The 129,690-nt window shown below is 49.2% G+C and overlaps 4 protein-coding genes across 17 annotated transcripts; 1 reads left to right on the forward strand and 3 right to left on the reverse strand.

Moving 5' to 3' along the window:
- Window positions 1-3,578: 3,578 nt before the first annotated feature.
- Window positions 3,579-40,045, reverse strand: LOC131818199 (olfactory receptor 10A7-like). Its single transcript, XM_059152460.1, has 2 exons — window positions 39,961-40,045; window positions 3,579-4,921 (listed from the first exon to the last, which is right to left on the reverse strand). The coding sequence occupies exons 1-2, from the start codon at window positions 39,992-39,994 to the stop codon at window positions 3,912-3,914; spliced, it is 1,044 nt and encodes a 347-aa protein (XP_059008443.1). The 5' UTR covers window positions 39,995-40,045; the 3' UTR covers window positions 3,579-3,911.
- Window positions 40,038-46,048, forward strand: ZNF835 (zinc finger protein 835). Its single transcript, XM_059152383.1, has one exon. The coding sequence runs from the start codon at window positions 40,038-40,040 to the stop codon at window positions 41,655-41,657; it is 1,620 nt and encodes a 539-aa protein (XP_059008366.1). The 3' UTR covers window positions 41,658-46,048.
- Window positions 43,631-79,434, reverse strand: SMIM17 (small integral membrane protein 17). Of its 3 annotated transcripts, none has more exons than XM_059152463.1 (4): window positions 77,757-79,433; window positions 52,593-52,845; window positions 50,514-50,587; window positions 43,631-46,187 (listed from the first exon to the last, which is right to left on the reverse strand). In XM_059152463.1, exons 1-4 carry the CDS (start codon window positions 77,778-77,780, stop codon window positions 46,068-46,070), a joined length of 471 nt encoding a protein of 156 aa, XP_059008446.1. In that variant the 5' UTR covers window positions 77,781-79,433; the 3' UTR covers window positions 43,631-46,067. The 3 variants fall into 3 exon arrangements, with proteins under 3 accessions (XP_059008446.1, XP_059008447.1, XP_059008448.1); XM_059152464.1 differs by having other exon boundaries at window positions 43,631-45,843; window positions 77,757-79,430; XM_059152465.1 differs by lacking the exon at window positions 43,631-46,187 and adding an exon at window positions 46,209-48,470 and having other exon boundaries at window positions 77,757-79,434.
- Window positions 79,435-85,119: 5,685 nt separating this feature from the next.
- On the reverse strand, window positions 85,120-123,882 carry ZNF470 (zinc finger protein 470). 12 transcript variants are annotated; one of them, XM_059152286.1, is made up of 7 exons: window positions 123,343-123,881; window positions 122,631-122,973; window positions 122,287-122,367; window positions 122,061-122,135; window positions 115,518-115,644; window positions 115,254-115,349; window positions 108,402-113,179 (listed from the first exon to the last, which is right to left on the reverse strand). In XM_059152286.1, exons 4-7 carry the CDS (start codon window positions 122,115-122,117, stop codon window positions 111,306-111,308), a joined length of 2,154 nt encoding a protein of 717 aa, XP_059008269.1. In that variant the 5' UTR covers window positions 122,118-122,135; window positions 122,287-122,367; window positions 122,631-122,973; window positions 123,343-123,881; the 3' UTR covers window positions 108,402-111,305. The 12 variants fall into 12 exon arrangements, with proteins under 12 accessions (XP_059008275.1, XP_059008274.1, XP_059008277.1 ...); XM_059152287.1 differs by lacking the exon at window positions 122,631-122,973; XM_059152284.1 differs by lacking the exon at window positions 122,287-122,367 and having other exon boundaries at window positions 122,631-122,759.
- Window positions 123,883-129,690: the final 5,808 nt, after the last annotated feature.

Genomic DNA, 129,690 nt, shown 5'->3' on the forward strand with positions numbered 1-129,690 from the left:
AAATTCCACATGAGTGAAATCCTATGTATGTGTCTTCTCTGGCTGACTACTTCGCTTAGCACATTACCCTCCACATCCACCACATCGTTGCAAATGAGAAGATCTCCTTCTTTCTGTTGGCGGAGAAATGTTTGCTGTCTATGTACACCACATCTTCTTTATCCATTCATCTGTGGGAGGCAAAACCTAAGAGATGCTGAACTCTAGGAAACGAACTGAGGGTGGCTGGAGGGGGCAGGGGGATGGGGAACCTGGGGGACGGGCATTAAGGAGAGCACTGGATGGAATGAGCACTGGGTATTCTATGCGAATGATGAATCACTGAATTCTACCCTTGAAACTAATAATACAGTGTGTGTTAACTAAATTGATTTTATTTTAAGATTTTATGTATTTATTTGACAGACGGAGATCACAAGTAGGCAAAGAGGTAGGCAAAGAGAGAGGGAGAAGCAGACTCCCCTCCGAGCAGAGCCCAATGTGGGGCTCAATCCCAGGACCCTGAAATCATGACCCGAGCCAAAGACAGATGCTTTAACCCACTGAGCCACCCAGGCACCCCAACTAAACTGAATTTAAGTAAACAATCAAAAATAAAAGCTACAGTGGTTAAGACTTCTGGGCACATGGATGGACAAATGAATCGAAGGAACAGAAGAGCCCAGAGGCACAGGTGGTCAGTATAAAACTCTGCTTCATAACACTGGTGGGGTAGACAAACTATTTATTAAATGGAGCTAGTAGTTTTTTAACACAAAATAAAAAAATATAGATCCCTTCTCCCTATCCTGGAGAAAAGCCATTACAAATGGATGAATACTTCTGTGTGAAAAGCAAAACTATTACATTTTAAAAGACAATGTAAAACATCTGTATGTTGAGCATTTCTTCATGAGTCTGTTAGGAAAAGTGTCTACTAGCCATCAGGGAAATATAAATCAAAACCACACCGAATCCCACCTCACACCGATCAGAATGGCAAAGATCAATAAGACAGGAAACAAGGTGTGTTGGTGAGGATGCGGAGAAAGGGAAAGCTTCTTACACTGTTGGTGGGAAGGCAAGTTGGCGCAGCCACTTTGGAGAACAGTGTGGAGATCCCTTAAGAAATTAAAAATACAGCTTCCCTATGACCCTGCCATTGCACTACTAGGGATTTATTCCCAAAATATAGATGCGGTATAAAAGGGGGGGACCTGCACCCCAATGTTCATAGCAGCGATGTCCACAACAGACAAACCGTGGAAAGAGCTGAGATGCCCTTCAACAGATGAATGGATAAAGAAGATGTGGTCCGTATATACTGTGGAATATTCCTCAGCCATCAGGAAGGATGGATACCCACTATCTGCATCGACATGGACGGGACTGGAGGGGATTATGCTGAGTGAAGTCAGTCAGGCAGAGTCAATGATCATGTGTGGGACATAAGGAAGAACATGGAAGACCACAGGGGAAGGAAGGGAAAACTGAAGGGGGCAGAAATCAGAGATCGAGACAAACCAGGAGAGACTCTGGACTCCGGGAAACAAACTGAGGGTTTCGAAGGGAGGGAGTAGGGGGAGAGGGTAACTGGGTGATGGGAACGTGGCGGCGGGGGGGTGGGGGGGGTGGGCACGTGTGGTGATGAGCGCCAGGTGGTACACGGAACTGATGAATCATGGAACACGACATCAAACGCTAATGACGTGCTACGAGCGGCTAACTGAACATAACAGCGCAAAAATATCTACTAGAGAACCCAGATAGTGTAGCTAGTGTTCGCCCATGAGACTCTCAAAGACAGGATACGGTCTCACATCGTTCATCCCTAACATGCAGCCCTGGGACCACGACACACGTCCTTGCCGAAAGGGAAGAAGGAAGGAGGACGCTACGTGGAGGGAAATGTGGGGTCGGCTGAGCATGGCCATCGGCAGCAGGAGATGGACTTGAAGGTTGAACGTGACCTCCAGACCGAGAGAGGGCCGGGAGCCGGGGCTGACATGAGCGCAGGAGCCGCTGAATGAGGAGCGAGGCACCGGCTGAATGTGGGCCTGGGATGGCTTCTCTGACCTCTGGGAGGACCTCTTTTGGTTGTAAGCAAAAAAATAAATCAGATTCAACATTAAGAAAAAAATTAGAATTTACTGACTCGTGAGCTGAAGTATGGCACAGAGAAATCCAGACACTGTGACAGTGACATCAGCGTTCAATTTGTTCCTAACGGGAATGCTTCTGGCCTGACTCCAAAAATGCTCCATCCAGTGCCTCTGGGCAGCTCCCGGTCCACCTCCCACCAGGCTCAAGGACAGCGGAGAGACAGCCGGTCTCACCCCCATGGGACGAGCTCAAAGGATACGGACTCTGAGTGAGCTGATGTGAGTCCTACGCTAATCCGAGGAACGGAAGTTGCACTCAGAGATAAAATACAGTAGTGATGGGATGCCTGGGGGGCTCAGTCAGTTCGGCGTCTGCCTTCGGCTCAGGTCATGATCTCAGAGTCCTGGGATTGAGTCCCGCATTGGGCTCCCCACTGAGCGGGGAATCTGTTTCTCCTCTTCCTCTGCCCTTCCCCCCTGCTCATTCTGTCTCTTTTTCTCTCTCTACCTCTCAAGTTAATAAGGTCTTTAACAAAATACAGTGGTGGCTCCAGGGAGAGATCAATGCCAGCCGAACAGCACAGAGCGGGCAGTACTGGCTCTTGGGCGGCAGGAGGCAAGTGGGCAAGGGGCTTACATCACTACAGATGCCCCAGACCCCAGCCATCTCTGGAAGGAGAGAGACCCCAGGCCTCTCGGGGGAAGTCCCGAGACGCACACCTGGATATTCCTCATCCTTTCAGAGAACGTTCACGGGGCGACTGCCATGAGTGCCCCACAGCGCCAGGTGCTGAGCGAAAAATAAGAGAACAATCAGATGGGGCCAGCTTATACTTTAGTGGGGAGCCACAGACATTAACCAAGTCATCGGCCACACGCAGTTAAAAGTGTAACTGAACAGACACTTTTCCATTGCGGACCCAGCTGGACAACGGATGCACAAAAAGGCGCGGGCATCCCCGGTCATGCAAGTGGAAACCACGGTCAGAGCACGGAAGTGCTGAGTCACTCCACGGCACACCCAAAACTAACAGAACCCTGTACCTTAGCAAACCTGAATTCAAACAAAAACTTTGAAAAAAAACACAGTAAGGAGTGGCCTCACCCCTGTTGGAATGGCCACAGTCAAACACACAAGAGGCAAGCGTTGGCGAGGACGTGGTGGAAACAGAGCCCTCGTGCTCTGTTTGCAGGATGTAAGCTGCTGTGGCCGCTGGGGAATGTGGTGCGGAGGTTCTGCAGGATGTTAAAAATATGGCCTAGCAACTTCATGGCTCGATTTCCACCCCATGGCAATGAGAACAGGATAACCAAAGGTTGTGCACACGCCTGTGTTTATTGAAGCCCTGATCACAATCGCCAAAATAGGGCAACAAGCTGAGTGCCTGCCGACAGCTGAATGGAGAAAGATGTGATTGTGTACCACAGAGTATTATTCAGTCATGACGAAGGAAAACATACTTACTAAAAAAATTGCAAAAAATACTTATACTCAAAATTGTTTATTTATTTGAAATTCAAATTTAACTGGGTGGCCTGATTTCTTATTTGCGAAAGCAGGGACACCACTTCCATGGGAACCAAACATTGACCATAAACAGACATATGGTTCACACTCCTCTAGGAGGAACAGAACCCACTGCACTCAAGACAGTGTTACTGAGTGGCAGCGGGACACAAGACGGCTATCACAGAGACAGAGGTGCCATTGCTCAAACAGGGGAACCACACAGGAGAAATTCAGTTCCCGGCACCTGAGGTGCCTAATCACAGATCTGATAGGGCTGTCCAGCAGAGGGCTGAATGAAGGGGGCGGGAATCCCCGAGAGGTCATGGGGTGCAGGTTCCCCTTCTCTGAACACACACGCGCCCCAGGGCGGCCTTCACTTCCTTGTTCCGCAGGCTGTAGATGAGGGGGTTGAGCATGGGGGTCACCAGGGTATAGGACAGGGACACCACCTGCTTGCTCTCGGGGGAGTAGCTGGCCTTGGGACGCAGGTGGATGACCCCCGTAGTGCCGTAGAACAGAACCACCACCATGAGATGGGAGGCGCACGTGGACAGGGCCTTGCGGCGACTGGTGGCGGAAGGCATGCGGAGCACAGTGGCCAGGATCTTGCCGTAGGACGTGGCTATCAGACAGAAGGGAACAATCATGACCAGCACTGTGGCTGCCAACACACTGGCCTCGAAGACGCTGGTGTCCGCACACACCAGGCTGAGCAGGGGGGCGATATCACAGAAGAAGTGGCGGATGCCACGGGGCCCACAGAAGGGGAAGCTGAACAGCCAGACGGTGAAAACCAGTGACACGGGGACTCCAGCCAGCCAGCACGTGGCGGCCAACAGGTGGCAGAGCCGGGGGCTCACCAGGGCGCCATAGCGCAGGGGCCTGCAGATGGCCACGTGGCGGTCCCAGGCCATGGCAGTCAGGAGGAAGCACTCGGACGTGACGCAAGACAGCACCAGGAGCAGCTGCAGGGCGCAGCCCGCGGCGGACACGCCCCGCCCCGGCCACAGCACGGTCACCAGCAGCCGGGGCACAATGTCCAGCGAGAAGCAGATCTCCAGCAGGGCCAAGTGGCGCAGGAAGAAGTACATGGGCGCGCGCAGGGCCGGGTCCAGGGCGCTCAGCAGCACGATGAGCGCGTTGCCCAGCAGCGTGAGCAGGAACATGGCCAGGAAGAGCGCCGCGAGCAGCGGCCGCAGCGCGGGCACGTGCGCGAAGCCCAGCAGGACCAGGTCATGGGGTGCGCAGCTCCAGTTGGCGCAGGGTGGGGCTTCAGGGGTGCCCGGGGGAGCCCCGGCGATCGGCATGGACCTGGGTGGGCGCAGGAGCTCTGGGAGTGGAAGAGGTAAGGAGAGGCCATGAAGGACAGAGCTGGGCCTACGCAGGTTCTGTCTCCCCGAAGTGCGCTGCACAGAGCAGGGGAGGCATCTTATCCGAAGGCAAATCAGCGCCGGCCACACACGGGTCCTCCTTGAATGCCCTCCATGAGCCTGGGAGGAGATCCCAGGGCCTCAGGAGGCCCACCCACCTTCTGACCTCTTCTCCATGCAGCTACATCCACAATGCCTGGTTCTGTCTCAGGGCCTTTGCACTTGCTTTCCCACTGCTTGAGATACTTTTCCCTCGGATGTTTATGCAACTGTTTCCTTCTCTTGCTAAAAATGTGAACTCAGGGCACCTGGGTGGCTCAGTGGGTTAAAGCCTCTGCCTTCGGCTCAGGTCATGGTCTCAGGGTCCTGGGATCAAGCCCCGCATCAGGCTCTCTTCTCAGCAGGGAGCCTGCTTCTCCCTCTCTCTCTCTCTGCCTGCCTCTCTGCCTACTTGTGATCTCTGTCTTTCCAAAAAAAAAAATAAATAAAATATTTTTAAAAATAAAATAAAAATTAAAAAATATGAACTCAATGCCCCTTACCATCAGACAGCCCTCCCTCAATGAGCTGGTTTCAGATGTCTTCTCCACAACACGCACGTGCCCCAGCCACTCTCTAAGACATCCTGTCATCCCTAAAGCACACCGAAAGTAGCCTGGTTTACTTTCTTACTTGTCTGTGGTCTAACTGCTGCACTCAGAGGGCCATATCCATGGCATATTTCTGCCTGCTTTGGGGGCTGTGTCTGCAGCATGGGAAGGAGTGGCTGGCACATAGTAGGACTCCAGAAAGTTGGGTCTGTTACAAGTTTGAGTCTCCTCTGTCAACAGACAAAAGTGGGTACTTTCTCCCCACAAAATAATTTCTCTTCCGTTTGGCTCAAGTCTGTTTTCTCTCTCTCTCTTTTTTTTTTTTTTTTTTTTTTTTTACATGTTGGTTTTGACCATCCAAATCAGTGGTTCTCAACTGGGAATGATTCAGTCTCCCCTTGCCCACTGGGGGACTGTGTAATGGTGACATTTTGAGTTGTTATAATTGAGGTCCTACTGGTGTCCAGTTGGTCAAAGATAAGGACGCTGTTCAATGTCCTACAATGCCCAGAATTAGACCCCCCCATGTGCCACCAAAACTGAAGGAGTCTAACTCCAATGTCAGTAGGGCCAAGGCTGAGAAACTCTGATATAAATTGATTTCAGGATCCACTAATAGGTCATGACCTGCAGTTTGAAAAGAAAGCCCAGGCTCGTAGGAGCTGTGGGACGTATTGATAAGAAATTAGGGTACATGGTACATATAAAAAAATGGGCAGAAGATATGAACAGACACTTCTCCAATCAAGACATACAAATGGCTATCAGACACATGAAAAAATGTTCATCATCACTAGCCAACAGGGAGATTCAAATTAAACCACATTGAGATATCACCTTACACCAGTTAGAATGGCCAAAATTAGCAAGACAGGAAACAACACGTTTTGGAGAGGATGTGGAAAAAGGAGAACCCTCTTACACTGTTGGTGGGAATGCAAGTTGGTGCAGCCACTTTGGAGAACAGTGTGGAGATTCCTTGAGAAATTAAAAATAGAGCTTCCCTATAACCCTGCAATTGCACTGCTGGGTATTTACCCCAAAGATACAGATGTAGTGAAAAGAAGGGCCATCTGTACCCCAATGTTCATAGCAGCAATGGCCGCGGTCACTAAACTGTGGAAAGAACCAAGATGCCCTTCAACAGACAAATAAATAAGGAAGATGTGGTCCATACACACTATGGAGTATTACGCCTCCATCAGAAAGAATGAATACCCAACTTCTGTAGCAACATGGACAGGACTGGAGGAGATTATGCTGAGTGAAATAAGTCAAGCAGAGAGAGTCAAGTATCATATGGTTTCACTTATTTGTGGAGCATAACAAATAGCATGGAGGACAAGGGGAGATGGAGAGGAGAAGGGAGTTGAGGGAAATTGGAAGGGGAGGTAAACCATGAGAGACTATGGACTCTGAAAAACAATCTGAGGGTTTTGAAGAGGCGGGGGGTGGGAGGTTGGGGGAACAGGTGTGGGTATTAGAGAGGGCACTGATTGCATGGAGCACTGGGTGTGGTGCAAAAACAATGAATACTGTTATGCTGAAAAGAAATAAAAAATTAAAAAAAAAAGAAATTAGGATATATGGGCATCTGGGTGGCTCAGTGGGTTAAGCCTCTGCCTTCGGCTCAGGTCATGATCTCAGGGTCCTGGGATCAAGCCCCACATTGGGCTCTCTGTTCGGAGGGGAGTCTGCTTCTCCCTCTCTCTCTCTGCCTGCCTCTCTGCCTACTTGTGATCTCTGTCAAATAAAGAAATAAAATCTTTAAAAAAATAAATAACTAAAATAAAAAACGCTTCTCATTGGGGCCTCTGGGGGACTCAATGGGTTAAGTATCTGCCTTCATCTCAAGTCATGATCCCAGGGTGCTGGCATCAAGTCCCACGTCGAGCTCCCTGCTGGGCGGGGAGCCTGCTTCTCCCTCTCCCACTCTCCCTGCTTCTGTTCCCTCTCTCACTGTGTCTCACTCTGTCAAATAAATAAAATCTTTAAAAACCAATGGATTCTTATTTAAGAAGAAAGGCACACTAGGACCTCCTTTTGTTTGAGCTATGTGCAAGGCTGGGAAACATTGCTTTAGAACACGGCAAAAAGGTCCCTTCCTCTCTCTCTCTGCCTGCCTCTCTGCCAACTTGTGCTCTCTGTCAAATAAATTTAAAAAAAATTTTTTTTAATCTTAAAAAAAAAAAAGAATACAGCAAAAAGGAACAAAACTCTGGCAGGTGCACAAAACCTCTGACCACTCAAGACTGGACGGGTTTGTATAAAAGACTCAGCAGTTTGCCGGATTCCTGCCTGGAGTGTCCCTTTCCTGGACTGTAGAAAGTTTTTGCGGGAAGCAAAGGGCCTCATTTTTACACAGTTTTGGGGGAAATTCTCTTCCTCATGCAACCACTACACCTCCTGGACCTGCGACGGCCTCCCTGCTAGCCTGCCCATCCCCCTCTCTGCTCAACACCCACCATGTCCCCGCTCAGCAATGTCCACTCCCCGCCTGTGAAATTCCTGTCATTGTCTCTGTCTGCCCAGGAAGGACACAGGTAAAGCTTCAGGTCCACAGCTATGCCCAGCGAGGGAAAGAGGGACTGATTTTGTGTGCGCCAAGCACTTCCACAGGACTTTGTACCAGGCAAAGTTTCAAGCACATTACTCGTGCATGGACCCCACACAATAGTGACAAACTAGGTCCCCGAGTAACCATGAAGTACCAGCCCGCACCCCCACAACTCACGGGGGAACATACAGCCAGTGTCCAAACCTCGGCCAGAACAGTTCACCCTGTTCCTGCTTCCCAGAAGGGTGTCCACACTTGCTTACAAACTGGGGCTATCAGTCATAACACATTGAACACAGAGAGACAGACACAGAGACAGAGAGAGACACAGAGAAATCATTAACCCCCTGGAAAACTTCTAGGGGGACAGTGAGGCCACAAGGAGGAATCTGGCCACAGGTCTCCTGCAATAGTAAGAACATTCTGAATCTGGGAAAAGCTCATAAGTTCTTCAACGAGGCCCACAAAATAGGCAAAGTTCAAGCAAAACCTCTTGATGACCCTCTCAGAGGGCAAGGACCATCTCTGCCCCGGGCCCTTTGAAGCCCCCAGTACCTGCTGCAGCACCCGGCACGCGGAGGTGAGTTCACTATGTGGCAGTGCCCTCACTGGATTATTCCTCCCACAATGGGCTTCCCAGACAATGGCTGTCTGCTTCCCTCCCCTGCCCCAGACACGTCAGGGCTGATCCGAGCAGAGGGTGCAGAGTGACAAGTGCCTCTGTTAACGACCCAGCACCTCCCCCCATGCAGCCCCACATCTCCTAGGATGCTCGCCCCTGGGCAGGAAAGGAAGCATCTGGCTGGAAAAGTTTCCCCTAACTGAGGTTTTGTGCAGACCGCACTAATGGCGGAGAGCTTGCTCCTGCGCTTAGCGCTGAGCTCCCCCACCAGACATGGAGCAGCCCCGAGCCAGAGCTGGGGAAGCTGTGTAACCTCGGGCAAGTGGCTTAGCCAGGACGAGGTCACCCCCAGATGTTTCAGGGAGCTGACCAGAAAACAGCCAGATGGAGACTTCTGCCTCCAGCTCTGCCATCGACTAGCTGTGTGCATCCCCAGACCTCACTGAGCCTCTGTTTCCTTGCCTGCCAGCTGATGGCATCTACCCCATAAGACTGCTGTGAGAATTCCCTGAGATCGTAGATGACAGTCGGGACACAGGGAACATTCAATAACTGACAGCAGTGACCATCTGCCTCATCGCCACCATGATTATCACCAACCTCTTCATCACCCGCTGTCATCACCATCATCATCACCTTCATCACCACCAACATCATCATCACCACCATCATTGTCACCAACACCATCATCACCAGTATCATTGTCACCATCACTGTCACCATCGTCACCATTACCACCATCATCACCACCATCGTCATCACCATCGCCATTATCATCATCACCATCATCGTCACCACCATCCTCACCATCAGAGAATGATGGTCACGGGGCACCCCAGCCCCCTCTTCCCCTGCAGCCTGGAGCCCTTCCCTTCACAGAGGACCCACTGACCTGCTTCTTGGTCTACCTGGAACTGAGGACAAAGCTCTGACTCTCCCCCTTGATCCAGGAGCTCCCAGGGACGACTGGGATTTCAGGAACCAGAGACTTCAATCTTTGGTTCTGGCCACACAATGAGAGCCCTGAGGACTGAACCCACAGAGAATTCTGCTCATTACCAAATTGGCACCTGTGTGCTCCAGGTGGAGGCAGAGGGAGCTGGGGAGCGAGGAATCTCTGCTTCTCTGAAGGCTGTAGTTTCTACTACATTCCCTCTTCCTGGACTTCTCCAACCTGTGTTCCTTCTGACCTCTTGCTTCCAGAATGTTCCAGAGAGGCTGAATACTGCCTCCTCCTACCACCCACATATGCTCTTCATCTTGGCATTCAAGGCCCCCTGAAATCTGTCTCTGCCATCTCCCTGTCTTCATGTCTTACTGTGTCCTCGCCGCATGTCCCCCACAGCCCCACAACTCTGGGTTATGTCAGGAGAGCCAACGTAAGCTCCATGTTTCTGACTTGTGTTTTTTCCCATATGGCTGCCATGCTTCGATCACAGAAGTAAAAATAGCCAAACTATCACCCCGTATGCTTGGATGAAGGGCTTGAGCCCTTTGACTCAGTTTCCCCTTCTGGAAACAGGGTGATTTTAGAAGAGTACCTGCCTCCCTATGTTGCCAGCACAGGTGATGACCAAGGATCCACACAACCCTGCTTCCAGGGGACTAGCACCATGCCTGGTTCTCCCAGGGCCAGCAGTAGATATTCTCTAGTCCCAGGAGCCTGCACATCTAACCACATCGCCCCATCTGCAGGGCCCCCATTAGTTCACATCTTAATGTGCACACTGGATATGTGTTTGCAGAGTGAGCAAGTGAGTGAGCAAGTGAGCACTTTTACCAGTGGCGAGTCAGCTTCGTAAGTCAGACAGCATTCAGCATAGGACAGAGCAAAGAATAGCAGCATCTTGGGATGGAAGGATAAGCCAAGTTTCCCATACATCTCTGTGTCCATTTCCCTTCCTCCTTCCCTCTCTGTCCATTTCTGCAAACACATCTGCATCCCGTCTGCACTGGAATCAATGTTGTTGCGTCTGCATCTCTCTCTGTCTCCGTGTCTGTACTGATAGACAGTTATCAGGTAGATTCCACGGATAAAAGTTAAATCCTACAGCGTGTGTCTTTGTTGGCTTCTCTGATTTATCGCAAAGCCCTCTGGGTCTACCCATGTTGTCATAAATGGCTCTGGGACCTGAGTGACTGCACATGACCGTAATGCATCTCTCACGGGTAACTGTATGTTACCTGACTTGTTGGTGCCCCACCTTCTTGTGGTTAAGTGTGTAAAGGAAGGATCACGGGACTAGCTACCTGAGAAGCATAGTCTGTACCTTGCAAGTGTAAAGTCCTTATAACAGACTCTGTGTGTGGTGTTAGCTGTTGTGTCTGAGTGACAATGAACACTCTACACTCAATGGTCATCCAAAAAACAAGCAAACAAAACCCAAAAAACAAAACATGAAAGTCCATGCCTGACACGTCTTATTTACGCCATCTTGACAGCAACTGTATTGGGTCAGCCTTTTGCCCTGTATCAGAGGTTGGCAAACTATGGCTCTTTGCCCACTGTCTATAGCCCTGGAGCAAAAAAGAGGGAAGGAAGGAAGGAATGAACCAAGGAAGGAGAGAGAGGAAGGAAAAGGAGGGAGAAAGGGAGATGGGGAGATAAAAAAAGTAGAGGGAGAGGGAGGAAGGGAGGGAGGAACGTTGTCACATTATTAAATAAATGCTTGAAAAGAAAATCAAAAGAAGAACATTTTGTTACACACGAGTATTATATACAATTTAAATCTCACTAAAAGGTTTGGGAACACAGCCTGTACCTCATTCATTCATGGTCTGTGGCTGCCTTCGGGCTATGATGACAGAGCTGAGCAGTTACAACAGAGAGCACGGAGCTGCCAGAGTTGAAAATATTTACTCTCTGGCCCTTTATGGATAATGTGGTAGAATCTCTGACCTATGCATGGAAATTGGTGGAGACAGAATGCACCAAAAGGTGCACAGAAGGTCAGAGAGATGCGTACAAGAATGCACCAAAAGGTGCACAGAAGGTCAGAGAGTGATGCATACAAGACCCCAGTGCTAAGTGTCCAGCTCTGTTCCCAACCCCGCCAGGTACGCCAAGCACAGTGCACAACCCCAGAGCCCAGCCAGGGCATACAAGACTGCAGCACAGACCTCGTGGTGTTGAAGGCTATCGGCGAGTGGGTTCAGGACCAAAGTGAGATGACATAGTTTGTGGAGCTTGGCATGGAGGCTCTGCAGCCCAGGGGACACAGGGACATGGCAGTAGCCACACCATATGAAAGAGCCATGGCCAGGTGGGAGCTGTGGAGCACAGTATGGAGTTCCCTTAAAAAGTTAAAAATAGGAGTGCCTGGCTGGCTCAGTGGGTTAAAGCCTCTTCCTTCTGCTCAGGTCATGATCCCAGGGTCCTGGGATCAAGCCCCACATTGGGCTCTCCGCTTGGCAGGGAGCCTACCTCCTCTCTCCCTGCCTGCCTTTCTGTCTACTTGTAATTTATGTCAAATAAATGAAATCTTAAAAAAAAAAAAAAAGTTAAAAATAGAGCTACCCTATGACCCAGCAATTGCACTACTGGGTATTTACCCAAAGATACAGATGTAGTGAAAAGAAGGGCTATATGCACCCCAATGTTCATAGCAGCAATGTCCACAATAGCCAAACTGTGGAAAGAGCCAAGATGCCCTTCAACAGATGAATGGAAAAAGAAAATGTGATAGATAAATATACAGTGGAATACTATGCAGCCATCAAAAGAAATGAAATCTTATCATTTAAAACTACGTGGATTGGACTAGAGGGTATTGTGCTGAATGAAGTAAGTCAATCACTCTCTGATATGAGGAATAGGAGAGGTGGGGTGGTGGGTCATGGGGGTAGAGAAGGAAAAAATGAAAGAAGATGGGACTGGGAAGGAGACAAACCATAAGAGATTCTTAATCTCACAAAACAAACTGAGGGTAGCTTAAGGGGTGGTGAGACAGGGACAGGATGACTGGGTGATGGACATTGGGGAGGGTAGGTGCTATGGTGAGTGCTGTGAATTGTGTAAGACTGATGATTCACAGACCTGTACCCCTGGAGCATATAATACCTTATATGTTAATGAAAATTTAAAATTGTTTTTTTTAACTAAATTTATTTATTTTCAGCATAACAGTATTCATTATTTTTTCACCACACCCAGTGCTCCATGTAATCTGTGCCCTCTATAATACCCACCACCTGGTACCCCAACCTCCCACCCCCCCGCCACTTCAAACCCCTCAGATTGTTTTTCAGAGTCCATAGTCTCTCATGGTTCACCTCCCCTTCCACTTTCCCCCAACTCCCTTCTCCTCTCTAACTCCCCATGTCCTCCATGCTATTTGTTATGCTCCACAAATAAGTGAAACCATATGATAATTGACTCTCTCTCCTTGACTTATTTCACTCAGCATAATCTCTTCCGGTCCTGTCCATGTTGCTACAACAGTTGGGTATTCATCCTTTCTGATGGAGGCATAATACTCCATCGTGTATATGGGCCACATTTTCCTTATCCATTTGTCCGTTGAAGGGCATCTTGGTTCTTTCCATAGATTGGTGACCGTGGCCATTGCTGCTATAAACATTGGGGTACAGACGGCCCTTCTTTTCACATCTGTATCTTTGGGGTAAATACCCAGGAGTGCAATTGCAGGGTCATAGGGAAGTTCTATTTTTAATTTCTTGAGGAATCTCCACACTGTTCTCCAAAGAGGCTGCACCAACCTGCATTCCCACCAACGGTGTAAGAGGGTTCCCCTTTCTCCACATCCCCTCCAACACATGTTGTTTCCTGTCTTGTTAATTTTGGCCATTCTAACCGGTGTAAGGTAATATCTCAATGTGGTTTTAATTTGAATCTCCCTGAGGGCTAGTGATGATGAACATTTTTTCATGTGTCTGATAGCCATTTGTATGTCTTGATTGGAGAAGTGTCTGTTCATATCTTCTGCCCATTTTTTTAATATGATTGCCTGTTTTGTGTGTGTTGAGTTTGAGGAGTTCATTATATGAAAGGTTGGATATCAACCTTTTGTCTGTACTGTCCTTTGCAAATATCTTCTCCCATTCCGCAGGTTGCCTCTTTGTTTTTTTGACTGTTTCCTTTGCTGTGCAGAAGCTTTTGATTTTAATTAAGTCCCAAAAGTTTATTTTCACTTTTGTTTCCTTTGCCTTTAGAGACATATCTTGAAAGAAGTTGCTGTGGCTGATACCGAAGAGATTATACCTATGTTCTTCTCTAGGATTCTGATGGATTCCCGTCTCACGTTGAGGTCTTTTATCCATTTTGAATTTATCTTTGTGTACAGTGTAAGAGAATGGTCGAGTTTCATTCTTCTACATATAGCTGTCCAGTTTTCCCAGCACCATTTATTTATTTTATTTTTTTAAGATTTTATGTATTTATTTGACAGACAGAGATAACAAGTAGGCAGAGAGGCAGGCAGAGAGAGAGGAGGAAGCAGGCTCCCCGCTGAGCAGAAAGCCCCATGTGGGGCTCCATCCCAGGACCCTGGGATCATGACCTGAGTCGAAGGCAGAGGCTTTAACTCACTGATCCACCCAGACACCCCTAAAAATTTTTTTAAAGAGAGATTATGCTGAGTGAAATAAGTCAAGCAGAGAAAGTCAATTATCATATGGTTTCACTTACTTGCAAAGCATAAGGAATAACACAGAGGACATTAGGAGAAGGAAAGGAGAAGTAAGTTGGGGAAAATTGGAGGGGGGATATGCACCATGAGAGACTGTGGACTCTGAGAAACAAACTGAGGGTTTTGTGGGGGCGGGGGTGAGCCTGGTGGTGGGTATCCAGGAGGGCACGGATTGCATGGAGCACTGGGTGTTACATGCAAACAATGAATCTTGGAACACTGCATCAGATACTAATGATGGTGACTAATATAACACAATAAAATAATTTTTTTTAAAAAAAGAGTCTGCTCTGTCATAGAATAAGAATGTGGACTTGGTGCCTCAGTTTCCTCATTTCTACAATGCCAACAATTACTATATCTAACCCACAAGTGATTTGAAGACTATATGAGTTAAGTAAACAGTACTGTACTCCCAGAGCTGATCACTGTTTCGACAGAGAATGAGCTCCCATCCCCACCGGAGATGGGTCTGTTGCGCTGTCTCTAGTGTGAAAGTTGAAATTGCTAAGTGAGGGCCGATAAGACATTTAGAGTCTCTACGCAAGTATGGCCAGATCTGCTGAAAATAATGGAGAAGCCAGCTGGAGGTGTTTGCTACAACTTTGTAGAGAGAGAATTATGGGGTGTCTGGCTGGCTCAGTCAGTAGGGAACACAGCTCTGGACCTCAGGGTCATGAGCTCAAATGCCAGGCTGGGTGTAGAGATCACTTAAAAATAAAATCCAAGACCTATAAAGAACTCCTCAAACTCAACACACACAAAACAGATAATCATGTCAAAAAAATGGGCAGAAGACATGAACAGACACTTCTCCAAAGAAGACATACAAATGGCTAACAGATACATGAAAAAATGTTCATCATCACTAGCCATCAGGGAGATTCAAATCAAAACCACATTGAGATACCACCTCCTACCAGTTAGAATGGCCAAAATTAACAAGACGTTAAACAATGTGTGTTGGAGAGGATGTGGAGAAGGGGAAGCCTCTTACACGGTTGGTGGGAATGCAAGTTGGTACAGCCACTTTCGAAAACAGTGTGGAGATTCCTTAAGAAATTCAAAATAGGGGCACTGGGTGGCTCAGTGGGTTAAGCCTCTGCCTTCGGCTCAGGTCATGATCTTGGCGTCCTGGGATCAAGCCCCACATCGGGCTCTCTGCTCAGCGGGGAGCCTGCTTCCTCCTCTCTCTCTCTGCCTGCCTCTCTGCCTACTTGTGATCTCTCTCTCTCTCTGTCAAATAAATAAATAAAATCTTTAAAAAAAAGAAATTAAAAATAGAGCTTCCCTATGACCCGGCAATTGCACTACGGGGTATTTACCCCAAAGATACAGATGTAGTGAAAAGAAGGTCCATCTGTGCCCCAATGTTCATAGCAGCAATGGCCACAGTTGCCAACCTGTGGAAAGAACAAAGATGCCCTTCAATGGATGAATGGATAAGGAGGATGTGGTCCATATATACAATGGAGTATTATGCCTTCATCAGCAAGGATGAATACCCACCATTTGCATCGACATGGATGGGACTGGAGGAGATTATGCTGAGTGAAGTCAAGCAGAGAGAGTCAGTTATCATATGGCTTCACTTACTTGTGGAGCATAAGGAATAACATGGAGGACATAGGGAGATGGAGAGGAGAAGGGAGTTGGGGGAAATCGGAGAGGGAGACAAACCATGAGAGACTGTGGACTCTGAGAAACAAACCGAGGGTTTTGGAGAGGTGGTGGGGTTGGGTGAGCCTGGTGGTGGGTATTAAGGAGGGCACGGATTGCATGGAGCACTAGGTGTGGGGCATAAACAATGAATTCTGGAACACTGAAAAAAAAATTTAAGATTTTATTTATTTATTTGACAGAGATCACAAGTAGACAGAGAGGCAGACAGAGAGAGAGAGAGGAGGAAGCAGGCTCTCCGCTAAGCAGAGAGCCCGATGCGGGGCTCGATCCCAGGACCCTGAGATCATGACCTGAGCCGCAGGCAGAGGCTTAACCCACTGAGCCACCCAGGTGCCCTGAAAATTTTTTTTTAAAAAGAAATTAAGGCTGTGTTTGGTAAGGCCTTATGCATAGCTCTTTAAGGGAGACCTTTCCTAGGACAAATATTGTATTTTTTAATGACCATACTGGAAGAGAAAAGTCAGTACAGCTTCTAAAATGAATGTGGGCAAGGACTGGAGGTGGTATCAGTGGGAAAGTCAAGGACTTTCAAGAGAGAGAACGTGGGAGATTATTTTTCTTAGAGTCTTTTGGGTTTTGGGGGGCTCGAACTCACAACCCTGAGATCAAGACCGAAGCTGAGATCAACAGTCAAATACTCGACTGACCGTGCCACCCAGGCACCCCAGATTTGGAGTCTTTTACTGGGGCTCTCTCAAGGCATGCAACTGAGAGCCAGCACCTCGGACAGCAGCTTCTGAATTACCCGAGTGTGTACGGCGGGTGTTGGGTCTTGGTGCCATTCACTGCCCCTCTCCGTGCTTCCGTGCTCCCCTTTTGCCACACGGGCCCCGCCAGAGTGCATCAGACCAGGAGGGGGAAGCAGCAGGCATCCCTGGGTCTCAGTGTCCGTGTAGATCTCCTCCTGGTGCCAGCGCCACCTGGCCACATGTCAGGGCTGTGTCTGCTGTGAGAATCCCCACAACCAGAGCAAACCCTCCACACCCAGCATCCCCAACCCAACAATGCACAGCCCATGCCCAGGCAGCTATCACAGCAAGCCCCTTGCTTGCATCCCTGTGGGACTCGGGGCATGTGCAGAACAGAACCAAACCGACACAAAATACCACTTAAGCTGTGCATCCTGACAGTCTCTGTCCCTGATCTGGACACCCTGACTTTTCCAGCATCTGACTCCCAGACCTTTCACAGTGCTGGGCAGAAAGGCCCCAGCGGGAAGGTACAGCTAGGCAGGGGGTGAGAGATAGCAGCCCCCCCCCGCCCCAACTGCTGCAACACGCCCCCAAGGTGCATCTTCCCAGAGGGGCTCCTGAGGCAGCAGAAGTGGACACACCTCTGGCTGGGGGCTGGCCACCGGATCCCAGATCAGCAGCCAATGGCCAGCATCCACCCAGCCCTCTGCTCCTTCAGCCACTGAGAATGTCTGGGACAACCCCTTCCGTGTCCATGTCTCACACACACTCATACACAGTCCTTCACACACACACACACTCACACACACTCACACGCACAGAATTGACTCTGGTTTCACTTGCTCAGAGGAAAGACTTTTTTTAAACCTGAGTTCTTGTCTGTGAGTGTGAAGGTGTGTTTGTGTGAGTGTGAGTGTGAGTGTTTGTAATAAACCATAGAAGGGCTGCAAAGGAGGAACTGACAGTCTACAGTGCAGAGCAGGCCATCCAAAATAGCAATTTCTTTCCCCCTCCTCGGCCCCGCATCTCAGAAGTCAGTCTTTTTCCCCAAGAGCCTCCTGAACACACCCTTCTTGTCCTTGTTCCGCAGGCTGCCGATGACAGGGTCCACCGTGGGGGTGAGGATGCCACAGCACATGGAGATGACCTTGTCTCGGTCATGGGTGACCTTCTCCTGAAGAGCCACGTATGGGGGGATGGCCGCAGAAGAGTGAAACAAGACCCACACCTTGCTGTGGCTGCTCTTCTGGCTGCAGAAGAGCAAGGAGAGACCCACATTTGGAGAAGTCCTGGCCATGGCCCTCTGCAGTGTGCCAGGGATCCTTCCGTAGGAGGCCACAGCAGGATCAGGGCACCAGTACCCACTGGGAGCGCTTCACAGAACAGTCGGTGAGAGCAGGCCAGCTGGAGCAGGGCCAGGAGTTCACACAAAACGTGACTGATGACCTGGTGGCCGCAGAACTCCAAGGGCTGGCACAGGGACCACAGTCAGCAGGAACACCGCCATCCACAAGGTCCTGGCCAACAAGCCACAAAGTCAGGGCCCCATGTGCAAAGAGTAGCGCTGGGGGTCCATGATGGCCACACAGCCATCACAGGCCATGGCAGCCAGCAGGAGACACTCCACGACACTCAGAGAGGGCCCCACAGCCATTGGGGCCAAGCATTGTGCGAGCGAGACCACGGGAACAGTCAGCAGGTAGTTGGCGAGCATCTGGGGCATGCGGGACACGGTGTAGCACATGCCCACAAAGGACAGGCTGCTGAGGAAGAAGGACATGGGTGTGTGGAGCCGGGGACTGTGAGAGAGCAGGAGCAGGATGAGGCCATTCCCGAAAACAGTGACAACGCAGGTCAGGATGAACAGGCAGAAGACAGTCGGAGCCCACGGGCACCAGGAGAGCCCGAGGAGCATGAAGTAGGTCTCCTCTCCGCCCCTTCCCAAGCTCTGGCTGGGTGGGAAAATGTGATGACCTTGAGAGGTGCCTCAGATACCGGCAGCTCCTTAGAAGCTGGCTGGGCTTCTTTGGAAGGGCTCTTTGAAGGCACCAACATTCACGCGTTCCTGGGCACTGCGATGGGCCCTTCACTCCAGCACTGCTGCAGTCCTTGCTGAGCAATGTTGGCTGAACACAGACCACCACTCAGAAGCACTCATGGGCCCTCCAATATGGAGCCACCAACTGGGGGACTGGTGGATCATGGAAGGGACTGGGTTGTTCCTTGGCTGACTCTATCACATATTGCTTAGTGGGCTCCTTCATTCCTCCATTTATAACCTCCATTTATAACTCATGAGTCTACTTATGGATGGATTCACTCATTGTTTCTTTAATGCATTCATTCATTCATTCAACAAGCACCTCTGAGCAGCTTCTAACTAGCCCAGACTTGACCCCAAGCAATGAAATTAGTGGGGAACGAAAAAACAAAAACAAAAAACGAGGCCTGAGCTCAAGGAGTTGATAGACTAAAGAAAAATTTGAAAAGTAACAAAAGTGTGCTAAGTGCTGGGACCATGATCTGTTCCTGCCCACCATACTCCCTTCCCTGAAAAACTGTATCTGCATGTGTCCTTCCCCAAGTTCCGCAACCTCTAGGAATTTATCCTGCTGATGGATTGCATGTGTAAACTGAGATCAATAGGATTATTTTCAAACAGATTTTTAAAATTTTTTTCAGGTTTCCAGAGAAATCTATACTTTCAATGCCATCCCGATCAAAATACCATCAGCATTTTTCAAAGTGCTGAAACAAACAATCCTAAATTTGTATAGAACCAGAAAAGAGCCCAAATTGCTAAGGAAATGTTGAAAAAGAGAAACAAAGCTGGGGGCATCATGTTATCTGATTTCAAGCTTTACTACAAAGCTGTGATCACCAAGACGGCATGGTATTGGCACAAAGACAGACACACAGACCAGTGGAACAGAGTAGAGAGCTCAGATATGGACCCTCAACTCTATGGTCAAGTAATTTTCAACAAAGCAGGAAAAAATACCCAGTGGAAAAAAGACATTTTCTTCAATAAACAGTGCTGGGAAAATTGGACATTCTTCTATGTATAGAAGAAGGAAACTTGACCATTCTCTGACATCATACACAAAGATAAACTCAGAATGGATAAAAGACCTCAACACAAGGCAGGAATCCATCAGAATCCTGGAGAAGAACATAGGTAGTAACCTCTTCGACATCGGCCACAGCAACTTCTTTCAAGACACCATCTCCAAAGACAAAGGAAACAAAAGCAAAAATGAACTCTTGGGACTTCATCAAAATTGAAAGCTTCTGTACAGCAAAGGAAACAATCAACAAAACAAAGAGGCAACGCATGGAATTGGAGAAGATATTTGCAAATGACAGTACAGACAAAGGGCTGATATCCAAGATCTGTAAAGAGCTCCTCAAACTCAATACACACAAAACAGATAACCATGTCAAAAATGGGCATAAGATAAGAACAGACACTTCTCCAAAGAAGACATACAAATGGCTATCAGACACATGAAAAAATGTTCATCATCACTAGCCATCAGGGAGATTCAAATCAAAACCACATTGAGATACCACCTTACACCAGTTAGAATGGCCAAAATCAGCAAGACAGAAAATGTGTGTTGGAGAGGATGTGGAGAAAGGGGAACCCTCTTACACTGTTGGTGGGAATGCAAGTTGGTGCAGCCACTTTGGAAAACAGTGTGGAGATCCCTTAAGAAATTAAAAATAGAGCTTCCCTATGACCCTGCAATTGCACTACTGGGTATTTACCCCAAAGATAGAGATGTAGTGAAAAGAAAGACCATGTGTACCCCGGTATTCATAGCAGCAATGTCCAAAATAGACAAACTGTGGAAAGAACCAAGATACCCTTCAACGGACAAATGGATAAGGAAGATGTGGTCCATATACACTATGGAGTATTATTTCTCCATCAGAAAGGATGAATACCCAACTTTTGTATCAACATGGACGGGACTGGAAGAGATTATGCTTAGCAGAGAGAGTCAATTCTCATATGGTTTCACTTATTTGTGGAGCATAAGGAATAACACAGAGGACATGGGGAGATGGAGAGGAGAAGAGAATTGGGGGAAATCGGAGGGGGAAATGAACCATGAGAGACTGTGGACTCTCAGAAACTAACTGAGGGTTTTGGGGGGGTGGGTGGATGAGCCTGGTGGTGGGTATTCAGGAGGGCATGGATTGCAGGGAACACTGGGTATTATACACAAACAATGAATCATGGAACACTACATCAGAAACTAATGATGTACTGCATAGTGACTAACATAATTTTAAAAAATTAAAAAATAAGATAAAAATTTTTAAAGTTTATTCATTTATTCATTTAAGTCATCTCCACACCCAATGTGGGGCTCAAACTCACCACCCCGAGATTGAGCTGCATGCTCTTCCAACTGAGCCAGGCAGGTGCCTCTCAAAATCATGTTTAAAAACATAAATGCTAGATTGTATTCCAGAAGATAGAAAACCATCTCAGTATCTAGAAACACGGATGGGGTAGAGAAATTGTGGCCCATCTATGACAAGAATACTGTGCAGGAGTGAAAAGAATAAGGAAACTATGTGAACTGATAGATAGATAGATTGACTGATTGATTTCTAATATATTGTTAAACCGAAAGTCTGGAAGTGAGTTTGGTGGCAGCAGCCGTCCTATCGGGAACACCTGGGTATGCGTCTTGAAGGAGAGAACAGGAGCTATCTTTGTTTTTTAGTGGGGAAGAAAATACACTGTATACCTGATCTCCTCCTTCGACCTGACACTGAAATTGAACTGTCACATGAAGGAGATGAGAGAGGACACATCTGAACTTAGGACAAAGGAGCACAGTTAGAGGCGCTAGAGCACCCGCCTCACGCTTGTAGGAACTTGAGTTTCTGACCGAGGGCAAGGGATCCTGTCCTCATGAGGGGATAAAAATGCTTCCTAAAGAAGTGATGGGAGAGCACTGGGAGGAAAGGGGCCTTGAAAGGGGGAGGGAACGGCAAGCCAGGCAGAGAGAGTAGGACGGATGGATGGGCGGGCGGATGGGCAGGTGGACAGACAGAGCTGTATCCGGTGAAGTCTCCTTCTCCCATACCCAGCCACACACCTGGTTCCAGCGGAGTCTAACCCGCCAACTTCAGTCCTTCCTTGCATGAAGAGACGCACACAAACAGGAATCAGACTGTCTCACACTTTGGGGAGAACAAGATCATTCCAAGGAATCCGTGTACAACATCCTGGTCCCCTGCACCTTCCTAAGCAGGAGGCCTGAGAATAAGAACATCTCATCTCCCTCTGTCTGTCTCTTTTTTTTCCGGTCTCCTGCATTGTTTCCAGAAAGCCCGGTGGGGACGGGTGATGCTGAGGCAGGGGGAGAACCGGAGGAGCAGAGAGAGGTGAGTGATGTCAGTCCTGTCAGTCGTCTCTACCCCAACTACACCCCAGCGGTCTCTGAAGGCTCCCAGCACCACCTGGGGACGCTTGCTTGCAAAGACTGGACTAGGATGTTGGAAAAACAATCTCCACGGAGCTCTCAGAGCTGACAGAGGAAAAGTTTGGCGTGAGGGGTTGCTGCCTCCCTCCAGAATCTGGGCTGCTGGGGGCAGGCAGGGAACTGTGGATGGGAGACCCAGGATCTGGGTGTGCAGGGGTCGTCCCAGCCACACTGTGGATGGGCTCTGGGGCCTTCCTGAGACTCCCATTCCTCGTGTGTGAGATGGACAGAGGAACCCCAGCTGTCGTGGCCCGAGAAAGGGCTCATGGGTGGGCAGGGAGAAGCCCGCAGTGACAGGACCCGCTGTGCAGACAAGGCCGCTCTGCAACCGCCAAGCAGCGCGGCAGAAACAAGACGAGCCCGTAATCGTGCATGAACACAGACAAAATGAGCACTGGCCAGACAAACCCAAGGCCTCTCCAGCTTGTAGGGCGACCAACCCAGGCCTGTGTTCCCAAGACTGTCCCGATTTTACGACTGAAAGTCCTGCGTCCCACAGATTTCTCAGTGCGGCTGGTCAGGCCTACTTGTGACCTTGAGACACATGACCTTGAGATGGCACAGTGTTATCCTCTGGCCTTTGGTCTGCCCAGACAATGAGGGGAGTGGAGCCTATCACTGACTTTCAAAACCCCTTTCTATAGAAAGTAGGTTTTTTTGGTTGGTGTGTTGGCCCCAAAGGAACAAAGGCAAAGCTTTCCCAAAAAAGACAGATGATCTCCAGATGCCTGGGGGGCTCAGTCGCTCAAGTGTCTGCCTTCGACTCAGGTCATGATCCCAGGGTTCTGGAACTGAGTCCTGCAGAGGGTTCCTTGCTCAGCAGGGAGCCTGCTTCTCCCTCTGCCCACTGCTCCCCCTGCTTGTACGCGCGCTCTTTCTCTCATAAATAAGTAAATAATCTTTAAAAAAAAAAAACAAAAAACAGATTGCATGATCTCACTCCTGTGTGGGTCAGAAACAGCTGAGTGCTCAGAAGCAGAGAGTTGAACTGTGGGGGCTGGAGAAGGGAATGGGGAGGGGCTGGTCGGTGGGGACCAAGCCGCACTTACACAGAGTAAAACAGTCCAGACACCTCCTGAGCAGCCGACTGCGCCTGCTAACACTGTGTCGTGTACCGGAGGCTCGCAGAGAGTGTTCGGGTACTCGCCTCACACACACACCAGCAACTCGGCGGCTGGACTGTCCTAAGTCTTCTCACTGCGTCCGAGCCCACCCAACCACCCCTCTGCGCACCTTACGAATATACATTTTTACCAACAAATGAAAAGAGCATCCTGAAACAGGAACTACACAGATGGGCGCATGTTATAAATTTGGGTGATAATAATTGTAGGTTTTCTTTTTGACAGATGTTAGTTTATGAACTTGGTACCACTCAGTCTACGTCCCGCCTCAGTCTACGTCCCATGAGTGTGTGGTGATGAGTGTGCGCATGCGTGTGCGAGAAACTGGACACCCCGAATCCGAAGTTTACGTGCGAGTATGAAGGGACGAGCCAAATCGGAAGCCATGCTCATCTCCACACTACAGAAATGAGCAATGAGGAGGGAAAGCTGACCAGTGAACTCACAAAGAGTGAAGACGCCAACTGACACGTATACCCTCTAACTTACGGGGAGAAAAGGACACTGCAGAAAAACAAAGGAAGAGAGGCACCTGGGTGGTTCAGTGGGTTAAGCATCTGCCTCCGGCTCAGGTCATGATCTCAGGGTCCTGGGATCGAGCCCCACATCGGGTTCTCTGCTCAGCAGGGAGTCTGCTTCCCCCTCTCTCTCTGCCTGCCTCTCTGCCTACTTGTGATCTCTCTCTCTCTCTCTCTGTCAAATAAATAAATAAATAAATCTTTAAAAAAAACAAAAAGATCAAAAGCTTCTGGACAGCAAAGGAAATAGTCAACAAAACCAAAAGACAACTGACAGAATGGAAGAAGATATTTGTAAACGACGTATTAGATAAAGGACTAGTATCCAAAATCTATAAAGAACTTACCAAACTCAAGGCCCAAAGAACAAATAATCCAATCAAGAAATGGGCAGAGGACATGAACAGACATTTCTGCCAAGAAGACATCCAGATGGCCAACAGACACATGAAAAAGTGCTCCACATCACTCGGCATCAGGGAAATAAAAATCAAAACTACAGTGAGATCCCACCTCACACCAGTCAGAATGGCTAAAATTAACAAGGAAACAACATGTGTTGGGGAGGATGCAGAGAAAGGGGAACCTCCAACACTGTTGGTGGGAATGCCAGCTGGTGCGGCCACTCTGGAAAGCAGTATGGAGGTTCCTCAGAAAGTTGAAAATAGAGCTGCCCTACAACCCTGCAATTGCAGTACTAGGGATTTATCCCAAAAATACAGATGTAAAGAAGGGGCACGTGCACCCCAATGTTCATAGCAGCAATGTCCAGAATAGCCAAACTATGGAAAGAGCTGAGATGTCCTTCAAGAGATGAATGGATAAAGAAGATGTTGCCCATATGTACAAAGGAATATTCCTCAGCCATCAGGAAGGATGGATACCCACCATCTGCATCGACATGGACGGGACTGGAGGGAATTTTGTTAAGTGAGGTAAGGCAGGCAGAGAAAGACAATGATCATACGGCGTCACTCATACGCGAAACATAAGCAATAGCACGGAGGGTCATAGGGGAAGGGAGGGAAATCCAAAGGGAGGCAAGTCCGAGAGGGAGACGAACCATGAGAGACTCTGGACTCTGGGAAACAAACTGAGGGTTTCAGAGCAGAGGTAGGGTAGGGGATGGGGTAACAGGGTGATGGGCATTGAGAAGGGCAGGTGTTGGGATGAGCACTGGGTATTATATGCAACTAAGGAATCATGGAACACTACATCAAAAACTAATGACGTACTGCATGTTGGCTGAGCATGATAAAAAAAGAAAGAAAGAAAGAAAGAAAGAAAGAAAGAAGTGACTCCTGTTAAAAGGAGAGGAAAAAAAAACTTGAGTAGAAAACTTGAGTAGAAAATGCTGGGGAAGAAACTGAAAGTAGCACGTCAAAAGGGACTATTGAACGGACATTCCGTACGTGAAAAAACCTGCACGTTTGTTAACACTCAGGAAAATCTGAGACATTACCACAAATGCTCGGATGCACCAAACATCAAAACAGAGCTTCCGGGATGCCTGGGTGACTCAGTGGGTTAAGCCTCTGCCTTCAGCTCAGGTCATGATCCCAGGGTCCTGAAATGGAGCCCCCTGTCAGGCTCCCTGCTCAGGGGAGAGCCTGCTTCTCCCTCTGCCTCTCCCTCTGCTCGTGCTGCCTTGCATGCATGTGCTCTCGCTCTCTCTCCCCATCTCTAACTTTAAAAAAAAAAAAAAAAAAAACTAAAAAGCCAGAGCTTCCAGCCAGGTTCTGGAACAGAGGACACTGGGCCACCTGCATTCTCGGTGCGGGGAATGTCAGATGGTCACCTGCCACATGGATTTGGCAGGACGGACGTGGACCATAGATGGATTCAACAACAAAGCCGGTCCACCCTCCCTGCGTGTTTGGTGGCCGGCAGGGATGAGAGCACGCTGACATGCACCAGGTCTTAAGGCAGCATGAAACCAGAAACCACACAAACGTCCTTTAACGTGAGACTGCACTAAACATTCACCCCCAAAATGCAGTGCAAATGACCCAGAGACACCCACACTCAACTCAGTGAAATCTCACAAATGAGTTGAACAAGGTGGCCAAGGGGCGCCTGGGTGGCTCAGTGGGCTGAGCATTTGCCTTCGGCCCTGGCCACCACCCAGGTCTGGCTGTGCAATCAGCCTGTCCCTCCCCCTCTGTACCCCAGCTCCCCCGCCATTCCACCGCTCACACCACCCCCTCCCAATCCCACAAGCTCTCTCTCTTTTTCTCAAATAAACCAAGTCTTTTCTAAAAGGTGCCTGTGTACTTTCCCGTGATTCCAGACTGCCACCTGCTGACCACACGGGAACCAAGGACCACTGAGACACTCCCTCAAACTAGAGCAGGGAAAATAAACCAGATGCCTTTACACCGCCCCTGTTATATTTGGGTGGAGTTTCCTGTGGTTTTCTAAGTCCGCTTCCTCGGTGACCTTCACGGTGCAAAGCCAGGTGCAGCAGGGCTTGGGCGGGATCCCACAGCCCCCCATGTAGACTCAGCCGGGTGAGTGGCGCAGGCTGGGTCTCACACCCCCACTCATCTCCCTGGACACACCTGCAGAGGACCAGCCCCCACCCCCAAGCAGCCCCCGGCCTCCGAGGGTCTGCACTGGACAGAGGGCAGGGCCCCCTCCTGTCTGGCCCTGAGCCCAGGTCTCCCCCATCCACACCCCAACCTGTCTCTGAACATCAGGGGAACCAGGCAACCCAGACCTGGCTTCCTTCTCTGTCCTCTGGCTTGGGCTTTGTGGTTTGACCCGGGTCCTACTAAGGTAAAGATGGGCAGGGAAGGGGGTCAAGAAGATGAAGAGAGGCATCTGGGCTTCCCTGGGCTTGCACAAAATGCAAATGATGACGCAGGAGTCAGAGTTTTACACACAACAGGTAAGCAGAACTGGCAATGATGGTCATTAAAACGGTGTTACTTTCCCAAAAAGTGAGGGTCATGTGGGAAAGCACTGGGGTGGGCAGCAGGCCAGCAGGGTGGCAGGGGCCTGTGGCTGTGGGCCCACCCAGGAGAGCCTGAGGGAGCCGGCGGCAGGCGGGCCTGGGCTCGGGATTGGCAGGTGGGCACACAACGACATGCTCTCTGCCTCTCATTCACTAACTCTAGGCCTCGACTGGCCCCAGGAGCAACCGTCCCTGGGTGACACAGGATCAGAAATACAGAAATATACATCCTCACGAAATCCTCTGTGCCCTGTTGGCCTGGATGTGAGCCGTCACCCCCACCAAGACCTGTCCTCGAATTCCAGCTGACTGAAGTGCTCACATAGATGAACAGAAAAGCCGCACACTGGCTCTCCTAGCCTCAAACCTCTGACTCTCTCATCACCCTGCCACGTGATTCCCATTTCCCTGACAAAAGCAGCAAAACAAACAGAATATTGTATTGCTTTTTTGGACAAGAAATCACTTATGGTTACTTTTGTTCTTCAGACTTTTACATTCTCCAGGGACAAACCTGGCACCAGTGGAAAACAAGACCCTTAGCTCTGTTCTTTCTACCACACACCAAGGAGCTCCCATTCCAGTGGTGGAGAAGCAATAAGCAAGTGTGGGAATAAAGTGAGCATCAGCATCGTGATGGAAATAAGGCAGGGGAGGTGTGTGGAGGGTCTCTGGGGATGGCAGTGGTGGGGGGCTTCCCTGAGGAGTTGACCTTTGAAAGGAGAAAGGATGGAGCCCCATGAAGACCCAGGTGAGGAAGTGTCGAAGGAACAGCAGGTGCAAAGATCCTGGGGCTTGTTCTTTGGAGGCACAGAGGCCAGCATAGCTACAGCCTAGTGACCAAGGTGGAGATAAAATTAGTAGGACCACGATGATCTCCACAGGACCCAGCAGACCAAGCGAAAATCTGGGTTTCATTCTGAGGGAACACAGGGTCCCTGGTTGAGGGGGATGTTAGCTGGAGGAAGGGAGTGCCTGAACTGATTCAGTCTTCTGGGTTTCTCCTCGCCGCCCAGCAGAGATGTGAATGGGACTGAAGGGTGCTGGGGAGACAGGAGACAAGGGGAGAGGGTCTGCGGCCTTCCAGGTGGGGATGGAAATGCCTGAAGGAGGTGACACTGACACTGGGAGTCCCCATCCAAGGACATCAGCTGCTCTAAGCCCTGTCTCTTGCATCTGTGCAGGGAGATCACAGACGCAGAGAGCTGGGTCTGTGCGGTCTCAGGTGGCAGCAGCCCCCTGGGAATCAGCGAGGTGGGGGCCCGGGGGAGAGGTCTGTTGGGGAGCTTATCTCACAGGCCCCGCTGCCTGAAGAGTTAGAAATCTCCAGGGAGGGGGCGGAGGTCTACCTCGAGCCAAGAAATAAATCCCCATGGGCGCCTGAGTGGCTCAGTGGGTCAAGCCTCTGCCTTCAGCTCAGGTCATGGTCCTGGGGTCCTCTCTGTTCAGCGGGGAACCTGCTTCCTCCTCTCTCTCTGCCTGCCTCTCTGCCTACTTGTGACCTCTGTCAAATAAATAAATAAAATCTTAAATAAAATTTTAAAATCTTGTGATCTCTGTCAAATAAATAAATAAAATCTTAAATAAAATCTTAAAATCTTGTGATCTCTGTCAAATAAATAAATAAAATCTTAAAAGAAAGAAAGAAATCCCATGTATATTCCTTTTCTCTGATCCTGAATCCCATTTTCTGACAGAGTGGGGCTCAGGGCTGCAGGTTCCCATGACAACGGTCCCTCCCCCTCCCCCTTCCAGACACTCCATCCTGATTTTCTGCAGGAGGCTAAGCTGCAGGCATGGCAACCAGGCTGATTGCAGGAGTGGCGGTATTGAGCCTCCGAAGGAGTTAACATTCACAGAGCCTCACAAGACAAAGCCAGTGTTTTCACCAAACGCTGTTTCAAAATCAGCCAGCCACTGACTATTGTGGGAAACTTAATGACAAAAGAAAAATGGCCCTCTCGATATTTTACACAGGGAAATTGCCTACTCCTGTGGCTCACATTTACAACATTCTCACATTTGCAACATCTCTCTGCATGCCTTCTCCTGAGGGCAGATCCTTGAGAGCTGGTTTGACAGTGGTGGCTGTTAGAAACTTAAAGTAAGCACCTGTGAAAGTCAAGGTGGAACAGGAGATGACAGTGGCATTGTCCTAATTCCCAGGTTGAAGAAGTCGTGCAGTGCCCAACTTGCACACTTGTGCCATTATTAGGTAATGGTCATTGTTTAAGACTGTAAGAAAATCACTGTAAGGTGAGTGATGCCTCCAATACCCTGATCTTCCTGAGTCCTGATCTCCTCCTTCCAGTGACCTTGTTCTGTAAATCACCTTGGTGCTCCTTCCCAGGTCAGCCCCTCCACTGGGGTGAGCTCCCCTCTCTATAACATGATCCCAGTAATGCCTTGACCTCACTGGTGCCTAAAATGCATCGATCCTTCTGCTTTTCTATTGTTCCTCATTGTCTCGCTTCCCCTCACCACTGGGGTAAATTCACAGCCCATCTACACCACAAACTCCTCATGCACAACCCAGGGTCCTATCCCTCTGTACCTTCCCTCTCTTCTCCTGCAGAAGTCCACTCACCCACACTTGAGAACAGCTCCCTGCCTTCTCTGTCCTCTCATTCACTGAAGGTGGCTGGGCGAACCCCTTCTTTGCTGCTCTGGCTTGAATCATGTCCACCTCCCAAAAGGGTTATGTTAAAATGCTGACCCCCAGTCCCTGTATAGGAGACCTTATCTAGAAACACAGGGTCTCTGCAGATTATCAAAATGCTTAAGCTGAGATCATCAGGGTGGGCTTTCAGCATGAATGGGACCCTTACAAAAGGAGAAATCTGGACACAGACACACACAGAAGGAAGACCACACTGCCACAGGTCCAGGAGCACCGGAAGCTAGAAGGGAGGCCACCGAGCATCTGCGGAGGGAGCACGGCCCTCCCACACCATGGTCCCAGACTCTGAGCTGCACACTTCTGTTGCGTAAGCCACTCAGTTTGTGGGATCTTGCGTGACAGTCCTAAAATGAATAGTTTTAAAAATGCGTATGTCCCTGAGCCTCCTTCTCTCCCTCTTTGCTCTCCCCTATGTATATATTAAAAGTGAAATGTTAAAAAAATATGTATCAGCTTTGTCCTTTTTGAAAAAGCGAGATTAAAATAAATGAACATTGGGATGCCTGGGTGGCTCAGTGGGTTAAAGCCTCCGCCTTCGGCTCAGGTCATGGTCCCAGGGTCCTGGGATGGAGCCCCACATCGGGCTCCCTGCTCTGCTTCCTCCCCTCTCTCTCTGCCTGCCTCTCTGCCTACTTGTGACCTCTATCTGTCAAATAAATAAATAAAATATTTAAAAAATAAATAAATAAAAATAAAATAAATGAACATCTTCTGAAAGATGTTATTTGAGGGGCGCCTGGGTGGCTCAGGGGGTTAAGCCTCTGCCTTCGGCTCAGGTCATGATCTCAGGGTCCTGGAATTTAGTCTTGCATTGGGCTCTCTGCTCAGCAGGGAGCCTGCTTCCCCCCTCTCTCTCTGCCTGCCTCTCTGCCTACTTGTGATCTCTCTCTATGTGTCAGATAAATAAATAAAATCTTAAAAAAAAAAAAAAAGAGGATGTTATTTGAGAGAGTGTGTGTGTATGTGAGCGAGGGGACAGACAGAGGGAGAGAGAAACAGATTCCCTGCTGAACAGGGAGTCCCATATCTGGACTCAATCCCAGGACTCTGGGATCATAACCTGAACTGAAGGCAAATGTTTATTGACTGAGCCCCCCAGGCACCCCTAATGTGATACATTTTAATGGAAGATAGGATCCTACAGGAGGCCTGTCCAAGGCCTGTGGATCTGTTTTACCATTTCCTATCATGTCGGATTCTCTACTATGAGCATGTACCATAACACGAAAAAAAAAATTCACGGGGAATGTTTTGAAGAAGCACATTAATAAAAAGTCTTAGGGAAGATTTAGAATGAAAAATCCGGTTTCCTCATCTCAATGAGGGTTTGTGGACTGTCTAAAAATAAAAACATAAGTGAAATGTTATATGTCATTTATATTTCATTAAAACTGGCAAAAATCGAATCTTAAAAGAGTGAAAGTTCTCCAGACAACTAGAATTGGTAGACAACGCTAGCAACACCGTTCTTAGTGTGGCCTTAAGCAAGCTGTAGAACCCAATGGGAAACCATCCAGAAGCCTCTCCTTACACGGTCATTAACACTTTCCTCCCTAAATATTTCTTATTTTTCATAATGCTTCATTCTCAGAGTCACAGCTGTTCCAGTCCACAAAGCCCAGACTCCCGCATTTAACTATCTTCTGGAAACTTCCAGATGGTGCTTAAACGAGAACTCGAATGGCGCGTACCCATGGAAGAGATCCGAAAGCTTTCCACCCTACTTGCATTCCCACATGTTCTGGCATCTCAATTAACAGAGACTTGGTGGTTTGTCACTCAGTGTTGAAAACTTTGGTGTCATGCTTGCCATTGTTTTGGACTTATAAGTTATAAGCCAATCCTGCTGGCTTTTATCTTCCAAAATAGTGGCAATCAGAACACCTCTTGGGCACCTGGTGGCTTAGTCAGTTAGGCAGCTGCCTTCAGTTTAGGTCCTGGGATTAAGTCCTACATCGGCTCCCTGCTCAGCGGGGAGTCTGCTTCTCCCTCTCCCTCTGCTGCTCCCCTTGCTTGTGCTCTCTCTATCTCTATCAAATAAATAAAATCTTTAAAAAAAAAAAAAAAAGAACACCTCTTAAGGATCTCCATCACTGTCATCCTTGTCTAAGCCACCTTCATCCACACGTGGGTTACTCTCCTCTCCCCCATGCCTGTCACCTGCTACTTTCCTCTCTACCTCGACTGTCATCTCAACAAAGTCATTCTATTAAAATGTCAATCGCATCACGGCTACTCTTCTTAAAACCCTCCACTGACTCCACACCACGATCAGAGTGAAGGCCAAGAATTTAGCGTGGTCTGGGAAGCCCTGCACGGCCCCAGCCCCATTGGATCTCCAACGGTAGACCTTGTCCACTCCACTTGAAGCACACTGTGGGCTCCATGCCAATCTGCCCAGGACTGGATATTCCCAACTCAGCTATTCTGCCCCTGCTGTATCTTCTCTCAAAAACATTCTTCTCGGGCACCTGGGTGGCTCAGTGGGTTAAAGCCTCTGCCCTCGGCTCAGGTCATGATCTCAGGGTGCTGGGATTGAGGCCCACATCGGGCTCTCTGCTTGGCGGGGAGCCTGCTTCCTCCTCTCTCTCTGCCTGCCTCTCTGCCTACTTGTGATATCTGTCTGTCAAATAAATAAATAAAATCTTTTTTAAAAAATGTTCTCCTTTTTCTGCCTGTATCTTTGCCTAATCAACACCTGCTTAGTGTGGCATTCTCTGAAGAACTTTTTTTTTTTTTTTTTAAGATTTCATTTACTTATTAGAAAGAGAATGACAGTGAGAGAGAGCGTGAGGGGGGAGAGGTCAGTGGGAGAAACAGACTCCCTGCCAAGCAGGTAGCCCGATGTGGGACTCAATCCCGGGACTCCAGGATCACGACGTGAGCTAAAGGCAGTTGCTTAACCAACTGAGGCACCCAGGCACCCTAAAGAAAGCATTTATAACCAAAACATCCAACCAAAGTCAGCCCCTCCTACCTCTAGGCTGCCTTTTCTTTCATGGCATTATCAATTTCTAGCATACTCGGTAATTAACTTATTCATTGGGTATGAGTCTATCTCCTATCAACAAAATGGAAGCCCCGGGGGGACATGCATTTTTATTTTGTTAGTAGATGTATCCCCAGTGACTAGAGAAGTTTCTGGCACATAGAAGATACTAAAAATACAGATGATAAACAGATAGATGATAGAGAGATAGATATATGAGTAGACAGGTAGATGGGTAGGTAGATGGATGGATGGATAGATGGATGGATAGATGGATGGATGTGTGGATGGATGGGTAGATGGATGGGTGGATAGATAGATAAATAGATGATACGTAGATAATTTGTCGAATGAATGAATCACCTCTATAATTCTCACAACAGCCTTATGGAGGAAGTACATTTTTTGGTCTCCATTTCACCAATGAAGAAATTGAGTCTTAATGCATCCGTGGTTTTTCAACATTAAATACTATATTCCAGGGGCCAAAACTGATCTGACCAAGCTGGTTAGGCTCCATCACCACCATCATCATTCTTGTGGCCCTTACACGGCCCTTCTCCTGGGCCAGGGTACCCACTGTTCTGCTTTCAACGGCGCCACACCCATAAGAGGTGGGGGGCATTCTCAGCATCATCCCCATTTTACACACAGGAAAAACTAAGGCACAAGAGCAGACACAGCTCAACCCGGTCACACAGCTGTTAGGGCTTACTTAGCCAGGGGCCAAGGTACCAAAGTCGAGCTCCTCCACAGATGCAGCATTTTTCAGCTGTCTCTAAAGGGGACGGTCTATGCTAGTGGTGGTGTAATTAAGCCCATTCAGCCTGGCCAGCATATTTTTAATGAGATAAAACAGGACAGACGGGAATGTAATTGTAAAGACAGCAGTGAGAACCGCTATGGAGGATTTCATGCCTGGGGACCTCAGGCAGGCATAACGGGGGGCAAATCGCTGGCCCTGGGGGGTTGCGGGGGGAGCACTCAGCAGAAGCCAGTGAAGTCAAGGCTGGAAACTGGGGCCTGCATGGAGCAAGCCAGGGAGGGGGACAGGGGGCTTTCTGATAACGTCACAACAGCCTGGCTAGGGGCAAAGATGAGGTCACTGGGCAGAGCCAGTGACCCTCCTGGACTGCTGTGGGGACTTTATCCCCCCCACCCTCCTGCCCACCCAGCCAGGCCCTGGAGAGGTGAAGGGACAGCAACCTATCACACACCTTTTTGCTCCAGCAAAAATGTCATGCCCTGCACTCCCAGGAGCCCATGGTGCCAGTACTTTTCCTGGGGACAGGGACCTAAAACTGCATTTCCCCACGAGGGGGGTTTGCTGAGAGCCCCAAGCCGGCCTACCCCTGGCCTAGGCGGCCCACTGGAATCCTGTTTTCCCCCATTTTTCAAGGGCAAGGCTTTGTTTGAGCAGATTTTTTTTCCTTCTGTCTGTGAGGCCACAGCGCCACCAAGTGATCAACACGGTACTTTGAAAAAGAGGATGCGTGTCCTTGGAAGTAAACAGCAGAACGAAATTCTATTTAGCACAGCTTACATGTGGCCTCTTTCCTTTTCCTCTTTTCAGAGAGAAGACTTACTGGTGATTTCTGTAATTACACTGAGAGCTCACATTCACCTCTGTCCCTCTCCCTGCACCCTCGCCCCTCCCATCTCGCCTCGAGACTCCTGCGATGCTCAGGCCCACACAGCGCCTGGCCAGGCTCCAGTCCCTGGGACAGAATGAGACGCTGATTCAGGTGTTTCTGTGCAGACATCCGCTGGAGGTGGCTGACAGCTGGGTCTGAGCGCCCCCCCCCATGCGTGTCTGCCTCTATGTTCAAGCGTCCCCTTCTTACAAGGACACCCGTCATGTTGGATGAAGGCCCTGCCCTAAAGACCTCATTTGACTTGATTACTTCTGCTAAGGATAAAGATCCCAAGTCTGACTAAGGTCACGTTCTGAGATACTGGGGGTTTGGACTCTCAGTCATCTTTCTTTTCTTGGGGATGGGGCACAATTCAGTCCAAAACAGTTCAATGTAGCTTTGTAAAGAAAACAGCTTTAATGATCATATTTAAAGGAAAAGAATGTGTAAGTTGTTTCATTGTCCTTTTTTTTTTTTAAAGAGTTTATTTATTTATTTGTCAGAGAGAGAGACACAGCAAGAGAGCACAAGCTGAGGGAGTGGCAGATAGAGGGGGAGGCAGGCTCCCTGATGAGCAGGGAGCCTAAAGCAGGACTCAGTCCCAGGACCCTGAGATCATGACCTGAGCTGAAGGCAGACGCTTAGCCACCTGAGCTGCCCAGGTGCCCCATTGTCCTTTCTTTGAAGAAAACATCCCCTCTTAAGATTTTACCTAGGGTGGACAAGGGTCCCTAAACACTCACGCACGAAGCTAACATATCACTATAGTGAAACCACCACTGTATTCCCTCAGAGAAAAAGCATTAACATTCCTCTTGGCAGCAACGCAGACTGTTTCTGATTTTCTCTGGTAAACCTGCACTTGCCATTGTTTTCTATAAAAAAAAAAAAAATGAGGTAAATTTTAATTACGAACTTTAATTAGGGAGTCCTGCTTTTGGCCAAGATGGAATAAAAGGGATCAGGTCTCCTCTCTCGGAAACAACCATAAAAGGGGCAAAACACAGTGATTTTTAAGACTGTGGACATCAGACTACAAAGGATGGTGATTACTGGCACTTGCGGGAGATAAATGAGGTGAGCCCTAGATCGCCCCCGCTTCCTGTCCTCAGAGAGTTTCCAGGTCCTGGTGCAGGGGAGGAACCAGGCAGAGCTATGGAGACCCCCTGAGCTGAAGAGACAGAGCTGCATGTCCAGGAAGACCAGGGGGCGAGGGCTGAGGGGACAGAGTCGTGAACAGGATAGAGCAGCAGAGAAGTCGTCGGAGATTCAAGAGGGCCTCCCGGGAGCACTTAGCACAGCAATGATCTAAGGCTCTGGAAAGGACCACCCAAAGAACTGGTGTGAATAGAACCCAGCCCCCTCCCCCACCAGGCAGGGACACGTGTCAACATAAACACAGACTCTTCCAGCTTTAAAAGAAGAAAAAGCACAACAGTGATTCCCAACTTCCCTCTGGACGAGTCCTTAGCGTGACCCACAGGAAACTGAATGACCGTCATCCTCAACCTCCTCTCTGGGCCGGGCCTCTGCCTCAGCCAGCTGCGGCCACCAAGTTACTGTGTAACAAACAGTCCCTTGCTCCCGGGCCTGCTCTCGGATTTATATTACTCCTATTAGAGCCCTGAACCACCCTAAGAATTTCTCCTGTTCTGCGCCCACTGTACTGCGAGGACGCCCACGCCAGCCACACCGAGATGTCTGGCCAGCCCCCAAGACACCATCTGGGCAGGAAGCCAGGCCCCAGACGGATGGTCCTAAGTGAGCCAGTGGAGCAGCCAGCTTTGAGCCGCCTCGGACGAAAGCCCTTGCGGAGCAGAGCCGAGGCCTCCCTCTGCGCCCTGCCTGCCTTTCTGACCCACAGCAGGATGAAAGCAGCACAGTACAGCGTTTCTCCTCACGATATCCTATCCGTGGGCAGAAGGGTTCGTCCCTGTATGTGAATAATTAGCTCATTAGTGGTAAAAACAAAAACCACTGCGGACTTCTGAGCTCTTCGCACGGCTCGGAGAACAGTGAGAGGTATTTTTAAATCCTCAAATATAAAACTAAAACAGAAAAAACAGCCGTCGGGGTCTTAAGACCACGATCCTTGGATCCTGACGCACGGGTCGGGGCGCCCCTGGAAGGCGGGCAGGACGCAGGGCGGCCCTTCGGGCGGCAAGGCCAGGAGCTTCCAGCGGGACGGGGGACACGGGCTGCCCGCACAGCTTCCTCCCGGGGAGCGCCTGCGAACACCCGCGGCACGGGGCGCATGCGGTGGGGCGCGTCCACTCGCCCAGCTGCTGGCCCACGCGGATGCAGGTGCCGCCCGCTCTGCTCCGGAGCGGAACAAGGTCGAACTCAGGACCGCCGCGGCCCGCGGGTGCTGAGCGCCCGCTCACACCCTCGCGGCGCTGTTCGGCCGGCGTCCAGACTTGGCGTCTCTGATCCTCCGTGGGTTCCCCGCGGAGCCGCGGGCCGTCCCGTCCCTGAGGAGGAAGAGTCCTGCCCCCATACTCCTCGCCCCGCCCCCCACCCGAGCCTGAAGTCTGCGGCGGTCCCTCCGCCCGCCCCTCCGTCCGCAGGGCGGGGGAGCTTCCGGCCCCGGAGCGGCGCCTTCTGGGAATTGTAGTTCTCAGGAGTGGCACACAGCAGGGGGGGGGGTCCCCGTTGTCTCGCCGCGCATGCGCACTTCGCACCGGCCCGGTGCTCCGGCCCATCCGCGTGGTCACGGCCGTGACCCGTACAGCCGGCCTTTCCGAGCCACCGCGGGGCCAGGGGCTACTGGGGTCCGCGACTGCTGGAGACCAAGGAGAACCTGACCCGAACCCACGGAGCTCAGGGGGATCCCTCCACGTACTTCGGAGCTGGCGCTGGGAGGCGAGGCATTGGTGTGCGCGTGCGCGTGTGGGTGTGCGCGCGCATGTGCTTGTCGTTGTGTCGCTGGACGTTCGTGACTCCCGCGCGGTGTGCATGTGAGTCCCGCCCCGCCTGTCTGCACGTGCGTCACTCCAGAACTTTGTGTGAGTCCGTCCCTCATGCCGCAGTGTTTGCACCAGCGTGCCCGTGCAGGTGTGAGCCCGCCCATTTGCGTGAGGGTGACCATCTCGGCTGAACCCCTGCGGGTGTGTAACTGTGGGTGCAACTCTGCATGTGAGCCCGTCTCCACCCCCCCCCCCACGTCACTGATCTGCCGGCAGGTGCCCCGTAAAGGGGGAGCAGCCTGCGTAACTGAGCAGGTGTCGGCCCTCGGAGACCCGTGCCCATGTGTGCCCACGTGTGGAACTTCTTCTGGATGTGCAGTGTGTGACCCCACGTGTGTCTGGCTGTGCTGCTGTCCACAGTGTTTTCCGAGGGGCGTGTCTGCCAGCCTGAGTGTGCCTGCGACCTTCTGTGTGCCTCACCTGGACCGGGAGGGGCGATCTGTGCAGGGGTCGCAGGGTGCATAGGAGATGCCGTGCAAGCCGGGGTCGCTGTGTTTCTGCACACGGGGCAGACGCTGCTGTGACTGTGTGCGCGTCTGGGTGTGTCACTGGGTGTGGTGTCCCAGTGCACACTGTGTGAGCAGGGCAACACATGTGATTCTGTGTGACTCCGTGTGTGCCTGCCTGTGGGTATGTCTGTGTCTCGCCTCTGGTTGCCTGTCTGCCTGCGTGCCGGGGCCAGGACTACCCGCCCTGCACCCGCATGCCCTCTGCCCCAGCATCTTCCTTCACAGCTCCCACTTCTCTCTTGCAGGTGCTGACTAGACCCACCAGTGCAGAGTGGCCAGAGCAGGGGTCACAAGCTGAGGGACGTGGACAGGAGCCGATGCTCCCAAGACCACAAGGTGGGTACCCCTGCCCTCTCCTGGGGACAAAGCTGGGCCTGACTCTGGCCTGAGGGCTGCCTGCGGAGACGGCACCAGAACTGGGACTCATTCTCACCACTGTACATAAGATGCTGCTTGGTCTGACCCTCACCCCCACACACCTAATCTCCCTGCTATCTGCCTCAGTTCTGCTACACACACACACATACCCAGCACCTTTGCTTTTCCTCTGTCACCCCAGCCATGGTCCTGCTCAGACCTTTGCCCCTGCTGCACTTGTGGCCCAGAACGCTCACTCCTTCACTTCTGGGTCTGCACTCAAAAGTCTTCTCCCTGAGGCCTGGGCAAAGACCCTGAGTCACGAGCACGCCTGGGATGTTGCGGAACAGGGGGAGGCCCATCGTTGGAGCAGTAGGAGCCCAAGGCAAGCAAGAGCATCAAGGAAAAGCTCTGGAGTCACGTGGCCCAGGTATGGGCACTGCCCCTTCTGGGAACGTGACTGAGAAGCAGTGAGCAAACACGTGGCAGGAGCTTAAAGGACGCCGGGCACTTAGCTCTGTGTTCAACAGGTGCTGGGTATCACCACAGTAACAGTGCAGCCAAGATGGCCACATTCCCATGCCCTGGAATCACAGGGCTCTTGATAAAAAGCAGAGTCTGTGTTCCCACTCGGTGTTCACAGGCAATGCTGCCAGGCCCCATTCAGGGTGGCACAGTGAACCTTTGCGACATGTTCACAATCCCTAAAAAACAGATGGCTGAGTCTGCCTGTTTGTAACCTAAATAGCATCACACCTGATAAATTCTCTGCATCTTACTTTCTCGCCAGCACCGTGTATCTAAGGTTCTGAACTGGTGCGGCAGCTGATGGGCGGTCATGCTCATGCTCTGAGGTACTCCCCTATATGAATATACCCCTGTCCATCAGACTGTCCCCTGTCCATGGACAGTTGCACGGTTTTCTGGTATTTGGCTGTCACACACGATCTTGGGCCTCCAGGTACACACAGGAGCAAGAGAAGCTCACAGTCCAGAAAATGTAATTACTGGGCTACAGGGAATGTGTGTCTTCAGCTTTCCTCAAAAATACCAGTGGTTTCTCCAGTGCCCGCTCCCACCACCAGTCTGTTACGCGTGGAGTTTGGGAGCTCCCTGTCCCTCTGGGTATGATTTTTCTCCAGCAAAGAAAACTCTCGGCTCCGACAGACATAATCAAGTACTACAGACTCGGTGTCTTCGACAACCATCTCCTCACAGTTCTAGAAGCTGGAAGCCAGGGTTAGATTATCAGCCAGGTTGGGGTTCTGGTGAGAACCCTCTTCCTGGCTTGGAGGTGGTCTCCTCCTCGCTGTGGAGGGAGCGCTTGTCTCTCTTCCTCTTATAAGGACACTGATCCCATCATGGAGGGGCCTCATTATCTCCCAAAGGCCCCGCCCACAGACACCATCACTTCAGGCTTTGATCTATGAATTTGGTGTGGTGGCCAGACACCTTCTAGCCTGTAGCACCAGGTTGCAAAGCTTTATTTAAGGGCTGTCAGGGGGCACCTGGGTGGCTCAGTCAGTTAAGCCTCTACCTTCAGCTCAGGTCGTTGATCACAGGGTGCTGAGATCAAGTCCTGCCTCCAGCTCCTTGCTCATGTTGGAGCTTGCTTCTCCATCTCGTTCCCACTTGTGCTCTCTCTCTCTCTCTCAAATAAATAAAACAAAATCTTTATTAAAAAAAAAAAAAAAAGAGCTACCAGAGTCCTATTTTTGGAAGGACCTTTTAAAATTGTTTTCAGTTCGTTAAGTCCGTGATTCTCAATCAGGGATCATTTTGACCCTGGGGGGACACGTGTAAATGTCTGGAGACACTTTTGGCAATCACATGGCAGGGGGGGTCGGGGGGGGCGCGCACAGGACTGCCCGCAAAAAAAAAAAAAAAACGACCTGACCCCAACTGGCAGGAGTGTGGAGGCTGAGACCCTGCACTTAGCCTTTTCCAGCCCAGGACAAACGACCAACCTGTTTGGTTTTCTTCTTTTCTTTCAGATCCCATCGCGGACACGTGAAGACAGGCAGTAGTAGCTCCGGAGGCGGGGATGGAAGGACTCTTGCTCGAGGCCGCCCCCCAGGGTTCCGAGGCAGGAGGAACCTGGCAACCAGAGGGTCAGGTCAGGGAGAGCTGCCTGAAGCAAGAGGCCCTGACCCACGGGGAAGAGCCCGCCGGGCGAGCTGTGCCGGCGCAGGATGAGCTCAGCGCAGGGATTCCAGGAACCGGCTCGAGCCCTCCCCGTCCCCAAACCGACAGCGGGCCCCAGAGGCGCGGGGCGGCAAGGAAGAACCGGAAGCAGAAGCAGGCGGAGTCCAGGGCGCAGGAGAGCGGGGGCGGACCGGGGAAGCCTTGGAAGTGTGGGGACTGCGGCAAGGCCTTCAGCTACTGCTCAGCGTTCACCCTGCACCAAAGAACGCACACCGGGGAGCGGCCGTTCACGTGCGCCGAGTGCGGCAAGGCCTTCAGCCAGAGCGTGCACCTGACGCTGCACCTGCGCACGCACACGGGCGAGCGGCCCTACGCGTGCCCAGAGTGCGGCAAGGCCTTCAGCCAGGGCTCCTACCTGGCGTCGCACTGGCGCACGCACACGGGCGAGCGGCCGCACCGCTGTGCCGAGTGCGGCAAGGCCTTCGCGCGCCCCACGCACCTGGCCCAGCACCGGCGCGTGCACACGGGCGAGCGGCCGTTCGCGTGCGGCCAGTGCGCCAAGGCCTTTCGCAACCGCTCGTCCCTGCTGGAACACCAGCGCATCCATACGGGTGAGAAGCCGTTCGTGTGCGCGCAGTGTGCCAAGGCCTTCCGCTTCTCGTCGGCGCTCATCCGCCACCAGCGCACACATACGGCAGAGCGGCCCTACGCCTGCGGCCAGTGCGCCAAGGCCTTCTCGCAGACCGCGCACCTGACGCAGCACCGGCGCGTGCACACGGGCGAGAAGCCGTACGCCTGCCCCGACTGCGGCGCGCCCTTCAGCCAGAGCGCCTCGCTGGCCGAGCACCGGCGCATCCACACGGGCGAAAAGCCGTACGCGTGCGCACAGTGCGGCAAGGCCTTCACGCAGGTATCACACCTGAGCCAGCACCAGCGCGTGCACACGGGTGAGCGGCCCTACGCGTGCCCGGACTGCGGCCGCGCCTTCAGCAACCGCTCGCACCTGCGGCAGCACCAGCTGGCGCACACGGGCGCAAAGCCCTACAGGTGCCTGCAGTGCGGCGTGGCCTTCAGCCACGTGTCCTCCCTCATCGAGCACCAGAAGGTCCACACAGGCGAGAGGCCCTACCGCTGCGCACAGTGCGGGAAGGCCTTCAGCCAGGGCTCCTCGCTCACACTGCACCAGCGCACGCACACGGGAGAGCGGCCGTACGCGTGCCCCGAGTGCGGCAAGGCCTTCAGCAACCGCTCCTACCTGATCCAGCACCACATCGTGCACACCGGGGAGAGGCCCTTCGAGTGCGGCGGCTGCGGCAAGGCCTTCAGCTTCTCCTCCGCACTCATTCGCCACCAGCGCACGCACGCCGACAGGAAGCCCTGCTCAGGCGGCCGGTGCGGCGACACCGTTGCGCAGCTGCCGCCCCTGACACGATACCTGAGCTGCCCCCGGGAGGAGACGCGGGTTGGCGATGGGGATGGGGCGGACCTGGCTGCAGGCGGGCGGGCGGACCGGAGCTGACGTGCCGCGCGCGCCTCCGCTAGCCCGGGGGCGTGCCCGCGCGCGTTCGCGGAACACTTCCGGCCCCGAGGCTCTCAGCGGAGCGCCGCCCCGCTCCCGGGGCCGCGGGTGCTGGGAGAGGCGCAGGGACTCACCCGAGGTCACACCGGGAGGGAGTCCCCGGGCGGGACTCGACCCCTCGTCTGCCAGACTGCTCCCCGCGCCACACACACCCCCGCGGCCTCCTGGTTCAGAGTGAGGAATGTGACCCGAGACAGGAGACCCAAAGAAGTGTCCGTGCGTCCCTAGCGAGCGTTTAGTTGAAGGTTTTGTGACCGAGTCGGCATTTGTTCAATAAATTTAGCTGCGTAAAAAGTTCAGCTCCTTTGGGGGAAGTGGATGTGTTAACGAGGGAGCAGCGTCTGAAGGACGTGTGGGCTCTGCGGATGCGAACAGCGCTGTCCAGATGAGGACGGGCCGGAGGAGGACAGGTTCTAGAAGAGGCCTCTCCCTTGACAGACGGGAGGGAGTGGACCCCGGCCTTTTCCAGCGCGAGGACGCACTCTCCCCTGCTCCAGCTTTCTCTACCCCCAGCTCACAACCCTCCGCGCAGTGACGCGTCAGTTAGCAGTTGCTGTGTAACAATCCTCCCGAGTGCACTTGTCCCTTTAATGCTGTCCATGGGGGGTGTTGGCTGGACTCACTGACTCATCTGTGGTCAGCGGATGGTTGGATGGGGGCTGGCTGTCCCAGGGCTGCTCAGCTGGGCCAACGTCGCTGTCTTCCTCAGGAGGCACATCTGACTTGGCTTCGTGCTCCCAGCACTAGCAGGAATTTGGGAGAGTGGGCCCACCCAAGCACTGCTTCCTGCCTCTGGTTATGTCGAGTTTGCCTCTAGATCTATCAGCCAAAGCGAGCATCATAGCCAAGCCTGGGGGCAGTGTAGGAAGGGCCTTTCCAACGGTGTTATGAGACAGAAGACAGGAGTCACCTACTATCTCCACGAGGTAATTTATGGCCATACAGCATGAGCTCTACAAAATTACACTGTGGGTAACACATTTCTTGGGTCCACAATTAGCAAATTAAAAAAAAAATTCCTACCCCTATCCTCTTCCATCCCCTCTATCCAAGTCCAGTCCCCCCTTCCCTAGAAGCAACCATTCTTGAGTTTCCTGGTATCTTTCCAGCATCTTATATGCATATAGAAACAAATATTTATGTGGATATTTGTAAAAAGATGCACAGCATACCTTTCTGTACAGTAGCACATGGCACATAGCTTCCCACCTCTTATTATTTTATATCTGGAAGCGCCTTGTACCATTAGACAAGAGAACAGGTGTTCCCGTTTCACAAGGTTTGGGCATCAGATTTCATGGGTATCACTTATGATTCTTTTGATCTCACTGTGATGTGTTCAGCTCCAGAAAAAAAAAAAAAATCATGGGAAAAATATTTTCCAGTTAGGAATTTTTTTTTTACAAGGTTGACCAATGAAGTGTCCTGTATCATGGGACAACGTAAACCCCCTCTGCATAAAAATGAACCCCCCACATTAAATAATTTTATGAGATTTTTCATTTATACAAAAAAGGTACAATAAATGCCCATATGCCCATCCAATTTGAATGCCTTAAGAACACTATATTAATAGAATATGAACACAATACCCAAAAATGTCTTCATAACAAAATTTGCCATATTTTATGATACATACTTGCTTTTAGAATGGGTCATGAAAATATGTCTATTTTTTTCATGGTCTATTTTCAAGTAAATTGCAGACATGGTATCACTTTACTGCTAAATACCTTAGTTTGTATCTCCTTAGGAAAAGAAAAAGTAGCTTCTATAAAACCACAACATCATCACACCCTGTAAAAGATTAATTTCTGGATGTCATCCAGTGTCTATTCCATATTCAGATTTCCTTTCCTGAAAAAGTTTGAAAAAGGGATGTAATTTGTCAAAATAATGTCAAGCCTTGAAAATAAACATAAATGATCTTTAATGTGTACAAGGAGGAGAGAAGCTAAGACAGTGACACAGACACATAAACACAAAGACACCTGTCTTCCTGCCCCATCAGCTTCCTTGGCTCTTAGTCCTACCAAGGAAGCTGGCAAAGGGCCAAGGAGGGCAGGATGTGTGCTGTTACTTTTGCCCTGGCATTACCTACACAGGTCTTGGCACGCAGTAGGTCCTCAGAAAATCTCACATGAATAGACAAATGAGTGAAAAATCCCCGACCTGTCTTAGAGTCAAGACTCATGGTATCTTGAGTCTTCTCTGTACTCCAGACAGCACCTAGGCCTCAGCACAGAGTAGATCCTTATGAAGTACTGGGTGACTAGTTTTAACATCCCAGCATTGGCCCTGGAGTCATTCAAGGCCAGAGGCCACACAGTTGCTTCCTCCCTGTACCCAGATATCATCCAGCCCAAGCACCAGCACACAGTAGGTCCTTAGGAGATATACATTAATAGGCCAGGTAAATTAATGAATAAGAGAATATCCTTAGCACCAGCCCTGAATCATAGAGCAGACATCTTCATTCCCTTCTGTAATCCAAACTGTCTGGCCCAATTCTCAGCACATAATAGGTCCTTAAGAAGCTCCAGGTGACTGAATAATTGTACATACCAGCATCAACCCTGGAGTCATTCAGAGTCAGGGATGACACAGCCAGTTCATCCCTATGCCCCAGATATCTCCCAACTCAAGTGTCAACACACAGTAGGTCCTCAGGAAATAGAGTGAATGAATAGTTGAACATGCCCAGCTCCAACCCTACAGCCATTCAGGGTCATGGGCCACACAGTCTGACTCCTCTCTTTCTGACCTTCACCCGGCTGAGGTGCTCTGCACACAGTAGGTCTTCAAGGAGTGCTGGGTGACTGGATGAATGAGTGCAATGGGACTCTCGTTTGCAGACATAGGCCTGAGTTCAGTCACCACAGAGACCAGGGGAAACTTGCCCTCTAGGGCAGAAAGGATGGAGGTCCCAGGCTCTGAGAATGGGCGGGGCCATATTTGCCAACTTAAGTGACGTTCCCCCCCCTTCCCCCCACACATTGTGTTCCCCAGATACTTTATACAGATGCTTCCCTGAGTCCAACATGTCCTGTTCCAGGAAGGAACAGAGAAGCTTCAAGAGCATGGGGGAGTGGCTCGGAAGTGTGGGGTCCCACCAGCTGGCATGGAGAGTTCCCAGGAAACACAAGCTGAACTCTGCAGCCACCTCCCCCAATTCAACCTTCCCAGGAATCAGTTCCCCCAGGAAGACCCAGCAGAGGAGGACAGACCAGAACCTCATGAACACATAACTGTCCGTTGGTTATACAGGCTATGCAGAGAGTGGCCAGTGGAGGGAGGTGCTATTTGCGGACGGTGGTGGAGGCTTGTCTGAGGAGACGTTGGAGCAGAGCACTGCAGGAGGTGAGGGGGCCACCTCAGCTTCTGGGGGAAGAGCATTCCAGGAAGAAGTCCATTCCAGAGTCAGTGCAAAGGTCCAGAGGCAGGCACATGATGGGCTTGTTCAAACATCTGAAAGCCAGTGTGGATGGGATGGAGGGAGGGGTGCAAGAGCAGGCCAGTTCCCTCAGGGATGGGCTGAGGGATGGGCCCCTGAGGGATGGGCTCATCCCTCAGGGATGAGGAATTTGGCTTTTACCTGCTGAACTGAGTGGGTTAGGAATGGTCTTAATTATGGTTTTATGGGATCTATCTAGCTGTGGAGAATGGAACACCATGGTTGTGGGTGGATACTTCTATCGTCAATGAAATGAGGTTCTGGCATGTGATAGAATCCAAATGAATGACCACTGCTTATATGATTTACATTATTTTCATGATTATTTCCCACAAATTTGATGAAGACTTGCGGCACAAGCCGAACTAATCAGCCTACAGCCCCCACATCTAGGCTGGACATCTAGGATGGCCCCCATGGCAGCTCCTCATTTCCACCCTTGCCCTGTCCTTCCTGTCCATTCTCTGCCTGCCTTGTTCCTGCCTTCAGATACTATTCTCTCCATGCCTTAATTCAAGGTTCCAGTTCTTGTGGCACAGAAGGGGTGGGAGGTGGGACTGGGTGTGATGAGAGTCTGTCCCGTGTCCCCCACTTTGCCACTTGGACGTGAAGATCAGGGTGGTGGTGGTAGCCATCCTCCCAGACATGTGGAGAAAAAGAAGGAGGTCATTCCTGAAAGAGACCATAGCCCTGAGGTCAATGAGGAGGAAAGGTTTTAGTGATATTTTTAGGCCCCAGGAACCAGCTATAAATTAAGCCAGTTTCCTCCTGAACTTTGGTGGTGTAACATGAATCAATAATTAATCAATAACAAGTTTGAGCTCCTTTGAATTGAACTTCTGTTATTTGCAACCAGTAAATCCTAATGAATGTAACAGCTGAGGCTTGTGTTTCTTTTAAGGGAATGTTCTTGCTTGTTGGATGCAATGGGCTGGTGGGAAGGATGTGGAGAGAGCATCCCAGGCTTCTTCCTGCCCTGATTTCTTTGGCAAACCCAGGAGAGGCCACTGCAAGTCCTATCAAAACAAAATGATACAAAGAGTCTAAAGACACACACACATACACACTCATGAATGAAAAAGCAAGATGGAAATACTGACCTCTATCAGACAAGGTAAAATAAAAGTCAAGACAATCACTTCCTATTTCACAAAGGATTCAGAATGAGGTTTGAACTATACATTTATTGTGTGGCTACTCTGTGCCTGGCCTTGTGCTTGGTGCTTTACCTTTACTCTTGAACTGGCAAAGACTTAACAGTGCTGTAACTTGTAAGCATCAGATAACACAGTGGCTGAATACATAAAGCAAAGATTACAAAAATATATCAACAAACATAGTAACAGATTCTCACACACCCTTATTGGCTTTTGGCAGATAAGGTGAGCCATAATTAAATTAACACATGGATCTAATCAATATAACTGATAAGACTGAGTTAGTTAACAGACATGTAGAGTTTTGACTCCTACAGACCGAAAATACATATTCACCTTAAATGTACATGTATAAACACTGGGCATGTTGTAGGCCACAATAAAACTTTTAAGAAGGTGTTGAATGCAGATATATTAGAGACCACATTCTTTGTTCACAGTGTCATAAATTATTAAAACAAAACTATTTATAAATAAACATGATCACTGAGCTTAAAGCACTCTTTATATCGTAGAAACACTACAATATAACCTTTAGACAACAACATAAACAAGAACACAGGTTACCAAACTTTAAGATGTGGCCAAGGCTATAATCAGAAGTAATTTATTATTAAGTACACTACTTCAGCAAGTAATTTTGTAAAAAGAGATTATAAATGAATTAACTATTCAACATAAAAACAAAGGAAATAATAAAATCACAAACTATAGAAACATGGGCATAAATAAATCCCAATGCTAGTCCTTAGAAAAGTAATCATGGATGAGGTAAAACTTTGATAAATCTAATAATGGGTCAACCACAAACAGAAGTTGAAAGGGAAAAGAGAGTTAGAACAAAATAAAGGAAGTTTTTCATTTAATTATAGAACAGTATTCATAGGGTGCTTGGGTGGCTCTGTTGGTTTAGTGTCTGCCTTTAGCTCAGGTCATGATCCCAGGGTCCTGGGATGGAGCCCCGCATTGGACTCCCTGCTTCTCCCTCTCCCACTCTCCTGTCTGTGTTCCCTCTCTCGCTGTGTCTCTGTCAAATAAATAAATTAAAATCTTTTTTTTTTTAAAGAATAGTATTCATAATTCAGCTAACAATCTGAAAAGTTCAATGGAATGAAGAATTTCCTAGGGCATAAAAATCACTAGAAATCCACCAAAATTTATGAAGTAAAAAGTATTCATAAGTCAAGAGCATGGGAAGAAACTGAGAAAGCCCCCCAAGAATTAGCTGAAACGTTCCCCCCAGAGCAAAGGACCCTGGTGAATTCCTTCAAAATGTCAAGGAAGTGATACTCCTTAAGCTACAGAAACTACTCCAAGGCTTAGACAACAATAAAAGGGATGTCCTTCTATGATGCAAGCCTCACCATGTTACCAAAACGTGACAAAGATAGCACTGATCTTACATATGAAGAGAGGCAAGAGTCATGCATAAAATACCAGGAAGTACAATTCAGAGTCTGGAAAGACTGGCCTACCACGATCTTAAGACTACCAAGATGACATGACATTGAGGAGTCTACCAGACTTCATCAGTCCCAAGTTGCACGTTTTTTTCATCCTCTCTGAAGCCGGAAAGCAGCTTCCAGTTGGTGGGATCCTACCATGAAGCAGCATGCTTTTCTTCTCAGTCGTATATAAAATAATATGTGTTTTACAATCAACGATGTCTTAAGTTCGATGAAATACCATAATGCAAAATCTCACCCCGGGAGGTTAAATTAAAAAAAAAAAAATTATCAGGTGCCTGGGTGGCTCAGTTGGTTGAGTGTCTGCCTTTCGCTCAGGTCGTGATCCTAATCAAGTCCCGCATCAGGCTCCCTGCTCAGCGGGGAGTCTGCTTCTCCCTCTGACCCTCCCCACTCTCATGCTCTCTTTTATTCTCTCTCTTTCAAATAAATAAAATCTGTTTAAAAAATTATCTTGATGGATGTTTAAAAGGCATTTGCTAATAAACCTATTGCTGACTTCTAACCAAGATGTTTCCTTAACAAGAAAGAGCGACCAATTTCAGAACAATCGTCCTCATCGTAGTTAAATGTGGAACATCATAGGCATCCCTGTTAAAACCAGGAACAAAAACAGGACACACACTACCAAGACTATGGTGGTTTGCTGTGGAGCTTTCGACCACTCCACAAAGCCCTGGAACAGAGGGGGAAAAAGTATATTAGAAACAGAGGGGCCACCATTGTTTCTTGCCCGGTATAGCGTTATGAGCTCCATACACCTTTGTCAAATGAACACAGGAGTGGAAAGACATACCAGGATGAAGGATGGAAGACAAAATGTTCAATGGCGACGATTCTCCAGATTAGTGATGAGCATAGTGCAAAGGTCTTAAAATATCAGGGAAGTTTGGGAAATGGAACTTTTCTGGAAAGTCAGTGGCGACATGAAAAAAAAATCCTGATGAAGAAGAGAAGTGGATGTAGCAGATACTATGAAATGTCCAACACAAGCAGCTGTAAGACCTGGCAAAGACCCAGAAAAACTTGGAAGATATTCTTCAAATATCGAGGTTTCCCCCTTGGATTTTTCTGATGCAATAAATCTTGGATAGGACCAGAAAATACAGATTTTTATAAAGTTCCTCATAATTCACGCTATAGAAAAATAGGACAACTTGACAAATATTTACTTTCCCGTGGCAACCACAGCACCAAAAATCTGACAATTCCTCAGTTGGGGAAATGGATACAGCACAGCACATTACAAAGTATTTGGCAGCTGTAAAACGTGAATTTAAGAAAGAACAAAGGTGATCAATATGTATATCAACACAGAGAATTATCCAGAATATTTATGATGAAGATACCATATGGTAGGATAGTAACTTTGCTACGATCTCTTTTTGGAGGTTTGAAGAAACATATGTGAGTTATTGTAGGGCTCTGTTTATAGGAAGCTCAACAACAGGCAAAACTAACCTATCAGAAACCAGAAATGTGTTTGCCTTGGAGTGAGGGAGTGAGAGAGACCAGAAAGGAAGAGGAAGGGATTTTCTGAGAAAATGGCAACACTCAAAAATCTTCATTTGGAGGCGCCTGGGTGGCTCAGTGGGTTAAGCCACTGCCTTTGGCTCAGGTCATGATCTCAGGGTCCTGGGATCGAGTCCCATATCGGGCTCTCTGCTCAGCGGGGAGCCTGCTTCTTCCTCTCTCTCTCTGCCTGCCTCTCTGCCTACTTGTGATCTCTCTCTGTCAAATAAATAAATAAAATCTTAAAAAAAAAAATCTTCATTTGGGGTGTTGGCTACACGTATATACACACTCACGGATCTAGGCATTTTACTGGAAATACTTAGGACAACTTTTTAAAGCCGAGTATGAAGTTAAGAAAGCGTAATAAATACAGGTCATCTGCAATGCAGAAGGTTTGCACGCTCACGCGCGCGCACACACACACACACACACACACACTGGACCACTAATAATAGACCCAACAGTGCCTCCCAATTGTTCTGCATATGGGCCGCTAGCCACGGTTTATGGCTTATGTCTATGCCTGCCCCTTCTCAGAAATGCCCTTCGCTAATGGGAGCCACCTCCCCAGGGAAGCACATGGGAGGTCATCCACACCCGTGATGGGGCTTAACAGGATCCCCACTCGCTCAGAGGAAGACAAGGACTACGGAGGCTCCAGAGCTTCTCCTGAGCTTGGGCCCAGGCTGAACCCCCCAACTAAACTCCCTCTCAGTCCTTCCAGCTTCCCTCACCACCTACAGGTTCCTCCTGGGAGCACAGCTCCCTCCACAAATCCCTTGCACAGAAATCCCAACTAGTCTAATTTTCCAAGGGAAAAAATGTCTCCAAAGATATATGGCAACTGAAGAAGACGTGTGAGACAAAGGAGGTAGATGAACATATGGACGGGGGTACTGAGGGACGGAGGGACGGAGTGCGTATGTGGGGGAGCAGGCAAATGACAGTGTGGACGGGTGAATGAGGAGGCAGGCGAATGAATGGCTAATTGAAGACGAGCTTCTGAGTGCAGGGCTGGAGGGTATGTGTCTCCACATCACATGGGGACCCCCCCCCTTCCATGTCTGACCACCGCAGGACAATGTCCTCTTTCCCATGGGACACAGCTTGGAGCTCACAGCCCCAAGCAGGTGGAGAAATTGGGACCACCCACTGAGGTCTGCGGGGTGGACATCTGTAAAAGAAGAGGGAACCCCCAGCTTACCTGCGAGTCCTCGGACTCATCTCCCTCCACCGCGTTCCACTCTTGTGCCAGCCCGGGTTCTGAAGAAGACAGGCCTGGTAGAGGAGACAGGAGGCACGAGTCAGTGACCAGGCAGCCAGGCCCTGTCTGCCCGTCCCTCCAGCCCCGTTCTCCTTCCTGTCACCCTTGAGCGCACACACTCTGGCCCAGTTGGCCAGAGAACACCAGACCTGAAGTCTGATCCTATTTCTGTCATGTCCTGGAAGACTTAGAGCGTGTTACCTGTTGTGATCTGCCATCTGACTCTCTGTTCCCTCACCTGTCAGATGGGTGAAACTGACCCTTTTCTACAGGCCTCCTACATAAACCAAGTGAGGGAGCGGAGGGGAAAGTGCGGAATCAGCCGAGAAGCAGCAGGCTGGCCCAGTGGAGACATCTTCCCACATTCAAATGTCAACAACCTTCTGGCTCCTTAGCTGGAAAGCACGGGCCAGGCCGAAGAGCGCCACTGTCCACTCTCCCCGCAACCAGGCCCCACTAGGACCCCCTCCCCACTGCCAGAACTCACACCCATATTATCCCCGCCCAGTTCCAGGCCTGCTTGTCCCCGATGGGAGGAGGTCCCTTGATCCAGCTGTTTGAGCCTAAACCCCAGCAGTTATCCTGGTGGTCTCTCTTGTCCTCCCCTCCCCACGCCCACCAGCAACAACTCTTGATTCTCCCTCCCAGATGTGTCTCAAATCTCTGCACTTATGTCCACCACTGCCACACACACCTAGGTCCTCTCTCTCCCAGACAGTTGTGGGAAACCCCTATCTGTCCTCTCAGCTTCTACTCTGACCTCCTCGTCCTACGGTTCATCCGCGCACACAGCCGGATGCAGGCTGTCTTGGCCTGGGCACCATTGACCTTGGGGGGTGTTTAACTCCTTGTGGTGGTGGTGGGTCCTTGACCTCTGTGACGTGGTGGTAGCATCTTCCCTATTCAGATAACCCAAACTCCAGACTTTATCAAACATCCCCTGGGAAGGGGAGGCAGGGGATAACATCGCCCCCAGTTAAGAACCCATGAGTTAGCAGAACCTTTTCAAAACACAAATGAGATCCTGTCGTCCTCCTCTTCGAAACCTTCCCATGGCTTCCCAATATTCAAATAACACACTCTGTGCTGTGGTCTCAGGATGTCGCTGGCCCAGGCTGGTCTCTACCCTCTTCCCCCGTGTCCCTGCTTTGTTCAGCACAGCCTCCAGGAACACAGCAAGCTTGTCGCCACCACGGGGTCATTGCCAGAGTGGCCTGGGTGTCCACACAGCAACCCCCATCTCTTGGAATACACGATCCCTTCTCCTGCCTCTCTCGCCGGCCCTGACCACCCTTGCGTCCCTCTCCATCAATCACCCCACTTTACCATCTTCAGAGCTCTCGTCAGACATTCCTTTTCTTTTAATTTCATTCCTTGTTTATTGTCTGTTTCTCCACTAAAATCAGCTCTATGGGGCCATCCTGTTGGCTGCTGGATCCCGAGCCCCTGGCACGCAGTAGGTGCCTCTGGTGGGTTTTGTCCCACATGGCCTTCCACTTGTTCGTTGATCCCTGTGTCCACAGCCCCGGGCAGCCTGCGCCCTCAGGATGCTGAACTTGACCATGTAGCTGATTTTGACTGACAGCCTGTGAGCAACTGGGTGGCCAGCTCCATCTCTCTCCCCGCAACCACCCCCAAGAGAATGTGCCCGGGTTGGCCTGCGGAGACAGTAGCCCCAAGTCGGCACCCTCATACTGGCCAGACGCACGTGAGGTCAACCAGCTGCCTCCGCCAGCTCATGGTCGGTGGCTGCTCAGGCAAATGCGGGCGCAGGCGGTGGGAGAACCGTCCCCTGAGCCCCTGTCATATGCTGACCTGCAGAATCCTGAGCAGAGGAGTGACTGTGGCTTTAAGCAACTAAGTTTCGGGGCCACTTGCTGCCCAGCAAAGGCTGATGGACACAGGGCTCCATAAATAGCTGTCCCCCAAATGAGTGAAGGAAGGAGTGTTGGGTCTTCCCCGAGGCTCAGCCACAACCTCCCCCCACCTCCCGCCGCCCACGGGACACCTGCCCCTCACCTTTCAGGTCACCGTCACCGCCAGGGGCCCCAACCTCCACAGCTGCCCAGTCCTTGGTGAGGGCAGCACGCTTCTCCCAGGCCCTGGTCTCCCGGGGCATCAGCGTCTTGGCCCTCTCTGGCTCAAGCAGCCCTCGGATCTGCTCCGGCCTGAGGCTCTGCATCTTTCTGGGATGTAGAGTTTCCAAGGCGAGTCTCTCCTTCTCCTCCTGCTCCCGCTGGGTTCCTGGGGCACGGGATTCAGCACCTGGGGGCTGACAAACTTTTTGTCATTCCACAAACCTTTACAGAGTGCCATCTGTGTGTTGGCACCATTTCTAGGTGCCAGAGACCCAGCAGTTACAGAAGCAGGCTCCCTGCTCCTGGGGGTCTTGCGTTCCTGCAGAGACCCAGGCAGGAGAGAAGGATGGCATGCCAATGTCTAAGTGCCCAGGGGACAAATAAAGTGAGAAAGGGAATAGGACTTCTGAGGTGGGGGCCAGAGAGTACCTCATCCACACACACGTTTATTCCACACCCAACGCACAGAGCCACAAGGTTTTAGGAAGCCAGAGTAGCCCCCAGAATCCCTCTTGCTACAGAGAAAAGGGCCACAGTCTTCCCAGCAGCCCCCAGCAGCCTCACCTTTCTCTTTTGTTGGCATAAAAGAAAACCAAGAAGCATTCCCCAGGTTGGGGGAGAAAAAGTCTAATTTAAAATGAAACGTTCTTGAGTATTCTCATTCTAGATCTTCTCAACCCAAAATTCAGGAGTCTGTCTGCCAGGAGTATGGGAACTACACTGGGTTACCCCCTACCCTGGGACTCTAGAGCTAGTTTATGTTCTGATTCTAGGGAACCGTATGCATTATCAGCCTTGCATTATATTAACCTGCCGACAACAGCCCTTGTGAATAGTTATTTTTTGAAAAGGAGTAAATTCTCTTGGTATAGGGAAAATAAAAGCTTTTTAAAGTATTTTCTTCTTTAATTAGGTTTTTAAAAAATATTTTATTTATTTGACAGAGAGAGATCATAAGTAGGCAGAGAGCCAGAAAGAGAGAGAAGGGGAAGCAGGGTCCCTGTCAAGTAGAGAGCCCGATGTGGGGCTCCATCCCAGGACCCTGAGATCATGACCCGACCTGAAGGCAGAGGCCCAACCCACTGAGCCACCCAGGTGGCCTTTAATTAGATTTATACAAATAAAAATTGTTGTATCAAATTTAGAAGCCACAGGGCACACAGTCTAGATTCAAAGACACTTTAGCGACTGAGCAGGCAAAAGCACGAGGGGACCATGTTTGGAGTCAGAGTCAAAGAAACATGGTTATGGAAAAAAAAATTTTTTTTTAGAGCAATCAAGGCAATTGATTGTGAACTGGGTATTCGATGATCTCAGGCCTTCTCATCCCTTCTGTTGCGTGTGGAAATGGTCTTAGGGACAGATAAGAAAGTATCCATCTTATTTTTTTAGAGATCTTTTTGACCTGTGTAAGGGTGAGTTGACCTGATGGCTGGAATTCGCGCTAACATACTTCCACAGGGCCGCCTGGTGGGCTCAGTACATACAGCAACTGACTCTTGGTCTCCGGGTTGTGAGTTCAAGCCCCACGCTAGGCGTGGAACCTAATTTAAAGATGAAATAGAATAATACAATGAAATAAAACAAAATAAAATACTTCTACAGTAAAGGGAAAAGACAGAGACAAGGGATCAGAGCAAACAAAGGATGATTTCCAAACCTGGCAAATGGGGAGACACGGGGCTCTTGGGTCTGTTCCTGTGCCCGTGAGTAGACCTGAAATGCTTTCTTATCAGAAACTAACACATACGCTGTGGATATGCAAAATGTGTCTTTTCTTCTGCATTACAAATTAGCAGGTAGGTCTTCTATGGACAGGGGTGACTCCCAAACCCTCGAAACTCAAATCTGAATGCATTTCCCCAGACACCTGCACCCTCTGTCCCCAGCCCCCAGCACAGCCTTCCTCCTTCTTGACAGGCCTCCACCACTGTCCTCACCGGGTTCTGCAGGCATTGCTGCCCACTTGTCTCCTCACCCGCACCTGCTCTTGTACTAGAAAACACTGTCCCCACTCTGTTCTAGTCTCCCACTCTGGTCCACTCCACCACTGAACCCAATGGTCCCCTCCCCTCACCACACTCCCCAGTCCATCCCGCCGGCTTCACAATCCTCAGGAGCCCCACTGGTCTGGAGGCTTTCAATGCCCCACCCAGCAGGGCAGGGCCCGCTCTGGACATGGCCTCAAGGTCTCCCTCGCTACAGTCCCTATGCTTTCCCTCCTCCAGGACAGTCCAGGACCAAACAACACTGAACTCCAAGGAGGTGAGTTTCCTCCCTCTTTGGCACCCTCTTCTATTGCTTTTTAAAAATTGAGTTTTGGAGGCACCTGGGTGGCTCAGTGGGTTAAGCCTCTGCCTTCAGCTCAGGTCCTGATCTCGAGATCCCAAGATCAAGTCCCACCTTGGGCTCTCTGCTCAGTGGGGAGCCTGCTTCCCCCTCTCCCACTCCCTCTGTGCTCTCCCTGGCTCATTCTCTCTCAAATAAGTAAATAAAATCTTTTTAAAAATTTAAGTCAAGATACACATAACACAAACTTCAAACTCGGAACCGTTTTCCGGCTAACAGCTCGGTGGTACTCAACACATTCACAGGTCCTCCTACCTCCTTACACCTGACACTCTGTCCCCACTGAACGATGACCTCCTCAAGGCCATCCATGGTGGAGCACGCGTCAGAGGTTCCCTCCTTTTTAATAACACGTTTGCTTGTCTGTTCGATGTCGTAGCCTTTGTGAATAATGATGCTATGAATACACCCAAGGGGTGTGCAGATACCCCTTGGGACCCTACTTCCACTTTCTGGGGTCTATGCCCTGAAGCAGAATTGCTGGATTGTAGGGCAATTCTATTTTTAGGTTTTTTCTGGGAACCTCCATACTGTTTCCCACAAGAGCCACACCAACTCACGTTCCTAATGGTGCACAAGAGTTCCCTTTTCTCCACACCCTCAACAACACTTGTTGCTTCCTAGGTTTTGGTTTTTTTAAGACTATTTATTTCAGAGACAGTGAGCAAGGGAGAGAGCACAAGCAGGAGGAGCAGGAGGTAGAGGGAGAGGGAGAAGCAGGCTCCCCGATGAGCAGGGAGCCTAACACAGGGTTCAACCTCAGGACCCTGGGATCATGATCTGAGTCAAAGGCAGATGCTTAACCCACTGAGCCACCCAGGTGCCCCAACCCTGGGTTTTTTGATAACATCCATCCTAATGGATTTGAGGGGTTCCACCGCCCCCGAAGGCGACAGTCTAGTCTGGAGCTAATCTGCCTCCCTTCCCTCCCCACCTCTGTCCTCTCTCTCAGAGAAAGCAGCTTCATGCTCAGAGCAAGCATCCAGCCAGGAGGTAAAGATATTCCTTTTCTTTCTTGTGCTTATTGTCACCTTCACCCTCAGTACCATAAAAAGGGGGGGGGGGGGTAGTGGCTTTCCATTCCTAACAAAATTTCCCTTTGACAATTCACTGAGAAAGACCGTGAAGGTGCGGCCACTCAGGGGTCTGGTGGGAGTGTACCTGGAGCAACCACTTGGAAAACTACTTGACAAGCATCTGCTGAAGCTGAAGGCGCCACCTCCCTCCAGAGAAAGGACAACTCGTGCCACAGACACTCGCAGGGCAGCACTGCTGTCAACCGGATCCGTAAAGCGCAGCAGCTCTGGTACATGGACCACCCCACTGGCTCTCGGTAAGAGGAGGGACAAGTAAGCCATCGTGCATTCGCACAATGGAGTGCTACTCAGAAATCAAGGGTCAAACAAAAAGAACACACGCAATGACACGGATGAGTGTGGAAATACATGTCCTAAACTGCGTGAGAAGAGCCGGACACAGAGAACACATGCGTGATTTTATTCATTAAAAAGCAAGTATGGTACACGCAAAGAAACTGACGTTCGTATCAGTTACTGACTCAGGCTGGGGACAGGGAAGGGCAAGGCACTTTCTTGGGGGTCCTGGAGATGTTCTGTAGCTTGACCTGAGTAGCAGTCCCATGGGTGAAAACATTTGTGCAAATTCACCGAGCTCTCCCTTCACATGCTCTGTGCCCACTGCTCTGTGTGCTTCAGACCTCACGAAGACAGAAAATGAAAACCAAAACACGAACTGGTTAAATGTCATGGAACTTCGTGGTTTGCTGCACAGGCCTGTTTCGATCTATAAGTAAATGAGTGGTTTGGAGATTTGCACATTGTACACATGTGGCTGTGTTGCTCGAACCCGGTTCTGCAGCGTCTTTGACATCAATGTTCACCAAGTTCTGACAGTAAAAGGATGGCGTTTGAGACTGTCTTGGTTTCCCATGGCTGCTGTAGCAAATTTCCACAAGCTGGGTGGCTTAAGACAATGCAGACTTATCTTATAGTAATGTAGCTCAGAGGTCTGAAATGGGTTCCCCTGGGAGAAACTCCAGCTGTCTCAGGGCTGGGTCCCTTCTGGAGGCTCTGGGAGAGAATCAGTCTCCTTGCCTCCTCCAGGATCGTAAGCCTCCTGCATTGCTTGGTTCTGCAGCTCTTTCTGCCACCTTTACAGTCCACATTGCCCACTTGAGTCTCTCTCCCGCTGCGTCACTGTGATTCTGACCCTCCCGCCCTACTTTTCCACTTTTAAGTCCCTTGCGATCGCTTCGGTCCACACAAAGAATCCAGGATCAACCCCCATCTCCAAGTCAGCCCTCACCCTGAAACCAACAGACTCACAGGTTCTGGGGATGAGGACGTGGAACCATCTCCGGGGAACCATCCTCCTGCCTACCACAGGGATTAAATAAAAATGCTAGAAGAGAGACAAGGGAAGGGATGGAAAGGAAAAAGTGTTGAGGAACGGTAGCATGGGTGTTGCTGGGACCACACACGGAACTGTCAAGGGTGGGGGAAGAACGACGCTCACGGCTGCCAGCCTGGCAAGGAGTGAACATGGCGGTGACCTCACCGAGTCATCGTAAGCTTTGTGCTGAGACCGAAGGAGACTCCATACATAGTGAGTACCTGACGAGTGGAGGAACACACAGGTTTTTCCTCGGCCTGGCTCGTCCTTGCTCTTCTGTGTTGGCTTCTAGAAACTGCCCGTACCTCAAGGCTGAACGGAGACATCACTTCCCACAGGACTCATTAACACTTGCACCATGAGGGCTTGAATGTAAATGACTTCTCCAAGGCATTTCTCAGCCAGAACTTTGTGCCAGACCTGTGCTGAGTACTGGGCCTTGCGGGTGAACCCGATACCTTCAGTGGCTCACGTTCTCCTGCAGCAGGAGGACAGCGAGCAGAGAACAAGGAACAAAGCAGCAGACCTGGTGTCTGGAACACCAGCAGCAAGGTTCAACATCCAGGAGCTCCGCCAATAACAAAATTGAGATAGACCTAAAAAGATAAACACATCCCTCCCCCACCCCCTCACTTTTACTTCACTGTTTGAAATTCAAAATGAAACAGGGGTCCAGAGAAATACTTCTCTATTGTAAGGAAAACCTGAGCAAATGCCAACTGATGGCCAGGATGGGCAGAGGCAATAGGGAGTGGTGGGGACTGTGGCAAAGGAGAGACCGGTCTGTGTCTAAAGAAGCCTAGCTAATACTTGCCCAGTGAAAACGTGGACCTAGGGTCACCTATCTTCTAATTTCTGGAGAGCACACTGGAAATCTATGGTTTTAGATTACATCTTCCTCATTTTAAAACACTTCCAGACGTTTAAAAGGAGGACACCTTGTCAGCAAGCCACACAGAGCACGGTGTGGGCCGGGAAGTGTGCAGACGGTGGGGAAAGGCCGCGTCAACAACATTTTCCATTAAAAAAAGCTATTGCTCATGATGGGAAAGTTATAGAGAGAGCTTGAGTAGGGGGCCTGTTTTTGCCTTTAACATGAGCTATAACGGTGTGTTTAGCGTGAGCGAAAGGCACGTCGGGTAAGAGAGGTGACCGCGGAGAAGACAAGGGCCTGGGGGTCCAGCTCATAAGAGGCTGGATCCGGCTGGATGGAGAAGGGAGGAGGGAAGGGGCAGACAGCACTCTGCGGAGGAATTCACCCCTCACCGCCTCCGTGTTAGTTCCCGAGGAGGAAGGAGGGAGGTGTGGCCACAGCAACCCGCCACCGCAACCCTGACAGGAACCCCGGCAGCCACCGTTCCTGGGAGCGCGCCAACGCGGCAGGCCTCGGGGCGCACGCCGTGACCTTTCCCGCTGCAGTCCTGCCCTTCTTCTCCTCTGCCGGTACTGTTCCGCCCATTCCACAGACGGAGAAGGTCCTCAAGGCCGGAGCCGGGCGGGGAAGCAAAGGCGCCAGACCCCCGCGCCTGTGCGCCCAGCCTCCCCAGGGCGGTAGGCGCGCCCAGACCCACAACGCACACGTGCGCAGGTGTGCGCGCGGGCGGGCACACAGACTCCGCGTGCTAAACGCACCGGGAGATCGGACACAGACGCCGAGACCCCAGCGAGACCGGGGCGCACGTGCACTCAGCGACCCAGGTGGGCGCGCAATGCAGGGCCATTCCCCTCCCCGCGCAGAGGCCGGATTCCAACTGCGGTGACGGGCAGAGGGGTAGTCCGGGCGGGGCGGGGGAGCAGACCCGACCCAGACCCAGCCCAGCCCTCCCCCAGCGGGCGGAGTGGTTGCCCCCTTCCCGGACAGGCATCCTCCCAACGCCTCTGGTCCCACCCCCAAACACATTCCCGCTCACACACAGTCACCGGCGCGCTTCCCGGGTCGCCGCCGGAGCCCCCAGCCCCACCTCCCGCCCACGGGGGTCCCTCGAAGGACTCACCCTCCCCAACCAGACCCAGTCCTGCCACTACAGAGCTGGAGCCACGGCGCCGGCGGCTGCGCAGACGCGGAGGCTTCGAGGGTGGGGGTGGGGGACATGCGGGAGCTGGGGATGGTGGGCTGCCTTCTCGCCGCCTCCCCTCTCCACTCTCGGGAGTGGGGACCTGCAGCAGGTAGGGAAAGGAGCGAAGGGGCCACAGGGACGACATGGCTGCGGTGAAGTTGCTGGAGGAGTAGTACTATGCCTGCCAAGGGTCGGCCACAGCGGGATGAGCTGTCCTTTCCCCACTGAGGTTATGCCCAACTTCCCCAGCTGCAGAGGCCAACAGCCTCCTCAGGCTCCTCGGTGATTCTCTATTCTGCAAACCCGGGTCAGGGTAGGAGAGAGGAGGAAGGAGTTGGGGCAGAGATGTCCTAGAGGCCAGACTGCCAGGGGTCAGAGGCTGGCTCTGCCGTTTGCTACTAGTGTGTCCTTGGGTGTGTCACTTAGCGTCTCTGTGCCTCCATTTCCCATTCTGCTTACCGCCTCCCAAGACTGCTGTTAGAAAATAAGCCAGGCTTGTAATGTGCCTGAAACAGTGCCTAATTGTTGCTACTATCATCACTTGTTCAAGGTTTATGCAATCACTACTTCCCAAATTGCTCTGGTAGAAGCTACATCAAAGTTTTAGATTTTTTATAAAGTCAGAGGTGGGAAGAAAGTCTCTCTCTTTGTGGTCTTATTTGCATCTCATTATCTTAAATGTTTGTTGACCAGGTTTATTTTCTGTTTGTTAGCTGCTTGTTTATACCCTCCCTGCCTCGTTCTGTTTGTTTGGCTTTTGTTTCTTGACTTATAGGCATTCTTTATATATTCTGGCTACTGATCCTTTGCCTGTTCCTCTGCCTGTAGCAGACATCTTCTCCTGGCCTGTCACTTATCTCTTCACTTTGCTTACACAGGGCCTAAAGTTCTGGATTTTGATAAAGTCCAGGCCATTCACTTTTTCCACTCAGATCAACACACCTGACTCCCCAACCTTGTACTTTACAGTCTTTTTTTATGTTTAGCTTGTTATACCTTCTGGAAATTTTTTGTATAGTGTGAAGTAAGGATCTTTGTTTTCCGCATGGATAGACCATTGACTAATCCTGGTTTCCCAGAAAAACAGTGGAAATAACTGTCATTTATCCAACCAATTGGATGAGCAAAGGCATCACATACATGAACATTATTTCATTTTAATCAATGACCCCAAGTGGTAGGGTATTATTGTCCCCATTTAGCAGAGAAGGGAACTAAGGCATGAAGGGGTTACATGATTTGTCCAGAAGACACATGGCAAGAATATGGGAGGATTGGGGTGCCTGGGTGGCTCAGTGGGGTAAAGCCTCAGTCTTTGGCTCGGGTCGTGATCCCAGGGTCCTGGGATCTAGCCCTGCATCAGGCTCTCTGCTCAGCAGGGAGCCTGCTTCCTTCTCTCTCTCTGCCTGCTTCCCTGCCTACTTGTGATCTCCATCTGTCAAATAAATAAGTAAAAAATCTTAAAAAAAAAAAAAAAAAAAGGAATATGGGAGGATTGAGGGACACCTGAGTGGCTCAGTCCTCTAGCCTCTACCTTCGGCTCAGGTCATGATCCCAGGGTCCTGGGATTGAGCCCCACATTGGGCTCTCTGCTCAGCGGGGAGCCTGCTTCCCCCTCTCTCTCTGCCTGCCTCTCTGCCTACTTGTTATCTCTGTCAAAAAATTAAATAAATTTTTTTTAAAAAACAACAGACTCGAGTTTGAGGGGTTTCCCCAGAGTGAGGTCGGGGGAGAGGCTACTGAAGAACTTCTTAGGAAATGACTCCTACCCCAGATAGTGTGTCTGGAATCCTATTCTATGTCTTCCTCTGACCTTTCTTGTCTCTTACATTTCCCTTTCTCAATCTTGGCCACATCTGCACATAAATGGAAATCATTTTATAACTGCATCGATTTCTGCATAACATCCATATATTAGTAAGTAGTAATTTTATTTTAAATAAATGCAGTTTCAGGACACCTGGGTGACTCAGTGTGTTAAGCCTCTGCCTTTGGCTCGGGCCATGGTCTCAGGATCCTGGGATCGAGCCCCCGCATCGGGCTCTCTCCTCAGCAGGGAGCCTGCTTACCCCTCTTTCTCTGCCTGCCTCTCTGCCCACTTGTGATCTCTGTTTGTCAAATAAATAAATAAAATGTTCTAAAAACAAGCAAACAAACAAATAAATAAATGCACTTTCTTTTTTAAAAGCGCCCCTTGAGGGGCGCCTGGGTGGCTCAGTGGGTTAAAGCCTCTGCTTTTGGCTCAGGTCATGGTCTCAGGGTCCTGGGATCGAGCCCCGCATCGGGCTCTCTGCTCAGCGGGGAGCCTGCTTCCTCCTCTCTCTCTCTCTGCCTGCCTCTCTGCCTACTTGTGATCTGTCTGTCAAATAAATAAATAAAAATCTTTAAAAAAAATAAAAAATAAAAAATAAAAGCACCCCTTGAAAGAAAACTTTGCAGCACTTTGTAAGTGGAAAGCCGATTTCACGCTTCATAACAAAAAAAAATGGAAATAAAATAAAATTAATAAATCATAGCTAGAAGCTGCCATTTGATGTAGCAGACTGAATTATCGGCCCCAATTCACCATCACCGTAGCTGTGACACATCTTCACTCTTCATGGCGAGTTGAAGGGTGAAGAAGTAAACTCTGATTACCATGAGACCATGGAAGGATGAAGACATGTTATGCCCGTGAGCTTTTTCCCCTTTGCTGACTGTGTTTTCTACCCTTTCTCTGTAATCATCATCAGGAGTATGCCTATATAATGAGTTCTGTGAGTCCTGCTAGTGGATCATCAAATCTGGGGGTGGTCTCGGGGACTTGCTACACCACTCTCAAACCCCCAACCAGTACCTATGACTGCCTTTCTACCAGGAGCTAAGTACTGCTGACATCTCTTTAGGGCTCCAGGAGCAGCTGGGAAAAGGCAAATTAATGCTAGGTGTTCATTCATTCACTCACTCATTCAACAATTCAACAAAAACTCATTAAGCAGCTGTTATGTTGTAGCTGCTGTTCTAGGTGCCAAGATAGTCAAAGCCTGTGGCTTAATGGAATTTACCTTCTAGTGAAATTAAGCAGACAACTAAACCAATAAATATAGAACAAAATATAGTTTTGTTGATTCTGAGTTACATGAAATAGATCAACAGGATAGTAACTGCAAAGCCACTCTAGAAGGGAGTGGTCAGGAGAGATCTTTTTGAAAAGGTGGCATTTTGAGATAAGACCCGAATGGTGAAAAGGAGCCAGTGATGCAAGAGTTCTTGGCAGAGAGAACAGCAGGTGCAAAGGTCCTGAGGAACAATAAGAAGGCCACTGTGACCAGAGTGGTTGGGCAAGGGAGAGAGCAATGGGAGACAGGATCAGAGAGCCATCCATGGTCTTGAAAGTCACAGCAACATCTTTGAATGTTATAGTAGGTGCACTGCGAAACTAGGGAAGGACATTGAGGAAGGGTGTGATATAATCAATTTACATTTTCAAGGCATGACTAAACTGTTGTGTGGGAAAAACTCCAGAAGGGGCAAGAGATAAAATGGAAAGATTAGTTCGGAGGCTGTTGGACTAAACCAACCATAAGATGATGGTGGACTGAAGTGATGTGGCCGTAGGAGTGGAAAGCAGTGGACAGATTCAGGATACACTCTGGGGATGGAGCTGGGAGGACTCCCTGATAGGCAGTATTTGGGAGGTAGGTGAAAGGAAAGAATGAAGGACGACTTTTGGACTCTGAGCCTGAACAACTAAGTGCCCTGTAGTGAATGCAGTGAGGAGGACCCACTTTCTTTGTGAGAAAACCCAGAACACTCTCTTTGGGGCATGTTAAGTATTTGATGCCTGTGTTTTTAAGACTAAGACCAGGAGAACCTGGGTTACCCAGAAATCAGCATTCAGAAATTCTGGGGGTGAGGGCTGTGGAGTGGGCCCAGGAATGCTCAGAAGAGCACATGTAGGGGCTCCTGGGTGGCTCCGTGGGTTAAGCCTCTGCTTTCATCTCAGATCATGATCCCAGGGTCCTGGGATCAAGCCCCACATTGGGCTTGGGGAGTCTGCTTGTCCCTTTCCCTCTCTCTCTACTCCAGCTCTCTCTTGCTCACTTTCAAATAAAGAAATAAAATATTTTAAAAAGAATAAGGGGGGCACCGGGGTGGCTCGGTGGGTTAAAGCCTCTGTCTTCAGCTGAGGGTCCTGGGATCGAGCCCCACATCGGGCTCTCTGCTAGGCATGGAGCCTGCTTCCCTTCCTCTCTCTCTGCCTACTTGTGATCTCTCTCCCTCTGTCAAATGAATAAATAAAATCTTTTAAAAAATAAAAAATAAAAAAATAAAAAAAGAATAAGCAAGAAGAGGAAGAGGGAACAGGAGGAGAGGAGAAGAGCACGTGTATGCAGTAGAGCCCTGGGCTCCTGACACTGTCCGCGGTGCTGAACTGATTAGGTCTGCGCTGTCTGTGGTGCTGAACCTCTGGGTGGATTAGCTGGAAAGGGCTCTAGCTCCCCTCTGCCTCTCTTTCCCCCACTCTCTATCTCTCTCCCTCTCCCTCCCTCTCTTTCTCCCTCACTCTGTCTCTCTGTGTCTCTCTGTCTGCCTCTATCGCTGTCTCCCTCTCTCTCTGCCTCTATGTGTGTCTCCCTCTCTGCCTCTCTCTTCCCTTCCTTCTTTCTCTCTCCCTCCCTTTCTCTCTGCCCTCCCTCTTTCTGTATGTCCCTCTTTCTGCCTCTCTCCCTCCCTCCCTCTCTCTCTCTGCCTCTCTCTCTCTGCCCCTCTCTCTCTCCCCCTCTCCTTCCTTCTTTCTCTCCCTCTCCCTGTCTATGTCTCCCTTCCCCCACTTTCTCCCCCTTGCCACCCTCACCTTCTCTCCCTTTTTCAAAGAACCCACCTGCCTGGGGAAAGCCCTGCTGTTGCCGGAAACAAAGCTCTCTGGGCTTCGGGGAGTGCAGGATGAAAGCAGATGAGGGAGAAAACTGCAGAGTCATTTTTAAGAGGCAACTTTGGCTCTTAGGACAGCAGGGCCTGACTACAACATGAATGAAATTATTAACGCAGAGTTTCCGGAGCATCTCTGAGGGGAGAAATGTACAAAAAGAAAATCAGGGGGAAAGTGCCCAGGATTCAGGCTGATGGTTACCTTGGGCTGAGGGGAAATGGAAGAGTTACATAAGTATATGTGAATTATTGTCAAGACCCTATTTTTATGTTATGAGGTGGGGTCACAAGAAAGGTATTATTGTAGATTTATATAAATACAGCATGGCTATATATTTTTTTAAAGATTTTATTTATTTAAAAAAAAAAGATTTTATTTATTTGACAGAAATCACAAGTAGGCAGGGAGGCAGGCAAAGAGAGAGGAGGAAGCAGGCTCCCCAATGAGCAGAGAGTCCAATGCGGGGCTCTATCTTAGGACCCTGAGATCATGACTTGAGCCAAAGGCAGAGGCTTTAACCCATTGAGCCACCCACGTGGCCCAAGCATGGCTATATTTTATGCTAACCTAAATCATAAACATTTGAAATCATGAGCATTGGGAGTATTTTTTGAAGTGAAAAGAAGTCTTACAATTCAAAATTCCTTAAAAATAATCCATACTTTTTTTTTTTATTTCTTTTCAGCATAACAGTATTCATTGTTTTTGCACCACACCCAGAGCTCCACGAAATCCGTGCCCTCTAATACCCACCACCTGGTTCCCCCAACCTCCCACCCCCTGCCCCTTCAAAACCCTCAAATTGTTTTTCAGAGTCCATAAAATCCATACTTTTGAATTGTGTACATCATAAACTATACTTGTTATTATATTATCACTTTATCTAGTGAAGAGACATTCAACCATTTTTGTTAGGACTATTCTTGAGTTATGTGAGTTCTGAGTTGTCCAAAGTCTTCAAGAATGAGTCCCTGGCATAAGATCCACCCACTCTGGGACAGATGGATGAATATGTTTGTTTTTCCCAAAAATCTGGTCACCAAGGAAGCTGCAGCCACTCTGATCACTCAAGAGACAGACGTTCAAAAAGCACCCACTATGTGCTGGCCATTTCAGGGAACAGCCAGGATACCGGAGGCATAACCCCTTCTCCTAAGAAGACTATTTCTATACCTTTTAAAGAGCAGGAAGGTTTGAGCCTCTGATATGAACCCTTTGATCAGCTCTAGTCACTGAAGTCTGACTCTTACCTACTTTTTCTATCTTCTCATGGAGCTGTTGGCCTGGAGGGTGATATTCTAAATTCGCTAAAGAAGCTGGAGCTCATTACATTATATATATTCTTGCTTTCTTGCCTTCCTCCCCTTCTAGAATGTAGACTCCATGATGGTAGGAGCTGTGGGTTTTAATTCATTCCTGAGCCCCTAGCATTTAGAACATTGTTTGACACACCCTGGATGTTCTATGAATGTTCTTTTCAAGGGTTGAGTGAACAAAAAGTGATGTTTTGTAAACATAAAATATCCCAATATCTTAATGATGGCAACTCATCAAATTAAAAAGATGAGTGAACTGAACCGACACATGGGTGGGCTGGATACAGCTCATGGTCTGCACAGTTGAGTCATCTAAGATCAAGGAGTCCTTACTGAGCAGAACTCTGCCATGAGACTGTTCCATGGGCAGCTGACCTGTTCCCTACTCTGGTCCCTCGGCTGTGGCCCAGAGGACAGGGCTGTGGCATCAAGCAAGGAATCCTGTAAGCAAGGATCATTCCACAAAAAGGAGAATCTACTTATTCTTTTAAACAGCTACAAGGAGGGGTGCCTGAGTGGCTCAGTCAGTTAAGCATCTGCCTTCAGCTCAGGTCATGATCCCAGGGTCGTGGGATGGAGCCCATGTCAGGTTCTTCTCCCTCTGCCTGCCCTTTCCCTGCTTGTGCTTGCTCTCTCTCTCTCTCTCTCTCTCTCTCTGGTAAGCAAATAAATAAAACTTGAAAAAATGTAAAAAAAAAAAAAACTGCAGGGAATTAATTCCACTATGTTGCTGCATGGCCTTTCCCCCAACTAGCAGACATTAAGGTTGTATCCAGAGACTGATCATTTGGGAGCCTCAGATCTCTTGGGAAAGGCCCAAATTCAACTTGCAAACAGCTAGAATTTAACCCAGGGAAATCTGTCACCTAAGACCTTCCTATTTTGCTACTACTGAAAATCCTTCAGTTTATTCTACAGGGTTTCCCCTGTGGTGGTGGGGAGGGTGTGTCTGGGGTGAAAGAGAAAAATGACAGAGTTGCCAAGTCTGCTTAGGAAATATGCGTCCTCTCCACGCTGTCAGTTGGGTAATATCCTTACCCTCACTTCATACAACAAAATAGATCTTTGTGGACCAATGTGGAAAGATCTTGAAGACACATCATCGCATGGAAAAAAGCAAACTGCAGAGCCACAGTTGCAGTCTGACATCACTCATATGATATCCTAACTACACACAATACAACGTCCGATATTTTCTATGGATGAGTAGACGCGTACGAAAAAGTTTAGCAAATTTAAAACTCGACCGATGCTTATGAGAAAAGGCTCACAAGATTAGCAAGTTTCTCGAGGTTACACATATTCATTCATGATGAAAAACCTGTAGTTTCGTTAAATGAGGATCAAAGCCAGGAGACAGATCAAGTCTCAGCAAGGCAAAATTCAGGTGTTTTAAGTTTTTGTTTTGTTTTGTTTTTACCACGGATTACAGATTTACAACAAGTGTTTTATTATCTGGGGATCAGGACTAGACAGGGAGGCCCTGTTAGATTTCGTTAATCTCAGGGATCAAACTAATTTTCCTTCCTGACTATGGTACACCATGAGTGTGACAGTTTTGCTTCCACATGTATTGCTTATAAGATAAAAAGTTAAAATCCTAAAATCCAAAGATATTGACAATATGAAGGCATATTTCCAAGTCAAAGATGTTAGAATGTAAAAAAAGGGGGAGGCACCTTAGCATCAAACAAATATGACACATAGATTTAATTATTGCAACTGTTCAGCCATAATAGTGCATATATCATAGTAAAAGACCCATATATATTTGGCATTGTTATTATGGGACGGCTAATATTAGCCAGGTTTGTTCTACGGATAGGGAAGGTGAAGCTCGGAATCAATGATCCCCAGATGTGCACACAAAAGCTGCATCTATTTCTCTGGGCACACACACATCTGTACATGAGGAAGAAAAGTGCCTCCCAGTGTGTCCCATATCCACCAGCTAATCACCTCCAGAGCAGAGGGCTGCGCTGATGAAGTGAGAGCCACCGGAAGTCTTGCTTTATCAATATGTTCTGACCTTTGACAAAGAAAATATGTTTACTTATTAACTGTCCAGAAATAAAATAAAGTAATATTATTTAAAAAGGGATTTGGAGAAGGTGAGTGCCCCTCCAAGAGACAGGCTGGAAATAGTCTTTCTCAGCCCTGACGCCCAACACCTTCTGATTTCTATTAAACCGAGTCACCTGGCTCACGCAGCCAGTAAATCGCAGCCTTGTGATGCATACCTGAGAGACTGGCTCTAGAGACTGTCCCTGTCCTGCTCTGTGGGGCAGACTCTCTCTGGAAGTTCTTCAACACCAGGAGAGGCGCCTCCCCTCCCCAGGTTCACCCCAGGACTGCCCAATCCCAAGGTGAGGGAGCTGAGGCACAGGTTGGCTGTGTCTACTCTGTTTGGTCTTTGCTCTGGGTCTCTACGGCAGTCCTCTTCCCCCAGAGGATCCTGGATCCATTCTTGGGCAGCCAACCCATCTCTCCTTTCCAATGATGAGAGATTGTTGATTGCCGCAGAAACCCTCCCTCGGATGTAGACCACCAGCCAAGGGAAAGACAGTCCTACCATCTGATTCCCTTCTTTGCTGGCCCTGTTAGGATCCAGTGAGATGCGGGGGGGGGGGGGTATATGTACATGGACAACATCTCTTGGAGGCTCCCAAGTGGTGATTGCCAGAAGAGAACCCGGTGTTGGAAGAGAGAGAGAGAGAGAGAACCCTGCTTTTCTGTCATATATTCTTTTGACCCCTTTGAGTTTTGTATCAAATAAGCTCTTCAGTGAATAATGAGAAATAGCACAAAAGTAGGTAAACTTATCATATCAAAAAATGGGCAGAAGGTATGAACAGACACTTCTCCAATGAAGTCATACAAATGGCTATTAGACAAATGAAAAAATGTTCATCACTAGCCATCAGGGAGATTCAAATTAAAACCACATTGAGATATCACCTTACACCAGTCAGAATGGCCAAAATTAGCAAGACAGCAAACAACATGTGTTGGAGGGGATGTGGAGAAAGGGGAACCCTCTTCCACTGTTGGTGGGAATGCAAGTTGGTGCAGCCTCTTTGGAGAACAGTGTGGAGATTCCTCAAGAAATTAAAAATAGAACTTCCCTATGGCCCTGCCATTGCATTACTGGGCATTTACCCCAAAGATACAGATGTAGTGAAAAGAAGGGCCATCTGTACCCCAATGTTTATAGCAGCAATGGCCACGGTCGCCAAACTGTGGAAAGAACCAAGATGCCCTTCAACGGACGAATGGATAAGGAAGATGTGGTCCATCTACACTATGGAGTATTATGCCTCCATCAGAAAGGACGAATACCCAACTTTTGTAGCAACATGGATGGGACTGGAAGAGATTATGCTGAGTGAAATAAGTCAAGCAGAGAGAGTCAATTATCATATGGTTTCGCTTATTTGTGGAGCATAACAAATAGCATGGAGGACATGGGGAGTTAGAGAGGAGAAGGGAGTTGGGGGAAATTGGAAGGGGAGGTGACCCGTGAGAGACTATGGACTCTGAAAAACAATCTGAGGGGTTTGAAGTGGCGGGGGCGGGGGGTGGTGAGAGGTTGGGGGAACCAGGTGGTGGGTATTATACAGGGCATGGATTGTATGGAGCACTGGGTGTGGTGCAAAAATAATGAATAGTTATGCTGAAAGTAAATAAAAAATAAACTTTTAAAAAAGTAGGTAAACTTAAAGAACTAAGATAAAATGAAAAAAGAATGGGACACAATGTCGACATGAGAGGTATGGTGGCTTAAAACTACTTTTTAAGTCGGGCTTTGCACTCAGCCCAGAGTCTGCTTAGGACTCTCTCCCTCTCTCTCTGCCGCTCCACCCTGCTTGCTCACTTTCTCTCTAAAAATAAATAATATTTTTAAACCCCCGTTTTTTAAGACTTTACTTATTTATTTGACAGATAGAGACCACAAGTAGGCAGAGCAGCAGGCAAAAGGAGAGGGGGTAGCAGGCTCCCTGCTCAGCAGAGAGCTCCATGCAGGGCTCCATTCCAGGACCCTGAGATCATGACCTGAGCCAAAGGCAGAGGCTTAACCCACTGAGCCACCCAGGCGCCCCAAAAAACCACTTTTTAAGATAAAATAAAATAAAATAAAAGTCATGTCCCTACATATTAAAAAGAAAAACAAAAGAAATCTGAGTGGTCAATGCACGGGAGGCATGCTGACTTATTTTCTAGACTATCCTTGTGGCTCGTATAATTTCATTGTTACTTTTTGAACAGAACTATGAGGGTCTCAGTTTCAGGTAAGATGGGGTAAGTACCTTTGTTCTGTCTCTCCCACTGAAGAATTTCAGTAAATCAGCAACCTGCACAGCAGTAGGAGCCAGTATTTTAGTCACAGGCAGCCAGCACCCTTTCGGTGACCTGTAGGACAGGACAAGGCAGCTGGGTCAGGCACTCCCGTCAACTCCTCACCAGCTTTCACAGGAGCGTCTCAATAGATTAATAACCTGTACAGACATCGTGCTGTTAACTGTGTATATTTGCTCCTCAGGGCTCTGCTCTAAGTCACCATCTCAGAGAGATCCTCCCTGACTCCAAAGCCGAAGCAGCCTCCCTTCACGCTCCCCCTCATTACCTCCGACCACACTCAGAAATTAGCACTCCTGGCCTCATAAGACGAGGGCCTTGTTTGCTCACTGCAGGACTCCCTGCTCCTAGAACGGGTCTGGCACAGAGGAGGGGCTCAGATATTTCTGGAAATAATGACTCCCTGCTCACCCCAAAGCCTCTTGTCCCTTGAGGTTCCTGCTTATCAGCAGATGCAGGAAATCAAAGTATTTTCCTATATTACGCATCCACCTTATTTCTTAGATGGCCACTCTCCCACTGCTAAAGGGGAAAGAAGAAAAAAAACCACTCAGCCTCCTTCCTGACCCAAGTATCTCCTCCTCCTTTCCATACACCTCTGCTCACACCAACCTCCCTGTGCAACATTAAATTCGACAGTGGAAAAAATGCCAGCTTCACACCTGCCTCTCCTTCCCCTCCACTTCTCTCCCAGCTCTCACCCTCTCTGGGAAGCAGGTGATCACCTATAATAAACACCGCATCCCCGTAGGCAGGCTTTAAAGAAACTTGGGCAAAAGAAAGATTCCTCCTATGAATGTTGATGCTTTGGGAAATATTTACAGGGCGGATGAGTATCCATGATGAAGGAAATGGAAAATCCACTCCACCCCAGGGAGTGGCCATGCTGGGGGGGGCGTGTTGGTGAGTGGGGGTACTCCCAGTATCTCTCCCTGGTCTTGGGAGACCAATAGACAGTAGGGAGACTTGTTCTGCTAACACGCATGGAACAGGGTTGTCCTTAAACTTCACATCAACCTTAGGAGGTGATAATAAAAGTATTATAATGATAATGACCACACACGGAAGAGAGTCTACTTGCCAAGAACTGCTCTAAATGCTCCACCGCTAGACTCTGTTTGTCCTTCACAACAACCATGTAAGGTAGATGCTATCCCTTCTCCCTACCGTACAGATGAAAAAACTAAGCTGTAGAGAATTTAAGTCACTTTCCCAAAGTTCTTTAATGAAGGAGTGGCAAGGCGAGAGTCTGAATGCAGCAGTACACTCACTGCCTGACAGCACTCACCTGGGGCCACCAGACTTTCCAGGGACAGAACCTAGTTGCAAGGCCACACCTAGCTGCAAGGGAGCTTGGGAAATGCCGCTCAAACTTAGGGGTTCTAGCACAGTCGAGGGGAGATACTGGAGGACAATGAGCAGTCTTCACCACTCCCCCCCACACACTTTGACCTTCTCCCATGTTATTTAAGACCTCAAAATTCAGGAGCTCACAGCCAGCTGCTGCCCATGATGGGGGGGGGGGGGCAGTAATTAAAAGAGGTGTTCTGAGACATCAGCGGTGAGAGAGCCAACAGAGAAATCACTTTGGGAGGTACCAGTTAGCTATTTCAAACGGACACCTCCTTTAGGTGGTCAGGGCCTCCAACACCCAGCCAGTGTCAGAGACCTGCTTGGTGGCGTGGGGGAGCAAATCCATAACCGAAAGATCTAACTTACAAAATCCTACGGCATCATTTCTCCCACATTCTGTTGGTCAAAGCAAGATATCCAGACAGCGCAGATTCAAGGACTAGGAAAACAGACTCTTGATAGCAGGTGCTGGAAAAAAATAAAAAATAAAAAAGATGTGCCGTTTTTAATATCCAAAATGAGAAAAATTTAAAGGAAAATGGAAAGGCAGGCAGGGGGCAGAAAAGAGAAAGGAGCAATGGAAAACAAAAGAAAAGAAAAAAAAAAAAAACCCAGCCCCAGTTCCTCGGAAGAGGTAGTGTGGGACGGTGTGGTGGAGTGGGGGGCGCTCCTTGGGCGGGTGACCTTGGCTCTGCCCATCCGTTCTCCGTGAGTTCCAGGATTTTCTAGCTTAGATCCAAGTAAAGACAAAAACACAACCGCATGCCGTCCCCTTCTTGCTGACCCTGCCCTCTGGCCTTTCCCAAATTCATTACACTTAAGCCTCCTCCTGCAGTTAAAGGACATTACAGGGGTGTCCGGAGTCTCTCCGGGGGCCGGACACACAGTACGCTCTCAGTAAGCGGTAGTAGTAGTAAAGTCATCCAGACACACAGCAAGAGGCACCCGAGACACACGTGGTGAGGCGCCAGTGGGTTAGTCCACACCAAGGGCTCCAGGGAGCGCGAATTGCTGTCGTCCGTCTTGCGCTGTGCGGTTTGAAGGAGGCCGCCCCACTCGTACAAGTGCAAGAGAAGCTCGGCCCATACAGTGAAGAGACAGACCTAAGACGTTAGGGCTGCCCCGTTGAAAGCAGGAGCCGGTAGCCACGCAGAACCACGACACCGTAAGTTAATTAAAACACGACACAACCGCAAATTCAGTGCCGCGGCCGCACTGGCCACATTTCAAGAGCTCAAAGCCACCTGCGGCCAGTGGCCGCCGCGCCGGGCGGGGCGGATGCAGAACCTTTCCGCGAGCGCGCGTGGGTCTGCCGGACCGCGCCGCTGGAGGGGGTCCTCTACGGGGCGCCCTCCGGGAACGCTGCGGGAACGAACGCGTACAACCCACAGAGCAACCCTACAGCAGGTCTCCTTCCTCGCAGTCTCCCTGCAGGTGAGAAAACCGAGGCTCAGAGGTGCAACCACACAGGTCGGGGTCGGAGCGCAGGAGCACCAGGGGCCAGAGCGGCTGCACCCACCCGGTTCGAACGCATCACCTCTTCGTTCTTTTCCGTACTGCGGAGGCTGTTCCCCTTCCTTCCCCTCTTCTTTCCCCACCCTCCTCTTACCCTCTCCCCCCACCGCTTCCCCACCCCGCTCCTTTCCCTTATCCCCCCCCCCCAGCCCCCTTTCCCACGGCCCCTCCGTGCCTCTTCCCCTCTTCCCTCCCAGTCCTCTCCTCCCACTTCCTCCCGCTTGCCCCCCCCCCCTTTTACCCCTTCCTCCTCCTCCCAAGCCCTTCCCCTCTACTCCCCACTCCTCCACCCAAGCCCAGCCTGCCTCCCCGGCCTATCCTCCTGCCTCCTCCCCTCTCTCAGAGCCCCTCCCCTCTTCTCCTCTCTCCAAGCTCTTCCCCACCCCCATTTCTCCCCACTCCCGCATCCAAGCCCCTCCCCGCCTACCCTCTCAGTCTTCTTCCCTCTTGCCCTCCCTCCTCCAAGCCCCTCCCGTCTTTCCCTTCTTATCCTCCTCCCTTCCACCTTCCTTCCTCCAAGCCTTCCCTCCATTTCTCCCCTCAGCTCCGTCCAACTCCTCCCCCATTCCCATCCCCAACTGCTCCCTCCTCCTCGCCTCGGTCTCCTCCCACGCGGAGGCGTCTGGGAGCGCGGAGCGGGGCGTAGTCCCGCGCGTCGCAGGTGCGGGGCGGGAGCGGCGAGGCGCGGAGGCGCACACCGTGTGCTCAACCGGACCCACGGCGGGGTTGGTCCGCGCCGCCCGCCGGGGTTGTCCGCCAGGTTCTCGTTGTGGGAAGGATCACGCACCCGGGATCGCGGGAGGGGCCCAGAAGGGGCTGTGAGCCCTGCCCCTCCGTGCCTCGGTATCCCCGCCCGGACAGCGGGTGTGGACAGCACCTGTGCCGGGGTGGCACTCGGAGCTCCATCCGTTGGAGCTGCTCTCGTCGCTGTTGTTTAGGTAATAGTAACGGCAGCGCTGCCACCAGCAGTTTCGGAGCATCCCCTAGCCGCGTGCCGGGCGTGGAGCTCCGCGCCTGAGTCAGCGCCTCACGGACCGTGGGCTGCTCTCCCACGGTGCCCGCGCCGGGTGGACAGGGTCGACTGAGCCCCTACCCGTCTGAGTCCCCTCCACGGGGCCTCTCCCTAGCACCTGGGGCAGGGCAGCCACAAATATGACTTTGAGTCCTGTGTGTCCTCATAAAGAATCAGCAAACCCAGGGACCTGGCCTCAAACTCCAGCCCTGTGACACCCGGGGCTGTCGAAGGTGCAGACCCCCGGGGCCGCCCGGGGAAGACAGGCTCGCCGGGTCAGGCCTCGGGGGCTTCTGGAACTCCCGGGGCTATGCTGCCGCGGATGCCTGCGGAAACCAGAGAGACACCCTGTCCTCTCCTTGAACCCTACAGGAGCCCCGTGTCCTTCGCACAAGGATTTCCCCCCATTTGCACATGTGAAAACTGAGGCACAAAATGAAAAGCCCCCTCACCCCAACAGGGGTGGGGGAGTTAGTGCAATAACCACACTTAAGCCCTGTGCAGGGACCACTTCACAATAACCCTACAAAGCAGGGGTCTTCGGTCCCTCACCTTCCAGATGAGGAAACAGTCTAAGTTACCTGCCCAGGCACCCCGCTAGGGAGGGGCAGGCAGGGCAGCCTGGCCCTGGGGGCTGCGCTGTGTCAGGACAGAGATCTCCAACATGGGGTGTGCCAGGCCAGTGGGGAAGCCAGACAGCTGTAGAGCTTGTGTTCTGGGTCGCTTCCAGTGGGGGAAGCCAGACAGCTGTAGAGCTTGTGTTCTGGGTCGTTTCAGTGTGAGCAGAAGGAGAGCAATTCAGTTTAATTGGCAGATTTTCCCGCCTTAGATAAAAGCATGCCTTCTTTCAGCGTATGGTATGTTGGAGTCATTGAAATACAGAATTTAGTGGCATACACATGTATATTAGTGTAATTATGGTATTTCATGTGTGCGTACTTATACACCTTACATAACCATATATACAGTATCTAGTGTACGCACATGTATACACCGTGCTTGTGAGTACATATGGTAGCGTTTGCACACCTCCTGTACCTGTTTGTTCATGGGTACTGTATGTGGACTGTTTACATGCACACGTATACATATGGTGCACATGGTATTCAGAACAATGGCACGTGTCATCAGTTTACACATATCTCACCCACGCATATATAGTGTTTAGTGTGTGGGATTCTGTTGCCATTACAGGTCTCCGTGGCATCTGGTACCCCAGCACACAGATAAAACGGTCACACATACACAGGTAGATGTGGTCTAGTGTGTGACTGACCATGTGTACAGTACATGTGACATTCAGTACTTCTCTACACCCCTCACATACAGGCCATGTGTACCCGTTCATATATATGTTTTGTATGTGTATCTGTGGCATTTACTCTGTTCTTTAGAGCATGTGTGTACCTTCTATACTAGTAAACGTGGTGTAGAGAGAGAGACAGTAAGTGTGTATAGGCCTGCATGTCTAGTATCTAGTACTGTGTGTATCGAGTACACGTTTTACACGTAGATACAGTCTCCAGTTGATACCACGATATACCATGTTTTGTACTGCGGTACTCGTGTATCATTAGACACCAACACTGGAGGAAAGTGCCCCAGGAGCCGGGTCAGGGGTGGTGGGGTGCGTAGGCAGAGCGGGCCTGGGTCTGAGCCTGCCTGGAGGCATGTCTCCATTGCCCACTTCTGCCACACTGCAGGGGTCTGGAGAGTGTGAGCCCCTGCGCTGTGGTTGCCATGTGTCTGTGTGTTTCTCTGAGCATCCCCTGAGAAATGTTTCTCATCCCCCCATGAGAAAAGGGGGGCAGGGTGTGTGCATGTGTTTATAGAGCAGCGCTGGGCCTGGCTCCCCACTGTCCTCCCTCTTTCTCTCCCTCCACCTCACCCCATCAGCCCCCAGACTCAGCCACCAGGCCCCTGTCACTGTGGGCAGTGAATGGATGGCTGCTCAGCTGCTGGCCAACAAGGCCCTGGTAAGTCGTGTTGTGCCCTCGCCCTCCTTCTCGAGGGGGGACAGAGTCGACTGAGCCCCTGCCTGCCTGAGTCCCCTCCACAGCCCAACTCCCTAGCACCTGGGGCAGGGTAGTCACAAGTATGACTTGGAATCCTGTGTGTCCTCATAAAGAATCAACAAACCCAGAGACTTGGCCTCAAACTCCAGCCCTGTGACAATAATGGGCATCATAATCTCACCTGATGTTTCTTGAGTACCTACTATGTGCCCCCTGCACTGTGTTGGTGTGTAGGGGGTCCTCCCAGGGACGACCCACTGAAGCCAGCTCCCTGTCCCACCGCCCCCACAGGCCTGGGTGGATCAGATGACTTTGTGGCTGCAGGAATCGGTGACCTTCACCCAGGAGTGGCAGCAGCTGGAGCCAGCTCAGAGGGACCTGTACAGAGATGTGATGCTGGAGATTTTCCAGAACCTACGCTCACTAGGTAAGAACAACCATTGTGGGAAGGTCCCTCTTTCTGGTTCACCACCAGTGACTTACTTCTCTTTGTGTCCTTGCAGGGAGGCAGGGGGGAGGGATCTGTCTGGGGACCCTTCTGGGAGGGCACTCAGCCCTCCTAACCTACTCACCTTCTCAAGGCCCCACCTTCTAACATTATCACCTGGGGTTTAGAATTTCAACATCTGAATGGAGGGTTGGGGGCACAAACATCAGTCCCCTGCCGCCAGCCATCAGGCCTTATCCTAGAACCCTCTGCAAGTGCTTGAGGGGGTTTCTCTTGGCTCTCCTAGCTCTGGAAGAAGGCCACGTGGGTGACGAGCATGTGTTCCAGCTCCTTCAGATCCAGGCCTAACAGGGACGGCCCAGAGGAAGCCATTCCCCCCCAAAGCATCCTCTGGACTGGCCCTGGAAGAGCTGGGAGGGAGCCGCCTCTGGCACTCGGCACCGGAAGAGGCCGAGGGGCCTCCAGGAAGGGCCCCAGCGGAGCATCAGCCCATCTCCGCCCAGTCAGGAGTCCCAGAAGGCAGGGGCCCCCACCGCTGTGAGCCGCGTAAGCCCGACCACGAGGGTGCCCGGAGTGCCCCCGACGGCGGTTAGGAGCCCTGCGCGTGCGGGGAGCGCGGGGAGGCCTTCGCGCAGCGGGCCCAGCTGGCGCACGCCCTGGACGAGCCCTTCGTGTGTGGCGAGTGCGGGCGACGCTTCCACCGGACACCACGCTGGCCGCGCACCGGCGCGCACACACCGGCGAGCCGCCCTACCGCCGCGCCTTCGTGCAGAACATGCAGCTGATCGGGCACCAGCGCACGCACACGGGGAGCGGCCCTACCCGTGCAGCGACTGCGGCAAGGCCTTCACGCTCATCACCAAGCTGGTGGACCACCAGCGCCTCCACACCGCGGAGAAGCCGTTCGCATGCCACGTGTGCGGCAGGCGCTTCAGCAAACGCTTGTCCCTGCTCGGGCACCCACGGGCCCTCACGGGCGCCGGCCCCACACATACCGGGCGTGCGGGAAGGCCTTCCACGAGAAGTCCGGCCTGGCCCACCATCACCGCACGCACACGGGCGAGCGGCCTGTGGGTGCCCCGAGAGCGCCAAGAGGGGGCACAGAGCCCGACGCTGGCGGAGCAGCAGAAGCACACGGACGAGAAGCCATACCGGTGCCGGCGGTGCGGGGGGCGCTTCACCAAGTCGTCCGCGCTCATCCTGCGCGAGAAATTCCACCCCGGCGAGAGGCCCTCACGCTGCGCCCACGCGGCAAGGCCTTTAGCCAGAACATGCAGCTCGCCGAGCACCCGCGCAGCCACCCCGGCGACAGGCCGGCCCAGTGCAGCGCCTGCGGCAGGTCCTACAGCCAGAGGCCTACCTGGCCGTCCAGCAGCGCACACATCGGTGAGCGGCCCTTCCCGGGCCAGGAGTGCGGCAAGGTCTTCAGCCAGAAGGCGCCCCTCTCTACCACCTACAGGTCCACGCCGGCGAGAAGCCGCACCGCTGGGCCAGTGCGGGCGCAGCTCCCGGAAGGTGTCATTCCTGTTCCAGCGACGGCCATCCACAGCGGCAAGAGGCCCTTCCAGTGCGGCGTGTGGGCAAGTCCACCCCGGTCAGCACGGCAGGGTCCACATCGGCAAGAAGCCCTGTCAGTGCGCGCAGTGGGGCAAGGCCTTCGGCCACCGGCCCACGCTGACCGGGCACCAGGGATTCCACACCTGGGAGAGCCCTGCGAAAGCTGCCCAAGGGGAAGGCCTTCAGGCGCATAGGGAATCTCACCTGCCACCAGAAACCCCACGTGGTCGGGAGGGGGCGCCCGCGCTGACCCAGCTCAGGGAGCAGGCCCTCCTCCCAGGTAACCAACAACCGAGCCACCAACAACGGAGCCTCCAGTGACCAGCCTAGTGTCCCAAGTTTCAGCCATAATGCTGAAACTTGAGACTCCGGGACCTCAAGAGATGCCTGTGAGGCTGGTGGCACCTTCCTGAGACTCCAGTAAAGGTAATGACAGCAGGGCCTGCTTCGTGGGTGTTCAAACTGAGCCCCCACACAGGGTGCACATTGGGGTCATGCTCTGCCGTCACTGTCTTGAATTTGCCAGTACCGGGGAGCAGATCAGACCAGGGGCTGAGAAACCACAACCCACAGAGCCAGACATGCTCTTGCAGAGCTGGCAAAGCAAGAATGGGTTTTACCTTTGGAAGAGTCGTAAAATCAAATGAAAGGAGTGTGAGAGAGCTCCTATGACCCACAGAGGGTAAAATATTTCCCATCTGGGCCTTCACAAAAAGTTCACCAGCCCCTAGCCATCAACCAAGAGTTATCTGTAGGAACTCTGGGCTCTGTTTCACTGTGCTAGGGTAAGGTCCCTGCTTGGTCACTGGGTCTCCTGCCCTGGTCCTCTCTGGGTGGGCTGCTCCACATCAGGTGGTGGGATTCTGAGATGGGATGGCTCCATTCTGTCATCTCTAGGCCTCCCTGTGGGCCAGACCAGCCACTGTCCTTGGTCTGGAATCCCAGCAGCTTTCTGTACCTGGCACTTAATCCAGAATAGAATAAATGTGATTCCCTGTTGGGTGGCTGCGTGGCTGCAGCAGGATCTGGTGTTTCAGGGCATCTCAGGTGAGGGACGTTGGCCCAGGGGGAGCTTTTTGTAGGCCCCCCTCCCCAATTCACTGCATTGGTTTGCTCCTGCCACCATGGCAAAGCACCACAGAAATCTGTCTTCCCATGGCCCCAGAGGCCAAATTCTGAGCTCAAGGTGTCTGCAGGGTTGGTTTCTCCTGTGGCTTCTCTCCTAGGCTTGCAGATGGCAAGCCCTGTGTGAGCCCCTGGTATGTCTCTCTCCTCATGAGGACACCAGCCATAGGATGGGGGCCCACACATACGACCTCATTTATCCACAGTGATCCCTTTAAAGCCCCATCTCCAAATACAGTCACATTTTGAAGTTACTGGGCATTGCGATTTCAACATATAAATCTGGGGGAACATATTCAATCTATGACATCCTCAAATGGCTAGAGGCTTGACCTTTTATAGCCGTAGCGGATGTCTACAACCCACCTGTGCTTTGTGTGGGTGGCACGGAAGGCCAGCAACCTTTGCATCACGGTGTGGAGTTGGTCTGGGGAGTCAGAGACTGCCTTTCCCACTGGCACCCAGGGTGGGGGACATGGGCCACCTTCACCTGTAGAAAGTGAGACATGGATGTGTTCAGAAACGGCTGAGCCTTTGCCACTTGCCCTTCCCTTACCTGTCCCCTGGATCCCCAGCCCCGGGGTATCTCCAATAGCGGTGCGAGATGGTGGAGGGAACCCCCATGGAGTCCTTCCTCCTCCTAACTGGCTGCAAGGAACAATGTCCCGGGCCTTTGGGGTTGCTTGCTATGTTCAGTGCCTGCTGACCCAGGTCCGTGACCTCACCCGTCACCTCTGCCCAGATGGGAGGTCAGGCACCAGCCCTGTCTGACAGACAAGGAGACACCAGGGGAGCTCAGCACTCAGCACCCAGTAAATGTGGGGACCAGCAGCGGAACCCGGGGTCCACTGACCCCGCAGCTGCCCTGATCGCACTCCCAACCCACACCGCACAGGCTACAGGCCTAGGGCCTGGGGCAGTTCTTACCCCCGGACGTAGTTGGTGTGGCCTGTCCAGCTCTGGCCCGAAGAGCATTTCTTAAATAAATATGGAAACTGGGTACCATTTAGAAAACAGCAACACTGCACATGAAACGTCTGTCTTTTCTGCTCCCTGATCTCAAGCAAAGTATTGGTCCCCTAAGCCTCCGTTTCCCCTCTGGAAAAGTGGGATAATTAGTAGTATGCCAGATACTAGTTATTTCTTAATAAATATTTTATTATTGATAATAGAGCATAATTATATCATATTATTTGTATATACTTAATACTACTTATTATGGATAAAATAGAGTACAATGATTATCAATAATAAAATACGAAAATATTCAGGTTGTGGGTGAGGTTTGTACCGGATGATACTCCCGCTTCACTCAGAGCACTTTACAAGTTCACAGGAATTCCATCCAGCGTGTTGGGGTTCGCAGCGGGGTTGGGTGGGTGCAGTGATTAGTCTGTGACGTGAGAAAGGATTGTTCTGTAATTCCAAAGATTCCAAGAGATTCCTCGCCACCGCCGCTCTGGGCTTCTGCAGGACTAGCCTCCTTCTCCCCAATCTCTGAGGCCCCCAGTCTGACCACTCCCAGCCCAGGAATTGGGACTGTGAGGGGAGCTGGCTGACCCCAAGACCCCTTCCCCATATTCTAGGGCAGGCATGTGGGGTCCCTGAGGTTCTGGTGAGGTCCCCAGCAGTAGGGCAGTGTCTATGCAGGTAGAGCAGAAGGGCTACGTCCCTCTGGCTGGACGTCGGAGGGCCACACTTGGCCAGAGGCCATACCCACTGAGACTGAGTGGGGGAGACTGGCTCTGGCTAGGGCGATGACAGAGCCACCACGCCTTTCATTTTCTGCCACTTTGCCCTCTTGGGGCCTTGCTGGCGCCAGAGAGACTGCCCCTCCCAGAGCTCTAGGAACAAGCTAGGGAACAACTTGTCCGTAAGTAGTTTTTCAAAAGCTGACCAGCCTATCCAGAGCACTCATGCCGAGAACCTTCTCTACCAGGCTCTCACTCACGCGCCAGCCTCTGTTGGCCTGCCCTCAGCACCCAGGCAGGTACCAGACTACTGTGGCCGCCCCCACAGGCCCTGCAGTCCACTGAGATGATCCAGACACGCTCACCCTGCCTCCCCTGTTCCTTCCTGGGGGACAACGGGACACGGGCCGCATCCAGGTTTCCAGAAACTGCGTTACATCTGGAGCGGAACGGACTGGCGCTTGGGAAGGCTCGCTTGCTTATTCACAACCTAGCCGGCTGGCATTTGTTGATGCTACCCTCGACTCATTCATTCAGCATTTAGCCAGTGCCTACTGTGTGCCAGGCCCTGTTTCAAGTCCTGGGGAAACAACAGTGAGCAAAACCGACCACAGTTCTGCCCTCGTTCCAGTGACAAAGAAGTAAAATCAGTACTAAGGCAGGCTGTAGTCTGGGTCAGGGTCATGAAGCAGGGGATGGAGCTACAAATTTCAAACAGGGAAATCAGGAAGGCAATGTTTAAGGCAGGCCCTTGTGTCGTTCAGGGTTCTCCAGAAAAACAAGTCTTATCTTATTATATGTGTATATTTTATTACATATATCATGCATTTTATGTCATATACTATCATTAGCTCATTGTGTCTTTTTCTTTTTTTAATTTAAATTCAATTAGCCAACCTGTAAGGACATCATTAGTTTCAGATGTAGAGTTCAATAATTCGTCAGTCGCATATAAACCCCAGTGCTCATCACAGTGCATGCCTCCTTAATGCCCATCTCCCAGTTACCCCCTCCTCAACCCCCTCCCCTCCAGCAACCCTTAGTTTGTTTCCCAGTTTAGAGTCTCTCATCATCTCCCTCTTTGATGATTTCACATTTGGTTTTCCCATCCCTTCCCTATTTCTTATGCTTCTTATGCTTCACATATGAGTGAAACCATATGATCATTGACCTTCTCTGCTTGACTTACTTCACTTAGCATAATCTCCTCCAGTCCCCTCCATGCTGATGCAAATGGTGGGTGTCCGTCCTTTCTGATGGCTGAAGAATATTCCCTTGTATATATGGACCACATCTTTATCCATTTGTCTGTTGAAGGGCATCTCAGCTCCTCCCACAGTTTGGCTGTTGTGGACATCGCTGCTATGAACATTCGGGTGCAGGTGCCCCTTTGGATCACTGCATTCGTATCTTTGGGGTAAATCCCTGGTAGAGCAATTGCTGGGTCTTAGGGTAGCTCTTTTTTTTAAACATTGTATATATATATTTTTTCTTTAAAGATTTTATTTATTTATGTGACAGACAGAGATCACAAGTAGACAGAGAAGCAGGCAGAGAGAGGGGGAAGCAGGCTCCCCGCGGAGCAGAGAGCCTGATGCGGGGCTCGATCCCAGGACCCAGAGATCATGACCTGAGCCAAAGGCAGAAGCTTAACCCACTGAGCCAGCCAGGTGCCCCTAACATTGTATATATCTTAAATATATACCCCAAATTATCTTATTTTACATATATTACATAAAATATATAATGTATATAACAATTATAGTAATTACTATATAATACAATGTATACATTATATATGTATGTTATATGTATAATGTTTGATGTTGTGTATTTTTTTTAAGTATAAATGTATGTATTAAGTCTGAGTAGAAAAACACCCCACTTCTCCTGGGTACCAGATGTGCGGGGGCTCTCCTACCCCAAGCAAGTCAGCTGGGTGTCCTACAACTCAGCTCAACTGTCTGCCTGGAGGTAGCGCCCGATCCCACGGGTGGGGGCTCCCCCTGTGCAGTTTCAGAGGCCATTCCCAACTCCAGACTGTAACCTGTCCTGAGTGGCTGTGTCTCAGAGGTTCTCAGTCCTCATCCTTGGGTCTAATTTGTCAGAGGGGCTCACAGAATTCAGACACCTCTTACTCCCTAGGTCCCTGGTTTCTTATGAAGGACCTGACAGAACACAGATGCACGGCTGGGGGAGGAGGTGCACAGGGCGAGGTCTGGGAGGTTCCCAGTGCAGGAGCTTCTGTCCCTGTGGAGCTGCCCCCACCCCCGGACCCAGGCATGGCCAGTCATTAACTCCAGCCCCTCTCCCCTCCTAGAGAAGGGGTGCGTAGGCAGGCTGAAAATCCCAAGCTTCTAATCAGCACTTGGTGTTTCTGGTGACCAACCCTTCAGGGGCCCACCTCATCAGAACAAAAGACACCGCTATGACCCATGAAATTCCAAGAGATTTAGGAGCTCCATGCCAGGACCAAACAAGTACAAAACACTCCCCTTGAGGACACAAACCATTCAGTTGACAGCACTGCGTTCTGCAGGCTACACACATCACCTCATTTATTCCCCACAACAATGCTTCAGGTAAGGACTGCCATTACCCCCACTTTACAAATGAGGAAAGAGGTTCAGAGAGGTTAAGAAACTTGCCCAGAGTCACAAAGCAAGGGCAGAGCCTGGATTTGAACCCCGGTAGTGTGGCTTCCGGGCCCCTGTTCCTCCCGGTGCCCTCATGTGCAGGCTGTGTGATCTCACTCCAGCCTCGATCCCCCCTGGGCCTCGGCTTCCCCACCTGCGCCCGGATGACATGGTGAGAAGGACAGCATTTGTGTCATGTCCTGCGCATGTGCCCAGTGCTCCACACAGGCTAACTGTCCTGACAACATGCTCCCACCCCCTCGTGGGGATCGGTGCTGAACCTCTGATCCCCACTTCCATGCCCTTGGATGGGGATCTCAGCCGCCTGGCTAAAGGTCGCCTGGCGTCTTCAGGTCTCTGTCGGGTGTCGCTGACCACCCAACCTGCATCAGCCTCGTGCCTCGGCTGGCTCACCTCCTCCGACCACCACCGGGCTCCCCTCCGCGGCCGGGCTTCGTATCCCAGCACCTCTTGCCCGCTCACCGCTGTGGAGGCACGAGAACATCAGCTCCAATGGAGGCTCATCCTGCTCCATGCTGTACCCCCAGCCTCGGCTTCGGGAACCGCGCCCAGTGTACAGGAACTGCTGTAGAATGAGGGCCGCTGCGGCCCGTCCATCCCAGGCCTCAGGTTCCCCTATCCAAGCCCACCTTCAGGGACCAGGCAGCAAAGAGTGAAATGGGAGGTGCCGCTCACCTCACCCCTCCACTCCCTGCCCTGCACTGGTTCTGGGAGAGCACTGGCCTGGCAAGGGAAGGCGGAGCAGCCACGCAATTCTAAGCCCCATTCACCCCCCCACCTGTGGCATGACACCACAGGGCTGCCTTCTCTGTGCTCTCCCTCTTCCCCCGGAATCTGATCTGGATGGAATGACCCCACGGCCATGGCAGGCACACAGCAGCTCGGGCCCTGGGCCACTGCCTCTTTCAGGGAGGAAGGAGAGACCTAGACCGAGATATAGACCCATACCCACAGGGTGCTTCACTGGCCATGGCAACTGTTTGTGGCTCAGTCCACAGAATGAAGCTTTGGGCCTTTGTGTCACCGCACCAGGTCTGTCTCCACCAGGACATGACTGAGAAAATGTGCTGGAAACCACCACAAAACCATGAGGGAAGCCGCCTGCAATGAGGCTGGCATAGGACGGGAAAGCCAGAGAACCAGAGCAACACTCCTGACGTCTGGAACAAGCCTATCCTGATACCCACCTGGCTGCCAAACAACCATCCGAGAAACTGTCCACTTTGCTTATGCACTCTTGAGCAGCTGCTTTTCCTGCTCGCAACACAAAGTGCTTAAACATATAAAAGATCTCTTAAAATGAACTGTTTACTCTTTGTGGACATTGACTTAAGAAACACCTAGACATTTGCAACCAGTAGCATCGAATGTTAAAAGAAAGGCAGCATCAAAGGCCCCAAAAAAGGAGACTCTGGGGCTGAATGGGGCCGGTATCTCTGTGTAAACAAAGCATCAGGTGAGCCTTAGGAAACTCCAGTGGAGCTGCCTTCAAATTTAACTGCAAAAATCACTATAAAAACGGAGTGTGTGCCCAGATATGCAAACTTTCTAAGCTAAGTCTTTAAACCGGAATATTTGGTCTGCTGGTGTTTGCCTGACCTTCTCGTCTCCCACAGGCACTGATGCAGATTTCAACGGGACCACTGGTGCCTATATCTTTTGCACCTGACAACTGTTTAAAATTACACCAGTCTCTCTTAATGAAAAGTTTTATTTAAAAAAAAATTTAACAGACTGAGAAACTTTGGCATCCAAAGTGCTTACTGTTATTTGCGGACTCTGAAAACCACCTTTTTCGCCCATTGACAGCTTGCCATGTCAGTGGCAGGTGACATGGTGGGTCTAGCATGGTGGGTCAGGAACGGATGGAGAGAGGGGCCCTCTGGCTTCTACCCCAGGAGGGACTTCATGGAGGATGACAACCTGACATCTGGACCAGATCTAGGGTCCAGAAATGTCCCCACATTCACTTACTGAGTCCACCTCCCCCCGCCCCTCCTGCTTTCCTACTGAGTGTCGCCCAGAGACACCAAATGCCTCGTCCCAGCTCTTATATGCATTCCCACAGCCTGGAACCCTGATTCCAGGTTCCTGGAGCTCCTGGGGGTTTCCAGCCACAACAGCAGCCCTGAACATGGCCCCCAGTGTATCAGACCCGGAGGATGTATCAGACCCTTTCTGCTGTGGGCATGCAGGTGCCCAGTGGGGAGGGAGCTGTCCACGAGGCCCCAGTCGTAAGGCCCCGGTGGGGTGGGACTCCTCTCAGCCGGGGTGCCAGTGGTGGGCGACCCTGTAGGACTTGTCGCACTGCCAGCGGGTCTGATGGATCCCACCCACACTGGAGTGGACTTGGAAGCCCCTGAAGGGAAGCCCCAGGACAAGGTGCACCCCCAGGCCGCCCCCTAGGTGTGGATCCTCAGATGGCGCGTGAGGTTGGTGTTGCGGCTGAAGGCCTTGCCACACTCGCCGCACCGGTATGGCTTCTCGCCCGTGTGGATGCGCTGGTGCACCGTGAGCGAGGAGTTCTTGATGAAGGCCTTGCCACACTGGCTGCACCGGTACGGCTTCTCGCCGGTGTGGATGCGCTGGTGCTCGATGAGGTACGCGCTCTGGCTGAAGGCCTTGCCGCACTCGCCGCATGCGAACGGCTTCTCGCCCGTGTGGCCCATCTGGTGCACGAGCAGCGACGAGCGGCCTGTGAAGTGCTTGCTGCAGACGGCACAGGCGTAGGGCTTCTCACCAGTGTGCACGCGCCGGTGCTGCGTGAGTGCCGAGTTCTTGCTGAAGGCCTTGCCGCACGCGCTGCACTCGAAGGGTTTCACACCGATGTGGAAGCGCTGGTGCTGGATCAGGTAGGAGCTCTGGCTGAAGGCCTTGCCGCACTCACCACACGCGTACGGCCGCTCGCCCGTGTGGCGGCGCCGGTGCAGCGTGAGGGACGAGCTCTTGTTGAAGGCCTTGCCGCACTCCTTGCACGCGTACGGCCGCTCGCCCGTGTGCGTGCGCCGGTGCTCAGTCAGGTGCATGTTCTGGCTGAAGGCGCGGCCACACGCGTCGCACACGTAGGGCTTCTCGCCCGTGTGCGTGCGCTGGTGCACGAGGAGGTGCATGTTCTGGCTGAAGGCCTTGCCGCAGTCCCCGCACGCGTACGGCTTCTCCCCGGTGTGCACGCGCTCGTGCTGCGCCAGCGAGGACGTCTTGCGGAAGGCCTTCCCACATGCGGCACACACGTAGGGCTTCTCGCCCGTGTGCGTGCGCTGGTGCACGACAAGGTTCATGCGCTGGCTGAAGGCCTTGCCACAGTCTCCACACGTGAATGGCTTCTCCCCAGTGTGCACGCGCTGGTGGATGGTGAGGGACGAGCGCTCGATGAAGTGCTTCCCACACGCGTCACACTCAAAGGGCTTCTCGCCCGTGTGGATACGCTGGTGCTTCATTAGCGACGAGCTCCGGCTGAAGGCCTTGCCGCACGCACTGCAGCCATAGGACCTCCTGTCCACGTCCAGTTGGGTTGGCAGGCTGACGGCCGGGTCCCCGGAGAAGGTCTTCTCGAGCGCGGCCAGTGCCCGGGTCCCCTCTTCCCTCGGGCCCTCCGACCGTGGTGGGACCGGCCCAGAGCTCTGCGGGGTGAAGACCTGAAACTCCCGGCCCGTGGCGGGCAGCCCCAGGGAAAGCTCCGGCTGCTGCGGACGGGTCCCTGTGCTTCCCAGCTGCCTCTCTACCCGCTCGCCCTGCGTCCACACTCCATCAGAGGCCACACCGCGAGCACCATGTCTCGGGGGTCTCTCCGTGACCACCCCAGCAGGCGGTCTGTCTTCTGCACTATCCTCCTGTGGCCCCGACTCCTTCATTTCAGGTCTAGTCTCCAAGTCTAGGGGAGGGGAAAGAGAAGAGGAAACACACAGGGTTAACAATGCTGGGAGGAGGGGACCAACCAAAGCCAGCCTGACAAGTACGGGAAGTCAGAGACACAGCAGGGCTCGGAGGCAGACGCAAAGGACATCCTGCTGATCGGAGGGGAGGCAATGAGCTGGTGACAAAGGTGGTTCAAAGAAGCAGAAGCGACCTGATGGGAGCAGAGAGAACAAGAAGGATCCCTTCCGGAGAGTGATGACAAGGACGTCCAGCAGCTGGGCGCTCCGAGAGAGACGTCTGAGGAGAAGCAACAGGAGGCAGGTTGGCTTGGATGGAGCAGAACACGGGCTCCTGCAGACCCAAGCCCTGAGGCACTGCCCTGGGCTCCCTGCTTCTGGACTCCGTCCTGACTGTCCCCACCACTCAGGCTTCCCCAAGCACTCCTACTAGAAATGGTAAGATGCCAGCAGGTTATCCTCCATGTCCCCCCCAGCAGCCAGGCTCCAGCCTTCCCTGTACCCTCAATGCCCCTCACCCCTCTGCCGCCGCCCATTCCCGGAGCAGCAGGTGTCCCTTGGTGCTGTTTCCAGACCCTCTTGCCACTGCACATCTGTCCCTGCCTGCTAGTCCCGGCCATGCTGCGGCTCCAATCCCCTCCCATGTGCATCCTGTTCATTCCTAAATCTCGGTTTCCAGTCTAGAGGACTCTCCCCAGCTCCAGATTCTGTATCATGGATCTAACGGCTTCATTCACAACATTTAAAAACTATGAGCTCTTACACAAAAATCTCATAAAAAATTTCATAAAAAATATGAAAATAGGGGCGCCTGGGTGGCTCAGTGGGTTAAAGCCTCTGCCTTCGGCTCAGGTCATGATCCCAGGGTCCTGGGATTGAGCCCCGCATTGGGCTCTCTGCTCAGCAGGGAGCCTGCTTCCCCCCACCCCACTCTCTCTGCCTGCCTCTCTGCCTACTTGTGATCTCTGTCTGTCAAATAAATAAAATCTTAAAAAAAAAAATGAAGATAAGGCCACGGGGCCCTCCTTCCTACGAGGCAACCAGATCAGAGGTGAAACAGAGCCATTCCTGCTGCCCCATCGAAACCCCGACCCAGCCCACAAGTGCTGGAATCCCAGACCCCTCCCCTAAGTCAGGCCGGGCCAGGCCAAGGGAATATGGACTGCAAGATCTTCTGTATGCTGATGCCTCCCAGACCTGCACCTCACTCAGACCTCCTCTGGGCTCTGCTGACAAGTACATGAAAGCCTACTTGGTGTCCCTCTTGGATACTGCAAACCTAGCACGTCTCCTTCAGAATCTGTGGTTCGGGAAACCCAGACCCTCCAAAATCAACAAAAAAAAGAGAGCCTCACCCAAAAGCCTTAGAGCAGTCAATCAGACACGGAAGGCTCCATACCGCACGACCCTGTCCTGTGAGGTCCCTGGAGTCATCCCACCAGATGCAGAAAGCAGACCGTGGCACCAGGAGCTGGGGCACGGAGTGTGGAGAGGACGTTAACGGGGACAGAATTTCAGTTTTGCAAGATGAAAGAGTTCTGTGAACGGATGGGGGCGGTGGCAGAGCAGTGTGCGCATATTCACCACCATGGAGCTGCATACCCAAATGGTTAAAATGCTGAAGTTTAGGTCTGTTTTACCACTTAAAAATATTTAAAAAACAAAACACACAAACAAAAAAAAAAAGGACGGAGCAGTCAGCCTTGATTAACCCCTTTCCTCCTGCCATCCAGATGGGGGGCAGGAGCACTGAACGGACACAATAGCTCGGGCCTGACCAAATATCGCCTCTCACCCCTGCCACGGACCGAGTTAGCCACCTGGATTTTCTGGCCAAAATGCAGCAAGATCCACCACCCTCCACTGCCCTCACCCCTCTACAACCATTTCCCACTCAGCAGCTAGAGGATGTTCTTAAGAGTCAGGTGAAACTCTCCAGTGTCTTCTTGGCGTGCTGAGTGTCCAGAATCAAAGGCAGCACCTTCCCCTGGTCTAAAGGGTCCTCAGGACAGAGCCAGGCCCCCCTCTCCTGTCTCCCGCCATCCATCCCAGCTCATTTGCTGTCAGTCACACTTGCCCTGTGGCTCCCTATTTTTTCCCAGCAAAGCTGTCCATGCCAAGTTCTTCCTGCCTCCAGGCCTTTGCATCTGCCACCACCCCACCCCACTTTCCCAACGGTGCACATCCTTCAGCCCCCAGCTAACATCCGCCACAGGGAGGCCTTCCCTGTCATCCTACAGTGGAAAGGAACACCCCTCCTGCTTGTTCTTGCCTGGATCTGTCTATTGTCAGCCGCCCTGTGGACAGTGAGCTCCAGGAGGGCACAGACCTTGTCAGGGCCCAGCTCCTACAGCACTGCCTGGCACACAGAAGCCATCAGATGAACATTCCCTGGGCATCATGCCTGGCACGGCGCGAAGCCTTCTGCGTGGATCATCCCACATGGCCCTGACAACCACATGCGAGCTAGGTACTCCTGAGTGTACCCATTTTACAGACGAGGGAACTGAGGGTCTGGGAAACAAGTCACAAACTCAAGGGCACAGCACATTCGAGGCAGAGCTGGGATTCAAGCGGTCTGATCCCAGAGCCATGCGCCCTGAGAAGTCACTGATTTTGCTGTGAGGTACCTTCCTATCCCAGAGAAAAAAATGTGGGAAATACTTAAGGTAGGGGAATGATCGTGGCTTAGCCCCCCTGGGGTGTGCCTGATGTTCAGCCTGATGTTAGGGCAGGTGGCAACACAGGACATGAAGGCTGTGGGGTGGGGACAGGAAGGGGATGGTGAATCCGGATGGGGCCGGTGGGATCTGAGATGTGCTGGAGTATCAACAGGCCATGGCTACAGAGGTCAAAGCAGGCAGAGTCTCAGCTGGAAATTGTTGGAAGTCCTTTGGAGCAAACACCCTTAAGAAGCAGGATGCCACACACCCCACAATCCAAGAGGGCAGGGGAAAGCAGGCAGCCTCCTTTTCGTGGACTAAAACCCATCAGGAGAGGTCATTTGCAGAAAAGCAAACACTTGGCTGTCAGCTCTGAAAAGCTGTGAAGAGACAGCTTGACGTCAGCCCAGTTAAACCAACCAGCCCCACAGCGCTTCACCAACAGGCCCTGCAAACAGCAGCGGCCCACCAACGTGTGGCCTGTGGCAGGCGTGGACATGGACTTTCTTGCTGCAGCCAAGGGAACTGCTAACAGGACAGTGTCTGGAGAGGTCACTTGGGCAAAAAGCCACTAATGTGCAAGACGCTCTTCACTCCTTTGGATCTAAGTAGGGATGTTTTTGTGGAACTAGATTTCTTGTCTCTCATACCTTCTTTTCCCATATTCGATAATTCTATGACTGTTTCTGATCATGAAGTAATTCACCCTTGTTATTAAACAAACATCAAAAAATAACAAAACGGAAGTCTCCTGCAATATCACCTGTGTTAACCATTTGGGTCATATTTTTAGAACTTTCTCTACCCCCTAAAAAAAGAATTTTCTCCCCAGTGCACACCTTTTTACAAAAGTACATAAGACAAACCTGTATACACACACACACACCCATTTTTTCCTCCCTCAAATGGGGCTTCTGGCCCAGATTGAGAAACAGGGATAAGATTTCCCCTCAGCCTACAGCCCAAAGCAGTGGGGAAGGGGGAAGACAAAATATGTTAAACGAAGGTTGTAAGACACTGGACATTAGCCAAGAAAGGGCAACGTGACCTGAGAGGTGGGATCGGACAGGCAAGCCCTACGACCACCCAGCTTATGCAGGAGAAAGGCTGCAGGCCGTGCTATGGGGCCTTAGTGGGAGGAGGGTGGACACTGAGGCAAAGCCTGACAGATTGCATGAGCAGAGAGAGTGTTCTGGAGATCTGCGAGTATCAGATTCCTGATCAGAACAAGCGGACATGGAAACTACCCAAGCTTAGGAAAAAACACCCAAAAGGATTTAAAAATGTACCCAGAGCCGATGAAGGCTGGGAACAGCGACTTCTCACAGCAGCCAGCCATGAAACCTGTACCACATAATTCACAGGCACTGGCCAGGACACTCAGAGGGTCGTGAGGACTGCAAGCTGCCTAGACTGAGCACAGGTCATAAAGGCAGGAACTGAGAGAAGAGCAAATGACACGGTGTTGGTGTTGCGACAGACATCGACGGAGGAGACAGAACAGAGCCCAGAATTGGACCCCCCCCCACACACACACGGACGACTGATTTTTGACAGACGTGCAAAAGCAATTCCGTGGAGAAAATTCCGTGGAATGTCCAGTGGAAAAGTACAGCTTTTTTTTTCATTTGATGAAAAAAAATGAGCTTCAATTAGCACTTTGCATCATTACAAAATTAAAGGATCACAGAATAAAACATAAAACTGTACAACTTAAAGAAGAAAACCTTTGTGGCCTTGAGATAAGCAAAGATTTCTTAGAGAGGACATCAAAAGCACGATCATGGAGAAAAATGACCGATAAATCGGGCTACATGAAATTAGAAGCTTCTGCTCTTCAGCATGAGTGCTGGGGCCCTTGGATACCCACATGCAAGACTGACATTAGACCCCTTTCCTGCAAAATTCACAAAAATTAACTCAAAATGGACCGAAGGCCTAAATGAGGAGCCAAAATTACAAAAGTCTTAGGAGGAAAGACCAGAGTGAATCTTAGTGCCCTTGGATCAGGCAATGGTCTCTCAGACAGGACACCAAAAGCACAACACCACCACTACCACACACCCCTGAAAATGGCTCAAATGACCAAGAATGTGCACATGAACCTTCAACAAGAACACGGAGCACCTGGAAGTCCCGGGCTCTGCGGGCGGAAATGGAAAATGGCACCGCTGCTTTGGAAAAGTGTCTGGCAGTTTCCTGAAGGGGTAATATGCACCCACCACATGACTGAACCATTCTACTGCCCAGTGTTTGCTCAAGAGAAAGGAAAGCACAGGTCCTCTGTGAATGCTGTACACACCGGTTCACAGTGGCTCTATCTGCGGCGGCTCAGAACTGGAGACAACCTGCATGTCCACCAACAACTGAACGGATGGACGAATCCTGGTCTATCCGTGAAACAGAATATTACTCAGCAATGAAGAGAAGTGAACTACTGATACAGATGACATGGGTGAACCTCAAAATAATTAAGCCAAGCAAAAGAAAGCAGACCAAAAGAGAGAGAGAGAGAGAGAGACAGAGAGAACATGCTGCTTGAGTGCGTATATACAAAATTTCAGGATATGCAAATTAAACCACAGTGCCATTGGGCACTCACACATAAAGTGGCCGCCTGGGGACCGGAAGGTGGGTGTGGGAGGCACACAGCGATATTACAAAGGGATAACGGATGTGTTCATTATCTGGATCATGGTGATGGTCTCCCCCCCGAGCGTATACAGATGTCAAAATGCATCAGAATGTTTGCTTTAAATATGTGCAGTTAATCATAGGTCGATTATACTTCCACAAAAGCTGTGAGAGAAATGGGAACATATTCTCGTTCTGGAAGTCAGTGGTTTAAGGGACATCTTCCCATGTCAGCATCTATACACAGTATTTGTCTTTGATGAGCTAAATGGTCTCCATCAAACGGGTACAATCTGATGTGTTTAGTCAGTCTCGCATGGGTGGGCACTGAGGTCATTTCTCCTCTCCTTCCTACGTAAAATTCTGCGCACTCACAGGAACACATCTAAAGGACAGATCCCTAAAAATGTAACCATTCAAATTTTGGTTGATAACGTCCAACGATACTCCAAAACTGCCATTCCAACTTTATACTCTGAAAACAGGAAAGTCCCTTTCCCTGCACCCTTACGATGCCGATAATTATCATTCCTCATGGGCAAAAACGGTATTTCTTTGACTTGATTTGTATTTCTTTTGGCTACTGGGAAGGGTTAAAAACCTTTTATAAAGTGTAATTTAGTGTATTTCGACATTTCTGAACTGCCAGCTCGTATGTTTGGTCCACCTTTCTATTATTCTGGTTCTCACTTCATTCTTATTACTAGGAGCTCTTGATATAATTGTAATCCTCTATTATACATGTGGTAAATATTATTCCCCCACTTCATTACCTGTCAACTTTATTTTTATCTTTGAACTTTCTACAGAGTCAAATCTGTCCACTCTTTTTCTTATTTCTTTGTAGTTCTCAAGTGACAGGCTGATGGTGAGTAATTCAGCGAAGCTGCCCCCTTACCCAGAGAGACCAGGTTCCTGTAGTTCTCCAGCATCACATCTCTGTACAGGTCCTTCTGGGCAGGCTCCAGCTGCTGCCACTCCTCCTGGGTGAAGTCCACTGTCACATCCCTGAACGTCACTGTTTCCTGTAAGAGGAAACCCACAACCACTCACCGCAGGGCCCTGCTCATGGAGGTCTAGAGAAATGGCCAGAAAAGCCAAGAGGATTTAGGGGAGGCATGGGATGTATCTGGAGTGATTTCAACACAGTGTGGAGTCCTGAAGGGACCGACCACTCAGTGTTCTTGGTGCCTACCTATATCGGGACGGTCCTCTGACATAGAAATAAAACAAACGTAAGACTGATTAGAGCAGAACATCACACACTTTAGAAACAGAGCAGGAATCAAAGGGGTAATGACCACGACCCTGTAAATGGATGTGTCCACTAGTTGCCCAGTAAGGGCAGAAGGAATCCAGTCGTTCCACACACCGTCCTGAGCCCTGCAGAGCTACAGTCACTGAGATAGGAGCTGGGAAACAGACACAGAGATAGTTCAAGAATGAGCTCCTCATGAACGAGGCACAAGAACATACATGAGATCGACCAGCTGTCTGAATACCACCACCGAGAAGTCTTCCAGGCACCCGAGCAATGGCAGCTCTAGGGCGCGTCCAGGAAGACTTTGGAAAGCTGACACCGAACGCAGTCTGAGGGACAATGAGTGGCTGGGTCTGTGCGGGGAGGCCACAGGGGTCTGAGGCTTAAGAGGCAGATGAGGCAATGGGGAACGGTGGGGAGTTCCTGGGGTGGAAGCCTCGGTGCCTTCCCGACAGATGCTATAAACCCCGTGTGTAAAATGAATATTCCGCAGCATGGGAGGTAATGATGATGGTGGTGACGTCAACAACCACGTGAGGAGACCTACCACTTACACACTTGCTGTGGGCTGGGTCCTATCCGAAGCGCTTGTCGTAGGTTGAATTACGTCCACCCCCAAGTCCTGTGTGGAAGTCTGAACCCCCACCCCAGGATGGATGTTACTTGGAAACGGGGACATTGCACATGTAATGGGTCAAGATGAAATCATACTGGGCCAGGGTAGGCCCTCAGTCCGACAGGACTGATGTCCGTTTATAAGAGAGATTTAGACACAGACACACGGGCAGGGAGAAAGCCACGGGAAGACGGGCGTCATGCTGCCATGAGCTCAGAACTACCAGAAGCCCGAAGGGAGGCCTGGAGCGGCTCCTCCTCTAAGGCCTTCAGAGGAAGCGTGGCTCTGCCGACACCCTGACCGTGGGGACTTCATCCTCCAGGACTGTAAGAAGACAGGTCTCCGCTGTTAGCCCCCCAGCCTGTGCCGCTTTGTCATGGCAGCACTAGCAGGCCAGTGCCTCCGTCCTGCTCACCACAATATCCCCAGGCTTCCTACAATGCCTGGCGTCCGGCCGGCGCGCGGCAAACAGCTCCCGAGTGAGTAAATGTATCTATGAGAAGGAGGGCATGAGAATTAGGGTAATCCCCATCTGCTGCTCAGAACAGCACATCCATACAGCAGGTGCTTGACAACCATCAGCTACTGTCACTGCCTCCCACAGGTCGTTGGGTCCCTCCAGTGAGCTGAGCACCACTCCTAACCTGGGCCCTGAACCACAGCCCTTCCTCCCTGGGAGACCTCATCTGCTGGCCAGTTCTCTCACTGTCCCCAGCACCTGCCCAGTGCCCTGGGCTCATGCTGGCCTCGCCATTGCAGGGGCCACCATCCCCCGATGCAGAAGCAGCATGCAGCAGTGGTTAAGGGTTTTGACTTGGGAGGCCAGTAGGCTGCAGTGCAATCCTGGCTCTGTCCCTCTTAGGCTGAGTTTCCTTGGGCTACTCTCTCAACCTTTCTGAGACTCATTTGTTCTGTGGGCTTCATAACAACAATCACCCCCTACGGTTGTCCTGGGTGTTAAGCAAGGTAAGGATGTGTGCTTCCAGCCCCGTGCCTGGTATGGCTGGAGTAAGCGCTTGACAGACGCCAGCTTTTGCTATCATCAGTTGATTAATTTTGCTATTTCATATGTATCTTATATATACTTTTTATTATTAATAACAATTATTGATACAGAATATTATTTAATTCTCTGACCTAATACATCCTTTGACCAGTCCTGTTAATAATTCCTTCTTTTAAAAAAACCCACTTTATTGAGGCCTGGGTGCCATACAAAAAGCCATGAACATTAATGAATACAATTTGCTAAGTTTGGAAAGCATACACTCATGTAATCACCACCACGATCAAGGCCATAAACTCATCCATCACTTCAAGTTTCCTCCTGCCCCCTTTTAAAATTTATTTTAATTTTTTTATATGCTAATTCCTTCAGAAAGTCTACCCTAAACACGTTCCATCTCAGCTCACCCAATGAGTCAACTATTTGCTGAGCAGGTCCCACACATCAAGCCTGGGCTGGGGGTGTACAAAAGTGCCCCAGAACCACACGGCCAATCTCGGGAAGTCTCAGAGCCCATGCCTTGCCCAAGCATGCTGGGAGGGCAGACAGCAGGTGGTCAAGGAGACCTCCCGCAGACATGAAGCTTAACCCCAAATGCACCTGAGCCCTCCGTGTCCTCCTAAATAATGCAGGGAAAAGAACAAACAGACACAACCAGCACCGACAAGGTACAAGCGGAGACAGCTCAGGGCAGCTGCTCTGGAAGAGGTCGATGGCCGCTTCGACGGTTAAGTAGTCATTGTGGGAGCCAGCAATCCCTCTCCTGAGTGTGTGCCCGAGAGAAGCAAAGACACGGGTTCACACGAAAAACCTGCCCTGTCCACTGCACCACTGTTAACAATGACCAGAAAGTGAGTGAGCGAGCGTGCTCTCCCTGCGCCACCGCGAAAGCCCTCGCACAGGTGACCGCAAGGCGGGGCCCCACCACCACCGCACTGAACGCAGACACAAACGAGCACGTGGCCGGCGGTTCCACTCCGTGAAACGTCCTGATATGAAAACTCACAGAGACAGGAAGTAGATCAGGGGTTACCCGAACAAAGGGCAGCAAGTGCTACCGGACACACATTTCCGGTCTGCGGGTGAGGACGTTCTGCAATTGCCCAGGGTGGCCGCCGCACAGCCCTGTGGTCAGATGAGATCAGGCAGGCGGGGTGCGTCCCAATAAAGGAGTTACATAAACATCATGACAAACCGACACTCACAGACAACAGAACTGACACGTTCATGCAGCAAATTAAAGTTCAGGTAGATACACAAAAGATTCAGAAGTTTGTGATTATCACCTAAATGATAAATGGAAAAAGGGAAGAAAATACAGGTCATGTATGACCTGTGAACAGAGAGACCTTTAAAGACAACAGATGTTGGGGCGCCTGGGTGACTCAGTGGGTTAAGCCTCTGCCTTCGGCTCGGGTCATGATCCCAGAGTCCTGGGATCAAGCCCCACATTGGGCTCTCTGCTCAGCAGGGAGCCTGCCTCCCCACCTCTCTCTGCCTGCCTCTCTGCCTACTTGTGATCTGTCTGTCAAACAAATAAAATCTTAAAAAAAAAAAAATAATAAAGACAACGGATGATACCACAGAAGGAGAGGCAAATTTGGTTTTAAAAATCTGAAATGTGGAGCCTGGGTGGCTCGGTGGGTTAAGCCTCTGCCTTCGGCTCGGGTCATGATCCCAGCATCCTGGGATGGAGCCCCACATTGGGGTTCCTGCTCAGCCTGCTTCTCCCTCTCCCACTGCCCCTGCTTGTGTTCCCTCTCTCGCTGTGTCTCTTGTTAGGGCCAATTTAATGTTAAAACCTGTTTAACCATTAGGGCCTACTTAGTCAGCATGACTCCATATTGCCTAGGTAGCCATATTACTGTTTATATCCACAGACTTCATTCCGGGAATAAACACCCCAGTAGTTCCTAGCATTGGTTCTGGGTATTGATTCTGGGAGTAAACGCCTTAACAATAGAAGCTACGTACCTTGGGTCTGCGGTTATGCCCTATAAAACCAGCCTGTGAGATCGGGATGGAGACGCTCTCTTCGGAGACGGCCCTGGCCGGTCAGTCTGACTTCTAATGCTTGGCATAGAATAAAACTTTGCAAAACTTTCACTTTGTCTCAGTCCCATTCCTTTGATACCAGACCCCAATATCTCTCTCTGTCAAATAAATAAATAAAATCTTTAAAAACATAAATTAAATAAATAAAAATCTGAAATGCTTTTGTATTTTAAAAATATAGAATAAAAGAAGAAACAAAGAGCAAGCCTGGGAAGAATAGCTGCCACATCTACTTACATACACACGTGTGCATGCTTAAAATTTCCAAAATACTGAGAATCCTGTAGACAGATAATCTACCCACCTGCAGAAATGGCTAACAAACATTTGCTGAAAATAAACCCGGACCAATACCACAGACAACGCTACTCAGAAAGAGATAGCATGACACCATTTGTCACCCATCACGCTCAAGGTCAACACCATGTGTCATTTATATGCCAAGTGCAGAAGAAATTCTGACAACAGTAAACACAAACCTCCCTCCAGCCTGGCAGGAACACACACACCGCCACCACCTGTCGGGAAAGTGCTACGTGCCTCATGGAAGGCTTCAGAAACATCCAACCCAGGATTCCTCCTCAGGGAAGCACACCTAAGAAATCATATGAAACGCACGGAAAGACTTATGCACCAGCCATGTCCCTCCTGATACTGTTCATAACCACGAGTAACAGGAAACAAATAAATGTCCCATGAAAGAACCACGAAGGAAACCAGCTACAGCCCTTAGGTAAAATTTGTATGTAGCCATTAAAATGGATGTTACGGAGAGCTTTTAACTACACAGAGAAATGTTTAGGATGAAATATTCCACAACAACAAAAAAACAGGATATAAAAACTGCTTAGCCAAGGTGATTCTGGTTTTTGCAAAGCATGTATCCAGGGAAAGAAAGACACACAAACACCAAACAGTGGTTATCTCCTGCAGTAAGATCACACAGGTCATTCCGATTCTCTTTGCTATGTTCTTCTGTATTTTTCTAAGCTCTTTATAATGATCGTGTATTTCCTTACCTGCCAGGAATCTTCTTTTATGATAGGCTATTTATAGCATTGAAAAACTTATTTAGAAAAAAAAAAAAAAGAAAAACTTATTTTTTAGGGGCGCGTGGGTGGCTCAATGGATTAAAGCCTCTGCCTTCAGCTCAGGTTGTAGTCTCAGGGTCCTCTGCCTTCAGCTCAGGTCGTAGTCTCAGGGTCCTGGGATTGAGCCCTGCATCAGGCTATCTGCTCACTGGGGAGCCAGTTTCCCTTTCTCTCTCTCTGCCTACTTGTGATCTCTCTCTCTGTGTCAAAAATTAAAAAATAAAAAATAAAATAAATTATTTTTTTTAAGTCAAACTAGTGATGTTTGAAAGTTTATGAAGTTTCAAAATAAGAGAAATCCTTATTAATTAAAAGTTGAGGGCGCCTGGGTGGCTCAGTGGATTAAGCCGCTGCCTTTGGCTCAGGTCATGATCTCAGGGTCCTGGGATCGAGTCCCGCATCGGGTTCTCTGCTCTGTGGGGAGCCTGCTTGCCTCTCTCTCTGCCTGCCTCTCTGCCTACTTGTGATCTCTGTTTGTCAAATAAATAAATAAAATCTTTAAAAAAAAAAAAAAAGTTGAATGGGGAAAAAAATCTCAATATTAAAATGATAGGGCCACCTGGGTGGCTCAGTCATTAAGTGTCTGCCTTGGCTCAGGTCATGATCCCAGGGTCCTGGGATGGAGTTCCGCATCGGGCTCCCTGCTCAGGGGGAAGCCTGCTCAAGTTTCTGAGAACAAAAATAGAAGGAGAGGGGCACCGGGGTGGCTCAGTGGGTTAAAGCCTCTGCCTTCGGCTCAGGTCATGATCCCAGGTCCTGGGATTGAGTCCCCGCATCAGGCTCTCTGCTCGCAAGGAGCCTGTTTCCCTCCCTCTCTCTGCCTGCCTCTCTGCCTACTTGCTATCTCTGTCAAATAAATAAATAAAATCTTTAAATAATAATAATAATAATAATAATCAGGGAAGGAAGAAAATAAATAAATACCCAAATATCCATATGGCCTATATATGGGGAAAGGGACTTTGAGTGAATTATACTGTCTTACTTACAGTTTACTGTGTTTTCTCAGTTTTCTAGGAATATCCATGTTATTTTTTTATTATGAAATATGTCTGGCACAAAAGGAAATTTAGAGAAAATACAACAAGCAACCATACATGTGCCACCCATTAAAGCATAAGCCTACCAGCGAGAGCCACAGACGCCCAGCTGCCCTACCCCAGGGCGGCGTCCTCTCTCTCCAGAGGTAACCGCTGTCCGAAGTGTGCAGGCCCGTTCCAGCCTGTGTTTTGGACTTTCACCACGTGTGTGGGTGTTCGTAAGCGACATTCATGAGTCTGGTCCAGTGTGCGGCCCAAGTCCCTCTGTAGGGGCCTTTTTCACACTTGATGTGGTGTGTTTAACCGCCACTTCCCAGGGGACCATTTGTCTCCTGAAAGCCCCGAGGAGAAAGCCAGTCCCTCCCAGCTGCCCTGTCCCTCTCGGCTGGCTGAAGCCAGTGTCAGGGGCAGGCAAGGGGTTGCTGGGCCCGGAAAGGGCAGAGCAGAGGAGGGCAGCACCCCTGCATGCAACCCACCCCCCGCAGGGCAGACACAGGCCCCTGCAGACTGTGCTGAGCACGTGAGCTCCACAGTGGTGTTGGGAGCAACAGGGTCATCCTGGGCAGGAGTCCTGCCCTTTAAGCTTGAGCCTCCGGAATGGAGTGTGAGAGCGTGACAGGACTTACCAGGGCCTCGTCAGTCAGCAGCTGTGTGGCCATCCTTCCAGTGCCCAGGGTGATAGGAATGGGCAGACTGTGGTTAGGAGAGAGCAAGAGAGAGAGAGGGCACAGTGAGAAACCAGGCCTGGCAGATGGGACAGATAGACACATACCTACCATGAGACAGGCAAGGAGGGATACACACACATACACACACACGTTAATAACAAACACTAAGCTCTGTGCAAGGCCATGGACAGAAATCTCTCCTTTAATCCTCTTAATGCCCCACAAAGTAAGTCCTACTTCTACCCATCCCATTTCACAGATGAGAAAACTGAAGCCCAGGGATAAGTCACTGGCCCAAGATGACACAGCTGGGGAATGGAGGTGGGCCGAGTATGTCCAGCTCTAGGTGCTTGATGCCTCTCAAAAGCACCCCCAGACACCCTCACACCCCCACACTCATTCCCACAGCTGCTGGGAGCAACAGGACCCTCTGCCTTCTCCCAGCCACCTGCTCAGGCCCCCTCCCCAGGTTGGAGTGCTGGTCTGAGGCGCCACTCCCCACCGCTGCAGGCAATTCCCCATGTCTCCTGGGGGTATCTGTGGGGTTCAGCTAATACACACAGAAGGAACCTGGAGCACAAACTCAACACAGAGCTGCCATCATTACTGTTGCTGGTCGAGTATGTTCCAAGAGTAAAATGCAGTCAGCTTTGTTCTGAAGTCTCCTTTCTTATGGCAAAGAATACCCTTTTAAACTAAGTTGATTTAGGGGCACCTAAGTGGCGAAGTCGATAGAGCGTCCAACCCTTGCTTTGGCTCAAGTCGTGATCTCCAGGGTCCTGGGATCAAGCTCCCGTAGGGCTCCACACTCAGCATGGAGTCGGCTTAAGACATTTTCACCCTCTCCCTCTTCCCCTTCCACTTGTGCTTGTGTGCTCTCTCTAAATAAATAAGATCTTTAAAAAAATAAACTAAGTTGATATAATAAATAAATTTAAAAACCAGTGAGCCAATTTAAATAAAAGCAAAGTAAAACACTAGACAGGTGGCATAGGTTAGCACAAATTCTTAGTTTAGGACATGCTAGTGCAGTCCTGGCTCCACAGTGACCTGCCAGGACTTTGCATGCCTCCCATGATGAGGAGCTCACTACCCGAGTCACCAATATCTCTGACTGGAAACAAATTTTCCTTCTGCCATTAAGCCAAAATACACCTCCCTAAACCTCCCTCAGGATCACTTGTAAAAATGCAGTCTTCTATACAAAAGCCCTTCAGCTACTGTGCCATTTCTCAAAATGTCAGAAATCACCAGAAAAGCTTATTATTATTCAGAATACACATCCCTAGGTTTCTGCCTAGACCTGGTGCATCAAACCTGCTGGGATGTGGACCAAGAATTATTGATTTCCAAATGAGTTTCTTAAAGTGTAAGAACCACGAAGACAAAGAAGAGTCTCTTTGAGCTCAAAGGGTCCCCCACTTTTACAAGCAGAAAGTTGCAATTTTAACTCGCACATAAGGACAGGTTGGCAGAAGTCTTTAGAACACTACTTCTCGGCCAGAGGGTGATTTTGGCCCCGGGAGACATTTGGCAATGTCTGGAGACATTCTGTAAGTGCCACAACTTGCGGGAGGCGCAGCTCTGGGCATTTGGTGGGTGGAGACCAAGCAATGCTGCTCAGTACCGCCAAGTATGCCGAGTCCACAAGGCGGCCCCACAGCAAAGACTGCCAACAGAGCGAGGCCAAGGAGCTCCAGTATCCACTGCAAACGCATGGGCTCAGGTCTCTTACCACTTCCCATCCACAGATTCCACAGAACCATGTCTGGCCTGCAGCAAGCCCTCAGTAAAAATGTCCTTCAGCTAAAAAACCCTCCTGTGGTCTCCCACAGCATTAGAAATCACCCAGGCTTCCCAGCTGCCCACGCGGCCCTTATGGTCTGCACCTGCTGGCCGTCACCCTCCCAGTCTGCTCTCCTCTCCAACACTTGGCCCCAGGCACACTGGCCTTCACATCTACTGCTCCCTCTTCCCTAGCCATGGGAAGAACTAGCGCCTTCTCACAGTCAGCTTAAGCATCACCTCCTTGGAGAAGTAAATCCCCCACCCCCAAGCCCCTGAGCTCAAGCGGCAACACCCCTACCCCTTCCACCATCTTCCCATAGCACACATGATTATCAGCAACTGTCTTTTTAAAGAGTCGTTCTCGGGGCGCCTGGGTGGCTCAGTGGGTTAAGCCTCTACCTTCTGCTCAGGTCATGATCTCAAGGTCCTGGGATCTAGCCCCACGTTGTGCCAGATTCTCTGCTCAGCGGGGAGCCTGCTTCCCTCTCTCTGCCTGCCTCTCTGCCTACTTGTGATCTCTCTGTCACATAAATAAAATCTTTAAAAAAATAAAATAAAGAGTTGTTCTCGAGTTCCTTGTCTGTCCTCCCTCCACCAGAAGGCAACTCGTCAGGAAGCAGAGATGATCACGGCATCCAGGACGATGTGTGGCACACAAGAGGCACCCGAACACAGAGGGAAAGAACAGGTGAGCAAACTTCTAGAGCTGGCAAAGACACAAAGAAATGGGCCTTCTCCACACAGCAGAAGGAATGGGAGTCTCTCACCTTTCCAGAAAGCCAGCTGGCAACATAAGAACCCCATAACCCAGCAGCCCTGTCTGAGACTCTGCCACAGCAATAAAAGCTCTGTGTAAAAGGTTACAGCACAAAAAAGCCATATTTACTGTAGAACTATTCCTGGAGGCAAAAGGCCAACCAACCCACAAAAAGTCCAGAAATAAAATAAAAAGTACCCATCAATAAGGGAGAGGCCATATTATGAAGGATCAGGTCTTCTCTACAAAGGAGGCGTAGTTCTGCGTCTACTCACATCCGTAATGTCACTAAGTGAGAAACACAAATTAGATGATAGTTTTACACCTAACTTTAAGCTCTGTGCATAAAGACAAACCAGCACGTGGAGGGCAGGGGTTGCTTCTGTGCAGCATTTCTGAGCCTGGGAAAGACCATGGAATGATGGACACCAGGTGGTGCCTTGAGGGGACAAAGTAGGAATGAGAAGGAGGTGTTATTCATTGTTTTCCTTCATATTCTTTGTTTCGCTGGATGCAGTAATTTCCTATCACTGTTGTAATGTTTGAAAAAATACTTTTCAAAAGGTATTCTTTCCGACTGGCAGACTCTGCCTCCTATCCCTGCACTGTGAAGTCAACAACACCAGCTCTTTGGCTGGACACAAACAGAACCAGAGCCAACTTATCCATGAGGTATAGTGAGCCGGGCGCCCCTAATATCAAAAAGGATGAATGTAATCCAACCCAGAATATATAAATCCTTATAGCCGTGGAATCACAAACTGTAATTTTAATAACAAATTTATTTTGAGAAAGGAGTCCATGAATTCAGAGTGGCCCTGTAAGGTGACACGTGCACAGGGCTGGTGATTATTGGACAGAGTGTGGTCTGAGAGCTGTGCTGTTGCAAAGCCAGTGTCTCCCTCCTTCCTCCTCTTCCTCTGAGGTTTCTGCTATTTCCTTCCTTCCATTGTTTCTAGTGGAGAATTCCATGGGGGAAAAATCCTGGAACTTTGTCTCCAACGAGTTGAAAGGATTAAAGAATTTCCCATTTGTCTGGTGGCTAAGCATGGGGGCTCTGGACCCCAGATGCCTGGGTCTTCTTAGTCTCTAAGCTGGGTGACTTGGTCTCTGAGCTGTTTCCCCATCTGTAAAATGGGGGTGGTCAGGGCTGCAACCTCAGAGCTCCTGGAAGGCCTCTAAAAGGGGTAGTCCCGGAAAGTGCCTAGAGCAGCACTCTCAGTGCCCAGTACACATTCTCTGAACAAATACACCCCTGGTCAGAATGGGGTACGGGCACTACTCCCCTCGAGAAGGCCCTGTGAGCAGAGGCGGGACAGGAAGGAGTACGCCCCCTCGGCCCCACTTGCCACCGCCCACACTCTAGGGCCATGGGCTCCCGCCCCTCCAGAGCCTTCTATAGGACCCACAAGTCTTCGGGGGCCCCAGGCTGGGCCCACTTGTGCAGCCACAGCCGGCCCTCCACACGCGCGACGGCGAGGGCACACCCGGACGCACTCACACCTGGCGACAGACACTGAAGGACACAGGGGGACAGGTGGGCCTCGTAGGGACACACCCCACACCCAGACACAGGGGCCAGAGGCCGGGACCCGCACAGCTGCGCCCCGGGGCGGCGCCCTCACACACACACACACTCGGCCACGCTACCCAAGCAGACGCTCGCACGGACGTGGGGAGTCCGGCCCCGGGCTCAGGGGCGCACCCCGAGACGCTGAGACCGGCGGGCGCGTAGGACGCCGCCCCGCCCCACACTGACTCCACACGGGCCCGACCGAACGGCCCGGGCACACGAGGTCGGGCACACACAGGCGCCTCCTTTCCGACCCCAGCCGCGTCTCCACAGCCCGCAAACCCTCCTCCGCCCCTCCGCGCACGCAGTCCGCATGCCCTCACCTGGGCCCGCACGCCCCCTCCGCCGGGCGAGGGTCTGTCCGCGCGGGGGCACCCAGGTGGGAGACCCCGCCCCCTTTCCTTCCGCCCCGCCCCGTCCGCTGCAGGACTCACCCGCGCGCCTCTGCCAGGACAATGACCCGCGCCTGCGGGGCCCGCCCGGCCGCACTGCGCCTGCGCTGTCGGAGGGACTACACTACCCAGAGGCCCGCGCGCCGCCGCCTCCGTTCGGGCCTCCGGCCGGGCGGAGCGGAGCGAAGCCGAGACCCGATCGCGCCCTCTCGTTTCCTGGAGGTCCCAGCCGCACGGCTACCAACAGGGCTGGGTGGTGGAGGGAAGGGGAGGGAGAGGGCGGGGCGAGAGCAAGGAGGGAAAGGGAGGAGGAAGAGAAGGGGAGTGGAGGGGAAAGGGAGGAGGGCGGGAGATGGAGTAGGGCCGGGAGGGGAAGGGGAGAGGGGGGAGGCCTAGGAAGGAGTGGGAGGGGGAAGAGAGGCGCCGGGGGAGGGAGGAAGGAGAAGGGAAGAGATGGGAGGAGGAGGGACCTGGAGGAGGGAGGAAGATCTGAGAAGGGGAGGAGAGGTGAGGGGAAAAGAAGGAACACGACCAGGACAGAAGGAGAGAACAAAGAAGGGTTGAGGAGGGAAGACGGGGGAAGAGGAGAAGGAACAGGGGAGAAGTGGGGAGGGAAAATTCCAGAAAAGGAGGGGTCATAGGGAGGGGCAGAGAAAACCCCTTTTTCTGTGCCATCCTGCAGCCAGGCCTTAAAGACAGCCAAGAAGGACAATACCGGACGGCTTTCTAGAACCTAATGATCACGCTGATTCTCCGCGACGCAAAGAAGCAATTGATCATAATAAAAAAATATTGACCCTTCTTACTAGATTTCCTAGGTGCTATCTTCTGTACTTGGCATTTTCTGATTTATGAACTCATTTAATCCTTAAAACCAAGCTACTTTTTTTTTTTTTTTTTAAGATTTTCTTTATTTGAGAGAGCGCATGAGAGGGGAGGTCAGAGGAAGAAGCAGCCTCCCCATGGAGCTGGGAGCCCACGGGACTTGATCCCATGATTCCAGCATCACGACCTGAATGGGAGGCAGTCGCTTAACCAACTGAGCCACCCAGTAGCCTACCAAGCTACTTTCTAGGTAAGGAAAGTGGTGCAGACAAGAGAGGTCTCATAAGAGCAAAGGCGTTGTTGGGGGAGGAACCAGGCCTCCTGACCGAGTCCCTCTTATACCATAAACCTGGAATCTAGGTACAAAAGCATTTACTAAATGACTGACCACGGAAGAAAAAAAAGCTAACCTCATGGTGACTCATGATTTCTTAATTGGGTATTTTATTTTGAGATAAAAGTAGAATCACACGCAGTTGCAAAAAATAAAATGGAAACCATACAGAAAGATCCCCTCTATCCTTCATCTGGCTGCTCCCAAAGGTGACATCTTGCAGTATCAAAATTAGGATACTGATGTGGATGTTGTTAAGATACAGAATATTTCCATCACCACTAGGTTCCCCCACGTGGCTCTTTCATAACCACACCCACTTTCCTTCCAGACCCCATCCTTTCTTAACCCCATCACTAACTTGTTCTCTATATCCATAATTTTGTTTACAACAGGCTTTTTTTTCCCATTAAGCATAATTCTTGAGATTTATCCAAACTGTTACACATATCAGTTTATTACTTTGTTGCCAGATTCTACCCCATGGTACTGACACCACAATTTGGGTATCACATCTGGGATATTTTCAGTTTGGGGATATCCCAGGTGTGGGTTTTTTTTGTTGTTGTTGTTTGTTTTTTGTGGGGTTTTTTTGCCCTTTTCTTTCATTGTGGTAAAATCATGTATATTTTGGATATTAACCATTACCAGATACTTGGTTTGCAAATATTCTCCCATTCCATAGATTGCCCTCTCAGTGTTGTTTCCTTGTGACAGATTTTGTGTAAACATAAATCTTTATTTCTCTGTGATAAATGCCCACGGGTCCAACTACTAGGTCATATAGTATTTGCATTTTTAGTTTTTCCTTGTTTAAACAAACTGCCACACTGTTTCGCAGAATAGCTGTACCATCTTACGTTCCTACCAGCAATTTAGGAGGTAAGAGAGGTTAGGACACAAACAGCACAGAGGGATGACCACATAAAGACACAGAGAGAAGGTGGCCACCTACAATCCAGGAGAGAGGGCTCAGAAGAAACCTACCTACCCACACCTCAATCTGGCCTCTACAGAACTGTGAGAACACACATTTCTGTGGTTAAGCGGTATTTCATTATGACACCCTCACAAACAAAGGCACCAAGGCAGGTGCCTGGTTCCTTCAACGCAGAGACACTACTGCTGCTGCTGCCCGTCTGTGTGTGGGAAGGGTGAATGGACCCAGGGGAGGGCAGCCTGGGAGGAACCGTGGGGGCTGCTGGCTGAGCCTGTTCCTTCCAGAGTTCCTGGATCAGGATCCATGACACCGGCCCACAGGCAGGAGTTTGGTGATGCTGCGGGCAGGTCTGTGGGTCCAGGTGCCATGAACCTCTGCCCATTCCTTAGGATGTTGTATGCATTCCTAGTTCACGAGTACTGGTTCCATGATGGGTTTCATTTTTGTTTGAATAATCCACAAATTACCCAGCCCAAAAAATGCAGGAGCAGATCAGAGCCAATTTGTCTGTTGGGGGATGCCCTGAGCATCACAGATGCCAGATAGGGGACATCCTACTTTCAGGTAGAGAGAGAGGATCTATTGTCAGACAGCATTACTAATATCGCAGGCTCTCAGTGCACGTGCCAGGTGTGAAGCTGGTTTTGAGGACACAAGGGATGGAGTGTGGCCACTCCACTCTATGGGTTGGCCTGGCATCACATTCATGAGGACTCTGTGCCCTATGCCCTCTTAACCCTATGACTTCAACTAGCATAAGACATTTTCAACAATATCATACAAATATCCCTAGTTGCAATTTTTTGCCTTGATGGTGGAAGTTCAAGATCTGAGTTTTAAATTACCCAAAGCAATTAGATACCAGCATCATATACACTCTTTGGACTTAGCAGTCCTCTTCCTCTTTAAACTGCCATAATCCAGGATCCCTGACCTCCACTCATCTCAGGTGACTACAAATAATAATTTACTTCGATGTTTACCCCGTGCACACCATGAGCTCTCCACTTCCTTATGCTAGAAAAGAAACAGGATTCTTACTTGCGCCATCTCACTTAAAACCAATCCCTAATACCTCAAATTTTCCAAAGATTCTATAGCCTATCACCCAATCTTCATACCAAACTGTATTGGTTAAGTTGCTTTAATTACAAGCATATGCACGATATAGGTAAAAAATGAAGAACTGAAGAATAGTGGGTAGTTTGCAGAATTACAGCCTTAGAAAGCCCAAGAGCTAGAGTGACCCCAAAGATCTGTCATGAGAACACCAGCGTCATCCCTTTAGGGAGCTGCCATTAGATGACAAAGACCCAACCACCTTGCAAACTCCAGAGAGAATCTGATTAGCCAAGACCATCAGCGCCATATGGTACAGTATGGTCAGCTGCTCGAAGGAAAAGAAGAGATGGTGTCCTCGAAAGAAGGAATGGAAAACAGGGCAGAGAAAAACAGAAAAATACATATTTTAAGTTTTATTTCTGGTATTATGAGTTTATACTAGAATACAGACCTGGAAATGTTTTTCATTTAGCATAATACAACCATCCTTCTATGGCTATAGACACATTTATAGCTCTTTTTTCAACAGCTGCATGTAATTCTACTGAATGAATACACCATAATTAACTTATCCATTTACCCAGCCCCCGAATGGTTTCTACTGAGTTCACCATCAAAAATATTTTTGCCATTACACATTTACCTACATTTGTGCACTTTGGTTTCTGAGTAATAATGATTAAAATGGTATATACACACAGAAATTTATATAACCAACAATGGAACTGTTTTTGACACAGTCACTAGATATAATCACTTTTCTATGATTTAAAATCAATCTTTTGGGGAAAAAAGTAGATATAACATCATTTTATTCTGCATTTCCTTGATTACTAGTGATAGTGGGTCATTTCCATTAGCTGTTTTTCATCTTCTTTGAACAGGCCATTAGCTTTGTCCATTTTTTCTACTGAATTGCTAGTGTTACTATTATTTATTTGTAATAATGCTCTGAATATCAGGGGTTATTATCCTTCATTATGTTGGTTTGCAAATATTTTCTTTCAATCTCGTATTTGTATATTTGACTTTGACTCTGATATTTTCCACATAAATGTTATCTTAATGTCAGCTCCTGGATTATGTGTGATACTTAAGAAGGCCCACCTCAAAATTATAGAAATAACATTTTTCTTGTACTCTAATATTGTACTTAGATCTTTCAGAGCTTCATTAGTGTACAAGGTACGTTCTTTCCATAGAGCTAAGTCCCAACACCATTTGATTAATCCATCTTCCTCTCACAGCAATGAAAAATCCTTTTTACCATACATAAGGGGAATCTAATAGGACCACCCAACTCCTAGCCTCTACCCAAGTCAAGAGAATCCCAAAGCTCCATTTTCTAGCACTCATGCCCTCTGGATGAGAGCCCCCCTCACATGGCCTTCTGTGCTGCCACAGGCAAGTCTGAAGAGAAAACCCAAAAGCACCAAGTAAGAGTACTCCTCCAGGGGTGCGGGTAGGCTTTTCTAGGTAATGAAATGTGGTAATGGTTGTACAAATCTGAACATACTAAGTCAATGAATCGTGCACTTTAAATGGATGAACTGTATGGGACATAAATTGTATCTCAATAAGGTTACAAAAACCAGATACAAGAAACAAGCAAACAAACAACCCTCCACTAGACCTGAAAATCACTACTGATAGTGTGAAGAGAACACTCATGATCCTTCTAAAACCATCAATTCTGTCTTTCTGCAACACCAAAAGTGTAATTATCTACCATAGGACTAACTTATACCCACTGTATCAAACAGTTTCTTCTAACTGCTTCTAATGCCCATATGTTCTGGGAACAGTAAGGCACTCCTTGCCATCACTCCCTAGCTCCCTCTCTCGGGAATTTCTCATCATGGTCATACTGCACACTTTTCACATAGTATGACTTTCAATTTTGTCTGTCTTCTCCTACTAGGTCTGTGAGGGCAAAAACTTGCATATTTTGCACTCTGTTCTATCCCCAGCACCCAAAACAGGGCCTGGAACATATTAGTAAATGCTCAGTTAATGTTAAGTGAGTATAGTAAGGCACGTAGCACTCACTCACTCACTATTATACTCACTATTATACCACCATCCTATATTCCATAGATGGTCAGAATCAGCTTGTCAACTTAAAAATATATTGGGATTTTTACTGGACTATTGATTAATTTACAGATTTAACACAAGGAGAAATATCTTTGCCAAAGTCTTTCTATTTTACAAAGAAGGTCTCGCTTCCTACTTTCTCGACCTTTTAAAATTTAAAAAGTAAGCTTAAGTTTTAACATCAAAATTCACAAGCTAAAAGCAACATATGTGCTTTTCTTCTGGTACCACTCTTGTCAGTCTCACAGAGTAAGATGGGCAGCTTTACTGTATTTATTTTATGCTCTGTAACAATTCAAACATCACAGGAACTGTCTGTGCTTTTCTAAAGGTAAAAGTGTTAAATTACTTTTTTCTGTTTATTTCATGGCTATTAATCTGTTTAAGTTTTCTTGCTTGCTGACTTTAGTTTGTTTTTAATACCTAGCTAGTCCTACATGCTACCAAATGCTTTTGTTCTAACAGGCCTAGTCTAACTGCTAAGCGCCAGGGAAAGTGAGTGTCCCTCATCAGCAGTGCTACAAACCCTTGTATTTATTCATTCAGAGTGGTAAGCCAACATGTTATCTTGTCCATCACAGACTCTTTCAATCCTGAATGTGTTCATTTTTCTACCTCCTAGGAATGCAGACAATCCTTTGTCTTCTCTAAAATGTATAGGCTTCTTAGCCTTGAACTACTAGATTTTACATGCATCTGAACATGACAGCAAGAAAACCTTTACCTTAATGGCACTAATTATATGTCAACGGTTATGTGCTAAGCCCTTTAGGTAGACCAACTTATTCTTAAAGACAAATGTTTTAAATGGGAAAGTAGCATAGATTTTTATTATTAAAAGATTAAGCTGGCGATAGTGCTAAAAATGCACTTGAGGGGAGCAAGAGGGATAATGGCTGTAACACTATGGTAAAAATAAAAATGAGATGGTTTCATCTTGGACTATGATGATAGGACATAGACTGGAAAAAAGTGGACAGACCCTAGAGGCAATCAAAAGATTAAATCTAGGGCGCCTGGGTGGCTCAGTGGTTAAGCCGCTGCCTTCGGCTCAGGTCATGATCTCAGGGTCCTGGGATCGAGTCCCGCATCAGGCTCTCTGCTCAGCAGGGAGCCTGCTTCCTCTCTCTCTGCCTGCCTCTCTGTCTACTGTGATTTCTCTCTGTCAAATAAATAAATAAAATCTTTTAAAAAAAAGATTAAATCTAGAGGACTTGGTGATATGGGGGTGAGGAGGAGGGAATAACTGAGGATGACTCTCCAGTATGAATTCGCTGATGATGCACAAGATGTACACTCTGCCTGAAGGCTTTCCCACATTCTTTACATTCATAGGGCCTTTCTCCAGTATGAATTCTCTTATGAAGTGTAAGATGGGCAATCTGGCTGAAGGCTTTGCTACATTCCTTACACTCATAAGGTTTTTCTCCTGTATGAATTCTTTGATGTAGTGTAAGAGATTTACGATGGCTAAAGGCTTTCCCACAAACATTACAGTCATAAGGCTTCTCGCCTGTATGACACCTCTGGTGACAAATCAGGGATGCCCTCTGTTGGAATGTCTTTCCACATTCAAGACATACATATGGTCTTTTCCCAGTATGGAGTTTCTGATGTTGAACAAGATAGGAGCCATCACTAAAGGCCTTCCCACATTCAATACATTCATACGGCTTCTCACCAGTGTGAACTCTCTGGTGTTGAACAAGGTGTGCAATCTGACTGAAAGCCTTACCACATTCCTTACATTCATAAGGTTTCTCTCCAGTGTGTATTTTCTGATGTTGTACAAGGTGTGCATTCTGGCTGAAAGTTTTGCTGCATTCCTTACATGAGTAAGGTTTCTCTCCAGTATGAATTCTCTGATGATGAGCAAGGTGTGTACTCTGCCGAAAAGCCTTCCCACATTCTTTACATTCGTAGGGTTTCTCCCCAGTATGAACTCTCTGATGAAGAGTAAGTGAGCCACGATGGCTAAAGGCCTTCTCACAGATATTACACTCATAAGGTTTCTCTCCGGTATGAATTCTCTGATGTACAGTCAGGGACGAGCCATGGCTAAAAGCCTTTCCACACACATGACATTTGTAAGGTCTCTCTCCAGTATGAATTCTCTTATGCTGAATAAGACCTATGTGATCAGTGAACGCCTTCCCACAATCAATGCAATCGAATGGTTTCTCTCCAGTATGGTAATACCGCCGATGACGTATAAGAGAAGCATTCTGCCTGAAAGCCTTCCCACAGTCAACACATTCATATGGTCTTTTTCCAGTGTGAATCCTTCGATGATGAGATAGGGATGAACAATCACTAAAAGCCTTCCCACATTCGATACATTCATAGGGTCTCTCTCCAGTATGAATTCTCTGATGTTGAGCAAGGTGTGCAAGCTGGCTGAAGGCCTTATTACACTGCTTACACTGATATGGTTTCTCTCCAGTATGAACTCTCTGATGTTGAATAAGATGAGCGTTCTGACTGAAGGCTTTCCCACATTCAGTACATTCAAAGGGTTTCTCTCCTGTATGTATTCTCTGATGTTGGGCGAGGTGAGCACTCTGGCTGAAGGCTTTCCCACATTCAGTGCATTCATAGGGTTTCTCTCCAGTATGAATTCTTTGATGAAGAGTGAGTGTTGAGATTTTGCTAAAAGTTTTCTCACAGTCATTACATTTCAGAAGTTTCTTTTCTCTGTAGACTTGCTTGTGTTTTTTTACAAACGAATGTGTTTTTAAACTTTTACTATCGATCTCAAAATTATATATTCTCTCTTTGATGGGAAATACCTGCTTTAGATAAGATGATCTCTTCAGATGAAAAACTGTCCCAGATTTGTTAAAGTGGTCTCTTCTCTCAATAAGGGCATCTGTATGAGTGACTGTCTCCTGACTGAAGTGTGTCTTCTGACTTACCAGCTCCCTCTTAAATAGGTCTTCACATTTCCAGTTTACCCCTAATGTAGGACATTTAAGGTCATAGCTTGGAAGTATTTCCATTACCATTGCCTGGGATAATTTTTCTTCATAAATGCCCCAGTTTGGTGATAATTCCTTGGTCATCCAAACATACTCCAAGTCTGAAAGATATTGAAAAAGCAAATGTCTCCTTTATTTAATGCTAGAAGAATAGAAACTTCCAAAATGAAACCGTGTGAATCAATTACTGAAGACCACAGAGGTCTTTGACAATTCTTACAGAAAGTTGGGCAATGCAACCATGCTTGTATTTCTAAAATAAACCCTCCTGGGCTCTGGCGTATTATTTCAAGATGATCTTTTATTCAAAATTATGTACCAATATTCATAATTGAAATCTGTATTTTCCTTTTTTGATGTTATTTTGGTAATATTCTGGCATCAAATGTTATGTTTTCTTCATAAACGTAATTTCTTAAAATTCTTTTTTAAATTCTCTGTCATGGAACATTTTAAATGATGTTGATATTTTTCCTTACAGGTTTTACAGAATTTATTTGTGAAACTATTGAGAGCTGTTGCTTCTGTTCTCGGGGAAAGCAGTTCTGAGATAACTTTCTACATTTCTTCTATGGTAACCAGTCTGGTTAAAATTTCTCTCTCTTCTGGTGTAGGTTACGGTAATTTATATTCTCCTAAAACATTACCCATCTCATCCAGGTTTTCAAATTCCTTATAGAAAACTGAGGAAAACAGATTCATATGATTCTTTTTTTTATATGATTCTTTTAAGTATTTATGCATCAATAGTTACTTAATATCATTTCTTTTCTTGTTTTCTCTCATTTGTTTATATATTTGACAATTTATGTATTTTATTGGTTTTCTAAAGAAGCACCAACTTGATTTTCATTATATCTACTATTTACTAGTTCATTTACTCCTACTTTTACCTCCAGTAGTGTAAGTCACTATACATAAGTTTAGTTTACCTTACACTCATTTTGTTCTTTCTAATATCCTGAGTTGGATGCTTATTTATTTTTTCTTATTTATTATTTATGAATATACACCATTAGGGCTACAAATGACCTACCCAAATCTTCTTGAACCTCTGAGAACTGGAAGCAGGAAAAAGCCATACTACAAGGTACAGAATAAACTGTAACCATCTCACCTGAGGCTTATTTCACTGTAACATATAATCTATAAACTCTTATCTAGCTTTCATACCAGAAAAACACCTATCAAGCAAGGCAGGGAAAAAAATAAATAAATTTTAAAAAATTAACTGGGCCAAAAATCCCAATGAGTACAACAAAAGAGGGAAGATGTTGAACATAGAGAAAGGAGGTGAAGTTAGCTACCTAATTTATTCATGCTTTATGAGTATCAAATGATTATGTTTTAAATTTCAAATGGATCGATTTTAAAATACAGATTTACAAATATATAAAGACATAAAAGTAACAACTTCTAGGACTAAAACCCTTTTCATTTCAAGGAGTAGGATGGTGTAAAGGGGAAAAAAAAAACAAACCCAGACATAAACAACAAAGCAAAAATAAGTAACAGAAACACCAAAGACAAAAATAATTAAAGGCAAAGGGAAGAGCATAGCTATAATAGTCATTAACCTGATAAGCTCACATTTTAAAGAAAACACTTAAACCAGTTTAAAAAACTAAATACATATTTGTCTAAAGAATTCAGAAATGTAGGGGTGCCTGGGTGTCTCAGTCAGCTAAGCAGCTGCCTTCAGCTCAGATCATGATCTGGGATCGAGCCCCACATCAAGCTCCCTGCTTAGCGGAGAGCCCGCTTCTCCCTCTCCCTCTGCCTGACTCTCTGCCTACTTGTGATATCTCTCTCTCTCTCTGTCAAATAAATAAATAAATATCTTAAAAAAAAAAAAAGAATTCAGAAATGTTGAACATCAGAGATGATTATACAATATGGTACTTGAGAACTAGTAAACATCACAGAACATAACAGAGCTCACAAACAGACTGTGGTGTCTGCAGGAAATCAGTAAAGGTAAAAGTGGTATGTCACACCAGTGGAGAAGATCCACTTAAAACAGTGTTAGAATAAAAAGTTTCAATTTGAGAGGGATTTTTAAGAGGGGTTTTCCCACAAGTATCAGAGAAGAAATATCTTTTTTTTTTTTTTTTAAAAGAAAAAACAAAAGAAACCTCTTGAGAATAGTTCCCCAACTCTAATTATCTGCCTTACCTGAGCAGAAGCCTCTTGTCATCTCTCCTTCCATCATCCACGGCTCTCTACCTTGCTCCAATAAGGAGATTACGTCTGGTTTAGAAAGGCAAAGACCTGCACAGAAGGAAAGATAAGAAAATTGGCTATGTTGTGGAGACTGCAGAGTTATGACCAGTCCAAAAGGTACTGAGAGAAAAGGGATATTAGAGAGAAATGCTGATAAAGGCATAAAAGACTACAGAGGTGGAAAGACTCCAATGCGGAAGAGGAGGACACTCTTACCCAATGAAAGCAGGTTCGTGTAGTTCTCTAGCATCACTTTCTTGTATAAAGTCCTTTGGGCAAGATTCAGCCATTCCCATTCATCTTGGGAGAAGTCTATGGCCACATCCGTGAAAGTCACTGAATCCTGAAATGACACAAAAATAACCTTGCTTAGTGCTCGTGCCATTACTTAGCTAGCTCTACGGGTCAAGGGCAATGCTGTTCATGCTACACAGGAAACAAAAACCCAACATTCTGCATATATAATTACACCCGGGTCCAAACCAGTTAGCTACTGGACAACTTTTCTGTCTAGTTATATTAGCTCTCTAAACATTCACGATTTTATAGTGGTGAGAAGAGACTGTCATATGGATAAATGTTGACTGCAATTAAGACAGAACATCAAGTACTAAATTGCAGTTGACCCTTGAACAGCACAGGTTTGAACTTCACAAGTTCACTGACATGTAAGTTTTTTTCAATCAGTAAGTACAGTACTGTGTTATTTTCTCTTCCATATGACTTTAACAATTTATTTTCTCTAGCTAATTTTTTAAAGAATGTAACATGTAATACACACAGCATACAAAATGTATACTGATCAACTGTTTATATTATCAATAAGGCTTCCAGTTAACGGTAGGCTCTTAGGAGTCATGTCTGGCATGAACAAAGTTATATGTAGATTTTCTATGCAGAGATCAAAGTCAACCCCTATGTTGTTCAAAGATCAACTGTATTTATCTATGTTAGAAGCTAGATCACCTTTCTACATGGAGAAATTAAAGAGTTCTGGTACTGGGGGGGTAAAGCTTCAAGGAAGGATGTTGACCTGATGAACATGACTTCAACCTCCACAATACAGTCTAAGAAATCTTAGTGTTCTGAGATGTTAAGAGGTATGTCTAAAAAATGAAAGAGAAAAATGCCTAGCAATATTGTTTCCTTTTGACATAAAAGTATGTTTGCATTAGGAAAACACTCTGATGAGAAGTATCCAAAGAGATCATATGAGATGAGCACAACCTGTTTTGCTACATGGGCTGAATTTCCTAACCAATCAGCAAATGATACTGGTCACCCATTCTGTGGTTCCTGACAGACTTTCCAGTTCTTACTTTGTGATTTCACTTACATCAACATTTAAGAATGAGTTCTGAATAATTACCAATTGTGAATAAAACCAGACAAAAAGGTCAGATTATTTCAAAGAATTCAGGCTCTGGCATAGACTAGCCAGACAATCTTGTGAAATTAATTAACTGCATGTGCCTCGGTTTTCCCACATGAAAAATGGGAATTATTTTGGTAGCTACCTCACAGCTGCATTGTGAGAATTTAATGGGGTAACAGTCACAGTTGAGCTAAGTGCTCAAGAATTGTTACCTAAGATAATAATGAAGGAGGGATAGGAAAGGAGTAGAAGGAGGAGGTGGCCAAGAACAGGGGAAAACATTTGGTTTAATATTTCAACAAGTTATACTTGTGTTTTATCTAATTTCAATATACTGTGTTAGTTAAGAACATGGTCCCTGAAGCCAGACTGTATTCAAATCCTGTTCTGTTCAGTAAGGTGAAGATATTAGTTCTGCTTTTAATATTTGAAGATCTTTTAAATAAGTCAGAAGAACAGTGTATTGTATTTCATATATATATTTACCTTTTTTTTTTTTTTTAGATTTTTATTTATTTGACAGACAGAGATCACAAGGAGGCAGAGAGGCAGGCAGAGAGAGAGGAAGGGAAGCAGGCTCTCTGCCAAACAGAGAGCCCGATGCGGGGCTCCATCCCAGGACCCTGGGATCATGACCTGAGCTGAAGGCAGAGGCTTTAACCCACTGAGCCACCCAGGCGCCCCATATATTACCATTTCTGTTGTACTTTCTCATTCCTGATGTTCCAGTTCCCTTCTTATAATTTCGATCTGAAGAACCTCCTTTTGCAATTCTTTGAGAAATCTGTCAATGAATTTTCTTACTTTTCCTTCATATAAGAAACTATTTCACCTTCAATTCTGAAGGCTATTTTTGCAGGACAGATAATGCTGGGTTGACAGTTCTTTCCTCTGAGTACTTTTTTTTTTTTTAAAGATTTTATTTATTTGACAAGGAGACAGACACAGAGAGAGGGAACACAAGCAGGGGGAGAGAGAGAGGGAGAAGCAGGCCTCCCGCTGAGCAGGGAGCCCAATGAGGAGCCCGATCACAGGACCCTAGAATCATGACCTAAGACAAAGGCAGATGCTTAACCAACTAAGCAACCCTGGCTCCCCTCCTCTGAGTACTTTTTAAGCTGTTCTACTTCCTTTGACTGCCATGATTTCTGATGGGAAATCCATAGAACTGAAATCGCTGCTGCCCTATATATTATGCATCACTTTTCTCTGGCTGCTTTCCAGGTTTTCCCTTGTCTTCAGTTTTCAGCAGTCTGACTATGAAGCTCTCAAGCAAGGGGTTGGTTTGTTTGTTTATCATGCTGGAGTTTGCTGGGCTTCATGAATCTAAAAGTTATGTCTTTCACTAAAGTTGGCAATTTTTCAGCCATTATTTCTTCAAATATTTTTTCTACACTTCACTTCTTTTTGGGACTTCAATGATACAAATGTTAAACATTCTGGTGTTGACCCACAGGGCCCTGAGACTCTCTTCAGTCTTTTATCTATTTTCAGATTAGATAGTTTCTATTTAGTTTCAAGTTCACTAAGTCCACTGTCATCTCCATAATGCCACTAAGCCCATACAGTGAGCTTATTTTGGTAATTCTATTTTTCATTTCCTATTGATATTTTCTGTTTCTTTGCTGACACAATCTATTCGCTTTAAGAGTTTTTACTTGTTGGAGCATTTTTATAATAACTGCTTTAAAATCTTTATCAGATAATTCCACCATTGGTGTCACATCAATGTTAGTATCTGGTGATTATCTTTTCTCCTGTGAATTGAAATTTCCCTAGATTTTCATCAGCTGAGTAATTTTAGGTAGTATCCTTGACATTTTGGATGTTATGAGACTCTATGTCTTGTTTAAATTATATTTATATAAAGAATATTGATAACTTTATTCACACTCCATTTCCAAAGCCTATAAAGTGATGTGCACGTCTGTCTCACTGGTGTAGTACTAGGTGGCCAGCCATCTAATTTGGAGTTCACTTCTCACAGACAATGGCATGCTTTTCAGGGCCAGATACATGCATGAGCAACTTAGAGTGAGCCCAGGAGTTCATAAACAACTTTATATGGTTGATTTCCAAAGCTCCCCCTTCTCTGTGGTCTGTCCAGTGTTTTCTACTTCCTAGGTGTTCCCCTTTTCAGTCTTCTGACCAGATGACTGGGGCTTATTTATTCCACTTATTTATTCCGCTTATTTATTCCACTCTACTGGGCAACTACGCTGACTATATCCACCCATGGGACCGAGAAAGGAAAGAACATAAGCAAGGAAAAAGAAAAAGAAAAAGAAAAAAAAAAAAAAAGCAGTAAAAGCTTCTTCAATCACAGAGAAAATTTCTTATCCTTCGGAATTTTAGACTTCTGCAGACCCCACTGCTAGTCTCAGGGCACGAGAAAACAGAGAACTTTTCTTGCATGGTAGTTTTCCATCCACCCTCTCCAAGCAATGGACCCCCTTCCTTCTTCTTGAGCCTGAACTAGGTTTTCTCCTGCAATTCTTTTTATCCATGCCAAAACCCCCTTCTGGGTTTTGTGCTTTGTTGAATCCATGCTAGGAGATACTGGGAGGGGAAAAAAAGGTAATCACATTGCACTTTGGGTTTCTTCCCCAATCAGCCTGCTACTATTTACATTTTTTTTTTAAGATTTTATTTATTTGACAGAAAGAGAGACAACAAGAGAGGGAATAAAAGCAGGGGCTATGGGAGAGGGAGAAGCAGGCTTCCTGCAGAGCAAAGAGCCTGAAGTGGGACTCAATCCCAGGACCCTAGAATCATGACCTGAGATGAAGGCAGACGCTTAAGGACTGAGCCACACAGGCGCCCATACTATTTACTTTTTAAAGCCCCAAATCGCGCTCCATGCATGCTGTTCTGGTTCTATAGCAACTTTCAGTGGAAAAGACAGGGTAAACTGGGCTTAGTCCTTCTTACCCAGAACAAGGACTCTCCCAAATTCAGTGTAAATTATTATTAGTTTTAAAATTAAAATCCCATTGGATATAAAAAGCCTCCTGATGTTTAGGGCTTCTTGTGCATCAAACATATTGTAGATTTTTCACATATATGTTACAGTGTGTATATACTGTGTGTATTTTATATACTGTATGAACAACTACTGGACATAGGCAAACAGTAGCATATAAATCTAATGTTTATATAGTGCTTATTATGTGCCAGGTACTTTTCTAAATACTTAAAATACATCAATTCATTAATGCCCACAACAATGCTATAAATTAGGTACTGGTATTATTCCCATTTTTATGGTTAAGGAAACAGAAATTAAGGTGATTATTATCTAGTATATACTGGAGCTAGAATTTGTACCCAAGCAATCTGGTGCCACAGTCATGCTATTAATCTTTATGCCATACTTTGCCACTCTTAAAATATTTTCCTCACAAATAACAACACTGCTTACATCTAAAACGTTTAAATGCTTAGGAAACAAGTTCAATTGGTACTGCATTTTTAGTGGTATTATACCTGATCAGAAAAGGTGTTTTGCTATAAGTTGTTCAATGTGTCTTCTATATAAAATAAAGACAATTTTATTATCCTATTATTTTTTATTTGGTAAGTTTATTCATCAAATTTTATAATTTTTTATAATAAAATTTGCTGATGACACTCATTTAGCAGTTCACTTTAATTAGAACATGAATTATAATTCTTAAATTGGTCATAAAAATATTAAAATTAAAAATGTTCAGGGCGCCTGAGTGGCTCAGTTGTTAAGCACCTGCCTTTGGCTCAGGTCATGATTCCAGGATCCTGGGATCGAGTCCCACATCAGGCTCCCTGCTCAGCAGGAAGCCTGCTTCTCCCACTCCCACTTCCCCTGCTTGTGTTCCCTCTCTCGAATAAATAAAATCTTTTTTAAAAAATTAAATTAAATTAAAAATGTTCTGAAGTAAAGTGTGAGAAACTCTTAATCCACAACAATCGAAAAATTGAGAATTTAGTCCAAGAAAATTATCAGTGATGAGGGCAAAAATTCAACAACAAAGATGATCACTGCAATAATCTGTTAAATAATAAAACACTGGCAATAATTTAGCTTTGGAACAAGAGGCTGATTAAATAGATTATGGTATTCATCCTAGAAAGAAAAAGGATATACAGAACACTCCCTGGCATTTTAAGATGCTCATGGTTCCAAGCCAAGTGGGGAGGGGAAACCTTTGCATATTCTGGCCCAAATGCCAGACATCTCACCTATACCTGCAGATCTCTTCCTCTTTCTTCAAGATACAACTCAGGAATCACAGCTCCCAACCCCTCCTCCCTTCAACAGTGAGTATGATTATGTAGGCTACATGCCATTCAAGGATCTCTCACCAAGGAAGCAAAATGGAACTAAAAATAAAGTAGATTTTCTCTTGCTAGATTATGGTGTGTCACAGAGCTTCATCACTCCCGAAGGAACACCTTTTCCTAACTTACCCAAAGGTACTCAGATGACCTGTGAATGGTCCTTCCCCATTACTCCTCAGCAAGTCTAGTTCTATAGCTACAGCACTGATCACACTGTATAAATAAATGTTTGCTGCCTTTTCATTTCTCCAACAGATTATAAGCTCTACGAAAGCCAGGATGGTGGGGCACCTGGGTGGCTCAGTCATTAAGTGTCTGCCTTCAGCTTGGGTCATGATCCTGGGGTCCTGGGATCAAGCCCCATGTGGGGTGGGGCTCCCTGGTCTGCAGGAGGCGTGCTTCTCCTTCTCCCACTCGCCCTGCTTGTGTTCCCCCTCTTGCTATCTCTCTCTCTGTCAAATAAATGGATAAAATCTTAAAAAAAGAAAGAAAGAAAGCCAAACAGCCAGGATGGCTACTTAGGAAGTGGGCAGATGATGGCTCTCAAATTTTCTCTAAGGACCGTATTTCTGTGTTGTCATATACTTATGAGAAAACACAGATGGACAAGCTCAGAGTGGGTCATTTCTTTTTTTTTTTTTTTTTAAGATTTCATTTATTTATTTGACAGACAAAGATCATAAGTAGGCAGAGAGGCAGCAGAGAGAGAGAGGGAAGCAGGCTCCCCGAGGAGCAGAGAGCCCGATGCGGGGCTCGATCCCAGGACCCTGGAATCATGACCCGAGCTGAAAGCAGAGGCTTCAACCCACTGAGCCACCCAGGCGCCCTAGAGTGGGTCATTTCTTGAATGAAGACTAAACAGCTGTAAGGAGAAGAGGAAGTTCTGAGAGGGAACTGGCTTATCTGAGTCTGTCTCTGTGGTCTCATCACTCATCAGAAAGGGAGGAAATAGGAAACAGGCCCAGGATCGAAGTCTTCAGCAGATACTCTTCAGAAGGAAACAAGCATTACCAAATCCTGGAAAGCAAGACCGTATTTTAAGAAGGAAAGAGGGAATACTAACTCACCAGGGACGTGGCTTTAAGAAGTTCAACTCCCATCACCTCCTCTTCCCAGCTCCTCATCAGGCAAAGGGCTTTACCCTGAGAGGGCAGAGGGAGGACAGGAGAAAGGAGTTCTGAGAAGCTGAGTAGCTGTAATATTACTGCCTAGAAACGCCTCCCTTCAGCTCCCCACCACTTCTCACCTCCCACCCCCTATCCTCGCAGTCCAGGCACTCACTGGGACACCTACACTCTACAGCGTGGCGGCTACCCTTCGGGTTTGCAGGCTCCTCTCTCAAAGCCACCTGGCCACTGTCAACACCTGCCTCGCCTGGAAGGGAAGTATTACCTGTCACAACAAGGGATCCCCCTGGCTTACAGAGGCCGGACCAAAAGTAACCCCTCAAGAGAACCATTTTGCTTTGTGAAAAACTAGGTTTCAAGGAGCCCCTGCCCACTCTGAGCCAAGTTTCTTCTGTCGGAGTTCGGGAAACAGAAACCTGCTGGTGGGGGGGAGTTGGGGTCTCGACCCTTGAGGTCGTTTACCCTCTGAGGGTCACGTTTTCAACTGTGCGAATGGTTCCGGACACTGACCTCAAGCAGAGGTAGCGGGGACTATGTGAGAGTCGTCGCAAGGTTTCTGGAGTCGGCCGGTGCCGCATCCGGATCCTGGCTCCCCCACTAGCCGGCGGTCACCTGCCCTCAGCACCCTTCAGGTCCTCTCTGTGAAAACGAGGCAGCTCACGCTCCGTGGTGTGCTCCCGTGACGTCGCGTGTCACTCAGCGCAACCACCGAAGAGAAGCGCGGCTGCGAGCCACAGCGCGACACAGAGCGCTTCCTCCCGCCGTCTGTCCTCACTCCGGCGGCAGGGACGTGGGTGCAGCAGAGGAGTGCGGGGCAGGAACGGGAGGAGTTCCGCGACCTCGCCCTGGAAAGCTGGGGATCCCTTTCCGTTTCAGAGGCTGTGAACATCCTGTCACCCACAAGCCCCATCGCACAATGACCCGGAGGCCAAGACTCAGACCCGGTCACCGGACTCTGTGCAGGTCAGCCGCACGCTCCGGGCCCGGGAACCCGCCTACCCCACGCTCTCTGGTCAGCCGCACGCTCCGGGCCCTGGAAGTTCCCATCCCCGACTCTCCGAACAGGTCAGCCGCAAGCTTCGGGCCCGGGGACCCCTCCCCGACGCCGTGGACAGATCAGGGACCCCCCAACCCTGGACTCCTGGGTCCGCCGGCATCCGCAGCCGGGGACGCCCTCCTCCCGCACTCGCGCCGCCTCGCCCCAGCCACCTGTCACCCTCACCTGTGCACTCAGTCCCGGTCCGCCCCTCCAGCCTCACGGCCCCAACGGGGCTGGCGCCGGGCTCGCGGCGGCGGCGGCGGCGGGAGTGCGCAGGACTGGCCTCCCTCGGGAGGCTGTCCGGAGCACGGCCTCGCGCCGTCATCCGTTCCTGCACGCCCCGCCGCCCACGGGCTGCCGGACGCGCGCGGCCGCTCCTCTGTCAGACCATCAGCTGCCGGCTCCCGCGCTAGATGACTTTCCCCTCAGCAGCCGCCCGCTCGCTCTAGCCCGCACTCCCTCCCCGCCGGAAGTGAGCGTGTCCTGCGCCGCAGGGGCCCCTGGGGATGGTAGTTCAAACTGGACGACGCGTCGCTGCCGAGCTTCGTTCCAGCCCACCGAGGAACTGCTACCCTCAGCCCCCTGTAGAGGCCGGCTGGCGCGGGACAGTGCCGCCCAGGAGCCTCTCAGTCCTGGCTCTGGACGCGCCAAGTACACGCCGCCTCCCTGAAGGGAGCCGAGCCCTGAGGATTCTGGGAGCACCCTCCAGGCTTCGAGTGCGCAGGCGCCGCCTTGAGCCGCCAACGCTGAGGCCCGGGTTCCCCCCAGCCCCTGCGCCTATAGGATCGCAGGAGGTGTGCGGCGCGCAGGCGCGCGGATAGCGGGCGGGGATTAGGGCCCAGGGGCGGAGCCTTAGGAATAAAAGGTGGGTGAGGACTTGGTTTTGCCAGATGTTTTGTGCACTTGTGACTTGTGACGTGTGTGCGTGTGTGTGTGTGTGCGCGCGCATGTGCGCGTGCGCGTGCCCTGTCTTAGTTCATACCCAGTCCTCTCTTTCATGGAAATGCTCTCTCTAAAATAAATGAATCTTTAAAAAGTAATATTTCCTGTATGTCTTTATGCAATTATGTTTCTCAGTTTATCCCCTTCATTTAGATTTCATACTTAATAACTGTATAATTGGGTGTTCAGTTCTCCATCATGTCTAAAGTCACTGCCCTTTTCTATTATGCATTCTTTTCTTACCGTTTTGTTATTGTTGGGGGTGTTGTTCAGTTGGCTTTAAAAAACCTCCTTTCTTTCATCAGAGGATTGGATGCTTTCTGCATCTTTTCAAAGACAGGGCTTCTGGTTCTGTTAATCTTCTGTCTTCTGCACCTTACTGGTTTCTCTCTTCTTGTCTCTCATTGCATATGTCCAGTTGCTCTTGAGTGCATTTTGGTAGGTGGCTCGCTTGGCTGAACTTCATCTCCAAAGTCTGCCTCCCCGGAGATAGTAGTGGCTGAAGCCTGAATTTTTTTTTTTTTAAAGATTTTATTTATTTATTTGACAGAGGGAGAGACACACACAGAAAGAGAATGAACAGGAGCAGGGGGAGTGGGAGAGGGAAAAGCAAGCTTCCCGCCAAGCAGGGAGCTCGAGGCGGGGCTCAATCCCAGGAGGCTGGGATCATGACCTGAGGAGATGGCAGATGCCTAATGACTGAGCCACCCAGGCGCCCCAAGAAGCCTTAATTCCTCCTTAGCTGGGATTCCTGGAGTTTGCTGAATAGTTGCATGAGTAAAAGATCAGTCAGAAATTTTGAACTTTAGGGCGCCTGGGTGGCTCAGTGGGTTAAGCTGCTGCCTTCCGCTTGGGTCATGATCTCAGGGTCCTGGGATCGAGTCCCGAGTCAGGCTCTCTGCTCATCGGGGAGCCTGCTTCCATCTTTCTCTCTCTCTCTCTCTCTCTGCCTGCCTCTCCATCTACTTGTGATCTCTATCAAATAAATAAATGAAATCTTTAAAAAAAAAAGAAATTTTGAACTTTAAGTGCTGGTGAAGGCTTTTTAAAAAAGTGAGGACAAACCTTGTTAGAAACTGGAAGAAAGAGGGGTTTTATTATGTAGGAACAGAGAGTTCAGCAACCCTATTATTTGCAATTAATGTGGAGAGTAGACCTGGGTGATCTGAGGAGACTTTAACCAACATGTTGAAAATGTTTCCTGATTTTTTTTTCTTGCTGCTTATAGAAACATGCAAAGGAGAGAGAGAAATTGAGGGAAAGACTATTAGAAAGAAGCCAGGACTTGATGGTTTTGAGATGGCAGATGATGGTAAAATCAAGAAATGGCATCCAAGCAGAGATAAAACCCAAGGTACTGCTCGGGAACTGGTCTAGAAGGGAAAAAGTATGACTGTAAAATCTGCTGGAACCTCAGAAAGATCAAAACTGGTATCTCGGAGTACTATTTAATGATACATGGTTGTGGCTTTTGTGTAGTGGGGTGAAACCCAATGGAATTCACACCAAGTCCACAAAGTGTTTAAGAGAATTAGCTCAGTAGATATACTGCCAGCTGGGAGTGAACAGAGGCAGAAAATACAAGCTAGAGACGACTGGATTCCCAAAATTCAAATGCCAACAAGCAAGGTTAGAAAACTACTGAGCTGCAAACACGTGGCAGAACTGAGATCTCAGAATGTGAATTATTCCCAGGCCTTGAGACCTAATCAAGGAATTTCCAAACATTTTTCTGGCCAGATTTCCAAACTGCTATGTACCCGTGATTTCACTGTTGCCTGCAGGAGACAAGGAGCAAGGGGCAGCAGATAAGGTGCTACGTCCAGAGATCTGTAGATCAAGAGGAACTGTCCTTAAGGGACAGCGCCTTATGAGCCTTGTCAGCACCCAAACCTAATTCAGAGGACAGGATTCATAACCTTGAGCTGGTGCTATAATGAGATGAGACATGGGGAGGGCCTTGGAAGGGGATGAGTGTGTTTTCCAAGTAAAAAGACAGAAACTGGGGTGTCTGGGTGGCTCCATGGGTTAAGCCTCTGCCTTCAGCTCAGGTCATGATCTAAGGGTCCTGGGATCGAGCCCTCATCGGGCTCTCTGCTCGGCAGGGAGCCTGCTTCCCCCCGCCACTCTGCCTGCCTCTCTGCTCACTTGTGATCTTTTTTAAGATCTTTTAAAAATCTTTTTAAAAAATAAAAATAAAAAGACATGAATCAGTAAGGAGTCAGCCAGAGCAGACTGTGGTAGGCAGCCATTAACATGGCTCCCCATGACCTTGCCTCCTGTTATTCATATCCATTTGTAATCCTCTGCCTTTGGAAATGAGCTGGACCTCATGACCCTTCTAAGCAAACAAATACAAAAAGAGAAGGGACGTCACCAATAATATGGGGTTCAAAAGGAGTTTGGCTTCCATTTTAGGTACCCTCTCTTGCGTACTCACTTTCAAGGAAGCCAGCTGCCATGCTGGGAGCCACCCATGTGGAAAGAATTGAGGTGTCCAGCCACAGGCCCACAAGGATCCCAACCCAGCCAACAGCTTAAATAAGTGCGTTTGGAAGGTGACTCTCCTCCTGTAAAGCCTTCAGATCACTGCATCTCTGGCCAGCCACTTGCCGGCAGCCTTGCGGGAGCTGAGGCACCCAGCAAAAGTCATGCCTGGCTTCCTTTTTCAAGGAAACTGTGAGAATCAACGTGTGTTTTAAGCCACTATGCTTTAGGGTCATTTGTTACACAATAGCTGACCGTCTTACCACCTTGACAATCCTTCCTCTGTGACACAGTGATTTAAGACAGGGATCCTATCTGTACTCAAAGATGCCCTATGGATTAGATTACAGTAGCTACTATGATCAGAACCCAAGTGCTATTACCTTAACACATATAAGTTTATTTCTCACTCGCATAATAATCCATTGCTGGTGCTCCTGGGCGACTGATGGCTTTCCTCTGATGCAGTGGTTTAGGGGCCCAGAATCCTTCCTTCTTGCGGTTTTGCCATTCCGTATTATCAAGATTCTTCTTCCAGGTGGACAGGACGTCCTCTTATTAACAAAGCCCCAACTGACACACTGCTATTCAAACCATGCTGAAGAAAATTAGTCTAATAACTAGTCTGATAACCATAACTAAAAGCAATAGTGGCTGAGTAATGTAGGATGTACCTGGATATTCACATTTCAGAATCAAGTCCAGACAACAGAATAAGAGGCACGAACTTTGGGTGGTCATCTAGTCCTAACACAGGTATTAACAAACACCCATGACCTTGGAAAATAATCTTATGGGTTTTTGGTAACTGGACCTGCTATATGCTAAACTAGAAAATAATTCCCCTATGAGCCCTCACTTGCATAAATGCAGGTCTTTTAGAAATGCCGGTGGAATTGTTCACAGTGATTTTCATTACAATCATTCAGGAGGGCTCAGTCCCTTTTCTGTTGACACAAATCAGTGTGTGACTCGCCAGCCATGCCATGAGATGTATTGAATTAAAACAAAACCCTAATGCAGGGGCGCCTGGGTGGCTCAGTGGGTTAAAGCCTCTACCTTTGGCTCGGGTCATGATCCCAGGATCCGGGGATAGAGCCCTATATTGGGCTCTGTGCTCAGCAGGGAGCCTGCTTCCTCCTCTCTCTCTCTGCTTGATTCTCTGCCTACTTGTGATCTCTGTCTGTCAAATAAATAAAATCTTTAAAAAAAAAAAAAAGCCCTAATGCAGTGTGAACCCTGGGGACCTATTATTAAGTACAGTGGACACACTAGGTACTAGAACATCATTGGAGTCTGTGGTTTATTACGACCATTTCCCTTTCTTCCTGGGTTAACCATTACCCTGTAATTCAGCTACAACACATGCCATAGTTCAATAACACTTTTTTAAAAAATTGATCTGTTTGTTTGAGAGAGCGTGTGCAGGGGGGAGGGGCAGAGGGAGAGGCAGTCTCAAGTAGACGCCAGGCTGAGCGTGGAGCCCAACGCAGGGCTCAACCGCAAGACCCCAAGATGAGGACCTGATCCAAAAGGGAGTCAGACGCTTGCCCGACTGTGCCACCCAGGTGCCCCTTCAGTAGCACTGTCAAATGCCATCTCTGATGAGAAGTCCCGGTACCTAAAGGAGGAGACCTGAGGAAAATTTTAAGATGCTAGTGCTTCCTGTCAAAAGAACATGCAAAGGCTACGGGACTCTGACGGGACCTCGCAAAAGACAAGTCAGGGGCATGGACATAAATGTTCCAAGAAGGCATTATAAACTTTTGAATTCCTTTGTGTCCTTATGTATTATGCAAGTAACTTCTGACCCTCAAAATACATTTCCAAAAATATTGCCTAGATTTTTAATGGTGTAATTAGTAAAGGATATTAAATATTTTGGGGTGAGATTAATCTCTTTATCTTTATTTCAAAGTATAGGTCATATTAAATGCAGATTTTGTTTACCAACCAACCCATAATGGTAGGACTAGAACAGGTTCAATTTTAAGTCTTCCATCACGTGGGTGGTGTGACAAGAGTCAGCAGGAAGGTTTCGTAGGGTTTGAGAGAGTAAAGTTTTCTAAGATGATTGAAACCTTCATGGTAGTCGAGTTTCAATAACATACATTCAGATCTTTCCTCCGACTTAAATTTCATTTACAAGAAGTGGCAAGTTCGGGAATTCAGTAAAAATCACAGCTCAGCAACTGATCTACTGTTGCATTTGGCTTTCAGCATCGGCCGCCCCACGGTTAGAATAAGATTGATTCTTGACACCATCACAAAGACCTTCACTTCCATTTTTGCTAACGGCCGGAATTTCAAGTGGCCTTTTAGTTCTCTAACTTCATTATAAATAAGCATCGCACATGCTTTTAGAACTAGAATTCCTCATCGCCTTTCGTTGTTGGTAAGAGCTATCTAGTCCTAACGTGCTGTGGGCTTATAATCCTGCCGTTATCAAGAAGTGCTTTTTTTCAGGGTGCCTGGGTGGCTCAGTTGTTTAAGTATCTGCCTTTGGCTCAGGTCATGATCCCAGGGTGATCGAGACCCACATCAGCCTCCCTGCTCAGTGGGAGGTCTGCTTCACTCTCTGCCCCTCCCCCCACTCTCAAATATTTAAAAAAGAATAGCCTTTTGCAGGGATATATGCACTCCTATATATATAGCAGCATTATTTACAATAGCCAAATTATGGAAGCAGCCGAAGTGTCCATAGATAGATGAATGGGTAAAAATATGGTATGTACACACACACACACACACACACACACACAAAATGGAATATTCAGCCATAAAAAGAATGAAATCTTGCCACTTGCAATGACATGAGCTAGAGTATTGTGCTCGGTGAAGTAAGTCCAAGGAAGACAAACACCTATGACCACTCGTGTGGAATTCAAGAATCAAAACAAACGAGCCGAGGGGAAAGAGAGAGAGAGAAAGTCAAAAAACACTCTTAATTACTGAGAACAAAGCGATGGTTACCAGAGCGGAGGCAGCCAAGGCTGCGGGAAATAGCGGCTGCGGATGGGAGCGCGCTCATTGTGACAAGCACCGGGTGACAGAGGGAAGTGCTGACTTGCTGTACCGTACACCCGAAACTAGTATCACATG

This window comes from Mustela lutreola, chromosome 16, assembly GCF_030435805.1.
Source record: "Mustela lutreola isolate mMusLut2 chromosome 16, mMusLut2.pri, whole genome shotgun sequence".
NCBI lineage: Eukaryota > Metazoa > Chordata > Mammalia > Carnivora > Mustelidae > Mustela > Mustela lutreola.

What these genes read in the sequence shown, in the direction of transcription:
- LOC131818199 (XM_059152460.1), bottom strand. Translation starts at nt 39,994, where the DNA reads ATGGGATCTGAAAGAAAAGAAGAAAACCAAACAG. An exon ending in AAAAGAAGAAAACCAAACAG is followed by an intron (nt 4,922 to 39,960) that starts GTTGGTCGTTTG and finishes TTCCACTCCCAG; the next exon opens with AGCTCCTGCGCCCACCCAGG.
- ZNF835 (XM_059152383.1), top strand. Translation starts at nt 40,038, where the DNA reads ATGGAAGGACTCTTGCTCGAGGCCGCCCCCCAGGGTTCCGAGGCAGGA.
- SMIM17 (XM_059152463.1), bottom strand. Translation starts at nt 77,780, where the DNA reads ATGTGTGCGCTGCTGGACGGCCAG. An exon ending in GTGCGCTGCTGGACGGCCAG is followed by an intron (nt 52,846 to 77,756) that starts GTAGGCCTCTGG and finishes AAAGTTTGTCAG; the next exon opens with CCCCCAGGTGCTGAATCCCG. An exon ending in CGGTGACGGTGACCTGAAAG is followed by an intron (nt 50,588 to 52,592) that starts GTGAGGGGCAGG and finishes CTCCTCTACCAG; the next exon opens with GCCTGTCTTCTTCAGAACCC.
- ZNF470 (XM_059152289.1), bottom strand. Translation starts at nt 122,117, where the DNA reads ATGAGGAGCTGGGAAGAGGAGGTGATGGGAGTTGAACTTCTTAAAGCC. An exon ending in CACGAACCTGCTTTCATTGG is followed by an intron (nt 115,350 to 115,517) that starts GTAAGAGTGTCC and finishes CCTTCTGTGCAG; the next exon opens with GTCTTTGCCTTTCTAAACCA. An exon ending in GACAAGAGGCTTCTGCTCAG is followed by an intron (nt 113,180 to 115,253) that starts GTAAGGCAGATA and finishes AATATCTTTCAG; the next exon opens with ACTTGGAGTATGTTTGGATG.